This window comes from Ostrinia furnacalis, unplaced genomic scaffold, assembly GCF_004193835.3.
Source record: "Ostrinia furnacalis isolate ACB-3 unplaced genomic scaffold, ASM419383v2 OfSCF3526, whole genome shotgun sequence".
NCBI classification, from domain to species: domain Eukaryota; kingdom Metazoa; phylum Arthropoda; class Insecta; order Lepidoptera; family Crambidae; genus Ostrinia; species Ostrinia furnacalis.
The window spans coordinates 712,809-834,771 of NW_021133765.1; the positions used below are offsets into that span (position 1 = coordinate 712,809).

Genomic DNA, 121,963 nt, shown 5'->3' on the forward strand with positions numbered 1-121,963 from the left:
GATGGCCATTAATTGCTTCATCAGAAACATGGGAATGGCATAGTTGCATCCAAAATTCGATTATTTAATTTATCGACATACGACGTTCTTATTACGAAAAGAATGGATCATGCCTATCGTGTGCGAGACATGTCAAGTACCTCACCGTCGTAACACCATCATTTGAATTCGCCAGTCCATCCGGTTAGCGAATGATTAATGGTATCCTAAGGCAAGTTACGATATAGTCTGCAAAAATGTAATAGCTTCATTCATGTGCCATAGAGTGATTAAAACCTGACATGTTAAACAAACTACCTGGAGTAGGAGAGGGTTGGGAGTTACTTACTAGAAGTAACATAGATAGATTTGAAGAAAGTAGCCGAAATTTTTCGCAGTCCGCTTGCTCTGTTACTCATAAGTCAAGAAGGTGACATCCCTAGAGATGGTCTCGTTTCAAGCATTCATTCACAAACGTTTGCAAGCGTACGTATCAAGCTACTACGATTAACTGGCGTCTATCAATGAACCATTAGCCAAGAGCGGGTCAGTCGGAAGTTTGACCTGTGGCTATTGGCTATCAATTGACAGCTGAACGCAATCATCTGTGGCGCTTCACTCGACATGTGATGATAGCCTTTCACGTTTTTATGGCCAAGTATCCAAGCCAATATTTACAAACTAAAGTTGTTCTTGATACCGGATATAATGTTATCTGAACGATTTGCATCTCCCTTCAGTTTATTCAAGGCTACTTTCAAGCGGTATAAATTGTTATACATTTACCTCTGTTTAGTCATAAACCACAATTACTTATGTCCTTTAATTTCCTCCTAATAAAACAAAGCGGTATTTGTTTCCCTAGCTTTACTCAATGGAGTGTGACGTGTTTTACGGGCGCAGTCGTCGATACGGCTCTTCTGCCCACGCCCCATCATGCGGCCATTATACGCTCGATTACTTTCAAATTACCTCTTCACTTTGAGGTTCCATATAGCGATGTCAAATGAGCACTATTTAGCCAACCAAAAATCCATTCATTCGATGACAATCGGTTCCTTTTAAATTAAGCTGAAGTGCTTGCGGATTGTGAAAGCGGGAAACATAATTTTACCTTGTCCTGCGATAAGATATGACTGAACAGTTATGACATACAACTGAACGTGGCTCTATTATCCTTTGTTAAGGTAGGTGGGGCCTCACACGTTTACTAGGCCTAAGCGATTACACCAAAGGATCTCTGCGTACGGAATATAAATAGGCTTTCATACACCTTATGCCGTCAGACCACACAAGCAACAGGTATGTAAGAACAGGATAAGGAACACTTGTCTCGATTGTTGATTGTAAATGGTTCCGTGTTTTCCATAATACCGATCGGCAGTTTTGGATCTTAAATTGATATACGGAACAACTTTCGAACTTAACCGCAAGTGGAAGGCCCATAGTGATATTGAAATGAATCCACACGTAGCCAAGTTGGGTACATACAATACTTAATGGTTGACATGTTCGCATCAAAGTGCAGTGAATCGTATTACATTAGCATGGACACAATGGGACTCTCGACGTATTCTCGCCGCATTGAGGACCCCCTGAAATCAATGCACATGCATTAATGTGAAAACGAGCTTGCACAACTCGCGTTGGCGTTTTGAGACAAACGTAGCGCTTAACGGGTAATGACACTCGCGACTCGGCTGGAGTAAAATTAACTTCAGCGTAGGATTGCAACAAAAACGTTCTAAATGCTGCAAATTAAGAATAGTGAAAGGAATAATTCATTAGAAGGTCGGTACATCCAATTGTTTAAATTGATCGCTTGTATTGATTCGGAGTACAATAGACGATTGATCTATCTGTAACATGTATCGGTTTACGTGTAATTTGAAAGTGGGTGTCGTCTCCTACGCTAGGATCGGAGTGACGGACGGACGGAGGAAGTAGTGACTCAGATCAGGAGTAGTTCCCAGCAATAAATTCAATTTATGTGTTTAATATTCTGGATAGCACACGTCGCAAATCATTCGGCGGAAAGGTGTCTGTCGGTAAATTTTATACATTGACCAAATATCATTGCGAAGATATAAAATATAGACGGAGGTACTTCTTTGGTGGTATAATTTAGTATTTTGTTGGTGGAATTAATCTGAGAGTGAAATATTTTGCTAGGAGTAATGGAACACATTACGCAAGTCACACCTCAGCTAACGGGCTTATTATAAAATATCTGAGCTGAACCACGCTGGTAATAGACGTGTTACAAACCACTTACAAATTGCTTGAAAGCTGCTCTAGATTAAACGTTTTTCTGGCTCGCAGTTGCCAAGTATAATGATTACATATGTGTAACTATCTTGGAGGATTTTGTCAATCACCAGCTCATAATAGAAAATGAGTTGGTACGCCCACGATATCCGGATTTCTGTCTGCAAGGTATAGGTGTTAATGACGACTTCATAATTCCTGTAATTCAGTAGGTACGAGTAGCTGTTTTCTCTACTTATTTACTTTTATAGCAAGTTATTAAATACACATTAAATATGGGTAGTTTGTCTAAAATGATAAGATTTTGAAGTCTCAATTATTACCGAATAATTACCACGTTAACGTAATTAAAATCGATTTCACTTCGTGTTTTTATGTATTGACCTTTGACATGTTTTTTAAACTGTACCCTCTATCACACCCTTGTATTTGTTTGTATCTCAATCTGTGTACAGCCGAGATGGGCGCACGGCGATGAAACGCACTGTATGTATTCCCAGAACCATAACAGTGTTTCTTGTTTTAGTTTCAGTGACGTGAAGGAAACGGTGTTTTCTTACTGATTCCACGAACTTGACCTTCCCACCGATGTTAAATCGATAAGAGTAAGTGCTCGCTGTTGGAAAACTCAAATAAACCAAGATTTTTTAACCTAACTCTATCAGTGCTTTACTTTAAACATATCTTGTGGCTTTTGATGAATCTTTAATGGAATTTGAGTTAAAACAAATGTCCCTGCGATGTTATTCAACCATTAACATCTAGGCAAGCAAAGGCTGCACCATAGTCGTCTATCTATTATTAAAAATGATCCTTTGTTACCTTTACAATGGAAACCATCTTGAACAATGTAACAATTGCCCAGAGGGAGAAGTAAAGGCAATTGCTATCAAAACACAAGTAAAAATATAAATTGATGTAGCCGTTGATGTCGGCTCGATAAATTAAGAGTTATAGAGCTAGGAGTCTGGGTGTGACCATGATTTATAAAGAGACCATAAAATATTATTTTAACAGATCTTGAAAAAAAAATGCGTTTATTATTTTGGATTGAATACTATGCAATCTGAATGCTGCAACAGTCTAAATTTGTATAAACCTATCTGCACAGACATCATCAATGTGAATCAGTCTACCTATCTATTAGTGAAAACCGTAATATGATCCGTGTATGCAGGCGTTTCCGAGATAAGCTAATTTAGATAGATAGCGCAAACGTGATGAAGACGTAAATAATTGATAACTTGTAACATAAAACATGTTTTATTTTCCTATTAAATATAGAAGAAAATTAAACATTAATTTTCTTGCCTTTTGTAAATCAGCTAATAGAAGCGAAAGCGATCTTTTCCAATAACCAATTTATTCCGCTTTAACTTCAGTCAGGAGCTATTTCATCCTTTTACTCTCGAGTAATCGCGTTTCGGCCTGTTGATGACGGTGTCGATACCCTAAATATAGTCTGGTGACTGTTTGAAGTTTTGCTTTCCAGCACAAACATTGTGCTTTGCGCTGATAACGCAAACGCAGTGGTTTTGGGAAACATGCGTCCAAGACTACAGCGTGTTAGTGCGTGAGCTGCGTGCTTTCAGTATAAACATGGGAACTTTTAACGAAGTTCTAAACATCATTAGCTCGAGTACGATCTATGACGTGAACAGTTTTGAAATTACTCAGCAAAGCGGCGTGCTCGCGATGTATAGATATTTATTTTTACAAGGCGAAGGCTAATCTTAATCGTTAATTCGTTTTGTACACTTTGAAATAATACGGCCGTAGGTTGTGTTGCCCGAACGGCTGGTGCGTAGCTCTATAATAGTCGGGTAATCTTTATGTAGAGTGTCGATCGGTTAATATGTTGCCCGAGAAAATAAACAGATTTTGTTTTATAATTTAAACAAAACCAATACATATTTACTCGTACATGGTTTATAAGTTAAACAATATGAATATTACCATTACTACTCTAGATAGTTAAAGTACCTACACACCTACTTGAATATGAGAAGCAAGTCTGCATCAAACAAGTTCAGTCATGAGGAAAAGTTACGTGTTAGGTGTTGAAATTTCAGACATTTGAAGCTATTTTTGGCCAAATTTTGTGATCATCACTTCCAACAAGCGAGTGATCTAATATAAATTATCAGACATCCTACTCGGCTCTGATCACCATAAAATTGTTATTTAGTATTATTAACTACTGAATCATCGGTAATTACCAAGCTGCCAATCTCAATATAATATTTTTTTGTCTATCTATTTCTAGTATAAACTTGTACTTATTAGGCTGACACGAATCATCCTCATTCCTCAACCAGGGCGAGAGTTCATGTTAATTCCTAAATATTATTTCAGAACTACGTTTAGGTACTCAAAATCACACGGAAGTCCATATCAAAAACTTCACAAATAATGAAAGTATTAATAATACATTTACAGGTCGTAACAGGACAAAATTTCAAATATTTTATATAATGACGCATGCTTTTATTACTATCAGCAACTTGAAGTCAACCTAGGTCACATCGGTATGCATCATGTAGGTACTGTCATTAATCATATTTTACTAATTAAGTTAGTTTCCATGAAGGTGATAAGATTCAGCTCATTATTTTATTTTACCCTTTAACTGCACACTAATATTGTTAAAAAAATATCGTTCAATAACTATTTGTTGTGTATTTTATTGCATAAGGCTAATTAACCTGGTTCTGTAAATGTTCTTCTTTATATTTTCAATATTGGAAGTTGTGAAAAAAATTTTGCATTAGTGCAGCCAATTGAACTTTTTTAGGTTAACGTCGGTTATGAGCGTTTGGTAGGTAAATTTTAAAACAATTGAACGGTTTTATGAAGTGTGAAACCTCATGATATCACTACACCAAGTGCTAAATTCCATCAATTTGAAACATTAACATAATTAGCATGTTCCGATTGAATAAAACTGCCGATTTGAGAATCATTAAAAGAATGCACAGACTAGTAAAACATACGGAAGGAAAACTGGTCAGCTGGTATATTCTGTCTGGAACGATATGAGCAAAAAATATTGTACGAATTGTATTCATCAAGAGGTTTTCGAGTTGTTTGAATATCAATGTACTCAAAACACCTAGACTGCGAGGCGCTTCGGCTCAGCTAATGATATTTGGCAATATTTACCTTCTCATGTGTAGTCTGTATCTATGTTGAGTCAACGTCCAACCCAAACGTACTTAGATACTCCTACGCCTTAACCAATTTCAACAAATCTTTGACCTACAGCAACTACACTATTTTTAGAGAAAATTCTTCTACTGACAACGTGACAGTATGTAAACTTGCGATAGCCCGATACACGGAAAGATTTCAGACGCGAACGTTGCTCGTGTCGGACCTCATCAAAACTAGGGCGTCTAGTTTCGGCTGAGAAAGCGTCCCATAAACATAGTCAATTGCTCTAACGAGAGAACTTTTATTCTGGGACGATGAGATCATTAGGTGAATGGCCGAAATTGAGCAGATTTGGAGAAAATGGGTCGGTGGGACTCCACCGTGACATTGATGGGTTAGACGGAGGTTAAGAACCCAATCACCATCTTCTATTCTCAGAAATTCGTGTAGGTTTTTAAAGCATTGTAAACATTTGCGCTTCAGTCAGTATGATAATAGGAGCACCGACAGAAACTAAGAATAATGTTTCGTGTGATTAATGGTGTGTAACACAAAAAGAATTGGAAAACAATATAAAACAAGTCCGTTTAATGGAAATTCTTCGCCGACGGTATACAGTTAATTAAATCGATTAAGACAGGGTCAATCCACTGTCGAATTGCGATGAGATGATAAACATTAATGTTTTGACAAAACTCCACAGCTGATGGTAATTTATGTAGCTTTTCCTGGTTTAAGAACTATTTTAGACTATTTGTACAGCACACTGCGACGCGAACTCCGGAATATTAATGAGATTATAAAGTATCTCTATTAAGAGATCTGCCAGGAATCTAGATATTATAATCAATTTCTCTGAAGTTTCGTTGATATCTATCTACAACTGCTTAAATACTTTGTATCTGCAATCTGCATGTATATTAGGTTTCTTTAAAATAAAAGCTAAAGTTAAATAATCTATTCGCTTGTAAAAAAGAAACAAGTTTATAAAATGTTTTCTTTAAGAATTGTGAGGTCATTGCTCACCTCACAGCAGCGAACTAATAAAGTGAATTAGAGTTCACACTGCACTCATTAAAGCATGAATCGTTCTAGCTTTGAAGAAAAAATTAATTAAGCTACGAAGAAAAAGAAAATTCGCTAGTTCCATTTTGATTAGAATGAAATGATGCTCGATGTAGAGTTCGATTGAAATTAGATCGAATTTTGAATATCGTTTAACTTTGGTACATTAGCAATATAGAATTTGTATTTCTTGATAGAGCTTGCGATTGCGATTGCAATTAATGTCTGAAACCATAACTTTTTTTTAATTGGACCTTATTACCTACATGCGAGTTATTATATTCGTATAATTCGATTTCGTTGTTCATTTCAAAGTTACTAAAATAGTAACTTAATGGGTTTTCATGGATAGAACTATGCGTTCTTCAGAAGTTGCCTTGAAACTCAATTTTGATTGCAGCGTTTGTTAAGTGCTAATATTGTCTCTTACGTACCCTAGTTATTGTCCCTTTGGCCTCTATTTTTACTATAGCTTTAATAAAAGATTGTAATCTCGTTTATGTTGATTAGTGTCTCATTCTCAAACGTCGTTGACATAAATACGCGGAGTCTGATTCAGGTTGGATATTCTGAAACTACGAGAAAATTTTATCAAGATGTCAAATCATTATTCATTTAAACTTTTCCTTCATGAGCGACTTTGTTATCACCAAAAGATTCCCGCTAAATGTAAAAAAAAACCTATAGATTCTATTTACCTACAAATTACCTATACTACGATAGCTACGACGCTACGACGCATTTTCATAGAGCACGCATTTACATTAATGTGCAAAAAATAGGTTTTGTTTTACGTTACAAGTTTCTATTGTTTCCATGTCGTGTGCTTTGCGGGTAGGCCCCCGATAGATCGCTCGCAACAATCTGACTCATTGGTGAAATTGATAGGCGCCGTCTGCACAACTAATAACGCGTGCACTCCGACTCATCTACGGCTGACGTTTGACCGAAAGCTGCTGTCAATACATATCAATATGTCAATTTGAGAGCATGCCACTTGTCTTTTGTCTTTGTCGTGTGCACATTCCTTTTTTTACAATCTGACTTTTGTTGGGGGTATGTAGAGACATTTCTGCACAAATGAAACTTTCGCTACGCGCACAAATTTACAATAATAGGTATGTTAAGCTTTTCGTATGCATTTTTGATTATTATGGAGGTTTGTAGGTTTTCTCAAAAAGTATCTGAATCTCGGAATTAACAAAAAATATGGCGGAATAAAAAAATATTTCAGATCAATTAACGATTTAGTGAAGCCTTTGTTGATTAATGAGCTAGTTAACACTACTAAGATTAAACGATTGCGAAAACCTTGAGCTTTCATTTATTTTCATCAGCCATCACTGAACACCTCCCAGTCAGACCAGAAGTTTTACTCATCACATACATTTTCCAGTCAATACAACTTGTCTGTAGTGGAAGTTGTAGGCTCATTAACGCCTGCCGCCTCGTATGACACCAGATAGAAATGTCAAATGAAAATATTTGACACAATTTGAAAAAACTCCCGCCGGCATCCGTCTCATGAAGTGGCGCCTACCGCGCGAGTCCAATTCTGTAAATCATACAATTTGGCTGCATGCCGGCCAAAGATTAAGCAGCCATCTAAACAAACAGAAGATTCGTGAGCGTTTTAAGAGTAAATATAGTGGCTGTTATGTTATAAATAGATATAAAGTTTTGCTCTAATTATGAAATCGGTAAGCAAAAATGTGTAATTGTCCTATAATTTGTTGTTGATATCATGTAATATCGCGTAGTCGACTCTACACTTACTCTTGGTCGATTATGGCTACGGTTTCAGCTCAATATGGCATATTTTTCTCGTAGCATCCGCTTGGATGCTAGAATGGATACTTGTGGAAGCTTTTCTATAGGCGTAAAATATTTTATTTAAATATTAACCAATCTTTAGCATAGTCAGCTAAAGATGCAATAACTGATGAAGAGCTAGAAACCTGGAACTTAATGACTACACCAGCAGTCGGTGAACATCTTTAGGGTAGGTCATAAGGAATAACTTGTAGTTAGGTAGCAATTTTGAAATCTAGAGTTTACTAATCTTCACTCAACATGCATCGGTACGAACCACAATAATTTCGTTTGTATTCAAATATCAGAGGGAACACTATGATATCTTAGAAATATTACAACCGTATGTTATTACCGTAAATTAACACATCTAACAATCTCTATTTTGAAACGTGCAAGTGTTGTATATTCTGCTTTATTACGACCAGTAACCGCCCAGACGGCTTAGATACGAGGATGAAACGTTACAGCAAAATTAGCAGTGCAATAACCGACGGGCTCATTTCAGGCAGTTTACAACGGCACGCGACACCGCGCAGCCATCAGCCACCAACAAATACATTAAATAGATATATTTTTTAATACTATCGGTTATCTTACTGATTGGCTTTATTAGGTTCGAGACGCGGAAGTAATAAATATTATTTGCCTACTGAACTAGGTCGGGCAGCGTTGAGTCATTTCACTCTAGATTGTATTAGAAATTATGTCTAGCGACTAAGAAAATTGCTTTGAATAATCGAGATCATTTTTAATGAAAAATAGTGGTGGGATATTTTTGAGAACACTTTTCAGATGTTAAATTATTGTTACAAGTATTAAGGTTGACGATTGATTCACTATAAACAATCAATGTGCTAAATTGAGAAGCTAGGCAAGAGGCAACATCTATATGTATAATCGAAACGTGTTGGCTTTTCAATCATATACTGTAAATTAACAATAACCTCAATGATGTTTATAAGTAGAAAGCATATTTATTTACCGCGTTGAAGCACGTTACGTTATTTGCAATAGGTCCGTTTGAAAGGTTGTGAATAAATGAATTAGCGTTAGTACCATCGATGATGGCGGTGGTAGCTGCGAAGCGAAACTTTTACGATTTGTTTGAAGTGGTCCCTGAGGCGTCTGTTGCCCAGTAGGATGTTATGACAGACCATCATGTCCGCAAACTGGCAACCGGCTACTTTTAGATCCGACCGCGTCGCCGTGGCTTTGTTCAAATATTTTCTACTGTACGATACCTCTTTGTGGTACAGATTTATCTTGAAAACATTTTCGGATGTTTTGGTAGAGGTCATTTGTATTATAACAAGGCATACCAACAAATGAAAATTTTGATACACACGAAACTAAATTCTGCCACACAAAAACATATTAGCCGATCAATCATACAAGAGGATATTTATAAAAAAGTTAAGACGTTCTTATATTGTTGTAACCTTGTTATGGTTACTAAATTATTTATATGAGAGTATCAATCAAAGTAATAGAGTGGGCAGATAAATTGAGGGATTATGGAGTGTTTAGACGTGAGATACCGGGCGCACCCGTTGATAGGATCAACGACAGGAGGGTATATGGCTCGCACCGAGAACTGACATGATCCGATGACTAGTTGACGGATTTATAGGACCACACACGCACGACCACTCACGTGTAATAGCTAAACTAACTTTCTTAGAAAACCGTACGTCTCAATTTATTTCTGCAACTGCAACATTTTCATGAATAAAAACGAATGTCGCTTTTATTCGATCTTTTAAACTGTCAACTAAAGCTCTTTCAGAGATCAATGAGATAAAACAGATTAACTTTAAAAACAGATTTTCTATCGTGAACTTTTTTATTTGTCGTCTCCATTACGAATTGTGACGTCTCATTTGTAATTCCGGCAATCATTTTGTCAGTTTATTTTACATTAGATACGCAGTTTATAAGAGCTCAGAATATTGCGTGTTAACAAGGCTCCAAGGGCTAGCAGATTGACATGAGATACGAGTGCTGGGGCCCTAATCCCGACAAGTGGTGTCGATAAATCAGGCTGGTGCTGCTGACATCACCGTCTGCTGGCCTTCCAGCTAATAGCGTCATGTACCAAGTCTTCGACAATTGTAATTGCTTTATACGAATCATTTCAGTAATTGAATGAAAAGGGTATACGCAGTTTGTTTTTACACTCGAGTGGTCTAACGATATAAATAGCGCGTCTTGTCAGTATGAAGGTAAGGGTTTTAAGAGCTTTCCTGGCTATAACAATGTAAACATTCGTCTACTTCACAATATAAAATCAATTGTTTCCGGCTGGCGTCTACACCGTGATCGTTCAGCCGTTATCACATTGTCCGGTGTTTATTTTTGACACGATTAGGTATTTGTAACTAACGACAGTAAATAAAGTATTCTTTCATCACTCTTTTTAGATTTCAATTTTTCTTTTCATATTTTCATGGACCGGTCACATAATATTGTCTTAATACTGACGGCCCCGGTTCCCACGCCTTATGTCATTCTTTTATTTTATTGAATATGGAGATGAATTTGATTAAAATTTGTTGTGAAATCACACGCATCCGAACTTTAACCGGATCGGAAAAGTTTTCCGGGGGCTCTATGCCATTTAATAGGATTTTCTAATGTCTACACCAGTTGCTCATTGTGTTCTTAAATAGGTGCTGTAATTACAGTAGTTTGGCTACTGCTGACGTAGATCACTGTAACTAAGTATGGTGATAGATAGCCTTATCACCATTAGATGAAAAAACTTGAAGTGAAGTACCAAATGACTTATTTAAATTGATTTGAATTTATGGTGTTAAAAAATGTTGACTCTACTTTGTAAGTAATCTTTATGTAATGTAATAATTTATGTGGTTACTCTTACTTTGGAGTTTATTTTCAGAGTATATTTTCCTAAAGATAAATAAAAATTATCAAATTTATAACAATTTGTTTTATTTTAATATTACTAACTTAAAAGTACTAGGAAATTGAACATAGTTATAACCACCCCTTTAAAAATCAACCATATGCCCAGGCTGGGTCGATCTTGTGGGCCTGAAAAGCGTATAGTATAGACATTCTTAAATATTTAAAATTGGAAGAGTCTTGCGTTCTGTGCGCGGGCGCGCGCGCCGTCAGTGGCTAACAAGACGCCGCGTCGCGCGCTCCGCTCGGCCTGCCGCTCAGCCCTCGCATCTCCAATCGAAAATTACGAACGCTCGCAATCTTATAATCTAACCGCACAAATACGAACCGTCGCACATAAAAATTTAACTAAACAACCTCTTCTCCTGACACAAAAATACACTTCGTACTATATCTGAAATTATCAAACACGTGTTTATATATAGTTGGCGCGAACACGGTGTCGACTGATCCACGTTTTTCACTACGAGTGAATAAATAATTAGCGTCCGACGTCGTCGCGAGAAATTTCACTTTTTACCGGCGAAGATCTGTTGCTGTCTAACCTTCTGGACCTGTCTGCACTGGATGGACCACTGAGCCCAGTGAGTATGCAGCTTATTTTCTACCGATTTGCAGAATACCATTTCTCGCAAACATTTATTTTTAAGTCGATATAGGGTTTCACTTTTAGGTAAAGTTAAAACTGACAGCTGTCGCATAAATTCATTTTTTGTCATATGCACGATAATGTAATATTTTTGAAAGTTTGTTTCTGTGCGACGAAGGAATATTTACAGTTGGTAGACATCGAACGATTGGAAATATTTATTTGTTCAAGTTGCTCGATCGCACTTGCAATATTACGCGATCGGTTCCGAGTGTATCTAACCCGTTGACGACCATTAATTGTCAATTACTTTCTATTTGATTAGTTACTAAAATAGTGTGGTTCTATGTGATTTCACCTGAATAAACGTTCGTTACCTACATAACTGACGAGGATTAAAGTAAACGATAACTATAATAGAAACCACAGGAAAGTGGAAGTGGTTGCTAAGAAGAAAATTAACTAGATACCTAATAAACAGCATTTACATCACAGCCTTAACTGATAGATATGATAACTACAAACATTTTAAGACAAAAAAAAATTCGTACGCAATAGATACTTACTTATTCGGATGATTTTCAGTTTGTAATTTACTTAAGAATCCAAAATGTACGCGCGTCCTTGGACAAAGTAATAAATTACATAATGTAGAGTTTAATGGCCGGTTTTACATCATGATAAGAATTAAATTGATAAAAAATACAACTATTTTAGATCAAAATATAAGTACACGTGAATTTTATTTCACTTATATCGCAGGTGGCACCACATCACATTTGACCTTTGACATTTGATACCGCCGATCGATGACTCTGTTTTATTCAAATATGTAATTTATTAAATTTATATTAGTGTATAAGCTGAAGTTCATTATCGGTCAGATTAGTAGGTAGGTACGTGTGATGTTATTTTTTGCTAGTGAAGCATTCTATACAGTTTCTATATTTCTCATGTAATAAGGTGTGGGTGAATGACCGTGTTTCGTATGTGCTAATTTTCAGCATTGTCACTACTTAGCAGAAACCATTCTTTGCTATTAGCTACAACAAGGCCTTGAGAGTTCGACTTGAGAATTATTTTAGCCTTCCTAAATGTGCATTTCGTGAATCTTTTTCAATGATTATGAAATTTTGCGAATGTTTTTTTCTGAACTCTACATTTCATCACTGATGGGATTTTAAGAAATTTTGTGTTTACATGGTCTTAAAAAGTAATTGAAGGGACAGGTTTGGAGGTTTCAATGAATATTTAGTGCCCATTAGTGCCTAAAACGATGTCATTAGTCAGAATCAAACCCTGTTATTGTGCCTTGTTCGGTCCCACTTAATAGCGCCATTTGGCTGGCCTCACATCACCTACGACAGTTTGTATCAATTAAATTGTCATTGTTAATTTTCGCCATAGGCTCGTGAGAACGGCTGGCGGTCCTAGCCAGGGCAGGGGTCAATGGGAGCTGTCTTTGACTTCCTAGGGCTACTAATTGAATTACTCCATTAAAGGCTCTGCTCCAAACGCTATGCACAAACAATGGGTTTTCACAAAACGTCACAAAATAAGTCAGTAACATCTTATCCTTGGTGTATACTGATAATTTTGCTTTAAAAAAAATTTAAGATCTTTTCGTATGTTCCAAGACGGTAGGTAATAAAATGGGCAGAAGGCACTGATCCATTGACCTGATTTTATTAGCACTAATCTTTGCGTAGCAGCAAAAAACATTCACGAGGCACTTATCTCAGACCTATTTTGAGCCTGTATGCAAAATGTAGATATGTTTTATAAAGCGCATTATATTGATCGGCTTGCTTTTAAGCTCGCGCACAGACTACTCGGCGATAAAATTGGCAGGATTACGTCAATGAAATGGATGAACAGTGCCGCACACTAGACTACCCTAGCTACAATTAAGGTGGTATATGTCGCAGTTGGTCAGATGTGGCTTCCAGTGGAAACTACAAGAGAGTGTCAACTTCCAACTCACTGAGATTAAAACAAAATGGAAGATTTTTCAGGAGGATTTTTTTTATTTTGACCTACAGCAGTAGCAGCTTTTAGATGAATGTTACAAAATTTTGTCATGATGGCTATTATGGCTACCTGTAGTGGATGCCGAGTGTCCAAGTGTGCTTTAGTTATAGCAATAAAAGTGGCCCTCGCCGTGAACTCGGGTGCAGATTCGCGCCCGCACAGCGAAGGTCGCTGGTCATGTCGAGAGCAGCAAACATTTATCTTGTCACGTTTCACTTTCGTTTAGTCTATTCACGTACATGACCACTTTTGACCCGTATCACGAGCCTTAAGAATTCCACTTTTGTCGGTACCATTTTTAACCTCATTCGTTATAAAAGTTACCGTAGGTACTAGAGTTTGTTCTATTCTATCTCTTATTACTTTTGTAATGGATAATCTATTGAAGAAAAAGAATGGACAATTAAACCATGTTCCTCTCCATTTATTTCAGTCTATGAATAACAATATCAGATACATTTATATGCAGACTCGTTTGGATAGGTAGGTATTACATGTGCCAGACGAAGCGTGAATGCATTGCATTTTAATTTTCAAATTATATTATACATCCATAATATTACAATGACTTGAGACTTCGCTATAAATAGACTCTAGATAAAACGAGAATGGTACCTATACAAATCGAAACATAGTAAAAAGTAGCGGAAAGTTTGTCTGCAGTCTTTTGTTTCTCGTAGCATCTAAAAAAGGTAATTCATATGCCTGCTGGGCATTCTTCGGACAATTTCTGGAACCGCTTTGTACATTTCCATAGTAATGGTATAATGCGATAAAGCATAAGTTGATCGGTATTAGAATAGGGTCGGTAATGATCCAAGAGTCCGCATTGAATGGTAATGATAAGAGCGGTCGTTGAACGAAACTCGTGAACTTGCGCCGTGGCCTTCGGCTCACATCATCTCATTGTTAACGCGTTACTATTTCATACCCAATCTAGTAACTAATGACTAACGTTATGCAATAATAGTGGTTAATTGATAACTTATACGTTTGCCCTCTCGATAATGAATTGACACAGAAGTTTGACTGTATCCCGCATTCCTGCTCTATCGCAATACCTAATTGCAGAAAACGGAATTATTGCAGCACTTACAGAATATTGACTCTATAATAATCAATTGCTAGTGTAGAAATGGCAGTAAAATAAACAAGCATGGGCTTAATTTTACGATATTAGTTACCTGCAAACGTAGCATCATGTAATACCTTAATGGCCTATGTAAAATGTTTTATAAGATTTGAAATGAATTAATAAATAGGCAATAGCTTGTCTACCTATGCAACAAGCCCGTGAATCGCAGATAGTTTTGTATGCCAGTAAAGGTGAGCCCAATCATGTGACCTATGTAACTGGTCTCAATAGAAATGCTCTCTCGCAATTAAGGAAGTTGTATATTAGCCCGAACACGCCGGCAACTCGATTCGACTTGAGATAAGCCTCTTGAGCCTCAGCCCAACAGAAGACACTTAGTCGATAAGCATTAAAGGAGGAGGAAGCGGATAGTTTTGAAATACATTTGGAAGCTGCGATATTTTAATTCGTGACCACGTACAGATATGGCAGCACGTAATTTTAACGACTTAACCTCAGTAGTTTATACATACATTAGGTATTTTATTAGGGAAATGAGCTTGCCTAGCTTAAAATGAGAGGAGCGGTACCTAAGTATGGATCACACTGGTTGTAGGTAAGTGACTTAATTTAGATTGCGACATTTATCATTGTCTTCGAACCATGTCAGTGATTGTAAACTCTTGAAACACAGTCACCGCACCATATGTGATGGTGTAGCCCCGTGTAACTATGTTAGTGCACATTTAGGTCGTACGTGATTTCATCCGAATTTGCGAGTATCGAATGTAAATCTGCGGGGACTTGTGGAGTTGACCCGGTTTGTATGCGCAAAATTAAATCTATGTCTGTGACATTATATTATAAATACGCGGCCCAAATCTGTGTATGGCCGATGTCTGACTTGTTGGCCTAATTTCCACTAGTTCAATAAAACTCTTCCTCGTCTGGTTTCCCTGAACTTGCTCGCGTTCGATCCGGATGAGGTTTCCGCACGAAAATAGACCGCGGTACATCGAGCTACAAAATTTTATTTGTGCAGAATTCAAACACATGGACACGACATTGTGATTTTGATTCCCTTTGTGTGATGGATGAGATTAAAGCAATATAAATAAACTAGCACTTACTTTTATGTCAATCATAGTTATTAAAAAGGTGACAGGCATAAATTTATTTTAAAGGCCCTTTTTTAAATGCTTCAGTTTAATTTGTTCAATGTCAAAAGTGTAATTCTAGCGTAAGAGTAGTATTAATACTTATTAAATCACGACCGATCGTGATGGATGAGTGCATCTCGATGCCACATCCAATCAAGCTTGTTTTTCTTCGCGAGTGTAGAGTCGAGTTTTATTTTGGCCTGTAGTTGGGCGCAGCGCTGATCGTTAAAAATTTATTGTTGGGCCTCTAGTACGCTCGCTGATTTTCGCATGTACCTTTTATATTTCGTCATCAAATAATCTACCAACTCGATAAATAAGGGCTACGAATATAAACATGTATTATTTACGTATACATTTGACTGATATTATAAATATGGTCATATTGGTATGCCTAATATATTCATGAAACACTACGGAAGTTGCTTTTAGTGTAAGTAGTTAGCTGAACCAGAGGTTTTTACGTAATCACTTGTTTACGAGGAATGTGCATCAATAATCTTGTAGTTGTCATGAAATTAACATGCAAAGTACAATTTACTGATGTCTGTTGCTAAGATCGCATCCTGGTTTTTCAAGCGTCAATTTTTATCTACATAACTATTATACAAGATTTGCGATAGGTGCATAGTATAATCCCAAACCGATAAATTCGTCCGCAGTCCATCCGTTATTGTTTTATTGATTTTATATAAAATACTATCTTTGCGGATGTTATTATCGATTTCGATGTAAGATATTGCAGTTACTATGCTCTTTAAGGTACTCGAGGTCTATACCTACTACTGGATTCCGGCATTAAAAGAATATTATGTATATGTAATCTGACTGTTATCAACCAAGTAATGTCACAGAATACCTACATTGTTGTGCATGGACAGTTCTGGTAAAACCGGGTGGTATTTTTAAGCAAAATGTGATAAAATCGAGTAACTGTACGCTTAGCCAGTGTAATGATGATGTTCGTTATAATTTATTGTTATGACTACTAATTATACTCGTAGTGCGATAAAAGAACGAAGAAATGAATAGCATGTGATAGTATTGACCTGTGACATGTAACGTATGTTCTCGTGTAAAAATGCGAACATCAGTTAATTTCGGCGTCTTTGATTTCATTCTTAAATAAAATTCTTGCCTATACCTAAAGTAAATTAACACGGTTTTCTTTTATCTATTCTTTTACTCGCATTATCTTTTTGTTCTACTTTAAACACAATTGTAATAAAACGTGGTTGTGACAATTTATTCACTACTACTGTGAAATAAAAATATAATACTGAAACTTTATATAAAGATTAGGAAAATCAGTATACATTTTTAGCATTTTCCGATATGTTGTCCCTACCCTAAGTATATACTTTCAGTCTTAATGACAATTTTCAGTGAGTAACCCTCTAATTACTAGTTTTTCATTATTTTTCAAGTCTCTTCCTTTATTTTCTGTCTATTTGCACATTTATCGAAACTCGTTTCGTTTAATCGCACTGAATTTTAACATTCAGCTACGTTGTCAATTTGGTTGCTCACTGAAAAATGGGCGCCTAGTTTATTGGCGCCGTAAGGTGATCAATTTACAAAAAGGTTAAGGTTTAATTGTATATTTTAGTGTGGATCGCAACCGTCGCATTGCTCCGCACAACCTAACACTGAGGTATTCTGCGAATTTGAAGTTTATGGCCAAAGCACCAATACGGTCTCTGCAGCTCGTAAAGTTGATCATTTTTGCCAAGTTTATTGGGCAGTTCCAGCACGGAAGTCGTTTGCGAATGTGAGCAGTAAACAATGCGCGGCGTGATATCTTCTCGGATAATCGCTAACGATTGTTTGAATGTTAAGGGGCGCGTCCTCATACACTCATATTCTAGATATTAATCATTATATTATGCCTTTAACTATATGCCTTATAGTTGACATCAGAAAAAACACAGACCTATACCTGATGATGATGTACATGATATAATGAAATAATTTGGTATTCCAAGCATAACGCTCGTTTTTAACGCTACTAGTTTAATAATCATCAAAGTCCCTTATCCATATTCATATGATTTTGTTATTATAGTCAGGTTCACGTAGCTTGGATACATAGTGTGCATATTAAAGTTTTTGGAGTAATAATTCTTCGGGGTTTCTACGATTAAAAACAGAAAATTTATTTAAAACAAATGCATAGAAAAAAGTAGAAAAAAAGGTATAAAATAAGCACAAAAATAGTCCACCCACGATAATCTAAATCTATCTAGCGCGGGCGCATTATAGAACGGAGTCAGCGTGCATTTCGCGATTTTCTCCTGACAATCAGGGACAGATTTATAGGTTCTTTCGTCGGCCTACGTTCTACCTTACTCATTACAAAAAGAACTTCGCTAGATATTAGCTTTTTTATTTTTGTTGTACAAAGATAGTTTCAATGACTCCTTCGATCTAAAAATAAATATTTTATTAATACATACGGTAGTGGTAGTAGATTTTTAGTAGAGAAAATTATTCGAACAGTAGAGAAAGCGTTTGTAACACATTTTTCATTCTATTCCATTTTTTTTTTAAATTATCAGTCATGTCTTTCATGAGCATGAGTAAATTGGAAAACTTGAGTAACTTTGACACCTACAGTAGGTAAACACGTAACTGTAAGTTGTCTTTGGCATTACTAACGTGGATACAGTTATGTATTTACATGTTTCAAACAGTTAAAGTTAATATACCGAATGTAAAATACAACAATGGCAGATGAGCACTAAAACAAACCAAACAGCTGGAGATCGGAAATGTGGCCGGTTTAGCATTTATATTGGACGCCTAATGGAAAACTTAGCCATAAAGGACTTTTGTTTAAAATCACACCATAAAATTGATGGTATTTTCTTTTTAAAGGCGATTAAGTTAATTGCCATAGGTATGTTGTGTCTAATACCGGTTTCAATTAGTGTCAAGTAGGAAATAAGCAAATCCCAATGACTGAGCGTTTTGTATCAATGAATAAAGTACAGTTGGCCAAGCTTACAACCTTGTAATTACGTTATTGCATTCAATTTTACATAATTACTCTTACGCAACACAGCTAGAGAATGGGGATGTTGCCTGGGTCAAAAAGCAAGAGTTTTAATTAGTCCGTCAGTTAACTTATCAAAAAATACTTTACACGTATTTTTCACTTTTTCAAACTAATGAAAATTTAAAGAGATATAGCGCCCCAAAGTTCATAAGAAGAGGCCCGTGACGTCACCGCTTGCTTAAAAATGCCGCACGTTGTGACGTCGTGCGCAACTTCAACGCACCATAACTATGTAATTATTTGTTAGATTGACAAATAAAATTATATGTGTCCAATATTTTTTGATATTAAACATTACGGACTAAAAAAATTTTTTTAGGCAACTAGCCTATTGACTGCAAATGGATCCATGTTCAGAAGTTCGTATTTATCAATGCTTCACACTTAGTAATTTTCCATAAGTTGAATTATGGATGTTGATTAATGTGGGTTGATACAAGAATTAACGGAATGAATGAAAGCCTAGTGAGGTGATTATCGTTTGTCGAACAACAGAGCTTTCAATAAATGACTTATGTCTGTTGGGAGATAGCGTTAATTTATTAAATGAGAAATCCCAAAATTAATAACTTCGCTGTCTGCGCTTGATTACATTGTATTATAATGCTCACACGGTTATTTCTCGTGTTCAAACAAATACTTTACAACTCTTTTTAAACATTTTAATATCAGAGACTACCTGTCTCCGCGATTATCGTGAACAGATTAGCATCAGATCGCGGCCTTGTCAAGGCGATAAGGTTGCATTATCGATAACACCCGATAACTTATGCATATGACTGACCGCCATTTTGCCACTGTGCGTTACATCACGCCATATCATGCTCGGAGACAATTTGTCGCCTACTTTACCGCACTTTTCATTTTCGAAATAACCACTGTACATATTTGACACTGAATATGATGAAACGAACTGACAGGTTAAATAAACACATCACAGCTTCTTGATTATGTAACGTAAAAAAACCGTCTGGTCCTATCATAAATCGAAATCGTATACTAAATATTAATTTCGATTGAAGGCTCATGAGGCGAAAAACATTGTCACAACGATAACACGGTTTCGATCCAAACTGATTTGATTAGATAACCAATCTAGTAGTTAGAAGACTCCTGTTTTACATATCGAGGTACGAGAACTTACCAATTGTAAAATTTTAGTATCAAAAATGCATTGTAAAGATCAAACACCATTGTAAATTTATTTTGAACCGCAAACTTTTTCGCGTTTGAATATTAAAAGTACAAAACACTCGTATCATTTTCGATACAAAATGTGAGGTAGCGTCACTACTGGTAGACATTTCGAAGTGCTACGCGGCAGGACGTTTCGCCGCCGAGTGCACTCCGCATGCAAATCGTATGCAGCTGACAATGTAATTAGCACCTTTATCGGACGCCCGTCGGTGTACCGACAGAAAATAAAGGAATGGAATCGATAATTTGGACTTCCGACGCAAAAATACCAACATAATACTTCGTATCATTGTCGCGACAATCTAATTCTATAATTTTTACTGACTATTTGCCGTCAGTTTCTACATTGTCGATGTTTTGTGGCGTGACAGCACATTCGATATGGTTCGCAGTCCAATAAAAAGTATCAATCAATATTAGATGTCTGAAAATTCTACATTGTGCAAATAATTTCATTATTTGATTGCCAGTACGAGATAGTTTTTTATTGGCAGTACAATGACAAGCACTAAAATCACAAGAAAATAATAATCTTGGCCCCCGGCGGCGCCACCATGCGGTTCTCATTGACAAAATATTTCTTCAAATTATTTTTGGAATGTTTAAATTATTAATTTTTATTGCAATAATTTGCATGTTAATAGTTTTCAAGTTTTAAACGAAATCATTTAAGTCACACCCACTTAGATAAGGTTTACCTCAAGCTTCTTCAAAGTCAATTTTTTATTTTTTAAAATAAATATAATAATATTTGGCAATAAAGAATCTCTATCTATGTATTATAAAAAGCAAGTTCCCTTATGAAAAAACATCGATTCTTATTAGTTTTCCCATACGTAAACAGAAACTATAGGTGATTTTTAAAAATTTGCTTAATTAGGCTTAAATTATTTAGCTAAGATAATTACTACTTATATTTTTACTCATATTATAGCCACTGTCTTAAATATATCCTATCTTAGTACCATCGCTTTATAACGATTTGATGTGACACGTGACTGTTTGGCTGCAAAAACCACATGCTCTATTCGGATGTCGACCCATTAACATTAGTTTAATGAAACCGGCACCTTCTACGACAATATCGGCGAGATGGTATCGCTAGACCTTATTAAATTCAGAAGACAACACTCGAAATTGCTTCCTGTATGTATAGTATGCGTCCAATAAAATAATAATTTTATACGGGGCGCATGAAGGTCAAGCAGGTGTTAGTTACTTTATAGATTTTTAGCTTTTGCTATTTATTAAAACCCAAGGCCTTCGAGGTATGAGAGAATTGGTATGTTCTTGACAAGCAATTCGCTTTATTACATCACATTTACACTCTCGCCTTAGACTTAAATCTAACAAAATTATGAAATGTAGAGTTAAATTTTAAACGCGCATAAATGAACGCTAAAGCTTAAAATCAAAATTAAATGTAGAGTAAGCAATCTTAGATTTTAATTTTTATATTCAGCAATTTTAAGCAATGAGCATCAAATACAGAAATGCGTTTTAAGAAATCCAAACATCTGATTTTAAAGTTAAATATGGTCATAATAATTTTATCTACCGCTTTTGTAATCGTTCATGCCTTATTTTAGCTCTACTGCATATTTACTCGGATAATTAAGGAAATTGAAGATAAACACAAGAAATGACTACATGACCGTTAATTAAATAACCCATCATGAACATATCTAATGTGAGCTGTGTAGTATCAAGACAAATATGGCGCGCTCCATAACTCTATCTTCTCGGAAAATAATCTTATCCCATACGATTTGTAACACGAATAAGTAGATATCGATAAGCTGCCTACAATGGGACATTACAAGATACGTTTAAGTATTCCGATAAACCTCGGCCTACACATTCCATGCAATTTACAGACATAAAACACTATTTTTAACTGACCAGTAACAAAGTTTATACTTTTCCAAAGCGAGGTTATCGTTAATTTCAGATGTTTAAGTTAATTATTGACTTGAATAGTGGCAGTACATTTCTTGGTAGGGTAATAATAGTCATGTACAATTAACTTTAAAATGTGTATGCATACTAGACAACGACTTAAAGATAATTAAACTTGTGCATGTTGCAATGTATATGTGCGTCGAACCTTAATCAGAGTGAATCCATTGAATACTTGGAAGCGGCTAGAAGAAGGGTGCTGTCATCAAATCGATGGTACTCAGGTTTCATTCATCGCATCGTTGCTCGTTGTTTCGTAATAAACGATTGTCTGTAAACAAATGAGATTGTGAACCAAAGTCATTCACCTTTGATTAATGCTAGATCTTCAATAGTGAGCCGGGGAGAAGGAAAATTTTATATTGCTTATTATTTGAAGACACTTTACTCAAAATCATTAAGACTTAAGATATGTGCCACTATAGGCCAACGTACCGTAGTTATAAAAGCTTTAATTTTTATTGGGCTATTGTGCATGACTCGTATTTTCTTCTTACTCCAACTAACTCAGGCATTTGCATATTTTAGGATAATAAAAGTTCGAATTAGAATTCTTGAAACATATCAAACGTCAAACAGCGTGAGACACCGCACAAAATTAACCCAAATGTCAGAACCGCAGGTCAGACCAAAGTCACCTACTTAGTAAGCAGATTTCCGTCAGCAGATCCTTATTCCTATTTATGTTACACGGTATCATCTGACGTGCTGTCAGTTTTTACAAACAATGTGCGACATACATTATTCAAAGCAGTCGATACAATGAACGGATAGAGTGGCGAGAAACTCCCCTTTGCTTTATATTGACTGGTGGCCTAGTGAGGACAGCGCTTTAAACGAGTGGGTTTGCAAATAAAAGAAATCAAGCGTGTTCTTTGTGTAGCAGCCTGAATATATCATAGGCGGTCACCGACAAGTCTAGCAAATAATCTCACAGATTCACAATACATATATTCAGGGGCTAGTGTACAGTAAAGCTTACTCTGCCTTCATGCCTTAGTTGATGTTAAATTAATTAACAGCTGGGTGAAGAATTGTTGCCAACTTACCATCAGTCTAGTGAAAGAATGACTACCAAAATTTGTGTGTGAAGTAATAATGACTGACAAAATGTAAATGGGTTAGAATCAGCCGAGTTGGTACTTAGGTCGCTGACTAAATGCCGTTATTAATGTAAGTCAAAAACCCACAAGTAACCCACAGTTCAAGTCAAAGGTTTTGTGTTTTAACAAACAATGATTTTTAGCATGATATTAAATGGGTCATACTCGGTCACATAATGATAAAAATCGTTAGACACGGCGACTCTCTATCGATAAAAGTTTGTACTGCAAGGATGATAAAAATACAAGGTCATGACCATAAAAAGATTACTGTGACGTGTGCGATGCCCTTCAGAAGTGCACCGTAGTTTTTACGATAAAAGTAAGTAAGAACGTTGTTCAGTTGGTGATAAAGCAAATGTTATTTCATGTTTTTTTTTGTTTTATTTACTCGTTTTGAACACCAAGTTATCAAAAGTCAATAAATAATTAGACTTTATCATGACTATATCCTTTTTAATTTCACATTTAATCGGATTACATCATATTACGAGCATATCGCTTTAGTTATCGGACGTTGTAAACACCATGTGGGATTATGATTTAATTGAGATAAATTTTACACTTCGCAAATGAGCTACCTAGAGCCCTAGAGCCAAGTTCAACAACCGATCGTGACGTAGTCTTGACGTCACGTCATAGCTTGCTGATAAGTAGCCAATTTGCAGGGTTTTTTTTAAATAATTAAAAACCCAAATTTTAAAAAATTACACAATGATTATTACTACTAGCACACTACTACATAGTATAAGTAGAGAAGCTGGGTTAGGTATCAAGACAATAAATAAACTTGTTAGTATTTTATATCTGCAGCATTAATTATAATTATTACTTTCATTTTATAATATTACTTTGTAAATCACATAGTTATGTAATATCAACTGTCTATACCCACTGTATTAAACGAATAAAAGGCCATCTTATGCAAATGCGATTGTCTTATTAGTATCTTTATATCGTTTTATTGATAAAGACAACTCGCAACTTCAAAGACACCATTTTTATTTCTATAGAAGCAAAAAATGTATCTGTCATACTAATACGTAAAAGGGTATCTAACTTCTAGATGATCGAAAAGACATATCGCTCGTTCACTATTTCACTAATGGCACCTGTCAACTGTCATGGTGATACGTGAGGACCGATGCTGTCGTCAAGACAATGGCAGCCACAAAAAACAGTGGTCGACTTAAAACCGGTGGCATGCCTCCTAGGGATCTCACTTCCGGGTTCTTTTAGAGACTTCAATAAAGCCTAAGTAGACTTTAAATTTTATATAATTCATTAATGATTTCAAACTTTTATTATAAAATGTTAATGTTAACCACATTAACTTTATAAAACTTATTTGGTTCTGTCTTTTGTTCTTTAGATTCCTCTGATAGTATCTAAATCTTTAAAGGCTAGTACTCGTAATACGTATCTTACTTGCATTCAATCATAATTCCCGCACCTTTTATTATTTTAAAGAGGAATTACGTGCACTGCGTATGGAGTAGGAATAATGGGGTTTTATTAAATTGTATCATGAATCCAATTAACTTATGCAAATCACTAGTGGCTTTATGGATAGGAATATTGAAAGCATTCCACCTTGTTCAACGTTTTAGTTTTTGTTTTACGCATTGGGATCGGCATATTTTATTTATGGCAAGGAAGACAGAGATTAACTTCCGAGTGCAAGTTGAAAATAAATAAAATTGCTCTGACTTCACCTGCGTCGGAATGTACCGAGGACCTTTAAATGTTGAAGTATTCAACGAGATTAGAGACAAGATAGTAATTTATTCCCGTTCGTTTATTTTGCGTATTGGTAATGCAATAAAAAACAAATTGGACGCATTTCGGACCCTTGCATTTTGCATCCATATCTGTGCATCAATTTCGGAGAAACAGAATGTGTTCGGTACATGTACCAATAAATAGTATTCCAGAATATCTTACTGTACCTTAAACCTCACCGTGGTCATTTAATTTACAGACGAAAATTTGTGTAAAATTAACGAAAAAGTAGCTATAATTTTGAAGAGCAATATTTTCTCATTTCTTTCAAACTCTACAACGGTTACTTCCGTACGTAGCTTGAATATGTTATTATTTCTTTGTGTACTATTCTGTAAGACCAAATTTACGTATGAGTCTTTTATTTATTATTTTTACCTTTAACAACCTTCACGCCTTTTGAAAGCATTATCAGATAAACCCAATCATGATGTGTAAAATAATCTTACTCCTCATCCTATACAGGGTACCCGCTTCTCTTAAACTGTTATAGCTCATCGTACCCATTTAACCCTTAAACGCGTAAACGATTTCGAGCAATCCGAAGGCGCTGGGTTCACGTCGGGCAATAATTCGAGGCTGCGAACCGGCGCTACCGGTCGGGCACAATGCGCGCGGACAAAGGCGCGCGCGAGACGATGACGGATCGGCGCACGCGCCGCGTCTGCTGCACAGTTCTGTTGTTTCTTTTGATTCCGTGAGCTTTAACATTATTTTGTAATACTGGCATTATACGTTTCAACTTCATAACTACACTTGCGAGCAAAAGTATGGAATCACTTACATGAAGTTGTTTCCACGCGATCTTGTGTACTAACCAATTTGTTAATAACAAAAAAAGTAGCACCATTTTAAAGATTAAACTTTTAACTTTAAATTGATACCAAATTCATTTAAATCACACCAGTATTTAAAAAGATATCCCGGCTGATGTGAAGAAGTAAGGAAAAAGACATGAATCAACTGTTTGATACGTCGCGAGTTGCGGCCTATTTACCCCCCATAAAAGCAAGTGTTTTCGGATTTTTGCTTTCACACGTTGATCCATACACATCTCCGCTTCTTTTGACACTTTACCTGGGATTCTACACCTTCAGAAGCAGCACATATCGTTGCACTATTGCAAGAAGGGCTCAGCCAGCGGGCTGTCGCACGTCAGCTCCACATAAGCCAGTCCTGGGTTTCGAAAGTTTTAAGACGCTTTCGGGAGACTAGTGGCTTTATCCCGAGACCAAGTTCTGAACATTGCCGGTGCACATCGCAGAGGGAAAACCGTTTTTTCATGTCAACTTCTCTACGAAATCGTCATTTGACTGGTATCGACGTCCAGAAAGAGCTCAGAAATGTTCGTAGGATAGCTGTTAGCCAGTGGACAGTTCGTCTAAGATATGAGCAATAAAATTTGACTTCAAAAAGGCCTGCCACAGGCTGGAAACTGACGGCAGGTCACCCACAAGCACGCTTTCAATTAGCTCGCACTCGAAAGGCGAGTAATGGAGGCGAGTTTTGTTTTCCGATGAATGCAGACTGTTTTTGCAGTGCAGCAGTCGAAGAGGTCGGGTCTATAGACGGCCTGGGGAGCGATTTGTGCAGTGCTGGTTCGCTAAAACATTGGCTTATGGGGGTGGCTTGCTCGACTTCCCATCGAGATGTGTAGGAGTAAATTGAAAGCGTGCTTATCGGTGACCTGCCGTCAGTTTCAAGCCTGTGGCAGGCCTTTTTGGAGTCAAATTCTATTGTTTATATCTTAGACGAACTGTACACTTGCTAACAGCTATCCTACGAACATTTCTGAGCTCTTGCTGGACGTCGATACCAGTCAAATGACGATTTCGTAGAGAAGTTGACATGAAAAAACGGTTTTCCCTCTGCGATGTGCACCGGCAATGTTCAGAACTTGGTCTCAGGATAAAGCCACCAGTCTCCCGAAAGCGTCTTAAAACTTTCGAAACCCAGGACTGGCTTATGTGGAGCTGACGTGCGACAGCCCGCTGGCTGAGCCCTTCTTGCAATAGTGCAACGATATGTGCTGCTTCTGAAGGTGTAGAATCCCAGGTAAAGTGTCAAAAGAAGCGGAGATGTGTATGGATCAACGTGTGAAAGCAAAAATCCGAAAACACTTGCTTTTATGGGGGATAAATAGGCCGCAACTCGCGACGTATCAAACAGTTGATACATGTCTTTTTCCTTACTTCTTCCCATCAGCCGGGATATCTTTTTAAATACTGGTGTGATTTAAATGAATTTGGTATCAATTTAAAGTTAAAAGTTTAATCTTTAAAATGGTGCTACTTTTTTTGTTATTAACAAATTGGTTAGTGCACAAGATCGCGTGGAAACAACTTCATGTAAGTGATTCCATACTTTTGCTCGCAAGTGTATTATTATCACTCTTCTATTAGATGTTGGGATGATTAGAAACATGGTAATATTTTAGGTATTGTCTGTAAATCATTTGCAATAATGTAAGATATTTATGTCCCGTTATATCTTGATCAATACTCCATAACAAGTAGGTAGAAATCATAATGTAACAATGCAATTTTTAATGTAAAGTAAAGCAAATCCCGCTCTACATTGGTGAATTAATAGCACATTACATTGTATTTTATGCATTTAATTGGAAAATGGAAAATAAGTTCAATAATTCTATGAATGAGCAATTTTATTGTTCCATTGTCTAAAACCAAAAAAGTAATTTCATCCAATTAAGTAAAGCTCTCCAACTTTTATTTGGTTCGCTTCACACATAAAGGCTGACGAACATTAATTAGTCTATATCTGGAAACTAGGAGGGCAGCGTAAAAAGTGGATTAACGTTAGTGTGGGCTGAGGAGCACGTAGCATAACCGGCGACTGTATGCGCAGGAGTAATTTCCACGGCGCCAACGTCTGCGGAGTTTTTACACACATACCAATGCATTTACAGATAATGTTTTCGATTTTCATTCCATGATTTTATTGTTTTACTCATGAATACAAGATTAACCAATTATATTTTTTATTGCTCTCCTTTTTTGTAGAAATTGGAGGGAAATTAAATTCATGATATTCATGACACGATAGAGTTTATTGAAATAAACCATCTAAGTTATATGCTTATAAATAATGAAGTACGTGCTAAGCGCCACATTAAAATGAGTTTTCTTGTCTTCATTCGCATTTGCGATTATCAAATGACATTTTAAGTGTTCACATTAGTGTCAGCTGTTTTTTAGTTTGCTATTTAATGCATTTTAAAGTTCTTATTCAAAACTTGTTTAAGGCATCACCTGAGTTTATCTCCGTATGTCCTCAATCGTGGAGTACTCTAAATCTCTATTATCTGGTGTTGACGCAGAGGAGACTGAGTCTAGGTCATACGTCATTATAGCCACCACGATTCGGGTCAGCACTGAGATTAGACGATGTATACAGAGAGATCTTCGCTGATAACGCGATTATATCACGATAACGGAAAACTATCGCGCGATTTAGTCTTCTGTTATCTTCATTATTTTATCTACTTAGTTAATACGTAAAATTTTCTCGTAGCTTTCATACATGCGCATGGTTTTTCAAAATTAATATTAAACTTGGTCTTCAACGAACATTGTTAAGTATATGAAATAAAAATCTCAATTTATTATTTATACAGAAGTGTAATGTATATTTTACACAATTAATTCGTTGCCATGTGCTCGAAGTATATCTACCTAACTACTTGATAAACTTTTTTTAAGTTACGATAATGACGTTATAAATTGATTCAAGTGTTTGAAGCATGAAAGATCTAAAGTTGTATTTTATTGTAAGAAGATAAACTAACAGGTGTTCAAGGATAGCACGCGGTGTACATATTGGCGTCTCGCGCCCCTATTGTAATGAAAGTGATTTAATATGTATACTTATTCAATCGCACATTTAAATTACAAAGCAATAATAAAATCGAATAATTTTTATTTTACTCATAAAATGACTCCAAATTACAATGGCCATAAAATGCAATAGTTCATTACATTAATGACAAAAATAACAAGAAGTCTAACAAACCTTTGTTTCGAGTCATAAAGCAATGACTAGAAAGAAAGCAATAAACCGTCTGAGTAAACAGTAAAAACAATCTGTGATGGCGCCACTCGTCTCTTTCTTGCATTTGAGGTTCTATTCTGGAAAACGTTTCGTCTCTACTTATTGTAGGATTCATGGTGTGAGTGAATAAGACAGATAGCTGATGTATCGAGTCAGTTTCCGGAGTAGACCCCCTTGCTCTTGAGGAAGCAAACAAAAACAAAGCGGCATTGTGGGGCCATTGCCGGCGCCCGTCTTATCGCCCCATCGTATCCACGTGCCCGCACTACCTTCGCCCTCTCATCATTCTTCCTAGAACACATTCCGGTCCCACAGAAAAAGGGTGCGTTCCTTTTACTTTTTGAAAAAGAACGTCTGCTTGTTTTGAATTTTTTACGCCATTCTACGAAAATTGTTGTCGATTAAACATTCACTTTTATGTTTCATTGTTGATATCGAGGTAATGTATGCCGTATTTAATTAAAGTGCTTATCAAAACAGGCTAATGTTATGTCGTGAACTAAAAACTACACGCTTCATTCAATGTCGATAAGGTAGCGTGTTAATTTCCAAGGAAATTATACTTTTCAACCGTCTTGTGCTAGAAAACATGTCAAATCAACACCCTGTATACGAGCAAGTCAGCAACTGTCAATCATTCTTGTTAAAGCCTGTAGAAAACATCGCCATATAAAGAAGGAAAACCCGGCAGCACATTTCATATATATATATATACATATATACATATATACATACATATCATATATACACACAATATCCACCATGATTGTGACGTCACCGCATTCGGTATCACATCTGTTTTTAAGGTAAATACAGCCAATGTCAAAGTTATCACTATGTTAATTTGGTAAATTGAAATTATTATAATAAATTAGTGTATTAATTAAAATTTAATAAACGCGTGGGGATTTTGAAAAGCGTTAACTCATAATCTCCCTGGCCGTGGTGTCATGTCGTAAAGTTTTACGTAGCGCACGATTATTAAGGTACACTTTGGAGATAGTACATGAGATAAATTATGTAACCATAGCTCCTCATTCAGCTAACGCTGCCTGACTCAACGGTCGTTTCCTGAATAGTTTAAATTTCAATACCAAATTTGTCTCGTGGTTAGGTTTACCCTTTACGAGTATGTGGTGAAATTAGTAACTACAATTAATTTCCTATTGACGTTAGTTTATTCGTCATAAATAATTTAAAACCAAAATAACCATTAGAATAAATACAACTTCCTTTACGACCTATTATTACTTTTGTCGTGTCAGTCAACCGGACCACCAGAATAGTTCTTCAAACGTAAAACCTAGACTGATGATGGAGAAATAGAGGTATTGTACTAAAATATTAAACTTTTATTTATTTCTTTATTAATTAGGGAAAAAATCAATTTTGATCGTTATAATTATTCATATTTTTAAACATTATTGTATACCTCCGCGTTTACCAACTTCGCTTGTCGTTCTATCATTCTTAAAATACTGACTAAATGAGACAGGGTTATTCATTTGTATCAAAGTTGCGTGAACGCGACCTTGTCTTCGAAGCTTTTGATTGGAATCAGAATTTTTAATAAGCGCCCACCGTACTAATCATGTTGGTTTATTTACCAATCACAAAGTTATCGTTACTTGATGTGACAGTTGTCAGTTTTTCACACTTGTAGATCTAATTTGTGTTTCCTCGATGTTTTTGTAGTGTGTACTTGTCTAAAGTGAACTTTGTTTTTGTTTCAGATCCACTATAATGAAATTTTACCAGAGTGGAAGAAAAATTATATATTCATCGAACTACAAGCATAAAATATAAACAGAAGCAAATTATTTCCTCAATTTGATATCGAAGTGAAAGTGTTATGTTTAATTCATAGTGACTGTTAAAAGGGTATAAACGACCCTGTGAGGACAAAAATGGTTGTTAGTGACTGTTGGGTGCTCAGAAATATGGATGTCCGACATTCAATATTCAAACTTTTATTATTCCAAATTTTGGTGGCGTGGTGCAGCGCGAAGCATGTCACGATAGAAAATAACCTACCGAGAGTAGAGATTCTATCGAACGATGTAGAAAATGATGTCCAGGATAGTATAAGAAATTTATTACACAATGGTAAGTAACTTTTTGATTTAATTTAGCTAAGATTCGACATGCTTAATCCTGTCGTAATTTTTAGCAACGAAAAAAGTTGCATGATACTCGTACCTTGATGGTGTCAAAAGATCTTAACATTAAAATATCGTATTTAATCAAAGATGACAGATGAAAAGGGTACCATATCGTGAGTCCGAGATAAATAAAATGATTTTAGATATTGTAACTTTACCTAATCTGGTGTCGGTTATAGTAGATGTCACGGTTTGAAAAGTTGATAATTGGATTCGCATTTTGTGACAGGGTGGGATTGCCGGGAACGATAAGTCTCATCAACTTCTTAATTATACTTTATTTTATTACCGTTAGTGAAGCTTCAACCGTCGGCAAAGTTCTTAGGCAATGTGCAAGCTCGAACTTTCGGGTCGAGCCACCAATAATAATTTCGTAACTCATATAATTTACGTCCTGTCCTTTCACCCTTAATTTTTATTTTGCTGTCTTCAAACGTGTACCTACATTATAACTTAAATATTATGTAATGCTACTGAACACATAAACATGCAATTATGGTAATTATCATTCACTACCAACGAGTACTGACCACCCAAGGAAGCGATCTGTCGATTGAGATTTTTAAAATTATATTTTTATTTTGATTTACTGGCTGTTCTAAAGAGTTGAAATATAACACCCTGAACTATAAAATTACATGAACAGAGTTGGGTTACCGTTGCAAGTTTACGCACGTAGGTCTTGTAGTTCATGGTATTGTAATATTATTACATTTTATGATAATTTAAATAGTCAACAGATTGCATTATTTTATTTTAAAAAGCTTACAAATAAACATTGCGCAACATAGTATTGATTGTACAATTTTTGCTAGATGATTTTCTAAAATAAAACGCTTAAGTAAACTTATTCCAATTTTTGTCAAACCTTAGAAAGTTTAATTTCATTTCAATAAACTGTTTGTATTGTAAAGTATTAAAAAGAAAAATATTTAAATAGAAATTCGTGAGTGAAACGGCAGTCGGACTCTACTACATTCGTAAAAAGATTTAGTCTCGTAGTCGATAAAAAGTGAATTGAATTGAATTGTAAAATTGGTTACGCAGAACTGTGACGAGTTAAATAACCATGCTAACCAAACATTTTTTTGGGGTCACTAAAAGTAAGATCGGCTTTACAAGTAGCAGCACCAAAACACGTATCTGAATAAATCAATAAATAGGTAATAGTAGCAGTATTTCTACTACCTCTCAGTAGATCAAACTTTATCGGAGCTTTAGAAATGGCAACCCGTTTGGGGCCATCATAATAAGTCATTGGGTGCAATTGTCAACGAAACCGCTCACAAAATGGAGCAATGAAACCAATAACCGTAAAACGGCAATCGCTGGCAGGATTTACAAAACAAACCTATTATGCATTTGAGTCGACACGGTCGTCGAACTTTGCTTCTAAAATTGATCCAGGACTGCGGGGCTGAATTCATGGCATATTATTTCTGTGCGTTTATCTCATCACTCAAGTAGTCAATAGTCCCTGCTTGCTTTGATTAGATCTTTGTAGAGCATGCCAACTAATTTTGTATTTTAGTATCTTCAATTTCAGTCTTCATAATTCTGCAAATGATATTCTTTGAATTAATATTTTAAAACTTGACAAATGTTCAAAGACCTGTAATTTTACTCTAACCTAACCTCATCTCTCATTATTGAACTAGCCTATCTGGTGAATACATAATAACGCCAAAATTTATCTCAGTGTAAAGTGTAACGATTCTAATTCTCTTATCTAGTTTCAATATTTGTAAAGTGAATCTTATCTGTAGTGCGAAAAGGCGCGAAACTGTTGCCGCGGGTGACGTGTGTACGTGACGTAGCTGTCACCTGCCAGGTGATATTGCGGAGCGTCTAGCTTGCGTCGCGTGCGCATGTCGTATTTGCGTGTAGCCAGTTTTATGCAGTCTTTTTATTATCACTTAATTTTGTTGAAAAATAATACCTATTACAACTGCATAACGGCATCTGCTTCCACTGTTTAGTGATGCGCTGTCGTCTGTACTTTACTACAGCCACAACTTGCTGTAAATTAGTCTGAGATGTTTGCAAGGGTTTACGGTCAGGAAGTCCTTTAGTCACAAAGCAAACTTCACGCATCACTAACATGTAACACATCACGCATAATATCTCAGTTTACTCGCTGCGATGAAAACAAATAGGTAGAGTCACTTCGCTACTACTCCAAGATACGAGCAAATTAACTAAGTGATCTCAAGTGATTGTTTTCGAAACAATTATTAGGTATAGACTCTTAATCAAACTTATGTTAATGAACGTAAAAGATTGTCCATAAAACATTAAACGCTATTTATTACATTAAGTAATCGTCGTAAACTCTTCGCCATATAAAATTAATTGCATTTTATAAAAGACTACTCGTAAAAATTGCCTAAGGTAACATAACTTTGAATAACATGAATGAAAATGTAAGAGACTACCTAAAGTGTGGTTATTATGAGTCACCTTGACCAAAGACCCGAGCCATCGCAATAATGAAGATGATTATTGCAGACTGAATGTAGAAGCGTACCGTCTTGGCTTGAAGAATACCAGCAGACTGGTTCCTATCCGGCATTGGAACGTGATAAATAATTAATTCTATTAGATTAGTTATTATAGCCACAGGGGTTCTCCGATAAGGACGATCGAATACAATGAAAAACTATTCAAATGTTATTCTGGTCTAATTTTGACTCTAAACCTTTGTAGTGTTTAATAGGATTAAAATCGAACTAATCATTACAAATGCGGGTTTAACCAGCGCATCCTTCCTCATTATCGATAAATTATCTGGTAACAAGTGCGGACCATAAACCAGTTCGAAAAGGTTTCTTACTATGTACGGCAACGAAATCGCTATTCATACAGCTTAGATGGCTCTATGGCACGACAGCAATCATAGGTCGGGTCATCAGGCAGGCAGAAAAAATGCGGCCTAACCGCGTGCCGGAATGCCGGGGAAACATAAATATGTTAATAGACGAACAAATGAATAAAAGGACAAGGATGTGGCAGTGGAACTAATATGGGTGTGAAACTCTTAACCGATGGGCACGACATATCATTAGTACATAATCGTGAGATTGACGATTCTCGATTTGGTCTGAAGCTGTAGCGTCAGGAAAGAAAGCTAATGAGAATATACTGACTTCTATTACTTATACACTATTCATATCTCCCTTTCAGTAAATCGATAAACTTGGTTGCTTTTATGTGAATGACACGAGAATAAAGCCACCAGTGAGTGTCATAAGTATTAGTTATTATTATTTACCTTAGGTAATCTATTTACTATTTAGTACGGTAAATAAGTACGACTACTCATGTACTACACATTTAATGTCTTAAGGCCGTCAATGAGATTGTAAAGTAGTTGCAAAACAGAACTATAAAACTTGTCATACAAATATTAGAAACGTGCGAAGTGTTTTGACCCTCATTACTACCACTTGTCGGTCCGTGACATTCGTAGCGTAACAATCGTAACTAATGCTCGCACAAAAAACGCCTGTCAATCCGATATGAGAGTATGAATCCCAAAATAGACTGACTAAAAAACGTTCTCACTAGTTTAGAAATCCAATTGGCCAAGTCAAATAACTTTTGTCTTAGAATAAAACAGTTCACGTAAATGTTGTATAACTTCTGTTTCACAGACAATATCGCGTCTGAAATTTGAATAAGTGGCCTAAAGAAATATAGAGCCGGTATAACATTACGGACAGAAATGGAGTTTGTTTAATTATTCATTAGAAACGGATTGGGTTGCATGTACTGCGTTGATTAACATTTAATACGTTCAGTTGGATGTATGGTCCACCCACGCGGGGTTCAGTCGACTCTCGCGGCAGGGGGCGGGAGCCCTGGTAATCTCCGGTAATGGCTGCCATGCCTCTAGAAGCAACAGCCAGCATTCGTCTAGGCGGCCCACGCTGTGTCACAAAAACCTACACCGAGCTAGCTCCATAAATGTAAATGATTTTAATTGCTCATCGGAAGTACCAAACTCACTGCTCTTGTTTTCTGTCGTAATAAATGATCTTCTTACTCGTAACTTGTCATTTAAGGGATTTTGTTATCATTTCCGCTGTGCCTCCAAAGTAACTGTTAATCATTTCCGTTTATCCTGCTCATTTCATGTTAGCGTAATTTTCCCTAGTTATCTACGTGGTGCCACTTATGTTTACCTAACTATTATAACTGACGCAGACACGTAGATAAAGTGATATCGGCGGATATCGGACATAAAAACAGATTCTGGTTCATTTATCATGAGGCCAGCGTGAGCCAATAACTCCGGTGGAAAGATGATTTCGCCCTATAAGTAGCGATTCTAAGAACCGAACGGTTAATAAACGAGTTGTGGCTGGTTTATTGCAGTTTTTACTTTAATTAAATCGATTTATGTATGTGACAAATATGGTTGAAGAAAAACATAAGTAGCGAGTGGACCCTGTGTGGCCTTACTAGTCAGCGGTGTCGTGTGACTAGCGCCTGCTGACCGCGCTCACAGTTTCTTGTGAACCGTGTGTGATGATAACCTATGATTATCAATGAAAACAAAACTAATTACTAGGAAACCTCCGCGGCGCATGGTTACCGCGACGGCTCCATGGCGCCAGCGCTTTGTCAAACGTGTCGTAAGTTGATGCCCGTGTATCTGACTAGACTATAGCAATGTTCTGCTTTACATTTTATTTAGATTACTAGGAAACTACTCGATAATCTCATCTCAATATACTCGTACTTTAACTTTACGCTCTGAGGATTTCGTAGCAGTACTTATTTCTTCAACGTTCCTACTATGTATGAACTATGTCAAATTCAAAAGCAAACTTTACTGAAAGACAAGATACTCATAGATACTCGTTGATCTTATCGTAGATAGACATAGAAATGATTGTATAGATGAGGTACGGTAGAACCAAAGTTGTGACTCTACCAAAATCGGTGCTACGTGACGGTACCTTAATTTTATTTCCACGATCGCGTTGTAACCAACGCCTTATGGAAGATAGTACCCGAAAATAAATCTAATGTTTCATTACAAACAGTGATGTGTGCTGTGTAATCGCTGCTATCAGTACAATATATAATTAGAGCGATAATGACACGGCGGTGTGCGCCGGCGCCGCGTCTGGCGCCAACTGTAGGGCGCAGGGCGTGACATTGACCCTCAAAATTACAGCCACAATCGACGCATTGTTGCAGTAACATCATTGAATACAAAAAACGCTTTAAAATACATAACCTTTCTACCTCCCTGATAAAAAATCTGGATTGAGCGTTTGAGTTAAGATTTTGACGATGAGAGAATTGCAAAAAAACAATTGCAGAAGTTGTGTCATTACTTTTGAAAATATGATGACTACTATAAAAATAGTGAGCTACTTAAAGCTCCTAAAGAGATAAGACTTCATTGCATGAAAAATCCTTCTAAATAAATTATTTAGCTCTCGATAAGCAGTAATACAAGTAATACATTGAACTGGTTTCGATTTTATTTATCACTTTATATCCTGATTAAGATACAAACAACATTAGAAAATGTGTAAAGGCTTTAATGGAATATTCTATTAAAATGGTTGGAATTGCATCTAGTTCTAGAGCTCTACATTACTTTATAAACGAATTTTGCTGCAATTTTGTTTCACAAATTGCAAATGTTAAAACTAAATTACTACTGATTTCAAAACTCAGGTTACTGATTATTTTCGTACTGTGACAATTAAATGAGACTGACCAGGCCCCACAATCTCATTGTAATGCTTATTGCATTATGAATCGTCATTATTTTATTTTTGTTCGTGAACCTCTAATAAATACTCGTGACAGCCACAATATGAAATGATCGAGGTTCTTTTGTTAGGGCTTTAAATTGATATTGGCCCTTGTAAACATGTTATTAACAATACTGATTAAATGAAATACAAGTTCATAAAGATAAATCAAACGATATTTATCTTAGATACTATTGAAGATGTATTTCGAGGAAGTCGGTGTTATTCATACATAATAATTAATTGTTCCACTACACAATCTAATCTGGTTTACTTAAGGTTTTCCCGAGAGCAATTCGTAGTAAAGTTTATACTTTGTGTACGAAAAAGTGTCTCACTATGCTAAAAATATCTGAGTATTACGTAAAGGAATCATATTACAAAGATGGTGTGATGTTCTAAATTTTGTGACAAAGCAATTTTAAAGAACACGCGTATGGACCGACTTTATTGACTAGTTTCAGCATAATTTTGTTATTAACATGTCAATGCTGATCAGTCAGACACCAGACAGTTTCACTATTCGTAGAATGCATACTAATAAAAGCTGAATAGGCGGTGAGAAAAATGTATTAGCCACTTAAGTAATCAATAACTTAACTAAGCATATTTTCATTTCCGATCGATCTCAATCCAATTTGTGCGCAGTCATGACTGATAAAATATGTTGAAATTAAAATGGCAGTTGACTATCAAAATCAATTAATTAGACTGATAACAATCAAAGCTGGTTTGTATGCGTAAGTGCATTGAAACTTTTTCTCTATTGTCCCCAGGTTTATATTCTCATCAGCATTTGAACCCATCAAGTCTACAAGTGACGACGCCGGTGAAGGTGACGTATGAGGGCGAATTCGTGTCGCACTCCCTGGACCACGAGCATCCGCACGGGCACGCGCGCGCGCGCCGCGACACGCACGAGCGCGGCCTGCCTCATGACCTGCACTACAACCTCACGGTCGACGGCCGGGACCTCAGGCTCGACCTGCGGTGAGTTAAGCCTCCTCTTTATCGATTGGTGCAAGTACAATATGCGGAAAATTGAAGTACGAAGCGCGAGCCCGAATACCGAAGTATGGACGACACACGGCGAAACTAACCGAAGTGCATGCTTACACTAATGTCTCGATCAAATTCGCATAGTGTACTTGCGCCATATAACTAGGTGATGCATGAGGCCAGATTCGTACACTGGTAGCTTTAAAATCATCTGCTTGGACACACGGCGCTTGCTACGAGACGCATGAGCGCGGGTTACCTTATGACCTAACTCTCTCTCTCGATCAGCAGTGAGTGACGACTCCACTATATGCCTAAATGTTACACATGAGACCACATGAGCTGCGACTGCAAATTCGGGTATATTCTATGAATATTGTTTTTCCGAAATTGTCACCCAGTTATCTAGTCTTTTTGTACATAATTTTCATTAGTAAATTATGTAGATATGTAGTTCATTATTTAGAGAGAGTAGAGTAGAGTCCTAGAGTTCCAGGAAATCAAAAATAGCACCTTGTATAACTTTGCACTACATATGTCAGAAAATTTCTAGAGATTCCTACTCGGGTCGCGTATGCACAAGAATTGTAGAGCAGGCGGTCAGCAAAAGTAAAGACTTTTGCTGCATGTGCGAATGTAGAAATCACCAAGAACTGATCCAATACTATCACGATCAAGTATACAATATCAAAACCGAACATCATGAAATCATCATGACACTGATAATGACTGACTCTACATGTTACTGTGTTTGTCAAAGATTTAACATTAGAGTCTTGATACTGTTGCACTAGCACCTATCTCATGTAGCTTTATCAATGAAAGATAAAATCATTTAAATTATAATGAAACTAAAGCAATTCATTAATTGTTTGTAATACCTACTGTAAAACTGAAACACAAAGAGGAGAACAAAGTAATAGAGCCAAATTGTTATATTATTTTTGGCACAAACACAAGACAGTCACGTCATAATAGAACAGCAAAAACAATGTACTACCTACTCTAATAAATTAAGGACATTGACCTTTACCTAACAACTACTGTAATACGACAGGTAAATTATTTTTTCAATAATATAATCACAACCTGTTATAATAAGTGCTTAATCAGATGTACTACTATTTGTCGCTTATCGCTTACAAAATGTTTTTAGTGGCATTAAGGTTATCAAATACATCTCTATGTTTATAGACATCGTAAAAATCTTTGGAGCATTGATCTCGAAACTTGTAGTAATTACAACGTATTGTTACAATTACAATCGTTTCTTATCAAATGACCGTGTATCTTGCTGATAGCATCAACTATGTGAAATTTTGGCCTAAAAAAAGCGAGAGTACTGACAATACCTATAATATTTGATAGGAGAGAACAACAGACGTCTGTTCAGCGCTGCTCTCGGTAAACGACTGCCACAACTTTTTTTCGCTATCGCCTCTCGCAGATCGACCTTCTCAAATATTTGACTTGAGAGTGTGTCGTGAGCCACGTTTATCTGCGGTCTGCAGTCGAGCCGACTGTCGCTAATGTCCTGTTATCATTATCTCATGTGAACGCTTAACTTTAATACTCCTTATCCAGCGGGTGGAGTAATATAATGCACGTTTTTGTTACTATCATCAACTTGATTTTTTGCAGTTCGACACCCACGTCGAATGACGCTGCCGGACAAAAAGCTTAATTTGAAATAATCAATCATTGGTAATTATAGCTGTATACAATTACACCGTGGGCTCTATTGCGTGCATGAGAAATGCAGTAATTGATTAAGAAGTGCGCTCTGGCCTCTTGACAATTGACCGTGAGCAGCGACAACCATATAATGTGCTTACACATTAGATTTATTTATTCAGTTACGCTCATTACTTACCGCGGTTAGCGTGTATGTTAGAGCAATTAGATAAATTGCCTTCATTCACATTTGTCAGATTGTAACAAATCAACGTAATGATACGAAACGAATCGCTCCCAGGCATTTATTATTAGATTAAAAAAACTCGCTGGGAAATGATGACCTATTTTTTACTTAATTATCTAGACATGTTAATTTATTATATTGCTCTTCCGGCAGAATATCACAATTACAGTTTTTCTCAAAAGAAGCTAATTGTGAATTTATTCTACCGGATGAACGATATGTCTGAATCAAATTAAAATCTAATTAGTCCCAATACATTATAACTTTATAAGTCATCAAAAGCCTATCGAAACCTTGGCCTGAGTTTATTATTGATTTCGACACCTCCTTATGAGGTTGATTGGAGAGACTAAATGACTTATGATGATTGATGGCTTTATCGCGAAAGCTGTTATTAAGTTGCGGGGACATGATAAGCGCTGCAGCGGCCTTGAGCGCTGTCTGAGGACCGACTGTTTCGACGAATACGAACATAAATCTTCGTAAGTCCTGTCACTCCCTCTCGGACGCAGTCGCGAAGATTTAATCTCGTTTATGCCACTCTTTACGCCGATTCACGGAATTGATCAAACGTAGGTAAATTAATCTATACTAAACTCGTCTTAATAATCCAAATAGCCAGAAACGTAGCCACATTTGAATTCGTAATAGCCGCATGAATATTTATATTTGTCTCAATTTAATTTAACGATATTACACGACATATCTTCAGATTATGGACGACACGATTTTCCAAAACATTTCGGGTTTATGAACACGGAGCAACAACAGCCGGCAATGTTGACATCAAAGTTTCTAAATTGATAATAGCGTAACATAATTACGTCGTTCATTATTTGTGTTGGATACAAGACTGAGTTAGACACGCTGTTGGCGGGCGGCCGAACAAGCCGCCTGGAGTGGATATAATAAATATTCCTGTAGCTATTACTGAACTTTTTCAGAACAACTTATCACTCAGACTGACTAATGTTGATTTTTTCCAACATGAAAAGATATATTTTCCTTCGTGAATGCGAGTGAGGTTCGGCAAGGTTAACGACTAAATTCGCGAGCAGCCATTAATTTAGAGCTTTTTAAATTTGGACTACGGTGGAAAATTTACTCCTTCCTAACCAGACTACATACTTTTCAGTATTATTACTTGAAATATTGCACAAATGCAAACAATACTGAAAGTAAACCACCAAACTTTACAAGAGGCTATAAGCTCTTTCGTCAAAAGGAGCTTTTGCCACATTTTATCGTAGATACAAGTAAAATGAATTTCTAATCTACAGTCTTAACAACATTCTTGTCCCAAATAGTGCGTAGATTAATCACGTAAAGTAGGCACTCACGTGCAATAAGGACTTTTAAATAAACATTTAATTTTGTGCAATCGTAAAACCTACCAATTCATAAAACTATCATACTAATATCAATTTATGAAGACATCCAATTATAATTGCAAAATATATCATGATTATAAAGTGAAGTATTACCAAACTGGATATATTACCTACGCCTGGGTTTATTAGATTTTATGCATGTTAATGATATTGCGTTGCAAAATTGAAGTACCTAATGTGTGAATCTGAAACTTGCCTTACACTTGCTTAGACATCAGAATTTTTTTCACGCATCTGCTAATACAACTGTTTGTTACTTAATATTGATATTTTACTATTACTATTGTCACTTTAGAATTAATAGCGCCTGTGCGAAAACATATTTCAGCTAGTTTGTGTGCATGACTGTACTAGCCAGTGGCCAGCCCTGGTGAGTCAAGAAAATTGCACAGCGCAAAGGCTTTTAGGTACCAGATAAAATGTACTGATTAACTCCAATTAATTACGCCATAACTTATTACGTATCACATAATCACGACGGCAACAGCTTTGTGCATAATTCAAACACTAAATTCATTTAGCTGGTTCTGGTAATAAGACTAGGCATGTAACTCAACGTAAAATTTAAATTGCTAAACTTAACGATATTGAGGGAATTTACTCGGCTGTTTACGGCAATCGTAATGGTATGAACACAGCCTAACGATTTCGAGTATCCTAATGAGCTTTTTATTTCTTCATAACTTCGTACCGAAACGATAAAGTTAGCGCTTCCCGTATTTTTTAGTTAGTCTGCAAAAAGTTGTAAAATTTAATTTTAGTTGGCAGCAGAGTTCATTCATGGAATTGTAATTAAATATGTTTTACACCTCGCTCAAAATCAGAATTTTCCTTAGCCTAAGTTATCCTAATACGCAAGCTTATGCAAATTGAGAGTTCTCATGAAGATTTCCGTGTTTAGAATGAAAATCCATTCATCTACATTATGATGTTTTAATTATTGAGTTAGATGAATATTATAATTTATCTTAAACATTAGCCATAAATAAGTAGCTATCTCAGTTTCTATCTTATTTACGACATGCGTTTACCGACTAATTTGGGCAAAGGAGAGACTAATTCGTTTGTTTGTGTCTGGAGCGCATGCGCCGCCGAGGATCAAAGGTGCGCACGCAACGATGTTATACACCCTAGATGTAACACACTTAAAGCTCAAAACATGACCCGGAAAAAGAGTGCGTAAGTACCTACACTTTTACTCACAGTCGCGAGCGAACCAACGATGATTCAATACGCCGAAAAGCTCTGTGAAAATTTCAAACAAACATTTAACTGCTAGTTCTAAAAAGAATCGGGTGAAGTTTTTCCTGTAATTAATAAAAATTAGAGCCAATATTTCTCATTGTGCGAAAAGGCATAAATTATACTAGCTTTACAGAAAGCTAAAAAAAATTTTTAGGAAAAGTCACAACTACTTAATGATTATTTTAATATCGTACCTGTGTTCAAAGCTTATTTTAGGATACTGAACGATTATTTAATTTGGTAAATAAACAAATACCATTTTTCTCATGTACTTGTTCACTACTTTTGAGATACTTTTCAGTCGAAATTTTATGTGCTGGTGCATCTAGAGTATTCTGCATCTATGTGCGCACGCCACGGAAGTGCCGAGTTTCGCGTGCAATCGCTTCGCGGAAGCGATCCTATCTCGCGTGTGAAACACGCACTAGCTTACCGGGAACCTGCGCGTGCACTTCGAACGCATCTTATGACCTGACCCGTGCAGGTGATAAGAAAGATCATCGCGTTACTTTTCTTTTGATCTTTCTATGTCTGTAACCGTAATTAAACAAATGACCAGCTAATCTGAAGTTATTTTTAGATAAATGGTGTTGTTAATTTATTAAAATTTTGCCCTGTGTACTCGTTCACTCATGATTTATTAAGGAAAAAGGTCCACTACATAAACGAAAATTGAAAGATACATAAATAATAAGATGTTAATAAATAGTAATAACCATGATTAAATAAACCGAAGGTTCATTATTCTACTTCCTTATGTGGCTAACAAAAAAACATGGCCACCACAGAAATATGTCACCAAAGTTACACACGGCCTGACCTCATCGAATTTCACCGTAGCAGTAACGACGATTCTCATGCATTTTTAATGGAATGGGACAAAAAGCTGACAGTTTGAAAGTCGCTGCATGATTTTCGAGATTCATACATATTTATGCACCAATTACTGTAATACAATGAACGATGAATATTGCAAGGATTGCGCAACGTGACCCTCCCTGTGCCGCTACGCACCCATCTCGAATATGGAGTAGCCATAATAAATAAAAGGTATAAAGCTTACAATGTATTCTTGGTTTTACATACATAATGTTGAAAGTTTTGACCCAGCAACAGCAGCGTAAAGTAGCTGCCATGGATCGAAAATAAGTAACCAGGAAAATTCCTATGTGAAGGGTCTTTATCTAACAGGCGTTAGCGAAACTTTATTAATAAAACAAATATCAATATAGCTTCACAATTTCATTATGTTTGTGTTAATAACTTGGCTATCTTTCAGAACAACATATTGTTCTCGTTTATAATAAAAATACGCGACAGTCGAGTTGATAAATATAAACCAAAGTGTAAGGCCAAGGCTACAATTGTTTATGCAATCACCGATCAAAGGAATTTGAACAGTATTTTACATAATGTGTCAATGAAAGTTAAATTCTTTTGATCTTGCACGTAAAGATCCTACCAAAATCAAGTCGGAAACGTTGCCCTACTATCGCCCAAACTCTCAGTATACTTGATAACATCTCATTACTTTTATCTCGACAAATTACTCGACGTTTTATCGCACTTTATGTGGGTTTCCAACCGCGTAAACGTTATTTGGCTTCACAGCCTTAAACAATTTGGCAAGTGATATAGTAATCGTATTTTTAAGAAAAGGTAGAGTCATAAGACATTTGGGGAACAATCTAAAAATGAGACTTCTTTATGCTTGCAGCTTTTAGCATGTTAATGCAGTGTATCTGCCTAATTTTAAATTACATTTTTACACAAATTGCTTCAGCTTGAGCAGCAACTTTTTGAAAATAAATAAATTTTATTTTTAAAACTTTTACGAACTAATTTCAAATATGAAATACCTACTACCTTAAAGTTTCCAATTATTTTTAACCATTGAAAGCATTCAGTTTCAACACGAAGAATGAAATTAGGGTATGCTTGCCATTCAGATATTTAGGAAGGCATTTTACATTGCAAATACACAAGCCAAATGCTCGAGCGAACCGGCGATTGTGAACACGATTACCAAATGACAGTTACTCGATATTTCCAAATAATATTATTCCGATTAAAGGCAGTAAACTAATTGCACCGAAATGCAGTAATGGGCGCGAGGTGGCGCCGCTGACGATAAATTTTCGCATCGGCACGCGGCCGGATCAGACAGGCCGAGCGTGCCAAGTCGTTAGGTTCAAAATAATTTACATTACACACTAGTGATGTGCTATGGTAGTATGTTCTACGAAAAATAAAACTCATAAGGAGTTTTTTTGAGTGAAGTTTTACTGTCGTTCCTCTGACGTCAATACAGACAATAATCAGAAACTAGAGACTATCTTGTTAGCAATCAAGAATGTCTACCAGGTTTTCTTACTAGAAAAATGTAATAACACATGTTGTCTGCGTCGATAGAATTTGATAATCTTATAAGATATGATTAAAAATGTAGAGAAATTGAACTCTCAGACAGTTTAGGTATTTTACTTAAAATGAGATCACTACGAATACTAAATCATTCATGAAAGTAAAATGTGTTACTAACTCAGACTAAGAAAATAAATCGACTACTCGCAATATACTCGAGTCGCAAGCAACAGGCGCCACACTCTTTTACACAATCTCATACTCGTACCTGCATCGCGCTTTCGAAGGTAGGTAATTTTCGAATTTTTGTACGAAGAATTATGTTCGGCAATTGTTTCAGAAGCGTAAAATTGCAAATTTGCAACCACCGCGCCTTCCTGCGTACAATATTTTTCTTAAAATTTTCTCACGTTTCTTTTTTGTGCTCCCAGGCAATGTAGGCCAGTATGCCTGCTAGACAATACAATCAGCCTTTTAGACCTTATTATGTTGCGATAAGACTAATTTATCTATTCACATTTAAATAAACTAAAGCCTATTCTAAAAGTTTTGTCTTGAACAAGTTTTGCTAAGGGTGAGCGAGACCACGCCTTGGGTGCAATAACCTCGTAAAACGTCACAACGAAATAAAGGGCCCGCAAGACACTAACCGCACTACTTTCATGCATCAATGCATGAGGTACGCGTAACAGGTAGAGCGTGATCTATAACAACTAGCACGTGTGAAATTTCAGCGAAGTGTCTTTAAGTTATATCGAAATTTACATTTTTCTCATTGTAATGGTCTCGTCGACAATTCCTTTAAGATACGGTACAAGACTTGCCAAAGACAACGACCGTTCTTAAATCTCTACCCAACCCTTGCTGAACCCAACATTGAAGCAAAGTTCGAAAAAGGACCAAGATTTAGTTTCTTTATTTTGTGGTTTGCTTCAACATGTTACTGCGCGAGGTGTGCGATATCCTGTCTGCTCGAGTCAATAGCTTTTTGTGTAAGGCAATCCTTTAATTTTTTTGAGTTAGTCCTTTATTTTTTAATCAACAGGTAAAATATGCGTCTGAAATACCTTTTGGTTCTTAGAAAAGCTGTAAATAAGTTTAAAGGATGCTGGAACTGAATGTTACGATGTGGTCACACCGCAAATCATTAATATTTTTGTTCTTTCTTTGATCCTGACGTACCTTTTATATTAAAAACCATAAAATATAAATTTTTTATAGTTATTTTATTACTATAAGTATCTATCTACGTTTCCAACAAGAATTTTCATGTAAATTGTTCTCAAATCGTTCCACGTACGAAAAAGGTCAAGGTCAAATAATGACCACAATCTTAAACTACGGGGTTCTAAGGGTTAATTCGCTTATGGCTTTATCTTTATAGATATTAGCATGCTAATCGCGGCTGTTAGGTCGTAATTGTCCAGTTATCTTGTAGAGGTAGAGGTCTTGCAGCAGCGCCGGTGTCGCCTAGCCATACATATAAGGATATTACCAACTATAAAAGTTACACCCACCCTAATTGGTACTAACAGGTATAGGCTCTAAATCGTTACATTTAATGTCCGACCGCGCTTTTACATAAATTGTTACATAATCAGCTTTATACTCCGCCCATGATGAATGGTTATGATTTCTAACACGATACAGACGACCGTAAAATGGCAATGTAGTTCATTCGAATGATTGAACGGCTGAGATATCGTAACAAAAAGTTTTCTCAAAATAAACAACTTAATTGGGCCGGTCAGAAATTTGTAGCATCGTACGTGTAGACTGCAATTACGTGCCATTATCATCGGATTTGATATTATTCATGAACTGGAACTCGTCTCGTCGGGCTTCCTTTCAAAGGCAAGTTTACACAGCTAAGTGGGATCGATTCAATATTTGAACTGATTTATTGTACACGAAATCGATTTATTTATGTTATCTAATCATAATATTAGCGCAAGGCTTCTAATACCTTCACGGCTGAATTAAAATTTTATGAGAAATATCAACACTTTAGTAAAATCAGGACAGTGACCCTAATTATGTGTAGATGTTTATTAATTTATTTTACTGAATTTACTGATCCCATATATAGACCCTAAGAAAATTGATATTTTTACAAGTTGTAGTTAATAATTTATAGGTAGATAGGTGACAGTGATCCGTCCGCGCGTATCAACATTTGTGTCAACACGACCCAACTGGGGCGGCCATGTTTACCTCCGCTAATTGCCATAATGAGCCTTATCTGTGTGCTTAGCCGCCGTTGTGTTTGCCGCCGATCGACAGCCGATGTTCACCCCGCCCAAGGCTCATTGTCCAAACAGGCTTCTATGTCAAGTATTCATGCAGGTTACTCTGAAATCACAAACCCATCGCTAGCCGCGCTTTCTCTTGGCGGGAGTTGAATAAACTTGTAAAACTTTACAACTCTCAAAATATACACAATTCTATCTTCTAGCTCGTTTTACATAAATGCAACAAATGCTCCTAGATTGATTGAAACTACCCACACAGCCTACAGTTTAAATATTTAATGACTACGAGCGGATATAGCCAAATGTAAAATAAATATAAGCCCCTAGTTACATCGTAATTCATCGCTAAAAATCTAGATTGTTTATGTGTCTAGCTTCTAGTAGGAGAATGCAGTTTGAGTCTGCTTTATATTTTATTAACAAGTTTTCAGTGCTAGAGTCAAACACTGACCGGCTCGTCTGTCGGTAGCCAGTCTGGAGCTAGATTGCCGACGTAACGCCAATTAATTAGGTGCTAACTACGAAATTTTCTTTCTGCGTTAAAAAACCTAAGAAAAATTATTTCCCAGTTTAAGATTTTTTTAAGAAACCAATTTACTCAGGCACATAGGTAGGTATGTATTATTATTATGTAAAAAAATATACTAGTAATAAGTATCAACTTTAGTAAATATAATTAACTGTACGAATATGAATACAACAGCATACAAAAGGTCCTACAAATTCCTAATAAAGCATAATAAGGCTGCCTAGTGCCTGTCATTTTCCTTTTAGGATTCTACTTAATAAATTGTAGCATTCCACAATTTCTTGGTATCTAAGGCCGTCGGTGGTACTGCTCGATAAATCTTGACCGTGTGCCAGACTGCCTGCGCGAAATCTACTTTTTATGGTCGACGCTATGGACAGATGCCTTGGCCGATATGCGCTTAAACCGACTTGGATTTATTGCTATCCATACACATTTTTCAATGTTCAGCATTATGCATTGAAATGAGAAAATTGAGACTTATTGAAATCATATATCCTTTTTTATCTATACCTCAACGTTGAGGTAAGAAATAATTCAATAAATACATTTCAGTTCAAAATAAGACTTTTCATAACTTTCGTGTATTTTACGAAAACTTTGAAACTTTTAATATTTTAAGTAAATAATAAATCTTATTTTATTAAACAAGGGTTTCGTGCTTCTTACCGACACATCAAGTCGTAATTTACGGGGAAACCCGAGGATTAAAATTAATAAAATAACCCTAATAAAAAGTGTGTGCAATTAAACGTGAAATTAACGTATAAAAACCTAACTTACCTTCTAGATAACATTCATTTTGGTTGCCTGTAAAATAAAGTTATCCTGTGAATGGGGAATCTTGAACAACTTATATTAAAAATCATATCTTTGATAAGGAAAAGATTTGCTTACGCCATTATGTGTTGCATAACAACGTTTGGATTCTTGGTTGCTACAATTCCTATTAATCATTCATTATAATTATTATCAAGGAAATATTAAGTTCAGAAAAATGTAAAATCCATACTACATTATCAACCTTATAAATATTTACAAACGCAACTATAAAACTGTTCTTTCCTCGTAAAACGGCAGAAGGCTGAACGCTGACCCTTGACTCAGCCTAAGTGTTTGCAAAAATAGCCAATAGACTGTCTGTTCGAATGTATATTTTTATAGCTTTAGTTTCGTTGTATATCGTAAATTTTACTGTCCATAGATATAAATAAATGATATGTGTTTTCTTTTGTCTGTGCCCTCTTGTATTTTCAATTGATGCTGTGAAGGCGCTCCTTCAGTGGGAAAATTTACATAATGTTACATCCAAGAATGGATCTTATAGGAAACTAACATGTACTTAAATATAGAAGTAAAGCTATAAAAGATCTTAATAAGATAGGATTACAAGTTTTAAGGTGAAACTGTCCTCTGGCTGGCTAAAGAACATTTGCTTGTAATGTAAAAACAATCTAAGATCGGTCAGTTCTCCTCACTTACTGGTGTACTGCCCGAAACGGAACATCATAGCCGAACATACCCTGTAAGGAACAGCCTCAAAACTGTTTTGTCAACTTATTCATGAAATACTTTTTTTCACAGGCCGTCGGTGTCATTCGTTGGACCAGCGATGATCATAGAGCGGCACAGGATCAGCGGGCGCACGCGCGAGCGGCCGAAACCTAAGGCCACGGCCTGCCACTATACAGGTGCCATCCGGGGGCAGCCTTCCTCTAGCATCGCGCTCTCGGCGTGCGATGGACTTGTAAGTAACAAAAATATATTTTATAGAGACAACTAATGTAACTATTTACCAACTAATATGCTGTAAACGCGCGTATCGACATAGCGTGGCCGCTTGCGACGAGGCTGTATACTTGCGGTGCATTACGAGTATACACGCCTTATGACGACGACTTGCAAAGGTATAGGCTCTAACCAGGGAAAACCACCTTTGTGGTCGTACTAGCTCTGTGCGTTGTAATTTATTGGCCACTAGGTAGACCCTAAATTTCTTGGCTGTGAGGTTACTTTGCCTAGCTCCAGCGAAACCACCGCCTTGGCAATAGACTCATAAAGCGTAACGTAAAACAATCGCCCTTAACTTGTAAAACCAAAGGTCTGCGATTGAACGGGCTCCATCCGAAGAAAGTTTTTAGATATAATGAGTAATTAATACACTGCAATGGTTCGTATTTATTTACATAGCGTAGGTAATATTTTTCTAATTTGGGAAAAATAACCTCTATTTTACTAATTTTGGGTATTTCATCCACACATAAAAGGAATATGTTACTTTGTATGATTTTATTTGAGGAAAAAGAACATTCCGGAAATTCAAATCCTAACAATAAAACCGGCCAAGTGCGAGTCGGGCTCGCGCACAAAGGGTTCCGTAGCAGCAACAGTTAAATCAACCTATCTCAAAAACTATAAGAGATACTTTGATCAAACCAAAAATCGTTGAAAGAGTTAATTAGCATGCATCACCTCTATTTTTTTTAGAATTTTATACCCCGTAGTTATAAAAATAGAGGGGGGGGGACATACTTTTTACGACTTTGAGAGCTGATATCTAAAAAACCGTTCACTTTAAGAAAAATGTTTTTTAGAAAACTTTATATCATTTTAAAAGACCTTTCCATTGATACCCCACACGGGTATGTACATCGAAAAAAAATTTTCATCCCTCAGTTACATGTATGGGGGGCCCCACCCCCAATTCTTTTTTTTACTATTTAGTGTCATAATTTTGTAGCGGTTCATACAACACATATTCCCATCAAATTTCATCACTGTAGTACTTATAGTTTCCGAGTAAATCGGCTGTGACAGACGGACAGACGGACAGACGGACAGACGGACAGACGGACAGACGGACAGACGGACATGACGAAACTATAAGGGTTCCGTTTTTGCCATTTTGGCTACGGAACCCTAAAAAGTGCATAGACCACCCAGACTATGCATTTGTAGCCAGAAGACTAAACTTTTTGTGATCGCAAGAAGAACTCGTTAATTTTATTGTCAGTTATAAATAAACGGACTAAAAGATAAATCACAGCCAGAGATTATAAAGGAACAAGGTCAAACGTAATAGTACGCAGATGATACTAATGGGCAACCTGTAGGTTAAGCAAATTATAATTGCTCATATTGTAAAATAATAATGTAATAAAAACTTCCATTATACGGCCTTAACAAATGGAGGTTTGATAACATTTGAGCTTTAGACGCTGTGCATTAAGACAAGAATCATATCGATATTATCATTAAATCTCATCAATTTTAAATATATTACAATAAAAACGGCCAATTAAGAATTAACCCGCGTGCACAGGGTTCCGGTATTAAAATTTTCAATTTCATATGATCACTTTTCACGATACTTTAGTTAGAATGTGAAGAATGGCATCGAAGTAATGACAGTACCTACATTTTTCAAACTTGTTCAGTGCCCTTAAAAAGATACTTTAGGTACTAGGAACATTAACATATTTCGATACCACATCATTAATCACATAAAATTTATGAGTCGTGAACTCGTGATGGTAAAACACCGTAGCGTCTTCCGGTCGAAGAAAGTGAAACTTGCCGGTCATTCATAGATAGCATACTATTTTTCAATCATAAATCGATTGATCGATTTCCGTTGATTAGCCGTCAAACTTTATTTATAGCCTATAAAATATTATAACATATTCACGACTGCGATGGCAGAATTTGTAGAAAATTGACGATTTCACTTGCGAAAAAGTAGTGTCTAGAAATATTTATTGATCGCTATAATTTATATTTATAGTTTCGCCATTTTGATATGCTATAATCGACATCAATCAAAACCTACACCAAGTTTCGTATTTCCAGTTTACTGACAGGTGATATCGTGATAAAAATTAGCGCGCATGTTATACAATAGTCAAAATATATCTGCATAATATGCAAATAATTAGCAAAAAGTGGGCGTCACCTGCCGATTGACCGGAGCTAATAGTTTTTGTGTTATGACACAAAAGTATTAATTAACGGTGGCGCGTATTCGAAGATGTTGGTGATCGATCAATGTAACATTATCTAAAATATATTCGGCTTCACAAAAAAGAATTATGACCTAACTACGCCTGTGGGCGGTAGGAATGAAACAAATCTTTTTTTCTCCTTAAAATAAATCTCTTTTAATTATAAGCATTTAATCAAAAGCGACAAGAGTATAATGTTATAACAGTAAAGGATGATACCGCGCCATTTATTTATGGAAATGAAAGATGTTCATTCAATTTAATAAGAGTAACATTCTACTCGTAATGTGGTGCTCAAATCGAATATTGGTACTTATGAATATTATTATTCGCATGTTTATAAGTATAAAATAACCGACTGATTAATTAAGTGCGTGACCACAGTGTAAGCTCCGAGCCGAATATTAAATAAATTAACCGAAACACTCGATTAAAAGAACATAAGCCCGCGTCCAGCAATGATGGCATAAGGATAATTTATTTAAATCACACCCATTTGTAACTGATCATATTATGTCACGTGTACGTTAATTAATGTATGCAAAAAAACTGATATTATCTAACAATTATTTCGCTTAATTACAGTCTACAGCTATTATTATTGGCTATTATGGTGCCTGATAAACTAGGCGTTCGTCTTGTTTTACAGCTTAATTAAGTTAAAATGGGCATTCCTTTTTTATTCAAATGTTGCCTGCTTTTTTGCACAGATTAGGCGATACTTTTTGCACGTAATAAATACAACTCTGTCCTTCTCCGAAAGCTAAAAATAATATACTTAACGTTCGTTACATACATCGATGCACATCTGAAGACTTTGTATTCGCTGTGACGGACGCTCCAAAGATCACACATCTAACAGCAAACATCCCATGAATACCGCGTCAACTAACATGAATGGACTTGAGCAGCTGAATGACATGTCACAGGGTTGCTACTTACGAAATAAATATTTAAGTATATTCCCTGAAGAACTCCAAATAAACCATAAAATGATCTTACATTAATCCTTTTCCTCGTTTCAATAAAAAAATCGGTCAATAAGGAAATTAGAATATTACGTTCATAAACTGCATTTTTCATAGTGTATTTTCCAGTTTTATGGCCTGATGCAATCGTGATAAATAGGTATGTATTATTGATTAAATGGTGCATAAGACGCTGATAAAAATACTACAACTACATAATATTTTGATTTATGGGTCAATTAAAAGTCAGATGTGTCAATATTTATGTAGAGACGGCCACTGATCCCGTTGGTTCGCATACAACGTCACTGTCAGGCGTAGGTTTAAATCCCGCCGTTTGAAAATATGTACTTATTAGTACATAATATCAGTACGAGGGCTGCACTAAAAGTATCGGGAATGGAATATTTCCACTGTTCCAGTCATATTAAAATCTATTTAATTGCAAACTCCAGGGTTTTAAAAATCGTATACCATTTATTTATTTAAAAAAAAGATTCTCGGTCGTATCACAAGGTCTTGTCAAACTTGTTTAGTCGTTGAGAAAATGGAATTGACTCGAGAAAATTCAAGAGCGATGATTTATTATGACTTTTGAAGTGGTTTAACACAAAAACAGTGTGTTGACCGGATGATTTCTGCATTTGGTAATGAAGCCCCATCCAAAACCACAATTTATCGCTGGTTTCCTGAATTTCAACGTGGACGTGTCAAGCTCAGTGATGATCCCCGTCAAGGTCGTCCAAAAACTGCAGTCACCTAAGAAAACGTTGATGCTGTGCGTAAGCTGATTGAAGAAGATCGACATGTGATATACCGCGAAATTCAGGCAACTTTAGACATTGGCATGAGTCAAATACAAATAATCTTGCATGAACAATTAGGTGTAAAAAAGTTGTTTTCCCGATGGATACCGCATTCGCTCTGTGAAGAGCAAAAAGCGGCTCGCGTTACTTGGTGCGTCAGAACTCTCGGGAGATTACATGCAGGATCCTCAAATGCTGTATACAACATCGTATCAGGTGACGAATCATGGATATACGCGTACGAACCCGAAACAAAAAACCAGTCACGAGTTTGGGTGTTCGAAAATGAATTAAAGCCAACAAAAATTGTTCGTTCACGGAGTGTTGCAAAAAAAATGGTGGCCACGTTTGTCTCCAAAACCGGCCATGTTGCGACTATTCCTCTTGGGGGACAAAGAACGGTTAATGCAGATTAGTATGCTAGCATTTGTTTGCCACAGGTCGTTTCTGAACTCCGTAAAGAGAACTGCAACCGCCGCATCATCCTCCATCACGACAATGCGAGTTCTCACACCGCGCACTGAACAAAAGAGTTTTTAGAGCAAGAAAACATAGAATTATTAGTCCATCCGCCGTACAGCCCCGACCTAAGCCCCAATGATTTCTATACTTTCCCTTAAATAAAGAATAAATTGCGTGGTCCGAGATTTTCATCACCTGAAGAAGCTGTGGAAGCCTACAAAACGGCCATTTTGGAGACCCAAACTTCCGAATGCAATGGTTGCTTCAATGATTGGTTTCGTGTATGGAAAAATGTGTCAAATTTCGCGGAGAATACTTTAAAAAGCAATAAATACATTTTTAAATAGTAATGTTGTTTCACTTCCTTGATTCCCGAAATTTTCAGTGCCGCCCTCGTATGATGGATGAGCTATGAAAATATTCATGCTATGTTACATTGTTTTCCATGGAACAAGCTCTACCACTTTTTGGACTAACCAATTATTGATGTATAACTGAAAATATTAAGTGTTCCCATCATGAACATAAAAAAATATTTTCTGGTTTTGGACAACCCTTCCTCCCATGTGTGGGTACGTCAAGATCCATTAATCAAACACACTCTTCTATTTTGTTGCATATGCATTAATACCGCGGCATTCACCCTTTTTTGTTCAGTTATAGCTATAATTAAGATGCGAATCCGAAAAGGAATTAATTGAAAAAGGCGTTCGTTAAAAATACACATCGCCATTTTTGTTGATGGTCGTTTATCTTTTTTTTTTATTTATAAACACAGCTTTTGGCAAATTATTTTCGAATCAACTCAGGAGCAAGGGTCAATTTTAGATAATGATGGAATCAATGGCCTGCACATGCATGTAAAAATAAAAGACATCAAATATTAGTGAGGTTAGTCATTACTTTGCAATTTTGCTAAGAAGACATTTATGATGTAATGTTTTGCTTCTTAAGATTTATTGAATTGTGAAGCTAATTTAAACGCCTTACATTTATATTGATGGCCACATAAAACAATGAGTGTTAATTTCGCAATTTTCGCATAAAACAAGGTTTATAGAGGACTAGCTTTCCGCCCGCGGCTTCGCCCGCGTGGAATTTTGTCTGTCACAGAAAAACTTTATCGCGCGCGTCCCTGTTTCAAAAACCGGGATAAAAACTATCCTATGTTCTTTCCCGGGACTCAAACTATCTCTATGCCAAATTTCATCAAAATCGGTTGCGAGGTTTAAGCGGGAAAGCGTAACAGACAGACAGACAGACAGACAGACAGACAGACAGACAGACAGAGTTACTTTCGCATTTATAATATTAGTTGGGATGTTACGTTCGATGCAACCACTAAACTTATAGCAAAAAATTTGATTGTAATTGCCCTTGAGCATTCAAAAAACAAAGTGTGGGCAGAACGGGCCTGGTAAAACAATGCCAATAATATTAAGATCAAAAGATAAGCAAAGCCGGATTATAAGCATCGTATAATAAAAAATTAATCGATTTCATGAGCACCGCGAGAAGACACTACGTATTTGCATAATGGAATAATTTTAAATGAATTTTATTTAATTTCATTATTGCCATTGCCCATTCCTACGTTCTTATTATTTCGAGATCATACACAGAACAATAATTATTTTATTTTTTGTCTTCATGTCATTAAGGTTATGTTAACTGGTTGAATTTCATTAAGTAGGTCCTTTATAAAACAGTATAATTTGAATTACACAATATTACAAAAATTCCTTCTTACTTGTTTGTAATGTTTTCCTTGGCTTCTGTTACAGATAAATATTTCTTTTACGTTTTCCTTCATTGTATGCCTGCTATGGTAGGCGCTTCTATATGTATTAGTTTATGCTCTATGTTAGCTTTAAGATTCTATCGAAAGTTTTGTATAATTGGTCCTATGCGCCCACATTGGTGCCAATTATTATAATCGGTGACCTTGGTCGGGGTTATTAGTTTTTATCATTCCAAATTAATGAATTCTATTTTTAATATACGGTCGACTTATCAATCACTAGGTATGCGGGCGTGGAACTTCCGACGGTATTTTAATATCGTTAGGAACTGCGTTAATAGTAAACCAGCATTCTTTTTATCGATATCGACCATTATCGAATCATAGCGTATCCAATTGCATACATCGTCATCATCGTCATGCTGGTTAAGAATTCGATTCGATTCAAAAATAAGTATTGGGTAATAGAAAGTCGTCTGCTAAAATATTCTCACACTCTCGCGGGCCTTCCACTCTGCAAGGTCGGCGGCATCGGCAGACTGGCTGGCCACACGCCTTCATTGTAACGATATGACTTGCGACTACACGCATATTGGTATTACTAATATTTATGTGATTGACCCAAAACACAATTCCTGTTCAGTTTCTTAGATTTAAGATTGATTTTACTCCCACAAAAAGATCGCCACCACGACCAAGAAAAGATATATGACTCTAGAGATAAGCTCACCTTAGCCATTGTATCTGGGTGCCATTAATTCCTTATAACATAAAACTACTGCTATTGTTGATGAAACCAATAATATTAGCTAATATTGGCCCAGACAAACAAATTGCAAACGTTATAGCCGCTAACAACATTAGCACCATTAGTTATGGCTTGACTTCTTTGAATATTTAGGGGAGACTGGGTACGGTTGAAACAATTTTGCTTTTATTGTCTATAATTTTGTTGTTTAATAACCAAGTGACGATTACGATACGTGAAATTGAAATTTGAAGTTTTAGCTATGATATGGCTGTATCATTATAGTTCCCGGGTTACTATTTATAGAAATATACGCAATTTAAAAAAAAAGAAATTTTGTTTCAACCGTCCCCATGCCAGGGGCGGTTGAAACAGCGATTGGGATCTGTTGAAATACATACAAATAATACAATAAGTACTAATAAAACGTGTTTTATTTATCATTAATAATACGAATATTAAAATTATAGTACTGCATGACGACATTAATCAGTCTAAGTATTAAATTTCTAAATCATTAATTAGCCTTTGATTAGTAGTAAACATTTAAAAAAATAACAGAAATATGATTAACTAAATGATATTTCCAAACCTAATAAACATTGATGATAAAATAATATTAAAATTCTGAATAAAATAAACGAAAATCTTTTTTTTTTTCAAACCATACTTTTCCGCCGCTTTCCGCAGTGAATCTCTAGCTTTTACCACCTCTAATGCTTTACTAAGTCAATTTCCTCTCTGGAAATCTTCCTTACCCAAACTCTCGGTATCTACAAAAAATAAACATTAATAAATTTCCTGTTTCAACCGTACCCACAAAAAATGTTTCAACCGTCCCCAACCCCACTTTTGGTAAAATATACTTTATAGTTTCGACACTAATGATAACACATTAAAAATAGTTACTGGCCCTTATTCTACAAGCTTCATTATAATCGCAAACGCACACTCGATACATTTACATAAAAAGAACAGGTAGTAGGTATAAGCGTTAATGTCTGAAGAAAAATACTTACTTTTGGGCAGTAAAAAACAATATGGCGTTTTGCACACAACGTCAACGCCTTAGGAAGTTTTAGGCACTAAATTCGTGTTCGGACCTGTTGTCCGCTTCTTTTTCCCCTAGGACCCCTAACTCCCCGTGGAACCGTTTACGAGATATTTGCTCTGTTTCAACCGTCCTTTGTTTCAACCGTACCCAGTCTCCCCTACTTTGACTGCGTGCCATAAAGCAACAAATACTTGTACAATAAAACCTTCAAGTTAACAATTAAGCGGATGTGAACTAAATTCGCAAGAGCTATCTCAAAAGTGAAATCGATTTTATAATCGGGAAATGCAGTTTAATATCGTACATAAATCATGCTTGTGTACAATCAGGCGCGCGGTAAGCTTATCAAGATATCTGCCCAGATGGAATAGTTTCCATTAGATTTCGCGCAAAGCCGCCTCAGGTTCGTTATCAATCAATTTATCTAGTTACCAGCAAACAGACGGCAGATTTGTTGACCCACAACTGCCCAGACCGGTTTGCCACTCAATGGACGTTTTGCCATTCAATGTTACTTTGAAAACAATTTTTGCAAACCTTTTCATACCTCGAGGTTATACTTTTACAGTAGAATGAATTTTGCATAGAGAAAATGTTCAAATGCATGTAAGAAGTAAGAAGCAATCAATTTAAACTTTCAAAATTTATCGACTCTAAATTAACACATAAATTGATTCAATTCAGTAAATAGAATATCAATCTAAGCTTCATAAGATCAGATAAAATGTAACAGCATTTTATGTTAACTCATTTCCGTTGGAAAACATAGATGACAATGCGTCAATTAAGTTTATCAAAATGGCGGGAAATTCGCGTCTTGGAAATGTAGCGCTAACGAGACAAACGGCCCTTTGCTGACAGGTACACGCTATAAATTACACGTAATACGAACAAACCCGACAACAAATGTAACTGCAAGCTAAGTATGAAATATTGTGCGTTTTGTCAGAGAAGGGCTTAAGTAACCACAACAAACTCGATAAAACAATCCAGATGTTTCTCCGATAAATCACGCAATGTATCTTTGTTCACAGGCAGGCCTCCTACGAACAGAACACGGGGAGTATTGGATTGAACCGTCCAATCAAATATCTTCTGATAGTTCGCAAGGACGGCCTCATGTCATTTATAAAAGATCTGCTCTGATGCAACAAGGCACTCATAGAGGCAAAAGAGAAGTAGATACGAGAACACATTCCGATAGACCTACTCAAAGATTTAGCAGTAATAAATACACACAAAATCAGCCAAACAAGTATTATGACACGGCAAGAAGGGATAGACTAGCGATGGATCGTCGTCGGCGAGAGTATTTGGAGGAAAGGCGAAGACGCTTAGAAGCGATGAGAAGAAATCCTACCGAGTACAGAAGTCATCAAGCCAAGCTACGAATGGAACAACGACGATTGCAAGCAATGTCTAAAAGTATTTCAGTAGAGAGCAAGTCAGTGGAACAGAACTCAGCATTAAAGAACGGGAACCGAAAAAAAATCAACAATGATATGAGATTGCGACGAGTAAAAAATAGACGAAACAGACGTAGGCGATCAAAGAATTGCGCCACGAAGCAGCCGCCTTACCAGTGGAAGACCAAAGACATGGATCATCATGAGCTTGAGCAACATAAAAATAAAGGACAAAATAGGGTAAGTTTTCATGTCATCATCACCACACAAGGTTCTAATTGCTGGCAGTTGACGATTTTAACACATGTCTTTGTTGTTCTAGAACAATCATTACAACAGCAACTATCGTCGCGGCAACCCCAGAAGGCAGAGACGGCCAACACGGTCAGTGAGCAAGCCTCGCCATGTAGAAGTGTTGCTGGTAGCAGATAAGTCCATGACTGACTTTCACGACGAAGACAACATAGAGACTTATCTCCTTACCATTATGAACATGGTACGTACTCGTAAATTACCTTCTAACCAGTATCTATTCTGATATTCTCTAAGTAAAACTATAGGTTTCTATACATCTGTTTTTAAACCAGGTGTCATCGCTCTACATGGATCCATCAATAGGAAACTACATCAAAGTGGTGGTTGTAAAGATCATCTTCGTGGAAGACCTAGGAGCAGCTCCTGACTTGGAAGTGACGAGTGACGCCGACACCACGCTGACGTCATTCTGCCGGTGGCAGCAGCAACTGAACCCGGATGATGACGCCAACCCTCATCACCACGACGTAGCCATTCTCATCACCAGGCAGGACATTTGCAGTCAGCACGGCAACCCTTGTAGGTATGGATGATTTGCTTACTGTGTCCCAAGAAAAGTATCTTGTAGTACCCCAGAGTAAATAGAGCATTAGTGCCTGGCAAAAATAAAGCTCTTATCATAGTTTACATAATAACATCTTGGTCTTTGTTTCTCTGGATTACCACTTCACACTGTTTTTGAGGCATTTTCTTATTTGTAATCTAGAATCTCGATAATATTCTTTAAAACTAGAGTCTATTTACTACAGTCAGGTTACTACTTTTTATTGACGTTCAAAGCAAACCTAATAAATCATTGATATTGTGTTCCGTCATAGCAAAAATCCCATGTAATTTATTACTTTCATTATATAATACAGACTCAAGATCGTTCAATTTTGAAGTGCTGGTGTCTGCTCTTGATCCATAAATATATTAAAATATTGTATTTTAAGCGTATTTTATCATCGAACTTGTCATTTGCACGACTTGAATTATTCGCTCAATCACAAGTAGTGAATTGATTGACACGGTTTTCAGCCTTATCAACGTAATACCAGTAGAGTGCGTGAAGAGTTTTCCCATGGTTATCGTGTCTGAAGTGAATGAGTGCCATGAATGAATCAAGTCGGTGCGTGACGGTCGCGCTGCAAAGGCGCGATATTATTTACAGTCGTACTCCGTGCTGACTCCAGACTGCTTCAAACGTATTAGCATTTATATATTTTTTCTAAACAAACTTACGTTGAGACAAGGTCAATGGCAGGAGCAGGCGTCTGTTCGCAAGTAAACAGTTTTGCGATGAGTAACCGGCTTCAAAATAGAACACTTTCGCATCCTCTCGCCGCCACCTGGGAACAGGTGCGTCCATAATCAGTTGAAGTCTAATATTTTTGCATTTACGTCATTTTATAGGTGGATGTATAAATTCTTTCCATAGCAGTAAAATGTTTAAGATGTAATGGTCAAAATAAACTGTAAAAGACTTTTAAAGAGTTCACCAGTAACCAGAGAACTGATAATTAAATTAAATACGTTAGATAGAGCATGCTAAATGCTAACCTATGCTAACTGCCATATCTCAAGAATTTGCATCTCGTAAAAATCGTATTCTATGACTGAGAGCTACTCGTATCAATATACCTACCTATGATTTTTGTTTCTTAAAAGATTTGGTTAACCAAAACCGTTCTACTTGTAATAAAAGTAATAAAATGATCTAGTAAAAGGAGCGTAATCAAAATGAGAACACTCGGAGATAAACGGAGACAAACTGTCCTGTGGCGCTCTGGGCTAAGTAAATAGGCTAGTAAAACTAAGTGGAGATTAAATACAATATTTGGAGTGCGTTAAAATAACAGTGTAATCAGTTGTAATCGGACATGGCTCAGGCCATCCATACAATGTTGCACAATCGGTGGTATTTAGACTGTAGGCTGTCGGAGCGTTCGTAGTAGAGCATGTCAAGCTTTAACTTACTAAATAAATACTATGACACCTTCGATACTCGTAATAGGTTCTATATTTCAACAACAATGTATAGTCTAATGGGCTGTCGACTGTACTCAGAAATTCAATTTAAACATTCGACGGCACCGAGGTGTCTGACCACGCAAACGCTCGCCACACACGAGCGACTGGCCAGCATTGAGATCATTGACGTAGATATTGATAAATGCAAATTGTACGATGCACTTTTCTTTCGATATTATGTTATCTGTGACTATATGTAGATAATTTTATCAGACGTTCCGCGTACGCGGTGTACTGCAAATAAATCAATTTAAAAGTATACTTACGTAGATAAGAGGTCAACAGGAAATAACAGTTAATTATTCTAGTTGACTTACGATGCATAAGCAAAAAATTAAAATAAATACTCGTGCATTTTACACTTTTACAATCTCATTCTGCATTTAATGTTAAAACACACCAGCCAAACCTCTCGCATATCTGCCGTAGTGCATCAGTCTGCTGCAGTATTAAATGCCTAAGTAACATCAACGTAGTTTTTTTGTCCTGTGTAGAAATAAAATTTGAAATCTTGCATTTCATGGACATTTAACATACAATTTTTTTTCAACTGAAAATAATTTCTTTTTATCTTACAAAAATAGTCTAACGTGCGCAGTTGCTCTAAATTTTATCAGCCTACATTCGTAAGTGTTCTCGCTGGCCGCCGATCTTTGAATTATCATTAATTACGGTGCTTTGCAAATTATCCAAGGTGCTTAAATGATTGCGTAAACTTTAAACAAGCTTGAAGGCAACACGTCGGGTTGTATCATTTTAGAAATAAAAAACGAGTAGCGACATTCCTTAAAAGCAATCAGAATATATTTATTTTATTTTATTTGTATTTCAATGATCGGCTCATGCAAAAACGCGTGTATTTAACCTGAAAATCAGTTGCAAAGGAATGTTTATTATCCTGCTTTCGCCTCCGAGATTTATTTTACCATGTAGTACCCCTGTACGACAACCCAATCCGCACACAATATTCAGCGTAGTAGTATTAAAAAACAAAAGAGCGGGCAACCCCACCCCTACCACGCTGTGGGCTCGGTGTCCGAGCGGTCTCATTCCTTTGTGCGCACGCGCAACGACCGCACGCAGTATAAGAAAAATGCTTAAGTGACGTCACCAGGACGTTTTTACCGACAAAAAACGTAATTATTTTAAGTTGTGCAGTGTAGTGACGAGAATTAGACCCAACAAAAGGTTGGTTGTAACAACTATTTTGTGCAAGTGCTCGTACATTTTTATTATAAGCGTTGTGACACGACGCGTAACTTTGACCCATTTTTAGCTCCAAGTTAACGCGCGATGTTAACCAGTAGCCATTTTTTTGCTCCGAGGTAATGCGAGATGTTACCCAGTAGCCATTCTTTTGCTCCGAGGTAATGCGAGATGTTACCCAGTAGCCATTTTGAACAGAGAGCAGAAATAACAGGAGTGGAACTGACAGGCAATCCCCTCTAGCAATGTAAGTAGACCAGTGGTTCACTCAGTTTATAAAAACTAGTTGCAGCGCCACCAATGACATATTCCAAATGTCACTATTGAAGAGTAACGTGCTGCGATAAAAATGGTGAATTGCAGTGTTTTTAATTGTAAGAAGGGATCTGAAACATCAAATCTTGAAAAGGACAACATTACATTCCATCGGTAAATATTATTTTATTTATTTCACATTAATTAATACACTAAATTTGCAAAAAACTAAATTTCTAGAAGTGTTGCCACTGGAATGACTGGAAAGCAAAAATTCCTAATTGTGTAATATTTTAAGGATAGTGTACTTGTTACGGTTAATGTGATAAATTGAAATATTAATAATAACCGGTTATTATGAATAATTACCGACAGTCGCGGTAAAAGTGATAAATTAGTCACATTTAACAGTGATTATTTAATAATTCAACCTTAGTACTAACAAATTTCATAAAAGAGAACAACATCTTGTGTACATGCTCCTGTACAGCCAAACTTTTGAACGTTTTGATATCATATATTAATATAATTTGGCATAATAAGCCACCCCTATGCCGCCTATTTAGTTTTATACACACATAAATGACCTCATATTAATCACATTTACCAAATCATGCGGTAATTATTCATAATAACCGGCGATTATTCATAATTTTCACATTTATCACTTTGACCGTAAATAAAAATTGAAATTAAGTTTTTCAGTTTTTCTCACTTTCCTTTTTTGCCAGTCTGGAAAATTTATTTATTTAAAAAAACAAAAATTGTCGACAATTACAGCAAAAATTTACCAAGTGTTATACCATTTTGGAATCCTTACTAAATACGCCAAATTATGACGTCACTTGCCACACTCGCGTAGTACATTTTTTTTTCAGTACAGTCAGTTTAAACTAGGCAAAATTTTTATTTTGAAATTTTTTTTGGGAATAATGTATTTTTTTCATCCAAGTTGGAGCAGCTGGTTTTGTAATTTTGATAACAATTTAGAGAAGCATTATTCAGGGTTACATACCAAAAAAAAAATTTGGAAAAAGTGAAGATTTGTGGCAACACGAGTAAAAAGACCGTCACCGGGAGTAGAATTTTTTTATTTTTTGTAAATGCCTATTATTTTGAAAATATGCCACATAGATTTTTTTTTATATTTTTCTGATAACCAGCATAACTTGCCTCAACACCCAGTTCCGGCTTGACGTTACATTACGGGACACCCTGTATAAATGTGAAAGAAGTGACAATCTGCAGGGCACATAGTATGCAGAACAGACGGGCGATGGAGCAGCAAGGTTCTGGAGTGGTGGCCACACATTGGAAAGCGCAGCGAGGGACGTCCATCCACAAGGTGGACCGATGACCTTATAAAGGTAGCAGGTAGGCTGGATGCAGGCCAACCGGTCAGTATGGAAATTATTGGAGGAGACCTGTTTTATTAGTGGACGTCCTATGGCTGAAATTATGATGATTCTGATGTAGCAGCCTCTGGGCCAGGGATGAGGGGAGGGGTTAAGATTTAGGCAGGATCTTCGCGCTTAGACCCTGATGGACAAAACATAAGATATATTGTAGTTTTATCTTTCTAGGGGGAGGGGCTTCTCTTTCCACCTCCCCTGGGTACATCCATGATTATGGCGATACTTCGTTTTGTGTATTCTCAGTGCTTCACGCGCGAGAAAGTGCACNTCCCTGGAGGTAAACGTCAATGTCATCTCTTCTCTAAATATAATGAGACCGCTCGGACACCGAGCCCACAGCGTGGTAGGGGTGGGGTTGCCCGCTCTTTTGTTTTTTAATACTACTACGCTGAATATTGTGTGCGGATTGGGTTGTCGTACAGGGGTACTACATGGTAAAATAAATCTCTTCGGCGAAAACAGGATAATTTAGATCGAACTTCACTTGGTAAGTTCGTTTGATCATTCAAGTAAGGAGTTTAGTATGGGTAATACACCGCCGCGCTCGCGCCTGGCCTCTGGACAAATTGCCGTTTACATTATCGCTTTTTTACGAATGTTTGCGAATCGCTAACGGCGATGCGGTCACATCAAACACGCCGACATTAAGGCCAAGGATACTGAGGTGTATATAAATTGGACACTCATTATTTTAACAAAAGCCTACAACCATATAGCGATACGTAAGTAATTACGGACGCAAGTTTTTTGGCCAGGCTTACTTTTGTACCTTGCACAACACTTGTATGTGCGATGAGTATGGCGTATTCCTAGCAATTTGAATGATTAAAGTCAATATACTCCGACACCTCTACCACATAATTTTCATTTTAATTTTAATTCATTTTTTGTCAGCAAGCTCTCGCGCACAGCGTGAGATGCGACATACTATACAACAATGGTACCCATTGTAAGAACTTATTTGCAAAATAATGCATGAGATTTTCTAGTTTTATTATATAAAGTAGTAGAAAAATAATGTGCTAATTGTAATTACCAATAATATGAGATTTTATGCGAAAAACACGACTTTCCAAACTTTCAACGTTGAGTAACGCTTCATTTAAATAAAATTCTCACACGAGTACATAGTAGTTAGTCATAGTCTACGAGCATTTTCTAAGAAAAAGTTTTTCAAGTGGCTTTTTCCAGTGCGATTTATTTAAATCTTTCATTAAATAGGTGGGCGTGTGTTATTTTTACACGAGCATTAGGTGAGTCGTAGGATAGCCCGCAAACCTGGATACTGAACTGAGATGAAGCAGACACAGGTCTTACATAACGCGATCATCGTGTTGAGTATTTGTTTAGAATCAAATATTTTTCAGCGGTGCCGACAGCACTCCAGTCTACTCATCAACACTGCACGTGTTTTCTTGCTCGAATTCAGATTTGCATATATTGTATAAATTAGTAACAAGCGTTCATGTTTTATGCATTGTTTAAATAATGTCACTAGGTACACCTACTTTGGTCTGCGAACTGGCAAACATTGTTTTAACTGTGTAAAGAGTGTTACGTGATAATTATTTATTCATTTACGAGCCTGTGCCCTGACCTTTCCTATATCGACCAACGTAGATACTCTACGTTGTTTCTAGAGTAAAATCAGTTTTAAACTTCATGTAGAATTTATTAACATGCAAAAGCAAATTGGATCCAGATTGGCCTGGTCGGAATTATAAATCGGCATAGGCCGGGTGCCTTCGGATATTGACCCACCGGCTAGCCTTCGACTGTCAGCTCGCTAACCGGCCGTGCCTAATTTATGTTGATGCAATTTACTCTTACACTCTTGTTAATGTTTTTTCTCAGCTTTAATACTCGTTCAACATTAATAATGACGCGCTTTGTTATGCGAGTAGGAGTATTTACAACGCATACTGTACTTTGGATGCATATTTTGTTTCAAAAAATCACAATTGAATGTCTGTAGACCTTTTTTCGTTTAGAAAATGCACTTTGTATGTGAATATAAATAAGACATAGGTAACTGAAATACTCGTAGCATATAGGCAACATTACTGATTTTCTAGGTAAGTAGTAAGTAGGTATCTATTGTCGTAGGTCATTATTCAAATTTCGTTTTAAATACCCTATTGCGGACGCGGGTCGGCACTCTCTAGCCACAGAATGCAAGTTATTCAGCAAATCGATTCCAATACGGAGCACGTATGACCAAAAACCTGTGCGTAATGAATGCAACGAGGAAGCACGGTTCGGTAAACGGTACAAACGAGTAGTCGAATGTTCTCAGAAGGCGGCAATCAAAGACAATGTGCGGTAACGGTGTCGCCGCGGGCTTGCACATGCATTATGCATCGGCACTCGTAAAAAATTGCAATCATCAATATGTAAACACGGCGCATTTGCAGTTGCGACACTGACGCGAATAGCGAAGCCAGAATTTAATAAAACATGCTCTAGAGATTTTGCAATAGCAGTAATAAATTGTTGACCACAACAGATAAATGTTTAATGGTTTTTACCTTCATACTAAACAATAGGTTAATTAAAATTGAACTTATCAGTGTAGAGTGCAAAAATATTGAATATCATCTGTCGTGCACTTAGGTAATTGCATTCAATTTAAGATTTATTTAAAGCTTTGGCATAAACACCAAGCTGATGCAATAAAAAAGATTACTCCAAACGATAACCAAACACTTCTTGCCAATATTACAATATGAAACATGGCCGATAGCAGTCGTAAGATCATCATAACCGCTAATTAAAAAATTAAAAAGGGTCCAGACATCCGAAGAAAGTCCGACAGATGGTGTCCTCATTTCATAAAGAGGGCAGATCAGTGATAAGCTATCACCTAATCTCGCTTGATTAATCGCCGCGCAATCTAAAGACTGCTTTGACTGCTTCTCGGTAGCGGTCTTTGGACAAAGGGCGCTCGTTAAAAATAATGAAGACAGTTAAGGCGCGGTCATGCACTGAAAATTTAATTACAATATCGTCTGTCATATGAATGGGAGCGATGAAAAGAAACGTTGAGAGAAATTCATACATCCGATCCTGAAGATTGTTATACTCGTACATATTTAGTGCAACTAAATGCCTGACAACCATATTAAATTGCGAGTGTCACCTCCAAAATATTATGTAAAATATAAGTAAATAGGTTACCGAAGCAGTCGCCAGGCTGTCTCGAGTAACCTGCATGTTTGCACAAATGCACCGCTTTGTCGAAAATACGATATGCGATACGTTGGGGTTAAGCGAATGACAATAAATTTTATACGCACGATCGGCTCATCTCTGAAGTATCCAACAGTTTTTCATTCAATACGGTATTATCCTGCTTTCGCCTCCGAGATTTATTTTACCATGTAGTACCCCTGTACGACAACCCAATCCGCACACAATATTCAGCGTAGTAGTAGTAAAAAACAAAAGAGCGGGCAACCCCACCCCTACCACGCTGTGGGCTCGGTGTCCGAGCGGTCCCATTCCTTTGTGCGCACGCGCAACGACCGCACGCAGTATAAGAAAAATGCTTAAGTGACGTCACCAGGACGTTTTTACCGACAAAAAACGTAATTATTTTAAGTTGTGCAGTGTAGTGACGAGAATTAGACCCAACACAGGATAATTTAGATCGAACTTCACTTGGTAAGTTCGTTTGATCATTCAAAAATGAAACTTAATCTGTACATAAATTCCATTACCAAAGCAATTTTATTGATTTTTTACGTTAAAATGATCGCTGTTCGAATCGAGTCGGGAGAAAATCATAATTCGGCCGATATTGAGGTTACTTTTACTCGAAATGATTCATTTCCATTCATCCGGCGTTCGTAAGTCTACCACTTAACACGGTCTCTGCGGTCAGCCGCCACGCCGTCTCGCTGCGTACCTCCGCCTCTTCCGCTGCAGTCCCAGCTAATAATAACCCAGTTATTAGCACAGACGAATTGCTCAGGAAGCTGCTATTTGCTGTCATTACGGACAGGTGGTGTGGAGCGGCAGCAAAATGGTTAAAGGATACTCAAGTTCGTTGACACTTCAAACTGGCAATGTTTAAATATACGATAACATTTTTTCTGTAGCTTATTAGAAGGCGTGTTTCCTGATATTATGCAAATGCAAAATAATGTAGGTATTCAGTATAATTAAAATATCCATCACATCACACGTTTATAACCGTATGGCTTAAGACGGTATCATAGACGTAAAAACATGAATGTTAGTCGCAGTAGACATCCAACTGGATATTTTTAAACTTGAATGACCATTTTGTATTGCTTTATAAAAGTCTTTACAAATAACACAATAAAACAACGAGATTCCCTTCTGAATATATGAATGTCAGCGAAATAAAAAAGACTGCAAATATTTATTTAGCAAGACATAATTGCTCAATAAAATTGCCATTGCGCCTTCGCGCTATTTTTTGCTGCAAAGGCTCGGCGCTCCAGGCACTCGGTGCATCTTACAAAATTAAGCACAAGTACGGATAACTTGAAACTCGTTAAAGCGAGTGTTCCGTACAATTTAATAGAATTACTAAATTACGCATACAATTTATGCTATAGTTGAAATAGTTATTGCAACTGAGTAATTGCATTTGAGCACTACACAATACGTTTACGGGTACCGCCTTGCAACTCGAGACATTTGATTTACTATTTCCACTTAATAAACAATTTTCGAAACATTAATAATCGCACTTTGAAACTTTATGCATAGCTATTCAATTTCAAAGGTAAAATAAATTAAAAATGAACTTACCAAAAACTTCGTTATGTAATTATGACCTAATTTTACAATCATTATACGAGAAAATATTTGATTCATGTAATTTTTCAATGGTGTATATAACCGTTTTAAAATTATTTCCCATAACCCTGAAGCGCTGCGCATGTGGTTGACCCCATTACCGACAATTATTTCCCATAAACGGTCCGTAAACTGTTTAATATGTTGACGTTTATTCACACGCATACTTTCTCCGTTTTCAACGCGAGAAATCACTGGTTTTGATTCGAAATCTTTATGCACAGGATGAATTTATGTGTCAGGCGGTAAATCAAACATGTAGAATCAAATTTTGCAACTCTCTGGAACTAACACCCGTGTCGGGCCGCGGTGGTCGGCCCTTTGCCGCCGTGATTTACTCGCCCCGTAAAAAGAAAATGTCAATCGAGTAATGTCATTAAAACACAATCACACGGCGATTGAGCGTTACAAATTAAAACCTTATTATGTGCTGACTATATCTGGAAAATGACCTCTAAATATATGCGGGTTTGGGCATTGACCAAGCCCGTCCAATACCTACACACGTCAATAATATTAATTGCCTAGTTTGACGCTTCGCAACATATTTTTTGTACATACAAGGTGTGTCTTTTATATCTTTATAAATACAACAAACATGCCGTATAATCATGATTAATATGGTGTTGCTGTATTTATTTCTTCGAGCTTTATTTGGTATTGTCTGTTATTTACGATTACAAATACAGTCATATTTAACTGTTATAGCTACTGTAGACCTTTTGCATAAAAAGTTTACATATAAAGTAAATATATAAACCTATATTTTACTATAAAAATATGTTTATCTAAATATTTAGTACAAAAGACATCAACGCGTTGGTAACTTTATTTTTATTTATTTTGCATTCGTAGTGAAAAACTTGATATTTAATTTAAAATACTTTAAATTACTAACAGACATATAAATTAATCTGAACCAAAAATATACGCAATCACCGATGCAATCATATGATACCTATGGAAGTACATATTGAATCTTCAAAACCGTTTTACAGCAGCTGCATTTACGAGTATAAACGGGTAGACCTCATTTTTACTGTGCCACTTCTTACGGTCTTGTGCCCTTTAGCCCAGTACAGTCTGAACAATGAAAAACACCAACACAATATTTAGACGTGTCGTAAAGTACGCCGTATGTAGGTTCGTACTGCAACCGGGAGCCCTTTTCACTGGTCCATAAATAAAAAGCTTAAACGCTCTGCTGTTTTGTGTATGAGTAGAGTATATTGAATTTATTGCACGCAGTGCTTTTCATCGGCTTCCGCGTGGCTCTGAGTCAGCGGCGGCGGTATTATTAGCCGCCTATTCCCGTACGCGCCGGCACAGACTAGCCGACAGATATTTCACAGAAGTGAATTGCTTTCATTCAAATTATGGAATCGGGGATTGTCTACATTGATTTAGTTTAGATTTGGTCTGTCCCTTAAACTGTGACTCTGCTTTTAGCTACTCGTATAAATGTCAGCATCCTTGTGGTTTTACTAATTTGAAATCTTAACTAACTTACCCATTCTCCAAGTAATGATTTGCTTGCAAAAACGACTTATATACTCCTCACTTGAGTCCCCAGCTCCTCACTATGAAAATTCCTGTATTTTTTGCAAAATTATATGTTTTATTACGATCCTATTTTAATTTATTCTTTGAGTATGTTCAGTTATTCGTCGCAACGCTACCGCTGCGTAATCACGACGCGCTATGCGTGGCCTGCAATTAGTGCATTGCTGATATTTGCGACACGAACCGCGATTATCTGATATTACGCGCCATTCATGACATACCTTCAGCGTACACCAACAGAATTGTAGCCGTTTTCCTTATCATAATGAATGAACACAATGTCTTGCACTTTTTCCTTAACACTAGCAACATTCGCACTTATCAATAGATATGTATGTACTATCCATCTATGTAGTTTTCCATTCAATTAAGTAATGAAAATGACATATTTTTCCCCGAAAGTGTGTTGAAAAACATTGCTACGCGCGTGAGCTTTACTAAAGCTTTTAGTAGCGGCTGCAATTCCGCCTCGACGATGTTAATCAACTACGCATACTTATGTGATTCATTAGGATCCAGAGCTAATTAGCATAAACTCAAAGTTTTTTTATCTGGGACTTTAGATACCTATTGATAACCACTTGAATAGAAACTGTTTGTGAGATTATCCGACAAAGCAGTAACAAATTTTTTGTAGACATGACATGCTGTAACTTATCCGATTGTTAACAAAAAAGAATGTTTTTGCAAATCTCAATTTGTCCTATGACCTGCTCTTTAGCTAGGTTTAATTATTTGGTAATTCTGCGTACGCGCACGCGCGGGCAAATTACTGCAGCTACGATTTGCGACATACTCACGCTAATAAGCGGCTAAACATCACACGTCTCACTAAACATAACCACTAATTAATTTAATAAACGTTTAACTTGAAATTACAGTTTGGTTAGAACCGATTATAGAATTAATTTGTTTGTTTTTAGTTTAATACGCGTAATTTCGACTTGATTTTCGGTAGTTTGTAAATATAATTTTGAGTACTACTGATCTTTCTTTAGCTTTGAAATCGATAACCTGAAAATACTTATGTGCTCTCTTTCTGCATTATTGTTTTCATTTAACATTTAAATACGAGTATGTGGAGTTAACTTATTGTAATATGTTATTGATAGGAGAACATAAATAAGAAACATATTTACATTGACTACCTATTATTCTTACATTTTACAAACTACGTCATAATCTCTATACTTATAGTTAAGTACACAGCTCCGTCTTCTTTTCTATTTAGACCTAATTTCCTTCCATTTTCTGCTCAAGCTTATCATCTACTAAAGTCTTAAGCATATTTTCCCCCATTTACTCAATACTCTATCGGTTATTATCAGCACACTAAGTTGTTTGTTTGTAAACAGTACGTTGGGCGTGGCGCACGTGGCGGGCATGTGCAAGCCGGACCGCAGCTGCTCCGTCAACGAGGACAACGGCATCATGCTGGCGCACACCATCACGCACGAGCTGGGACACAAGTGAGTACCATGGCTTCTTCTTTGCGGTTTTTCACGGGACTATTACCATTTCTCGGTCCCACCACTGCAACTCCTGTGTAGTTAGGATCTACAGCTTCTCTTAAAAGTTACCTACCTACTTAAGGGTCATTCCATAAAAATCTGTATATTTTCGACGTCATTTTGTCCGTAACTTTTTTAAGATGCTTTTGAATACTTTATTAGTGTAAATTATTGTTTATTAATTAATTATGTTATGTCTAAAAGGGCCAGTCACTTTATGCTTTATTTTAGGAGAAATTACAATTTTCAATTTTTTCATACTACATTACTCCTATATGACTTCTAATCTATATATGTATATAAAAATGAAACCCGTTTCGCGTTGTCACGGCATCACGTGTGAACGGCTAAACCGATTTCGATAATTCTTTTTTTTTAATGTTTGTGGAAGTCCAAGGATGGTTCTTACGGAAAAAAATATTAAGAAAATCTCTACGCTAAGGCGGTACGAAGTTCGCCGGGTCAGCTAGTAAAGTATAAAACTTATAACCTTAACATTTATAGATAAGTTAATACACATAATGTAGTTGTTTTGTTATTATCACTATATAAAAAACATCATTCCCTAACTAGTAATTTAGTCCCAAGTGCCGTTTAAAGCTAGGGCCTGACGCTCTAGGGACTGACGATTTGGAGTAAAACTTAACACAAATGCAGATTAACTTTATATTATAAGATGCTTAATACGATGTGCCGAAAATAGCCAAAAAACCACACGTAAATACTATTAAATTATATACAATTTCCTATTATAATCAATAAAGCTACTCAACTAGGGACTGACGAAGTGACTGGATTAACACATGTTTCCGCAACAACTGGCACGTTTGCACTAATTCAAAAAACGGCTACCGCAAAGCCAGTATGGTCTGAGGATAACTTCGTATCGTACTTTAAACTCAACTAAATGTCATTCACTCTAAATACATATTAAAGCGCAAAATTATAAAATCGGTTCGTGGCGAGGGAATGACGCTAAAAACTGTAGACTCTTTTTCAACTAAAGAAAATCAAATTATTGTTTATTGAAACCGCAAAATATTAATAGAATTTGGTGTAATATACATTTAAGTAGATTATTCGTTAATTAAAACAAAAGATAAAGTTGATGTTTTTATAAATGTGGGTCCCAAAACACAAACTTTTGGAGTACGGACATGCCTAGGGAATGACGTTTTGGGTCATTCAAAAGGAATTTAAGATGTTTTAAAAATAGTTTCAAAAAATATAAATGGGTGATGAATAAAGCACATTGCGAGCTGTTATTTAACAATTTTGGAATTAAATATTAACAAATATTTCATGTGAAATGTGGCGCGGACTAAGAGTTGACATATTTTTGTGGAATGACCCTTAAATGTAACCTTCCTCTTAAAGACAATTTCCTCTTAAACGGTGCTTCCCAGATCGCCGGAAATTAGAAATCCAAATAAATAAATAAAATTGTATAAACTTTATCATGATATATCCCATTGCATGACATCATTTTCTTTTAAAAATTAGGTAGATACTTTCAAGATTAGCAATGTGTACCTCTCAAAGTGGTTCTCTGTTCTGAGCAAAATCACAACTATTAATAATATCAAATTCAAAGAGTTTAGAGTTGCTGAAACAATGTGTCATTTTTAATGACTTCGGTATTATTTATGACGAGTTCTCAAATTGCCCACAATCGTTTCACGTGCACAGAATGAAAATAAAACAGTCAAATTATATTGATATACTTTTCTTTCTATCGTCTGTAGGTTTTTATAATACATGCCATGCATATTTATCTTTGATATCTATTTTTCTGTTAAAAAAATAACCAGTTACTATTATTGTTAACAGAAATGCATCAGTTTGTTATGACTTGAGCGAAGAAATGTTTAGATAAACTTTTATATGTAAATTGTTATTTTAAGAAGATTGCACCATTTTTCTCTTGATATGTAATCACAAATCTGTGCGTAGATACTAAACCGAAATAGAGACGGTTTTCATAAATCCGCAATAGATAATATCTACTGAATGTTTTACTATGCTATAAATAATTTATTGTTCGATTAGATAAGAGAAAATTATTTAGACCATAAGCAAGATTTATGGCGGAGGAGCGATCGAGCGATGCATTATCGGCCGGCGCGGCATCGATGCCCAGTATTCTGAAACTATAAAATACTAATAGGCATTGATAAATTCAGATAGATTTCATGCTTTACATCGGACTGTAAATTTTATGTGATTTATTAACACTACAATATAAATTACAACAGTCAATCAAATAGGAACTTTACGGTTTGTGTCGTAAGAGCTGTAAAAGCTAAACGCGAAGTAGGTGAACTTTATAAAGGTTTGTTGTTAGTTCAAAATTATAATTGGGTTTGTTTATCATTGCAAATACCGCGCTGTAATTTAAGCTCTCATAAATTAGGTTGACTAGATAATAATATTTCGCTTGTTTGACCTTCCTGAAAGTATGATTACATGCAATTGATATTGTTAAACTAATTACAATTTGCATACACTGTATCACGAGTCCACGATCAGCAACATGCTTCGTTGAAATTCAGTGTAAATATGAATATCAAGTGAACCAGAGTTCCCATTTCACTGCGTGTTCGATATCCATCGTCTCACAACAGCAAATTATTCCTAGCCGTATTTACGTTGATAGTTTTACGCAACGTAACGTTTATAGTACGCAGTAGCTAAGGGCCACATCCCACGACGGTTCTATGGCGACGTAGGCATAATAAAGCTTCAAAACACAAACTTCAGCTTATCATATTTTTTGATATTAGGTAGAATTGGTTATTTGTAGTTCTAGCTTTCATACCATCTTCCAGATTCAAACAATTTGCTTCAATCTTGTCACTATAGAACTGCTGCTGGCTTCCCATAGCTTCATACTGAGCTGTGCGCCTAAGTTCGACTGGCTTCGCAAATAGGTTATTGTAACATTGCAACAGCATCATTAGTCTGTCGTCCACTTCGCTCCAGGCGCCTACTGTATGGGCTTCACGATATTCACTTCGATCGTCTATCGAAATGATAAATTACAGTTGAATGGCTCCATCCAAATTATATTGTATTACCAATACATTTCATAATAGCTGTATTGTGTGATAAAAGCACACTTCATTATGCGTAAGTTGTAAAGATTTCAGCATTAGCTGATTGTAAGATTATGAAAATAAAATACGTTTATCGTAAGTTTTATCACTTGCACAACACTCGACAGTGTTCAAAAAATGTTTACAACGACAACAATGTCTTACGGTTTCACCAGACGGATAAATCATTTCCCCACAAAATGCGAAGATATTTTAAGCCCCACGAGTGCCGTTACATTGTTATGCTATATTATTTTGAAAATAAGTGCTAATTTTATTTGGCAACTGTTGCCTAGCGCTTCGCTATCGACTGACTCATGTTACTAACTCGGGATTGCCGCAAGGACGTTGCGTTATGATAGAAAAATTCAAATGATTCTTCCATTCCACTTCTAATTTTAGTAATCATTATTAGAGGTGCGAAATTGATGATGATAAGATACAATTTGCGAGAAAATCTTGCGCAATATTTTATTAAAGATTTCACGCAAGTGTTTGTTGAATTCTATCCACTATAGCGTATGCAGCTGAATTTACATAATAATAACACCTATGGGTCTTGCATTTCAGTTATCTTAAGTCTGAGCTTTTCTTTAGAAGTCGCAGAGGCTTTCAAACTGCCATCAATACTGCAAGACAACGCTAAAGAGCTTTAAATAAAGTACGATAGTTGGGTGTAAATCCGTGTAATTTAAGGCCAGGGATTGTGTGAACACAAACGACGGCTTATTATGAGCCAACAATGTAGCAAGAGCACATCAGGTTTCACATATTTGTCGCAAAATCACCCTTAGCACTACTACATAAGATACTATAGTGCATGAAGCTTGATGTGCCATCATGGATACGAGAAAAGACTCCGTGAAATGTAGCTGAGGCATTGAACGGTTTGAATACGTATCGTGCAATTGTGTATTTACAGTTTACAAGCCGTAAATAGCCATAGAAGGATTCGTGGGCGTGGGCTTTTAGTAGGTACATGATTGTGCAAAAATATTGCTTGGTATCAAGAATAATATTCGAATAAATAGTGCGATGAGCGTATATCTACGAGTATACGCGGAATCATAGAAGTTTTGAGTACAAAAAAACGTATAAAGTGTTAAGTACCAAATCATCGATCGACTTCAACAATAAAATTGACGATCAATCATAGGTAGGTGTGGCAGCTTTGACCGGTTTAGACAAAACGTAAGCTATTAAGTAATGGCCATAAATTCGATCGCGATCCAAAATACCTACAAAAACATAATAACACAGATATCGTATCAGATCAGGCAACAGCAGGTGTATTTATGTCAATTTGAACTTCCGCTCTATCAGTAAGTAAATAAAGGACGTAATTGCAGTTGCGTGCTAGACAACACCTACAACCATAACGCACACAAAGGTTACATAACTGGCGCACAACGACCTTCCGACGAGAATGCATCATTCGCGCAGAACGATGCCCCCGCGCGTATCTCCAAACAACATCGTTATTTTTTAACTTATCTCGAACAAAGAATAATGGAAATGATAACCGGCGCCAAACTACGCCTGTTTATGCAATTAAAGATTTTATTACCAATAAATGTATCATCTTTCCGTATTTCAGCAATCAATCAATGTTGACATTAATTAGATAATTTATGAAAGACGGTCTTATAAAAATAACCGCGTTTGCTATTCTTGTAGTACAGTCATCAACAGATAAGCAGTGTCATGTATTGGGCCGATACGGAAATAATACACTAATATTAAATATTGACCACAAATAGGTAATTTTCCTAATTTATTTAACTCCGAATGAATGGGCTGTTGTAATCGATTTAAAAACTTAACGAAATAAGCCATAAAATCGTTATCTATAGGTACTTATAATAAATCTGTAGAGAGGTCAATTCTGTACATGAAATGTATTTTCAAAATAACTATCAGGGGGTGATTAGTGATCGATACTGATGCCAAAAATGCAATCAGTAAAAATTTTGTCTGTCTGTCTGTCTGTCTGTCTGTCTGTCTGTATGTTCCTTATAGAAACAAAAACTACTCGACGGATTTTAACGAAACTTGGTACAATTATTCTTCATACTCCTGGGCAGGTTATAGGATACTTAGGAATTCCCACGGGAACGGACATTAGCGGGAAAATCCTTTTGTATGAAAAATCTAAACCGCTTAAGTTAGACGCTTGAAATTTGGCGAATCACCCTAAGCGCGTCCAGAGTGACGCCAGCATCTTCAGGAGCGATCTGCTTGAGCAGGTACGAGTAGATCTCGGAGTCAACCACGTCCTAAAGATAGGCCGAGGAGGTCTACTCCAGCAGGATCGCCTCGGAAGCTAGAGCGAGGTCTACTCCAGGAGTCCAAGTGTACTCACTCTGAGCGCGTCCAGAGTGACACCAGCATCTTCAGGAGCGATTTGCTTGAGCAGGTGCGAGTAGATCTCGGAGTCGGCTACGTCCTAAAGAAGAGTGAGGAGGTCTACTCCAGCAGGATCGTCTCGGGAGCTTGAGCAAGGAGGTCTACTCCAGAAGTCCAAGACTCACCCTGAGCGCGTCCAGAGTGACACCAGAATCTTCAGGAGCGATCTGCTTGAGCAGGTAAGAATAGATCTCGGAGTCAGCGACGTCCTGCTGGAAGTTGGTGCAGCGACGCGTGACGCCCGCGCTCTGCAGCTGGTGGTTGACCCAGCGGAGCAGGATCGCTTCGGGAGATAGGGCGAGGAGGTCTACTCCAGCAGGATCACCTTGGGAAACATGGCGAGGAGGTCTACTCCAGCAGGATCATATCGGGAGACAGCAGAATCGCCTCGGGAGAGAGAATCAACAGGTCTACTCTAGAAGTCCAAGTTAGACTCACCCTGAGCGCGTCCAGAGTGACGCCCGCATCTTCAGGAGCTATCTGCTTGAGCAGGTATGAGTAGATCTCGGAGTCGGCGACATCCTGCTGGAAGTTGGTGCAGCGACGCGTGACGCCCGCGCTCTGCAGCTGGTGGTTGATCTACTGTAGCAGGATCGGTTGATCCAGTGTAGCAGGATCGCTTCTGGAGATAAAGCGAGGAGGTCTACTCTAGCAGGATAGCTTCAGGAAAGAGTGCAAGGAAGTCTACTCCAGCAGGATCGCCTCGGGAAAGAGAGTCAACAAGTCTACTCCAGAAGTCCAAGTTAGACTCACCCTGAGCGCGTCCAGAGTGACGCCCGCATCTTCAGGAGCGATCTGCTTGAGCAGGTACGAATAGATCTCGGAGTCAGCCACGTTCTAGAGATAGGGGGAGGTCTACTCCAGAAGTCCAAGACTCACCCTGAGCGCGTCCAGAGTGACGCCGGCGTCTTCAGGAGCGATCTGCTTGAGCAGGTGCGAGTAGATCTCGGAGTCAACCACGTACTAGAGATAGGGCGAGGTCTACTCCAGCAGGATCGCCTCGGAAGAGAGAGCCAGCAGGTCTACTCCAGAAGTCCAAGACTCACCCTGAGCGCGTCCAGAGTGACGCCGGCATCTTCAGGAGCGATCTGCTTGAGCAGGTGCGAGTAGATCTCAGAGTCAGCCACATCCTGCTGGAAGTTGGTGCAGCGACGCGTGACGCCCGCGCTCTGCAGCTGGTGGTTGACCCAGCGGAGCAGAATCGCTTTTGGAGATAGGTCGAGGAGGTCTTCTCCAGCAAGATCACCTTGGGAAATATGGCGAGGAGGTCTACTCCAGCAGGATCATATCGGGAGACAGCGGGAGACAGCAGAATCGCCTCGGAAGAGAGAGTCAACAGTAGGGTGGAGCGTCATTGTATGGTAAAAAAAAAATGTTACGTAAACGAACTTGAATACCTGCTAAAAGTTGCATGAGAGCAAGACAATAACAAGGATATTTTTATTTTATTTTTAAAATGTATTTTTTAGCCCTCTACCGTCGTTTTAATTTAATTATTTTTTATTGTATGGCAATTTTCTAAAATCTGCCTATTATTAAACAGAACAATGAAAATAGAATTAATTTAAATGTGTTTTTTAAATAAAAAATAAATTTTATGAATTAAAAAGTTTTATTCGAAAAAACACTATTAGAAATAATTAAAAAATATATGGAAAAATCACAAAATTTAGATTTTTTTAAAATTTTTATTTAGAACATTGCAATTCTATTGGTATTGAAAGATGCCATTATATTGCTCGTTCAATTGTTTCCAAATCCATCTTTTGCTTTAGAAACATTGACTATTTTAAAATTAATTTATATCAATGAAAGGTTAACTTCCGATTTTTGAAAGCTCTAATATTCCAGGTACTTTGTTGTCTTTTCTTGCTGCCATTATTTGTCTCAAGCTCTCTGATATACATAATTGTTTTTCATAGTACATCAAAGCTTACAAAAGATGCTTAGGGTATGCAAAAAACGTGACTCTTGGAATAACTCGTTTAATAATTTTCTTAACATTAGATTCCAAAGACTAATAATGTAATCAATTTCGGTCTTGCTTTGCTTGATCTGATCTAAACTTCCTGTTGCTATTTTTCTGATCTAGTGAAAATGCTCTTTCTAATAATGTTACTTCTCATCTTTTGGACAATTACAAGTGCTCAAATTACTAGATTTATAAGAAAACTATCTAATAGTTCTTGTATGTATTTTTTTCATTGCTGTAGTTTAGCGTTGAAGTTATCTGATTGTTTTGGTTTTGGAAAGCGAATAAAATGTGAATACTTATTAGAACAACACTTTAACAATTGTTTTATTCGTTGTATCGTAACAACAGGCTAGGAAGTTTTCCTTTTTAGTTTCGACTTTTGATAAATACAACGGGCTGTTTACCTTTTCTTATTTTATTTCTGATTAGCGACCCACCCCTGCTTCGCATAGGTAGGTACAACGTAATGTAATAGTATAATAATACTTAAATATCTTCCTCTTGAATCACTCTATCTTATTTAAAAAAACAGGTGTCAGTGGTAACACTGATTAAGGTACAAAACAAATAAGGAGATCCTAAAATAGGTCACTACGAGTGCTTAATTTCGATTTTATTTTGACTTTGGAACAATAAAATTAGACTACGCAATTACGAACTATCTACTTGATTCATATCAGTCAACTAAAGATAAAGACATAAGACAAAGATAGAAAGAAGAAAATAGGTAACTGGACTAATTCTGATGTCAACAGTTCAAGTTGCAAAGTTACGCGCTGACTGTGAGTTTTGCTTATAATCGGCGCTTTTAATAATGTATTGTTTTAAGTTTATGACAAGCTTATAATGATATAAAATTATTTTTTACGATGTATATTATATTTAAAGTTACAAAAATATATTATTTATCAAATAAGACCAATTCTAAGGTAATTTATGATTTTTGCAATAAAGTCCTATTTTTTCATTTTTATGAAATATTCAAAAGCCAGTAGAGGGCTAAAAAATAGTCGCAATATTTTTTTATTTATTTTTCTCGTTACCGTTGCAACAAGATGCAACTTTTAAGAGGTATTCACAAACGCAAATGTAAAAAAAAATTTTTCGCTCCACCCTAGTCAACAGGTCTACTCCAGAAGTCCAAGACTCACCCTGAGCGCGTCCAGAGTGACACCAGCATCTTCAGGAGCGATCTGCTTGAGCAGGTGCGAGTAGATCTCAGAGTCAGCCACGTTCTAGAGATAGGGAGAGGAGGTCTACTCCAGCAGGATCGCCTCGGAAGAGAGAGTCAACAGGTCTACTCCAGAAGTCCAAGACTCACCCTGAGCGCGTCCAGAGTGACGCCGGCATCTTCAGGAGCGATCTGCTTGAGCAGGTATGAGTAGATCTCGGAGTCGGCCATGTTCTAGAGATAGGGGGAGGAGGTCTACTCCAGAAGTCCAAGTTAGACTCACCCTGAGCGCGTCCAGAGTGACGCCTGCATCTTCAGGGGCGATCTGCTTGAGCAGGTGCGAGTAGATCTCAGAGTCAGCTACGTCCTAGAGATAAGGCGAGTAGGTCTACTCCAGAAGTCCAAGTGTACTCACCCTGAGCGCGTCCAGAGTGACGCCAGGGACGTAGCTTAGGTACCGTAGAGGTGCACTAAGAAAGGAATTCCCGAAATTCCCACAGGAACAGGAATTACCGGGAAAATCCTTTTGTATGAAAAATCTAAACCGCTTAAGTTAGACGCTTGAAATTTGGCGTGCAGGTCCCTTAGTAAACTTAAAGCTTAGTTACAACAGGATATTGCGAAATTCCAACGGGAACGGGAGTTAGCGGGAAAAAACATTTGTATGAAAAAATCTAAACCGCGTAAGATAGATGAAGGGGGTAAAACGGGATCCACGCGTACGAAGTCGCGGGCGGCCGCTAGTAAGGCAATAAAATTAAACATAAAGTACCAACATTCATTGACTAAGGACCATTTAAAAAATAAAATTGGTAATTATAACGATAAATAGAGGTAATAAAACGACTTTCAGAAGACTTATAAAATCATATCAGTGTCTTTTTATTTTGAAGTAGGTATTTATGCCTGTTTATGGGAATATTTGTCTTTTATAAATAAAAAAATAATAATTCGTTTTATGATTCTTATTAAATATTGTAGGCCTTGATCATACTTGGACATTTGCCACTATAAATAAAGGTCGTTTAGCATACATATTCTTATAGGTACTTAAGTAGTTAACTGAGTGAACTGTGCGATAAAATCCGCAATTTATCACTGCTATGATCTGATGAATGACACTGACATGTGTAGGCTAGCGGCTATCGTCCTAATCGTTTTTCAACACCCACGCTCATGCGTTGCAAATCGACCATTTACATCGCTTTTAAAACTTTATTTTGGTAATAAATTTGGAAAAGATTTACAACTTCAACACCAATTAACCGTGTACCTTGTAAATCAAACATCAATATCATATTACGCCCCAAAATTAATATCTGAAAATGGAAACCATTCTTCAATCTGCCCACGCTGCTAGCAATATATTTCAGCAAACGTTGACAAGAAAATTTAATCTGTTTTCGTAAATTGTTCGGGACCATAGCCGCAGCACTAAGTCATATTTTCATTGATGTGATTACAGCCCGCGCCCGGTAACAGCGATTACGCTCGATTCTAATAGAGCCATTAAAATAGCCAATACCTAAGCTTGTTGCCTCATACATGCGCCGACCGAATGGCTCTGATATACATACAGTTTCTTGGTGGGTTAATCTTTATAAAGGCTATATTCGACTTTTTGCTACATAGGTACATGGATCAATTTTCACCTCAGAAAGCGAGGCGCTTTTCCGTAGCAGGTACTTAATGAGGGCTATCGTTTTAGCGCTCACCAGTTTGCTCCACTGTAGAGTAAGGTCCTGTCACTTGCTAGTAGCAAAGACAGTGGCACCAACTGGTGAGTGCTAAAGTGGTAGGAGGACTATCGCATTTGCACTCATCAAGATGGCGCCACTGTAGAGTAAGGTCCTGTCAATCGCCAGGGGTGCCAACTGTTAAGTATAAAAACGATAGCCCTCATTCGTTGGCAACCAGACGCAAATGTTTATAGCGCCCTGCTGGATATTTTCATATTCAAGTCGCGAAAAAAATATGATTAAGAATCATAGAAAAAGCTAAGCATCCATCAGCCATCAATACTTATCCATAGACTTATGTTTGAAACTGATACATGCAACAATCATACAATACAATATTCAGGCATAAAATAAATAGTAATATATTATTTATATAATATAAATACAGTCACGGAATGAAAAGGTTCGTCAGTTTTCAAATTGATTCCTTCAACGAATCGCGAGCACATATTACCTTTTGAAACTATGTTACAGAATAATCTCGAGTTAGAGAAAGTAATCTTTAACTGTTCATCAGTAAAGTTCAAAATTATTCAGATCAGAGTTGTTTGACGATTTATCTTGTCAAGAAGATTAGATTTATAAACTAAAACCTTCTTGTTGGTTCAACCTGCCATTATTATTTCTATTAAATAAAAAAAACTATTGTCAATTGGTCAATGTCATCATTGCATTGCACTGATGGGATAGAAAAATAAACAATCAAAACCTTATTCATTAGCAAACGTCATATTTATTTAAATGTTAGCAGCACTGTTTCTTGCACTGTTATGTTGGCAGGTTTGACTCTTAAGTACCTAGTGCAAGCGAAAACCGACACTAAGGTGACGAACCTTTTCATTCCGCGACTGTACATTTCAATTCAACTATACCATAGACTATACGTACCTTTTTTTTTTTTTTTTTTTTTTTTTTTGTGAGTTTGACACTGGCACAGAGTTTTTAGCAGTAGTATCATTGAATTTGTTTGGTTGTTGTTTTGACTGAATTATTACTTCGGAATGAGATTCCGAGTGACATTCACATGAGTCAAGTGAAGGAACTGTAGAGCTTTTATGATGACGTCTCCTCTTTTTATTACAGTGTTTACAATACTTAGGTACAGAGGCCCGTTTTAAACGTTTTGATTTATTTTGAGAATGTTCGGAGCCATCCGTGCATGAACTTTCAGTATCTAATGCTGAATAATTATTAGCTATAGTGACATTGTACGAAACCTGGGGGACGGAGCCCCCAGGTTCGTCTGGGTCGTTCATGTAACCAGAGAAAGAGGTAAAAACTTACCAGAGCACTGCCAAAATCACTAACTAATAAATAAATAGAAAGATAAACATAAATATACTACACTCCACTACTTAACTGATCTCTATTTACTAGATAATTTATAAAAATCGCAAAAGCAAAAATTGAGACAACCGCCTAGCTTGACGTTTCCCGCGCTTCCCGACTATACGTACCTGGGTTTTCTTTTATTTTTCTTAAACTTAACTTCATTCGAATTTTAAATCCACGCCTTTGTTCCAGTTTCGGCCTGTACCATGACACGGAGAAGATCGGTTGCCATCGGCGCGAGGGATCTACCCTGCACATCATGACCCCCATTTTCGAGGCTGATACCGTACAAGTGGCTTGGTCGCGATGCAGCAAGCGGGACGTCACCAACTTCTTGGAGTTAGTGAGCTCTACCTACGTTTATTATATGTAGAGGATGTTTTCAATAGCACAGCAGATGTAAAATTACAATGTTACCATTCTTATTTAATAAAACTTGCTATTATAGAGTGCTAAGCTTACGTGCCTGAAAGTACAATTTGTTAAAAGCAATAATAAAAAAATTTTTAGATATTGAAAATCGGTAATGTTCTGCAAAAAGCGGGTATTTCATTTACGAAATGTTTGTGTTACTACTCCAAACCGCATCTGGCTTAGTAGCTTTACAAAAAACCTGTGTAGTAAAATCTCAACAATGCCTTTAAAAATCATGAAAAAAGTTACTTCACTTACATTGTTGCAAGGAAAATTATCAGTTACATTATCAAATAAGACGAAAAACAACAAGTAGGTAATGTACGAATCAGTATTAATTAAAACTTGAAATAAAGATCCAATCAAAATAAATACGTGCAATTAACGCAAAATCCTTTTCATTATCATCGGCGTGTATCTTTGATATCCGGCAGATATTATAAAGTTAAATAGTTACGCTTTAAAATAAAAGACCTACGCGAGTAAATTGCGTAAAGCTTTTAACGCTTCCTACTCACAGCGAGAATTAAATATCAAAGCTATTATTGATTCGCGTTATCGCGCGATCGCAGATGCCCCGCAGCGGATCTATTGAAGTGCCACTATATAACTTTCCTTATTACAGCCACTTAGTTCCAAACTAGTGTCGTTTAGCATAGAAAGTTATTTGATTGTACTAGTTATCTGTCATCTTATTACACGCTAATAATACGAATGTTTTACGACCATAATAAAACTGAAAGTTGAAGTAGAAATCCTACGCGTATGAGCCGCCTCACAAGGCCAGAATGATGTCGTGAAGGCTTCAAAAATTTTATATTTATGCCGTGATTCAATTCGTCAATATTTATTATGTTCGACCCAAAACTGCGTGTCTGAGGTATTTGTCATCGAACACACTAATCACCATAAACCATCGCGTTATGGCGCATCACCCGATATTTTATAGCGGTCTTTACTTAATTTAGATACGAATGTGAATGTAATTATTACATATTTATGCTAATACAATATAATTAGCTGTTCTATGAATAAAAGCTAATGGTTTATGTTTTAAAATTATCTATTTTATCTAAACCAGGTTGTATGTTTGATATCTTTATTGTAAAAGTAATTTGATGTAAATTAAATTAGCCTTAGGTTCGCTCGTTTGTAGTATTGACACGATATATAATAGTATGTTGACAGGAGAAATAAAATAACACGAATTTGTATTCCCACAGTGCTGGCATGGGCGAGTGTCTGAGCGACCGGCCGTCCCAAGACGAATACATCTATCCCGAAGTCCCAGCTGGTAAGCATTACATCGATAAATTAAAATTAAATTAAATTAATTATTAGATCATTATGAATTTGGTACCGAACGTGTCTCTCTTACGACATAGTAAAATCTTTATCCGCTACATTATTAATATTCTGCTGTTCATGTAACCAAAATGTCCTATGGGTATTTATGATTTCTCACGATCTGATTTGAAGTTTATCTAATTGCCCATTGCCTTGACTCTTGCGTCGTTGTTTCAATCCAATCGCCGTTTGCACCTTAACAATTAAAAGTGAAGATACTGTTTTTAGATAAGTAGTTCTTTTTCTCAAAACCATGAACTTTGTTATCCAGGGGTGATGTTTGACGCGGCTACACAGTGTCACCTGCAATTTGGCGCGGAGGCAGTAGTATGTGCGAAGCCATCGGAGCTGTGCGAACACCTGTGGTGCCTCGTCAACAACACCTGCAAGACCATGCTGCGGCCTGCCGCGCCCGGGACCACTTGTGGACCTGATATGGTAAATGTTACATCCGTAACCTACGTTAACAACTCAAAGACTAGTAATATCACTATCATCATCAGCCTATAGCTTTTGCTCAACATAGTTCCAATACGAGCCACTGTACCTTGTCTTGCTTCTATCACTTTTCACAAGTAGTCTCTCCACCTAGCATAATACCTACACTGCATTTTTCTCATCTTGATTTTTGCTGAAGAACTCATTCACTCCAGTAGATCTCCGGCAGGTATAACCAGTCCACTGCCACTTTTGCTTGCTAATTCGATTACCTATCTGATCTGCCGTAGACAAGCACCAGATTGACGATTCAAATCTATTTTAGTCCCCATTACTGGAGCCTCATCCATCGCTATTTGTATCAGACTCAGACTCCAAAGAACACTAAGCTCCGACCACTAATGGCCAAGCGACGTTAAATGTATTCTAATAAGGTCTATTCTTTCTAGTGGTGCCAAAACCAGACGTGTGTAGCACGAACTCCATCACCCGCGCCGCGCCACGGCGGCTGGGGCCCGTGGAGCGAGTGGAGCGAATGTTCGCGCACGTGCGGCGCGGGCGTCTCGACGCAGTCGCGCAAGTGCAACAACCCGGAGCCCTCCAACAAGGGCAACTACTGCATCGGGGACAGGAGCCGGTGAGTGTCTTCCCTAAGCTCTGCACCAGACGTGTGTAGCCCGAACCCCATCACCAGCGCCGCGTCACGGCGGCTGGGGCCCGTGGAGCGAGTGGAGCGAATGTTCGCGCACGTGCGGCGCGGGCGTCTCGACGCAGTCGCGCAAGTGCAACAACCCGGAGCCCTCCAACAAGGGCAACTACTGCATCGGGGACAGGAGCCGGTGAGTGTCTGCCCTAAGCTCTGCACCAGGCGTGTGTAGCCACAGCGGCTATTCATACAGCATAACAAACTAAGGATACGTACGCGAGTGTCTGCTACTGACTGCACTAGACGTGGGTATAAAAACTATGTACCTGCCTGCGCTACTAAAAGATTTGCTATGGATAATATGCTTTTCTTCTTTTTTATGCGAAACCAATTGCTCCAAACGTTTCGCACAATTCAAGTTCGTGACGCAGTGAGATCAACGAGATCTTCATTTCTAATCACACTTCACGAGTGACCGGGGCGATGTCTATTTAAGTAGGTAGGTACTTAGACTGAAATGTCTAGGCTACTAGGCAAGTCCTAAAAGCGTGAGAACTATGATTCATGTCAGTCTAGCAAACGTGAGACGAATGGACACGACTGCTTCGCTCCGGACATCAGAAATGTCCCACTACCCTACCGATACGCAGTCTGCGAATACAAACTAGTTTATTACCGATTGGAGACGCAACGAATATTAAAACGGTAAATGACATAGATCTCCGTTTATAGCAACACTAGATAACTGCATAGTACTTATGCATGCTCGTAAACCTTCATCGTAGCTAGTAACTGGTTGCAAAAAGACCACCGAAGCCCTTAAAATTGCAAATTAATACTTTCTGTGAATCATCGACCACTCGAACTAATGTATAAAACGGCGAATTAAATCTAAGCTCAGCTTTTTGCCTGAAGTTACGTCACGGTTAATTTGACAAAAACCCTAGGAGGTCCGAAGGACGAAACGGATTTGATGAAAACCGAGACCGCAACGCTTCAGTTGAGCTTAAACAAAACGATTCCATTAAAAAAGCGCAAAGATTAAAGGATGTCTACAATAGCCGACGACTAAAGGTTATCAAACTGTATTCTATAGACGCACAATATTTTTGTTTTCGAACTCAATCATAAGATTGTTTATAAATATTTTAATGTATTTTTCTAGATACAAGATATGCAATACGGATCCATGTCCAATCAACGAGCCGACGTTCAGAGAAGTGCAATGCGCCAAATACAACAACAGAACGTACAAGAACGTCACAGTGGCCGAGTGGATACCCTACTTCGACCAAGGTAGCTAACAGTCTTTATTCTCCTTTGTTTCTTAACTTTGTAATAATATTATGCTTTTGTATTGCCTGGATTTCTACGTCACTAGTGTTGCAAGCCCCTAACTTGAAGTATGTGCCCACAGACAGGCCGTGCGAGCTGAAGTGTGTGCCTCGCGATGACAGCGACCTCCAACTGATGTCGCCAGCCTTCGTGGCCGACGGAACACCCTGCAGGCAGAGCATCGGCTCTAGGGACATGTGCATTGCTGGTGAGTTATATTTTCCATAACCTGCAGCAGTCTACAGCTGTGCGTGCCGTATTTAATCCGCATAAAGGGGGTAGAAAAACACTAACCAAATCCAAATCGTAACGAGAAAACAGAAGAGTCTTCATAAAGTAGATCTTTCCCACTCTCATTATCACATGAACTTTTCCTCTCCATTTAATTATACAGGTGAATCTTTTTTTTATTTTCGAGTAAGTATTCCCAGTAATCACCTCTAAGACTGGGAATTGTCTTGACATATTTTCCCAGCTGTTCCACTTTTGATTCATTCCAAAGAAGTCAACTGGTAACTTTTTTCTTAATTTTCTCTCTTGACACCTTCCCATTTGTCCACTCCTAGTGTATTTTCTCTTCTTTTCCCTTTCTACTAACATAAAACTTCAAGATGAAGAAGATGCTAGTCTTTAGCTTGATGGGCAGTCGTCTGTAGTCTATGAAGCATAGACGTAAAATTACAGCTTTTAATTTGTTTCCAAGCTTTTAATTTGGGCAGCAAGGTTCTGGAATGGAGGCCACGTACCGGAAAACGCAGCGTGGGACGTCCACCCACAAGGTGGACCGACGACCTGATAAAGGTAGCGGGAAGGCGCTGGATGCAGGCCGCTACCAACCGTGCGATGTGGAAGTCATTGGGGGAGGCCTATGTTCAGCAGTGGACGTCCTGTGGCTGAAATGATGATGATGATGATGATGATGAATTTGTTTCCAGGCGTATGCTACAAAGTGGGCTGCGACTGGGAGGTGAATTCCGACGCAGAGGAGGACGCTTGCGGCGTATGTGGCGGCAACGGCTCCGCCTGCAAGACCGTCAAGGGCATCTACAGCAAGGGCACCACTAAGCAGTCCGGCTTTAGCGAAGTAAGACCCCCTCGATCAACCCCCCCCCCCCTTCATAAGTCCTAGGGCACCCCCTGGAACCCCCCTAGGATTTTGGGGGGTTACCTACCGATTCGAAGATTGAAAGATGAGATTATTGAATCTGCGCGACTGTTGTCACCCCCTGATGCTTGGCACCCGGGGCGGACCGCCCCCACCGCCCCCCCCCTTAATACTTCAAGACCATTAATACTTCAAAGACAAATTGCTTTTACCATTGCTTGCCTGGAATCCATTCGAGTATCACTCGTACGTAGAACTTTTGAAACTGATAAGACTACCACTTGGTGGATCGACACGTTATTTATAAATAGTTGCGGGAAGCAACTGAATGCGGGCAACACAGGTCCGTTCGTTGTGGAAATCTTTGAGGGAAACGGCCTCTCTGGCCTGAACTTTATCCAGCAGTGGACCTCCTTTAGCTGAAATGATGACAGTCTATCGTATGTACTTGTACGTGTAGGCTCGTAGTTAGCTAGTTAGGACATTACGTGAGAGGTCTTCTTGGTTGGTTATAAAAAAACCGAGGAATTATTTCTCAGGTGGCGGTCATACCAGCCGGCTCAAGAAATGTGAAGATTCAAGAGAAAGTCAGTCCTGGAAACTACATCTCCATTGGAAGCGCGAAGTCGAGGAAGATTTATTTGAGTGGAGCAAGGTTGGTATCATCTGTTTCATTTTCATTCCATTTTCTCATTTATACAAAATAATCTAAAATATTTTATAACTTTTGATTGCTTCTATTATAGAAATACCACTTTGACTGAGTACTTCGTGGCTGGAGCGCAAGCAATCTATGAACGAGATCGCGATTGGGAGAAAGTGAGAATCTCAGGACCAATCGAGGAAGACATCAAAGTTTATGTAAGTACTAATTACTAAAATTGCGACAATTCAAGGGGCGGGGAGATGCTGATGCTGAATGAAGGAGTTAGCATAATGGCGGCAGACGAATGCTTTAAACTTTTATCAAGAGTGCCATCAACCAATAAGTTCCAAGACATTAAGAAAATCAACTAAGGAGAGCCATAAAGAAAGTATCTAACCTGTTATTGGCATTCCAGCAACGAATATACCGCGGCCGCCACCGCAACCCGGGCGTGACGTACCAGTACACGGTGGACCGGCAGCGGCAGCGGCGCTTCGGGTACCGCCTGTCCGACTGGTCGCCCTGCTCCGTGACGTGCGGCGTGGGCTACATGCGTCGTCATTACGAGTGCGTCGACGAACACAACCGTACGTAAACACTGTTTCGATTCTTTTTTGTTTTTTCTGTACAGACTGAAACAACCGTGTATCAGGCCCGGTTTCCACCAAAGCGGAGAGAAATAACCAATTAGATTTCATTATTTCCACTTCTTGGAGTCCTTCCACTCCACTAGTTGGAACCAAATAAATGTTTTTCTTTCTTTCTTATCTCCGCCCCGCACAGGAAAAATTTTACGGCCCGTCACTTCTCCGCTCTGCTACACTTTGGTGGAAACCGGGCTTTACACTGTCGAATCACTTGACTCTTCAACTTTTACCCAAACGATTAAGTCTATAGTGATGATGATGAATAATTTTCTGCTGAGCCTGAAACTCAATCAATTCTTTCACTCCTACACTGCTTTTCCTATACCTTGCGTAGACAAAAATCATAACTCCTCACTGAAAGAACAAAAAATATTCCCAATGCTGAAAAAAATCTTTGTCAACAGACCTGGTAGAGCAGTCGCAGTGCTACCACATCGAGCCGCCACGGCACGAGGCGCTGATGCAGCAGTGCCGGCCCGCCGCCTGCCCGCACTGGTGGGTCGGCGCCTGGAACCACTGCTCCAAGCCCTGCCATATGCCGGTAAAGACATAGTTTTGACTAGACGAGACTTTAAGGAATTATGCCTAAAACTCAATACATAATCAGTCATAGATTTTGTACTATCTGTCAGCCGTCAGACTCTTGACAGAATGGTAGTGGCGTCATGAGTGTGATTTGTTGTGGGTGGATATTACTCGCCTTAATATCACCATCTTTCTTAATGGCGGTCAACTTGGCGCACTCATACAGCTTTGAGTCTACTCTTAAGAATCCTGTGATTGATCCAAAAATATTGACATCACACCACGGAATCACACGCTTGAATTGAGTTTACGGGCCGAAGTCAGAGATGATGTATACAGGGTGTTAGGTACTAGGGCACTATTTAAGTTGTGAGCCTCTACAACATAACGTGTTGTTAGACGACATCTGATACTTTTAATGAAAAGTTTGACATTTTTGACTACAATCTTGTTCAAAACTTTTTATCATTTGAGCACGTTTTGTATTATTAACATTGAATTGAAAATTATCTTGACTACAAAAACATGGAATTGACTTGCGGAAATTTTCGCGCGAAGATTTATTATGACTTTCGACGTGGTTAATCAATACAAAAGTGAAGCGGTCAGCTAAATTTCAGTTTTAGTGATAAAGATCTGTCCTTTACCATTGTAAAACGCTAGTTTAACAAGTATAATATTGTATGTCATTGGCTCACCAGTGAACTTTGCGAAAGTCGTCCAAAATGACTAATAGTGGCGGAAAACATTGATGTTGTCAGAAAAATGGAAGAGAAACCTCGTCATGTGATATATCGTAGGATTGAGATAATCCTAGGCATTAATTTCACTAGCAGTAATAAAATATTGTATGACCATATTATGGTTAATACGTTTTTTTCTTGCTGGATGTCACAAAATTTTTCAAACGCTCAATAGGACGCTTGTGTCGTTTAATCCTTGGAAATCTTTGATAAATACGTTTAAAAAGGTTTAAAAGCCGTTTTTAAAATTGTGACAGTTGACGAATTAAGGATCTATGCATAATGATCCTGAAAATAAACAGCTATCGACTATGGAGGTGGTTTAAGATGAACCAATTACAACAAAAGTCCCATGCGCTCGGAACACTTTGAAACTTACGGTCGCCTATTTTTCCGAAATATCCGATTATATGACAGAAACGTCACTAAAGAAATTTAGAATGGTTAATTCGTAACAGTAAACAGCCACTTTTTTTCCAAAAGTCTTCAGTTTAAAAAGGGAAACTGACCAGCATAGTCGAATCGCCATTCGTAACGAAAATGTGAGCTTTTACACGTCTCGTCAAACAACTGACTATTTGAACACTCAAAATATGAAATAAACAGGTCCAACGCTACAAAATTCTTACTTGGAATCTAAACACTTCTTTTGGTACCCATATATTAAAATTAAATGCATGAACAGCGATTTATGTAGCCAGAAGCAACTGTCGGTGCGGTCAAAAACCATGTTTTGGAGGTGCCTCAAGCTGAGTGGAAAAAATGCTATGAAAAGTGTTTCGGACACATTAAAAAGTACATAAATCATGAAAGACAATACCAATAAACGCAATCAATACCATTTTAATAATTAACTACTTTGTTTTCATAGTTAGGCTCACAACTTAAATAGTGTCCCACGTAAATGGGTATATGAGCCGACACTATTATTTAAATTTTCAGACAAATCGGATATTATAAAATTTATTTTGTATGAAAATTAAAAAAAATAAAATGATGATATCAAATTTCTGACTTCACCATACCATTTATATGACCATGTTAACATGGGCTAGTGTCGGCTCACATAGCCATTTACCTAACACCCTGTATAATTCAATCACACTTCATAATCATGATGTTTTGTAGGGCGAGGAGGCAACGAAACAGCGCAGCGTATACTGCGTGGACAAAGTATCAAACGGGGTCGTGGAAGACTCCAAGTGCGACGCGGCGACCAAACCGATCAGCATCATCAAGTGCGCAGACGTCCCCGCGTGCTAGCGGGGCCACTACGCCTACTAAATGGATCACGTTACCTTGGATCAAACCAGAACAGAAACCTAATACACGAGTTACAAACAAAATATGAGAGTCAAATGACTGAAGACAATAAGAGATAAGTAGCAGATTACAAATTAATATCACTAAACAAATGGTGGCTACAAAATTAGTGACGTAACAAAATAATATAATGAAACGGTGAAAGTTAATGTGAAGTGTTTTGTCTTGAGTGAATCTAAAATTCTGACAAGAAAACTTTATTGAAACGACGATTGTGAGAGAGCCGGGAATATGTGTTACGTTTTACTTACAATGAATAAGTAACCCATCGAATAGACTTAAAATTACGCGTAAGAACTCGAATAGTATCACTTTGTGGTGACGTGCGAATCTCGCGAGACACGAAACAGTTTTCTGCAATTACCACTTACTGCCATATTACATAAGTAATTTCTAGTTTTAACATAGTCTCCGCTTAGTTTTTAACGACTAATAATATTTTTCAGTATTAAAGTGGTGTATGTATTTCTGGAAATATGCAGATTAAATGTGAAAGTGTTTTTGTAGGTACTATAAAAATTGGACCAAAAATATTTTAGAATTCAAATTCACGTTGCCATAATCACGGTTACTGCCAATATGACACTGTATTATAATAAAGTTAATGCATTAGGTCTTATTTAAGATTATCTTATTAGTACTAATAAAATTGATATTTTTATACAAATAAATTAGAAGTAGGTACACAAAACGTAGTGGGTAAAACATTGCTTACCTTTAGAGTATAGTAATACGTATACAGCTAGTCAACAATTTATGCAATGTTTAGCAATAATGATAAAGAACTTACTATCATTTCATGTCATCTTATAAGAAGTCGTAGTTTTTACGTACACATAAACTAAACTATATTATAATGTAGTTCATCAAAGTTTTGTACCTACTTCTCTTGATTATGTAACTATCGTAACAAATGCATTTGAATATGACTTAGTAGTTTTATCTATCGATTTGTATGTATAAAAATATTGAAATCATCTTTAGCTGGAACAAATATGCCGATATTTACAAACTAATTTATATTATGTTTTGTGCCTTCCCTTCTACATGTGACTATGCATAATTTTATATAAATTAGTAATATGTTATTTATATACGTACCTATAGGTATAACCCTTGTAAAAATAAGTTCATTGATGTTTCGGTTCTAAGATTCATCAAGGAACATTGTCGATCAATTGATACACAATTTTAATTGATCAAATGAAATGTATAGAACTAACTCGCTTAATATAGGTAATAAATATACTGGACATTTTGTTTTTGCGTTTTAAAAATTTCACATCGATGTAGTAGGTAATTATAATTGTGTATTTAATTAGACAAGACAATAAATCTTGCAATGTTATAAAACATCTTTTATTTTGTACCCTTCAATAGTCAAACTTTACTCTTCGTTTTTCGAATGAAAAAAAAACAACAAATTCAACAGTGAAAAAAATGCGTTCGCGCAAGTTATTCGATATTTCTGAGACACAGAACGACATACGAGGGGCGGCTGAAAAGTTTTGAGCCTAAGTATCTTCAAGTGTTATTATTGACTCGCGCTAAATTTAATTAATTTGCCAATAACCTCCTTAGTATATGTACAAAGTTTCATTTCATTAGCGTCATCACGCTTTTAGTAATTAATTCGTAAACATCATCATGTCTCAGTCATCCGCACAATGTACGAAATTGAAGTACACAGTTGTCACAAAATTCCTCAAAAAAAGGAACAAAACGCTGACGGTAACATTTGATGAGATGTTTACAGTTCATGGGGAGTCTGGGCCTTCATTTGCCATCATGAAATATTGGATCCGATAGTTCAAGCATGGCAGAGAGTCGCTAAAAGATGACCGCAAGTCAGGGCGGCCAGATTTCGCCATTAACGAATAAAATAAAGAAAATTTAATTAATCTTGCTTTAGAGATCAGCGAATTAAGCTGTGACAGATAGCTGAAGCCATAGGCATTAGCAAGGAACGTATTGGCGATATTTTTCATACTGATTTGCACATGAAATAGGGGTGCGCGCGATGGGTGCCAAAAATGCTCACGCCGCTCGACAACCAGCGTCGAGTCACAACTTCGCAGGAGTTTTAGGACATCTTTGGCCATAATCCTAACAATTATTTTTCTCACATTATCACTATTGATAAGTAATAGATCCGGCAGTACGATGTAGAGTCAAAATAAGAGTCAATGCAATGGATTTAAAAGAGAAAACGTCACCGCGGAAATTCAAAGTGGAGCGATCGACACCCAAGCTCATAGCCACTATTTTTGGGATGGTGGAGGAATTTTATTCATTGACTACCTAATTAAAAAAAACTACAATAAACGGAGATTATTATACTGTACTGTTGATAAGAGTGCGTCAAGTGGTTGTTGAAATATTGAGAGGCAAACTGGCGAATGGAAATCTGTTATTGCAAGACAATTCGCCCGCGCACATGGCGCATGTTGCATGGCTTGCCTCGGGTAAAATTGGATTTCAAGAAATTAATCACCCACCACACAGTTTAGTCCGAATCCTTAGCTATTTTGTCTAATTCTCAAATTGGAAAAAAGACCTTCAGGAACGAAGATTTTTGAGTGACAAAGAAATGAAGGCGGCGTTAAAGGCTCATTTCGAAGGCAAAGATTGCGAATTTTTTTTCAGTGGGTTAAAAGCTCTTTTACACAAATGTAAGAAGTCCGTTGTAGTAGAGGGAGATTAAATAGGAAAATATATTTTTTATACTTTTCTATCGGCATTTTTAATACCCTAGGCTCAAAACTTTTCAGCCGCCCCTCGTAATACTCTACGCTATAATACTTTTGATCCGATAATAGTCCCAACTGTAATCTGTAAATTAAAGTGGAAAAGATAATTGGGTAATTACTAAAAAACGTTGTTTAAAGTCGAATTTTGTTTAATTCTAAAGATGGAGTAATCGGAAAAAGTCACAGTATTTCAAAAATTAAAATTTTCACAGGCAAGTAAATCAGTAATTTTGTAACTAAATAGGTCAGTCTAAAATTTATCATTATTTTCTATCTTTTTAGGCAGTGATTAGCATTGAATTCCATTCATTCTGTATTATCTAAAAGAAAATATATGTGAAAAAAAAAGACAAAGGAAGTCAATATGTTACTTCCCATAATAGGAAATTGAACGTACGAGTATGCTGTCATTTTAATAACCTTTGAACCACAATAAAAGCAACTATGAAATGGGCATCTTTAGTACAAATCTCCGCATATAAAGACGTAGGCAATACCCGTGTTAACATCAATTGTTATTTTGTTTAACATTTCTTAGCGTTGTCTTTGAAGACCTACCAAGTAGGCACACTGGCTTTCAAGATAGATTTAATGTGATATAGAGGAGGAATAAAATATTATATGATTCACGTGTTTTTTCTTTATATCAAGCAATTAAATGATATAAAAGAATGCATTTAATTGTTAGAGTGAACATTGGTGGAAAAAATAGAAGTCCAAAATAGACACGAGTTATTATAGCGGGCTCAAAACGTGGGCCTATTTGACGGGTCGCCAAAGACAGACATTTTCAACTTTATTTCTATACAAATTAAAGACATTTGCGTCCCGATTGCGCTAAATATTTTCAACTGCAACGCAACTGGACGACGAACAAAAATCAGCTGTTTGCACAAATCCGTATCGCAGTGTCGCTTTGACAGCTAGTTCAAACGAAGTTGTAACGTAAACGAAACGCTACTGCGTCTTTATGTAAAAGCTGATAGAAAGCTACCTTTTTTTCAAACGCAAGTCAAACGCTTCAGGAACATTTGATGTGTTTTAGTGAAAAAATAAGGTGTTCGGACTTTTAATGGAAAGTGATAAAATCCGTTGTTTCGTCTTTGTTTGCGCGTGAACTTTACCGCGATACCGAATTGCACATCAGCTGGAATAAAAATGGAGAGTGACTGGAGTGTGGACTAGAGATGAAATGCGAATGTATTGGAGACATTACAAATTAGAGCAATCGGGGCATTGGAACTGTAGTTCAGATGAGTCATTAAAGACGAGGCAGATTTCTTTTCACTGTTTATCATTTTTATAGCATGAATGTTAAGATTTTTTAAACATAAATTCGATAGGAATAATAAAACTAAACTACAAATATATCTAGGTTTAAAACTAAGAGATCTTATAAAAGAAGAGTATTTTACCAAAATATTGTTTTCTAAGTTTATATGAGTAATAAAATAGGTGGACTTAATAAACGCTCTTTATGATACCTACCACATATAACTAATTGCATTAAATCATCGTGATGTCGCGCTACCTATGTAGAATGCTGTCATTTATCATAACTCACAACTTTTCTTTATCATTGCCTCCTTTTTTCTTCTGAAAATAAAGTGAAGATCTGCCTTGAGCGACAAAATATATTAACATTCAAGCATATTAAAAATGAAATAATAAATTAGTAACTTAATCTTCAAAGTTCTTTATTTCAAGAAAGAATGTAGCTACTAACAAAATTGTTTGATATTTCACAGTCATAAATTAAGCAGTTCCTGTACTTGATTCTTTTGATATTATTGCTTCGGAAGAAACATCAAATCGAATATTTTTCTTTTTAGCAGAGTATTTCTGAAAAATATGGCTTGATATCAAAGAACTGGTTGAAAATTTTAGGTAAAAGCACAGAATAATAATAAGTAGGTACTACGAATAGAAAGTTTTCTTGGTGAAGGTATTTAAAAAAATGTATGCTCAATGCCGTCAACAATATGGTGTAATTTAGCTTGTCTCAAGAGTCAAGCACCGTTTCGTTGACATATGTCAGTGATCGGTACTGTGACGGCGCCATAGGGCTGACTTCGGTAAATTAATGTGTGACGGAAAATGGCAGAGGAAATACAAGATTAATTATTTTATTATTCAGGCAGTTAAAATACTGCACAGTATTTAATACACCACCACTTTTTTCTACTTTCCATCATACATAGTTTATGTCTTTACTCTTTACAACGCAAATGGGTGAAGAATACGCGTGCGTGCGTCAATGCTCGCTTGTGAATGTCCTATCGATTATATATCCCAGGAGGGGTCGTCGATCGTATTTTGTTTTCCATGCAAACTCGCGGAGATGAACAGGCCTGGTAAAAATTTAAAGATATACTTAAGTATGTCATTACCTTATCTTTAGTTCGAGGGTCCTGAGCATTCTTTGAACGTTCTTTCTCGAGTTCGGTGTGCAAAGCTGCCAATTCGGCATTTAGCTCCGACTGCATGGTTCGCAAGTTTTCAACTTCCATTAATACTTCGGCTTTGTCTTTCACTGCGATTAAAAAAAAATGGTAAGTCTTAACTCAAAATATATCTTAACTGCAGAAAAATACATATATGACACATCCTTAAGATAGAAATTTATGATAGATAAATTATTATTCAATTTAAGTCCTTGGCGGCGTGGGGCGTAGCAGGCGTGGGATTGTTTGAGATATATTCAGCACTCATAATAATTTACACAAAAGGACATTTGAGTGAATGGAGGCGTTAAATAAATTAAAAAGTTTTCCACACGCCCGTCGACGTTGGTCCTTGTCGCGCGTAGCACCCGAAAGACTATGTCTGTCTACTATGGTAAATCAATACAATGTTACACTTAAAAAAACACTTACTTTCGCCCTGGCCAAGTATATTACACAATTTTTTATTCCTTGATTTTACTGTCAAAAGCTCCTTTTTAATAGAACTTACTTCTTCTCGTAAAGCTAATATCTCTTTATCTTTCCGCTCAAGGGCATCAATAAACTGAACTCTAGTTATGACCTCATCTGAGACTGCCAAACGGTGTCGGACTTTGTCAATGATTTTGTCTTTGAGAAGCTCTTGTTTTGTGTCATCTTTGATTCTTTCAAAAAACTCGGTATCCTTTTCAGCAGCTTTTTCAACTTCAAAAGTGTCAATTGCATCTTCAAAGTTGACTAAAAATAATTTATTATAGTGATTAACATAGCTTTAGCTTGGAAAGTTATACACTATTTATAAAAAAATATTGTGCAAGTTTAAAAAATCAACTAATAACTCATTTACCTTTTTCTTCACCAGAATTCACCATATCATTAAACTGATCAAGGCTCATCACATTTTTCTTCTTTTGTTTCTTTGTTGTGGTGCGCGAATTCTGTTCACTCAATTTCTTCTCATTTTCAGCTTCTTTCTTTGTCTGTTTGTAAACATCTTTTTTCTCTTCGTAATCTAGTTTTGATAAAAGTATAGCCTGAAATGAGATATTTAAAAATAATTAAGTAATGGAAAAAATAACAATTAAAATTAATTTTAGAAAAATATTTTTTATTACCTGTTGTAGTTCACTCTCAAAGTTGCCGTCCACAAGTTCCTCATCCTTCTGCTTCCAAGTTTCCCATTGTTCAGAAGTAGCAGCATTTTGCTTGGGCTTCTTCTTTTTTGGAGCAGCCTGAAAATTTTTAAAAAGACTAATTTTAATATCTACCCTCTAACCATCTAAGACAATATTATCATACATCAGTACTAAAAGTCTATTATTTAGTTTTTTATATTTAGGTTTAGTTAGTTATGTAGTTATTATATTATTCATGTAATATTTTAATAAACTACTCAACACCAAATATAAATATTTGTAAATTTAGAAATTTTGATGACCTATAATCAGTTTGGATTCAAGTTTGAATTTAAATTATTTAAAGCAACTACCTATATTTATATGCTTTCACATTAAGAAGAATATTTTTAGCTAATTTGCACATCATTAAAACTACAGACATCTCTTGGGTGAGCATAATAACAAAACAAAGGTTCATCAAGTACCTGAGTCTTAGTAGCACTTTTATTTTTTTTAGGAGGTTCAGCAGGCTTCTTCGCAGCACTTGGAGCTTTCACTTTCTTAGATTTCTGAACATCCCCGGTAGGAGGGTAGTCGTCGTCCTCAATTTTAAGTCCGGCAAACCGAGATTGTACAACAAGTGCAGCCATGTTTCTTAATTCAATCCTACATCAAAATAATCGCTTATTAATTAAAGAATTGCAGTTTCGTTCCTCAATCTGATAAATTGTTATTTATTGAATTTTAATACAAAACAAAATGTTTACGTTAACAGGGAGACAATTGTTTGTGCATGTATCTGGCACGATTGAAATTTGTCCTGCATTACGTATTTAAATTGTGAATAAGAAATTAATTGTGATAAATGAAAAATACTTACTGGATTAGAGTTGAAATTTTTAATTTGAAAACAATTTCGTCGTGTAAAACAGGGTATGGAAACTTCCATACAACGGTCATCGAAGTGAAACTTGCTTCCAAACAGCGACATCGGTGAATAAATTCAAATACTTTTTAACTACCCTAAAACGCTCTAGATGTCGCTGCTCCTGTTTCCTTCATATTTTCATTTTTTTCTTAATTAAAATATATTTGAGAATATTGTTAATTACAATGTGAAAACTTTTTTTAAATGAAATTAATTTGTTTTAATTTAAAACTGAACATTGACATTTTTGTTATAATTTACATAATAGAGTAGTAGAAATTACTATTTAACATATGGCAACTTTGTTTTTCCTCCAAAATGGCCGGTGTTGTTTTTGATATGTTAAATGCATTCTTGTTTTCTTATCCATCATTTAAGTTTTCTGTGGCCCTATTAAAGTATTGAAGAGTCGTCGAGTCAAATTCAAGTTCATTCCTTCGTACCTGCTGCTGTTCTGGTTCATCGGAGTTTTGTTCGTTCCTTCGTGAATCGCTAAGAAAGAAACTTTCTGTTATATTCACAAGTGATCTGAGTTTTCTCAATGTGCAAATGCTTTTTTAGTGTTGTTGAAAACTTTGCGAAAAGACGCTTTTGGTGTATAATATTATGTGTGTTCATAAATAAAGTAAAATTATTAAATTCAAAAGTTTTTGTTTACTTATTTGCATTTCCATGTGCAATGTAGAATTTTTCCAAATCCATTGTTTTGAAAATAATACAATACGTACACCATAAAGATAAATATTTTCAAAATAATGGATTTGAAAAAATTCTACATTGTACATCATAAAAACAATAATTCTTTGAAGGTTATGAGGGCCTATGTGTGCGTGAACTGTGTGTATGTGTGCGTGGACTTTATGTATGTATGTGTGCGTGTACTATGTGTGTATGTGAGCGTTACGTACGTAGGTTAAGTACAGGGAATTTAACACCAGGCTGTCAATTAGTAGGCTCAAAAATTTGACAGAGAGGGTTCTCTATTTCCTATGTATTACTTTTCTCTATGGTTGTTACAAGTTTCAGTGCTGCCAGTAAACATAAATAAATTGTAAGTACACTATTTAAATAGTGATGTCACACATAACTTGTTTCACCCCCAATTTAATGCTATGCTTAAATATCAGACTATTGACTGTAATACCTATTAGCCAATGCCATTAAAGAAATTAAATTTAAAAAAAAATATAGTGACAGTTGTCACTTTGGTTGTCACTTTTGACAGTTGTTTGTTTCGCAGATTCGCGGTTGTGTGGTTTGGTTGGTTTCTGTTTGTTTACTAAAATTTAAAATTAAAATACAATGAAACTTCAATGCCAGGTAGAAGTGGTAAATAGATTGTTAAACAACCTCAATATTAAATCTGGTGGAAGATACTTAAAGTCTACGTTAGCTCTTGCTAGGGAGCCAAAAAGTAAAGGCGACAAACCAGAGTATGTTATACTGCTTTTCTCTTCTATTAATAAAACGGGCACTAAATACAGGGTTAAATGTATGAAACAAGTATTCTGCAAATGTATTAACAAAGGCCTAAGTACATTGAGGTTTGAAGATCCACCTGTTGATTTGTGTATAAAAAGTGAAGTCACACAGTTGAAGTGTTTCTTGAAACTGCTGAAGTCATGTATAACAGGAGATGTGAAGGATTTGAAATTGAGTGACATATCCAATATATCAGTAACAGCCACCGATAATATTCCCACCAAATTATGCATCCGAGATAGAAGTCAATTTCCAGACAAAGGTTTGCCAAGGACTCTGGAATCACTTCAAATTATTGGGCTCAAATTGCATAATTTCCGTAGAGATATCTTATTACTGCGAAATCTCCTTGTATTGGATCTAAGTGATAATGAAATTGAAAAAATTCCTGCAGAATTTGGTAAGTAGGATTAACAGTTTTGAAATAAAAACTTTGGAATATTTTAACTTTTTAACCTTCTAATATCTTACAGGTAGAATGCCCAATCTTGCTGAACTAATTCTGGCCAATAATCAACTTGGTAATAAACCTGACATAGATTGGCGCTGGCTTTTTGGACCCCAAGTAAGTTCCATTATTAAATTGCTAAAATAATACAAATAAAATACTGCTGCTGTATCATTAAAACACAAAATCTTTCCTTTCAGATCACAAATAAACTAAAACTATTAGATTTGAGAGGCAACAAACTGAAAGAACTACCTAAAAGTATTTGGAAGTTACAAAAGCTTGTAACACTCAATGTGGATAACAACATGTTGTCTAAATTGCCTTCAACACTCGGCCGCATCAGCACACTAAGGTAAAAACTAGTATAATCTTTATCAGTTATAAATGCCACCAAATGTTCCCATAATAATAATATTAATTTGTATTATTTTTTTCAGATACCTCACTTTATCTCAAAATGAATTAGAGTCCCTGCCTTGTAGCCTGATGCATTGTCGATTGGAACACATAGACATCTGCAATAACAAGTTTCAACTTAAGAAAGGCAAAACAGAATGCCAAATGAACAGTCCCTGGGACATGTATGTGGGAAGTTTAGTACACTTGGCATCCAAGGTTGTTTTAAAACACAAATTATTCTATGCTCCAAATATAATACCAAGAACATTAGTGGAATTCTTAGACAATGCAAACATGTGTGTCTGTGGAAACCCAGTTGTGAATCATATATTTTGTCTGATGGAATTTGACTTAAAAACCTATTTTAATGTTGTTGTGTTTGATAACTATAGAAACAGCTCTGTTGAATTTGAGTGTTATTTTTGTTCACCAGTGTGTCTTTCAATTTGATTTAAGTTGTTATTCTTTTATTTATTTTCATTATTTATTAAGCTTTGTAAGGTCTGTGCTGTGACTGCTATGAATAAAATCAAAATAAATCTTTCCATAATTGTTATTTTATTTCAGTAAATATACATGTATTTATATTATAATAGTTTATTTTGGCTAGACTGTAATAAATGCTTGTAATATTTGCCACCATCAATAAAAACTTTAAGGTAATAAAATTTTGAATTACATTTTATCCAAACATCTACTATAAAATTGCTTTGAAATATGAATAATTAACCCTGCTGGTGCAGTCGGGTAAAGATCAGTATCTACACAGATAATATAATACTAGTGTATCTATCATAATGTACAGGCGACATCACGTCAACGTAACCACTATGGGTTCTTGTGCAGTTGTAATAGGGGCGAGTTTGCAACAAAAATAGCTAGCCTGATGTGCTGTCGTGTGTACATAAATGTGCCAACAACGATTTTGGGCGACTTGAAAGGCTAATAAGTTAGTTTCTGCTCTGGCGAGTTTAAATTCACGCTTCGCGAGTACATACAGCACCATCGTATTAACGAAGTCTCGGAGTTCACGAATATATTTGTGGTTCCGGTTGATATCAAGTTGAGGGTGTAACAGTGCTATACAAAATTTTTGATTGCTGAATTGATTCATGTTTTTCATGGAAAGTTGAATATCCAACTGGTCTGGTTCAGGGAGGCACCATCACTAGTTTAAGCCTTCCAGTTTCCATTTTACATCTTGGATTACTGGTGCAATTCTTATGTGCGGTTCTGAAAGAAATTATAATGGTTAAGAATAAGAATGTTAAGGTTGTAGACTGTTTTGAAATTTGTAAAGTAGGTACATAATTGTGTGATTACCTAAAGTAGCTATGCCCTCAAGTTTACTCCCAGTTTCTGGACCAGTCTGTGCTGCTATTGTAGCCTTTGTTGCTTCCATTACTAGATCATTAGTCCAAATATCTCTGAAACTATCTTTCATCTCTTTCAAACACTTTTCCAGTGTCATCTGAAATAAATTACACATTTTATTAATGCTTTAAATATAATAAACACTGAATTTTGTTGGTAATAATTACATAAATAATTACTTGTAAGATTAATGCTTCCTTGTCTTTATCCAGGCAGCTTAAAGCTACATTGAGTTGCTTCACTTGTAGCCGTAATTCGAATGTTGATGTGACGACAGTGTGAAGGGCCATTATAAGTGCTACATCTTCGTACTGTGAGCCTTCTTTTAGAGATGCTAATTTTCGCTCATGTTTTCTCCTATTTTTGCTTGACCGGAAGCTTCGACTGAAACAATTATTATAAAAACACATATTATAACTTAGCAGTTTCAATAATTTGTTATTTTTAAAACTACATCAGTTATTAGGCACAACTATTAGTCTAGTATAAATGGCAGAAGGCCGCCTTTTTGCCCCGTTCTATGTGCATGCATAGGTGAATATCACTTGCTCTCACCTTGAACCCCTAGATGAAGATGCTAAAGTACTACCAGCGTCAGAATACAAGTCGCAGTCTCTGATGGCGTAAGAAGGATCATATATTTCACTGGGTCCCTTATTTTTATTTTCTCTAACTACTTGCAGACGGTCTCTATGCTTTGTGAAATTGCTCCAATTTGCATCTATTAATTCTTTCAAGTTTGTATAATCTTCAAGAACAGCTGGCACTAATGTTGTTTCTGTAAATAAGATATTATAATAGGTTAAAAAATGTATTGAATAAAATAAAATTATTACTAATCATGCTAATAACAGAGACATACCCCTCAAGTCAGATTTGCTGTGTTGTGAACATAGTCTCAATGCAGTTTTGTAATGTCCACTTTCAATTGCATAGGATATAGTTTTTTCACAATCGTCATAATATTTCTCTAAAATATTTAGTGCTTCATTATGACGTTTTTCTTCCTTTAAGGCATTCACAAGATCCCTAAAACAACAAGAATGAAATAAATTTATACTTAGACATTGTATACACTTCATGAACTATTTTCTAAGATATAACAGAACACTTACCAGCACAATTCCTTAAAATGATCTGATGTCCACCTGTTGTATGCTACTTCTATAGCTAATTCCCACTCTAATGCATCTTTATAACATTCAACAGCCTTTTCATAGTTTCCAGCTCTTTCAAAAACAATCCCTGCTTCAACATGTTGTTTTTTTAGTTGTAAGTGATGTCCAAAATCATTTGATATTTCCTTGTAGATGTCACTTCCCACAGGAAATTGATCCAACGCCTCCCTGTATAGGCTGTGGTACTTCACAAGTGTTTTCAGCTCCTCATACTTTTCAGGACCACACATCACCAGGCACTTGACAGCCTTACTGAATCTCTTCAAATATTTATTAATTGAGAACTGTTTATAGTTTTCGTCCATTTCATTCAATTCATTTAACATAGGGATGTACTCCTTTGGGTCCTTTTGAGACTTGTCAGCGATAAGCAGAACTAAACCAAAGTCGTACATACCTAGAGCTATATTAAACAGCTCATTAACATCTACCATATAAAGCAAATATTTAATAGCATCATCTGATCCAATGGCTAGTTTCGATCCACTGTTTTCTCTTGTTTTCAGTTTTTTGATGATGGAAAGTGCACTTTCCAGATCTTCCACAGTATTTTTCTTCACATACGTAGTCAGCAAAGGCACTATTTTATGGTCAATATCAGCCCTTTGCTTTAAATGTGAACGAACCATGTCACAAATAGTGTGTACCTTTATGTGGCTCACTGTGCTTCTTGGTTTATTTGGGTAACTACTTGCGTACATTGTTTTGGTCACATCCACATTTTCTAAATCTGACAGGAAAAGTGTTAGCCAGGAAACATTTTGTATAGATCCCAGGAATATATCAATGGATTCAACAAACTTTATTGGATCATGATCATAAATTAAGTTCAAATTGATCCTCTGCTTCCTCATCAAATCAAATGCTTCATGATATTGCTTTGCATCAAGGTATTCACCAATTACTTTCAATGACAGTGGCCTTGGTTGAATAGCTTCCAAGTTTCCTCTTGGCATTTGAAAGACTGTTCTGGTATCATTTGCAACTGCAACTACTAATTTTGTTCCCCTTTCTATTTTCCTTTTGTAGATCTTTTCTGATGATTCATTGGTTTGATACTGAATTATTGCATCAAGTCCTAACTTTGTCAATTCAGTGCATAACAGTAAATGTTGTAATGTAGTTATAAGTAAAAAGTGAGTGTGAACAAAATAAGAGCTTACTCCATTCATGATAACATTCCCATTAATGTTCAAGGTATTTTTGTGGGACAAGCCCAAGTAATACAATGTTTCGTCTATGAAAAGCAGACTGAATTTTGGACAAGCTACTGAAAAAGACATGCCTTGAGACTCTATAGAACCTCCCTTGTCATACCTTACAATTTCTCCATTTCTTAGCTGTATAAATACCACTGTATTCTTAGCAGGATGTGGTTGTATTCTTAAGCCCCCACCAGGTAGCAATGTCCTACTGTCTTGGACAAACTTCCCAGGTTCAAATCTGTATTCTAGTACATAACAGCTTCCATATTCTGCTTTTGTGCATAAAATAGTGTCATGGTTCATCCAAAACCAGTTATAATATTGGTATGGGAAATCACTGACTTCTATATTTAAAACTTGTGATTGGTTATACTCCAAAGGGAACTTTTGTTTCTGTTCATAAAAAATAAGCTTATTATTAGTAGTGATAACAAAAAAGTTGTTACTACAAACACCCTGTTCTGAGGGAGCAAATTGTACACAGTTAATGGGGGAGTCTAACTCAATTTCTGCAGCAGACATTGGTGGAGGCACCACTGTTTGTCTGAAACCAGTAACCAAAAGTTTTTTTCCATCTATCACAGCCACCACAGCATCATCATCAGAACTCTGGCCTCTGCTGTGGTCTACATTCCAAATCCATTTATACACCAAGTGTTGACCATTTTGTAAAAATATATGCAGGGTTTTATGACTTGAAACATCAAAATCATTATCCCAGATGATTTTGTTTATTCTCTGCTCACTTTTGAACTGTAGAGTCTGTTTGTGAAACCAGTGGTAATTACTTGATGTGAATAAGAGTAGCTCTTGTGTGTTTGTTTCAATGCTTCCACACAGCAATGTAAGTATTTCAGAATCTGAACTCCAAGTAATATGTTCAACGTAAGCTGTAGGCTTTACTGGTATGGAGAAACTGCCATGTTTTAGACCATTTTTCTCAAAAAATGATACAATATACTGATCAGAAAGTCTTTGTGTTGTAGTAATGACATTTCCACTGGGTCTCCATGATAGATTGGCTTCCAAACCTGGTTGCTTTTCACTTGTGTACAGAAGATGACCTTCTCTGTCAAAGACTTTAAATCTTCTTAAACCGTCCATATTAAAACCAATGGCATACATGTTTCCATCGCCTCTCCATGTTATTTTGATTGAATCATCTACTCCTGATTCTGTAAGAAGTAAAAGAGGAGTAAGACTCAACAATTTCTAGCTATGTGTATTATCAATTTCTAAGAAAGAAAGAAAGAAAGAAAGAAAAAGTACATTTTAAACTATGAAACCTTACCTGGTGTAATTTCTGTTTTCACTTTTGCTGCCTGTTTGCCTTCAGACCCATGGAATTGCGTTTCTTTTTTGCCCCAGCCAACAGTCATAAATTTTCGCTGACCAAATTCCTCATCCAAGAGGTTTACTTCCTGTATAGTGTCATATGTGCATGACATCAATATAGTATCGTAACTTTTTGTAGCTAATACCAGTAACTCTTGGTCTGGGCTCCACTCCATAGCCTAAAAAGGTGCATTTGTTATTTTTGTTTACAAGCAATAATGGAAGGAAACTCAAAATTATTTGGTTACCAAATGTTTTTTAAATGCAATTTTTTAAATGTTATGGATGATGGTCAGCTTACCAAAATGCCACTTTCACACACTCCAGCCAGCTCACATATGCTACCAGACTCGGCAATTGTAACAAGCTCTCCATCTTCTAATCCCACACACAATGTATCCAGTAACGAAAGATAAGTCACGTTAACTGGTTTGCTTTTATTTAATATGACGTCGGAAAGGTCTTTCTGCCATTTAACTTTACCATCATCAGCAATGTTGGTGACTTGGAGGTTAAGTGAACATGTATACAGCTCAGCACAACTACGTTCATTATGGCTGTAACTTAGGGTTAAAACATCTTCCGCATTTATCTTGTGATTCTTTTTAGACACATCCCATAAGATTAAATTCTTCATTGTTAAAACTAAACCTAAGAAATTATAAAAACACGATCTCCGAACCAAAATTTTCGTCTTTTACAGGTGACACTAATGACATTTTTACTTTTTTTTATCTTTTTAATATTTTTGAATCACGGCTGTAGACCTAGCAACTAGTTTGAGCTCAGAAACACTGAGCTCATTTAGAAATAGTGACGTTCTTCTAAATTATTTATGTAGGGTGAAAGCACAATCTGGGGTATACAGCAGGGTGTTAGGTAAATGGGTATATGAGCCGACACCAGTGTCTCCATATACACGATAATTACCGTAGATGCACCGTAATCAGGTCATTTTCTACCGTCAAGGTAATAATGTATTACCGTGTCATAAATCACCGTATTAGAATTATGAATTACTTTGCTGTATTATATTCATGGTATAGATATATAATACATACAAACAACAGGCAACACTGCCGAGAGACCGAGGGGAATCCCAGAATATTCTAAAAGTCGATCTCTACCAACAAACATCGGCAATCTAGTCTCAACCTTATTTAAGCCAACTAACGACATGTTGTTAAAAATGAATAAATCAATTTACGAAAAAGATACTGTGATGCTAGGAGAGTCTGATTCAGAATAATATTAATGTTACATTTTATATTTCACGTGTTATTGCTTTTTTTATTAAAAATTAAAAAAAAAATATTGTGTTTTGTTTCATTTCATAATAATATTGTATTTTTTCCTTTGATAAATTACACGGTACATTTTTAGTAGTTTCACCGTAATTTGGTATAAAACACCGTATTTTTACGCTAGCAACACGGTAACTCACGATTTACATATGGAGACACTGGCCGACACTAGCCCATGTAAACATGGGCTTATAAATGGTATGGTGAAGTAAAAATTTGATATCATTATTTTTTTAAAATTTTCATACAAAATAAATTTTATAAAATCCGATTGTATGATAAATAAAATGAAGATACCAATTTTCTGACTTCACCATACCATTTATATGCCATGTTAACCAAACATCTTGTATAAATTCATATTTAGATAATAGATAATTAAAAAAATATTTTTCTTCTTACACTACATTTTTATTGAAATAACAATTAAAATGAAAACTACAAAAGTAATAATTAATTTTACACATCAGGGTAGTAAGTGGTTTCGAACTTCTTCTTGCTTCTTGGATATGGTCGGAGAACTTTAGGAATATAAGGTGGCAAATGTTCGTCCAAACGTCTCTTGTAAGGGTTTATGTCAAGTTCAAATGGCCTTCGTTTTTTCTCATGGTATCGTGTATCAAATTTTATTTTATAAATCTTTTCCCACAGATATACTTCTGGTTCCAAAAAGTGTTTGGGCCTATTTGATACTAAATGCTTATATCTGCTTTCTAGCCAACACCGCTTTTTATCATCTTCTATATCTGCAACAATCTGCTCTTCTTTTCCTAAGAATGGCTTCAAATCATGTTCACGTTCCTCTGGAGAGTTCAGGTAGAACTGTACTAACATTTTTAAGACTTCTTCATTTAAACCATTAACTTTTCCATTTTCTATGTTATCATACAGTTTCATTGGCTTTGTACCAAAGCAAACATTATGTTTAGGGTTTTCATCCATTTGCTCATTATGCATCACTATTGTGTTCAGTTGGTAAGCATAAAAAGACCAAAGTTGGCCATTTGTGATTACTGTTTGTGTTACCAAGGGATATGTTATGTCATTGTATGTAGTAAATCCTTGGAAATTTGCTTGTGCAAGTAGCCATCCAAAACTAGCCTTCATAGCTTGACAATGTAGTGCTTCCAAGTTATCTTCAGGTCCAAAAGTATCTTTTCTATCAAGAATGTGTCCCCTGCCATGATATGACAGCACACCAAACTCATCATAATCACCAGGCCAATATCCTGAAACAGTAGAATAATTTTATTCGTTTAAATTATTCAAATCAAGAGTATAATTATAAGTAGTGGTATAAACCAAATTAATTAATCAAACACATTAATTACCTGGTATATTAGTCCCATGTCTGAATTCCTGAAAGTACCCAATATTGTTAGGGGCATAGGTAAATTTTGGTACTTTGAAATCAGGATTTTTTGCTTCACTATAAGGTATAATGGGTTTCAAAGGCAGCTTGTTTCTCAATGTCAAGAGAGGAGTACCTGTAAATCAATATAAGACATTGATTACTAAAACAATTGCAAGTTATGAAAACAGCTGGAACATTTTATCAGATTTTTATGAGACATCTTAGCTGAAGATGTCTTAATTTTTCAGTTCTATTTGTGCATTGAAATTAATATTATTATTTACCTTTGTATTGTACAGGCCTGTCAACATTCTCGTCCATTCTTTCTTCATAACACTTGTACTTTTGGCGCCAAAGGCGTACTGAAGTGGGGATATCTACCCCTCCAACAAACCAGAATGCTTCATGACGTGGTTCAAAGTCTACCTAAAAACCAAAATAACCTTATTAATAATTACCAAATGTTTGTGTGAAATATAGTTATTTTAGTAAAAACTAGCATACCTGTGAGGACAATATATGAGGAACTTTGTCTGTCAGATTATTACAAATTATTCTATTGATCTGCTTTACGATGCACTTTGCAACTGCATTTTCTTTTTGGCTGAGTTCTGATTTGTCTGTAGACAGCAATACCTCACGACTGAAATATAAAATGTTATAGAGTTCTTTTTTTATCATCTAATAAATTATGAGGTTTAAAATATCTACTTACTCCACTCCCTCTGACTCAATACATATAGCATCTTCAATAAATGATTTTACTTCTTTTGTGATTTCCTCTGCTGTAGAAGTATTATCTGCATAAGAATCGGGAAGTTTTTCTGAAGGTATGAAATGAGTTCTAGTGTAACATTGAACTAAAGGCATGGCATTATACGGTACTTTATCTTCATGAAGCATAACACACGGCCACCCATAATATCGTGGCATATTCAGAGCCATTTGTTTCTCTTCAACAGTATTCAGTTTTTTTATTTTCTCATGAATAATTTGCCTTTCTCGTAATTTTCTTCCTGGAATGGACATATCCAATATTGGCGGATACTCCGGTGTTTCAGTGTATTCATTCTGATCAACTAAAGCAGCTTGCGAATAGTGTCTTGATAAAATAGTTTTAAGTTTAGAAAATGTTCTGTGCGTTCGAATTAAATACATTTTTAATATTTTTGTACAATAAAAAATAGGTTAGGTTTTTACAGAAATGACTTTTTACTTTTTTTGGGATCACCACCTCACGAGGGATGTGACACAAAAATTAAAATTAGATTTTTTTCGGTTTTACATCACTAAACCTCGTTTCTAGCCAAAGTACTCTTGTCCAATGCCGGTACAAATGAATCAACGAAAAAGTTAGCAAATCTGATGCAACAATTTTGACGTTTTCTTTCATTTCTCAACTCAAAGGGTCAGTACATTTTGGTACATTTTCTAACCAAAAAGACATCGAGTGTGTTGTGTTATTTTAAATTGTGCAATCATGGAAGAAGAAATGATATTTGATCCTTCTCTCAAGAAGAAAAAGAAGAAGAAGATTGGATTCGACGTAGATGCAGCGCTAGCTGAGCAAGAAAACACGAGCGTGGAAGCACCCGCTGAGACAGGTGACGTCGACGTGCCCGACGACGATAACCTTGATTTAGATACTTTTGGGAAAAAGAAGAAGAAGAAAAAGAAGTTCTTCAATCTGGATGAAATAGAGAACGCCCTGCCAGAGACTCCTCCGGCAGAGGAGCCAGACCCGCAGGAAGAGGAGGTCGTAGACGATTTAGTGCTAGAGATAGATTTTTCGAAGAGTAAAAAGAAGAAGAAGAAGAAAAACGTAGATGATCTGCCTACAGAAGATGATGTCAAAGGTGAAGATCAAGAAAATGTTGAAGATGTACATGGTGACTGGATTGGCAGCGATCGCGATTACACTTATGACGAACTTCTCGAAAGGGTCTTTGACATCATGCGCGAGAAGAACCCTAGCATGGTCTCAGGAAAGAAACAAAAGTTTATAATGAGGCCGCCCCAGGTTGTTCGAATTGGTACAAAGAAGACATCTTTTGCCAACTTTACAGAAATCTGCAAAACCCTTCACAGGCAACCAAAACATTTGCTAGATTTCTTACTTGCTGAGTTAGGTACTAGTGGGTCAGTGGATGGTAACAGTCAACTTATTATTAAGGGCCGTTTCCAGCAAAAACAGATAGAGAATGTCCTTCGTAGATACATCAAAGAATATGTTACATGCCACACATGCCGCTCTCCTGATACCATTCTCCAAAAAGATACTCGATTGTTCTTCCTTCAGTGTGAAACATGTGGATCACGCTGCTCCGTTGCTAGTATCAAGTCTGGTTTCCAGGCAGTCACTGGCAAACGTGCAGCCATTCGTGCAAAGACTGCATAAAGTATTAGTGCATAGTGATAAACTAATTTTACTGTTAAGGGTCTGGGGTACATACAATAATAATTCTTGTCTGTGTATTTTTTGAGTCATACCTATCTGTTCAAATCTGGTGCTGACATTTGTAATTGTGTTCAACAATTGTGCAATCGAATATTATAATTATTAGACTTGGTTAGGTAAAGGTATGTATGTACCTTGGGCTCTAATCAAAAATATGTTTGTATTTAAAAAAAAAGCTGTTTTGCTCTTGTTTAGATTAACTTTCACAATTTAATACCATGCCATGTTATTATGTGCAGTGTACAAGATTATGCTTTGCAATAGCTGGTCTAATATTTGCAAAGCTGTATAGTTAGCTAAAGTTTTTTTTGTATGAAATTGTGTTGTATAAATACATATTATGTGCTCAAATAGTAACTCTTGGAACCATTAATGAACAAAAGGTTTATATGGATGTACCCCATCATCCTGTAATCCCAATATTTATGTATAGCTCACTTCTGTATTATTCTCATCATTGATACACAATGTTTTATACATAGTTGTTTTATTTCATAATTTTCCTTCTGTCCCCTTAATAAACGAAAAATCAGCATCCGCTGCAATGTGATAAAAGGGTCCATGATAAAAGGTGCTTCAGCAAAAAGCAAGGCAACCCAGCTTGTATGTTGGTATTGAGCAAAAATATTTCACTTTGGCTCTCTGTGGCTTAAGTTTCTAACCTTCCAGGAGATAAATGTTATTATTATTTTTTTCTAGTCTTTTTTTTTTCTCCATTCTTTCATAAATAAAAAGTCTGGGTAGTTATGTAGTTAACCTGTCATTTATTATGTATTATTATTCTGTTTAATGGCTTCAATATGCGTATTTGAAGCACACGTATAATGTTATTTACAAACTTTCAAGGATACAGAAAAACATCAAGAACTTCAGAGAACAAATTTAATAAAAGTAGTTTATAAAAATATTATTTAATTTTAACAAAACAAAAACAACTACTTAGATCTTAAAACTAAAATTGGAAATTATAAAAATAATAAATAAAAAGATTATTTTAAAATTAAGATTATAGAATTTCTTTGAATCTTCCGTTGCTTCCTCGGCTCTTGTATCTACCCTATCATAATGGTAAAGTAAATACTAATAGCATGATTGTTTTTATTGGATATTTTATATAAACTATATTATTAATTTTATTTTATTATGACGTAGATGGGTAAGTACATGCATAAGTGTGTAGCATACTACATTTTATTATAGTTGCCAAAAATTAGCATCCGTTAAATTTTTTCAAGTTGTCACATCATTGTTTAACCATTTGATTTATTTATTTTACACAGTTTCATAAAGATTGTGCATTATGAAAAAACTGAAATGGATAGCTGGAACTGTGGCACTGTATTTGGTTGGATTATTATTGGGTAGGTACATTGGCCCTTGGACTTCCGGGACTCCCGGACCGGGAGTGAATGAGAGTGGTGAAGCCACCACAACACAATGTCCAAAATGTAAAGTCTAGTCCACATTGACTGCATTTACGATCGTTCTTTTTCAAACGAAACGGAACCGGAAGTTTAAATTCTAGACTATAAAAAGTAGTCAAAACAATCTCTATATATTGGGCAAAAGTAAACGTAACTGATAAAAATAATAATTTTCCGAAAATAAGTAATATTAAAATTTAATTAATAAACAACATTTCGTAAATATCTCTTGTTATAAATAACAACATTATAAAAAGTTTAACCTACATTAAGTAGATAACCCTTAAACACCTGTAAGCGTTAGTCACCAACTAAAAAACATTTTCTATGAAAATAAGATTTAAATGAAATTCATCGATCTACACCCTTAGGTGGCAAAACGATAGCTGTAATTTCTAAATCCCTTTACGGAGTCAAATAAACTACATACAAAAAATACCGGAGAGATTGGATTTAGAAATTACAACTGATACGTTTTGCCATTTGTCCAGGGGGCTGTACAATTTATGTTTATTTTTCTTTGTTTCTGATTACTTGAGGTTCATAATCATGTTTTATAGCTTTATTAAGGCTATCCGCATACATGTCTAATCTTTGAGTCATAGTAAATGCCCATTTATCTTTGATTTGACGGCAAAGGTTCAAATCAATTCGTGCAATGAGTAAGCCATCTTTGATTCTCGAAAGTCAAGTGGGTCTAGACAAAGTGCCATTATAATCGCAAACCAGTCGAAAAGTGGTCGAAAAGCCCCTTTTTTGTATGGAATTTGACGGATTCGATTTTCGATTCGATCAAAAAGTGCGTTTTGTCTAGGGGGGCAGGTGTCCTCGTTCCATCAGGAGCAGTGATATAACTCGATCCATAAAAGTGGCCAAAATCTTTATGAGCTGGTTTCCCATCCCCTGAAGTAAATTCATTCGGGAATGACTCAGTTCCCACTCTATTTATAGCACAAGTAAAATAACTATTAGCTATAGCAGCGTTGCGGGCTTCAACCGCCCAAAGATGTTCACTTAAACCATGAACAGTTGCTGAAGGATTAAAAACTATCTCAGCTCCGTTAATGCCAAACATCAACCAGTTCAATGGGTGATGACGACCATAGCAAATATTAACAGCTATTTTACCAAACTTTGTTTCAAAGACTGGATGACCAGTGTTTCCTTCAAAATAATAAGTTGACTCATTGAAATCGCCTACACGAGGTATGTGATTCTTTCTATGCTTTCCTACAACTTTTCCCAACTCATTTATAATCACAGCAGTGTTCCAAATAGTATCACCATGTATATCATCTCTTTCTAAAATGGGAGATATAATTACCATGCCATATTTTAGAGCCAAGTCTTTCAGAAAGTTACTACTAGGACCATCCAAGGCAGATTCCGCGAATTCACACCATGGTTGCTTTTCTCGAGTGCAAAAGGCAAATGGCATACTCCAAGCTTCTTGTAAGCATATTACGTTCACACCTTCATTGGCTGCAGACTCAATAATATTCCGTATTTTATCAAAAATGGCTTGCCTTTGTTCTGCAACAGGTTTATTGGTGGCAATAGCGATAGAGTGCTGGATAACGCCAATTTTTACAATACGAGGTGACCGAATTTCTTCCTTCTTTGTAGGAAAATCATATGCTGCAACTTCAAACCCATTTTTGGCTGCAAGTTCAGCAGAACTCCTACATAATTCAATTACATTATGGTCAATTCGCCCATAGTGAATCCTATTATATTCTTGCAATTCTTTTTCCGAAAGAGAACTCATAATCAGTTTATCTAAACTTGGGAGTTGGGATGTCGATGCCATTTCTGTAAATAGAAACTAGATGACACTTAAACAATTTTTTATGGGCGCGTGACACACTTTTGTACTGCACAGAAACAAGTGAACTAGCAGATCATGTATTCAATTCAACTATTTCAATCCTGAAGGCCACTTTAATCACTACTATAGGTCAACAGTCGACTGTTTGTAGATAGGAAAAAGCGATTTGAATCTTATGAGTTTTAATAAATGCGATCGGAACTAATCCCGGTTTTAAACTGCCACTATTGTGTTGTTGTGATAAAGTTTTATAGTGCGCTGTGAATATTTTCTTATCCTTATCTAATTGCGTTCTCTTTACATAAATTATTATTGTTACACATTATCATAATGTTATGTAATGTTAAACAAACAGCGTATTACAGTAGAAAACTTTAAACATGTCTAATGTTTCATGGCCCGCTGGTTTTAGGGGAATTACACTTAACGGCCACTCTATGACTCTATCATTAAATATTCTACCAGTAAACGCTATGATGAAACCTTTTTATTTACATGGTTAAAATGTTGTAGTTTTATCACCTCTTTTTATCCAACATACGAGGGGCACCGCCCTTGATCTACGACGGCACATCACTATTGTCGTGTTCGTTTTCATTCGTCTTTTTGCTATCGTTCTGTCAATTCTGTCAAAAATCTCGACCAAGCAGCAGCCCATGAAGCTAAAGATAAAAATGGAGGCCAGACTTGGAACAAAAACTTGAGTCAAATACCTACTTATCTCTATCTCGCTCTCTGTGGGCCGACCTCTCTTTTTAGCGTGGACTGTAGCATTGCTATCTCCTGACTTAAATCTTCTAGTAAATTCTTCGAAATAGCCAAATCACTAACCAAATCAAGGTTAAACAAATAAATAATTAAATATTTGAACTACGATTACCTAGTTGAATTAAAAATCACAAAATTGTCCACCGTTTACGTTTAATGTGTTGGCGAATCAGGGAATTACAATCCCAATTCCTGGGGAATCGGTACCATGTGGCAACATCGGCCCAATACGGCCCATCATGGCGGTTGTTTACTATTTTGTTTATTATGCAGTTAATTTCGTTCGAGATTGTTTACAGGAAATAATCATTGTTTTATCACAAGAAATGGTGCAAAATTTTGTAGTGCGTGGTTGCGGTAGTACGTGGTGTCCTGGAAGTGAAATAAGATTCCACGCGTAGGTGTTTATTTCGTGATTTCCGACATTGGATCATTGTAAACATTTTTCACATTTTTTACAATAATTTCTTCCTATTAAGTTTTACCAGTATTTACACTTATCATTTATTAATGATACCTATGTCAAGAAATAAAGATTTTACATTGAGTTTCATTGAATTTGAGAAAATTTATATTTTTTGTTTATTTAGAAAGAGAGAGTTTGCCCACAGAGAGCGAGATAGTGATACATAGTTTATGCTTCAAGTAGGTATTCAGAGTGTGGCCTCCATTTTCATCTATAGCTTCATGCAGCAGCCCACAGATTGGAGAGTATGTCAGCCCACACAAGTGTCAAAATTGTCTGTTGTCTGTCAAGTCAATCAAATGTGTTCGTTCGTCGTTTCGTTTTGTGTTGCATGGTGCGTTGTTGTTACAAAAAACAATAAACGAATTAATTTTTGTGATCGTTGTTAAGTGTAATACAAATTAATATTGATTGCTGGTGTCAAGGATAGTAACCTCCAATAAAGCTTTTTTATCTTACCGAGCAAAGGTTTTGTGGGAGCAATAATGTCGAACATAAATGTTTTGCCTGCTCAACCCATGGGCATCCAGAGTACAGCGGGAGCTGTACCTGTTCGAAATGAAAAAGGTAATTAAACTAGTGCTTAATTAATTTATGTTTTATACCTACTTAAATTTTAAATGAAGAAATCTGTACCTAAAGTTAATAATCCAACCATTGGTCATAATCCAGTTTTCTCATTGTGGAGAAAGAAAACGCCAAAAAAATCACTCATCGGTATGTAATTTATATTTTTGCAGGTGAAATATCTATGAAAAAAGTCAAGGTTCAGAGATACATCTCTGGAAAGAAGCCCGACTACGCACAAGGAGTTTCCTCATCAGAGGAATCTGACAGTGAGGACTTTATAGAGCAACAACGCCCTGAGCGGAGACAGCAAATCCTGCCTCAGATTATCACTCAAAAAGAAGACTTCAGTGACACTGAGAAGGAGGTAGGTATTCTGTACAAACAAGAGCACATCAAGCGCGACATGATTAGGTGTGATTTCACAATAAAAATTTTCTTCTGACCAAAACTGTAGTCAAAATATGTATTGTCAACAGCATGGACCTATCAACAGTATACAATTTTTTTTCCAACCTTATTAATTTATTGGACTTGTTAAAGTTATTGGACACTCAAACCTCATATACTCATAGAAGCCATATATCAAATATTTCAGATTGATGATCCACGTCTAAGACGATTGAAAAATGCAGCCCGCTCACCAAATCGTCGTGCGGAACACAAACCAGAGATCATTGATGCTGAGCCAGAACAAGAGTCTGAGGACAGTGCCAACGAGGCTAAGGACAGTTCGGAAAGTGAAGATGAACTTGATGAGGAAGAGATTGAAAGACGTCGGCAAGCCCTCAAAGCAAAACTTGCAGCAAGGTTACTTTTTTATTTAAACTTTTCATGATTTCTTGGCAAAGGCTTTCTTGGCTTCTCCCAGGCTCCTCAAAGAATGCTGATTCTGAGGCCAGTTTGACACACTTTCTTATGACACTGCCTTTCTTGAGAGTTGCTTCTGATGAGAATCTGATTCTGAGGGCTTCACCCACGTGAAGTTTACTTTGTCACAGATCGTCATAAAGTATGTATAGCCTATTATGTTATTCTGGACTATAAACTATAATACTGCGAAGTTTCATTAAAATCCGATCAGTAATTTTTGCGTGAAAGAGTAACAAACATGTTGACATCCAGACATCCAAACAAACTTTCGCATTTATAATAGTAGTAGGAAGTAGGATTAGAAAAATGAAGTACAATTTTTTATGTATATTTATTATATTACAGAGAAGCAGAAAAAGAAGTCCTAGGCAGGGATGAGGATGAAGATATGCTAGAAGGAGATAAAGAAGAAAGTGGCTCTTCAGACACTGAATATACAGACAGTGAAGAAGATACAGGTTTGTAAAATATTACTAGCAGGGCAGGACAAAACCCTGTTTACATAGTTTCGGGTCTATCTGTCACCGTCGCTCATACTGGCATCTCGCTTTGCATGAGAGGGATGGCAATATTCGAAACTTCGGGTAGCGTTTTTCGGAGTAACCCCGTAGATTTCGACTGCTGAGGTTTTTGTTTATTTTTAATCTAATAAGTATTTATTGTATTAATATATTTATGGACTACATAGACTAAATATTTTTGGTTTTGAACATCCTTGCAGAATAATTTTCTTGTTACAGGACCAAGAGTAAAACCAGTATTTGTCAGGGCATCTGAACGAATGACTGTAGCAGAAAGGGAGCGTAAAATGAAACAACAGAAGAAAGAAGAAGTTGAAGCAAGAAAAGAAAAAGAGGAGAGGCGCAGAGAGGCTTTGAAATTAGTTGAGGAGACTATCAGATCAGAACAAAGACATACTCAGGTATTTTTTTTCTATAAATAAAATAAATAAATAAAAATCATTTATTTTCAGACAAAAGCAGTCCATAGTTTGGTCAGTAACAATTTGAACTTAGAGACTATATTAGTAGAGTTAGTAACAATGTTCTTAGAAATATGTTGGTCGTACATCATGGGTTCTGTATATTGACTCTTTATCTATGGACGCTGTATAGCTTCACATGCCTAATGTGTAAGTCAACAAAGCGACCATAGACGGCTGAGTCCAGCCTCTCAGCAATCATTTTCAGGATTCCATTCCCACTTGTCCTCAGTCTTTGTAACACAGACGCAGTTGTTTTGCGCATAATTGAGTGAAAATCGTCAATGTGAGCATCCGCGAAAATGCCCGAGGCACTACAGTACCGAGGTAGTCGAAATAGAGCCCTGAAAATGTTATTATATTGGACTCGTAGGGCACCAAGGGACCGCTGCGTAAAACTCTATATTTTGCTTAGTTTCAGTGTCACTTATCAAAAAGGAAAAAGTTAGTGTCAAATCAATGTCTTCACTTGGTAGCTTACTGGATTGGATAGGTTTATAGGTCATCCAGCAAGCAACAAGGGGTACTTGCTCGTTCGTTCGTTCGTTCGTTTCAGCCAAATGACGTCCACTGCTGGACAAAGGCCTCCTCCAAGGTTTTCCACAATGCACGGTCCTGCGCTGCCCGCATCCAGGCTCTTCCCGCGACCTTTACCAGATCGACTTGCTCAATGCAGTGTATTTTTTACGTTGATCATGTTTGTTGTAGTAACAAATTATTTTTAACAGGGCGAACAAAAAGAAGGCAACATTGATGACGTATGCACAGATGATGAGAACGACGAATTGGAATATGAGGCGTGGAAGTTACGTGAGATGAAGAGGATAAAGCGAGACAAGGAGGAGAGAGAAGCGTAAGTCATTTGTAAACTGCAAGTATTCGATGTTTACCTCATGTTCTAAAAGCCAACAAAAATGTTATAAATTGTGCGCATTTTACAATGATTTCAAGTCATATCATCCACTTTTTTAAGTAACCCATCACAAAGTACCTATAGTTAATTAAAAGCACAGTTATACATCTACATCGCGTGGTACCTATTTATCAGTTTCCTACAAATCGCATGATAACGACTCAAAATACATTTATTTCAGAGCGGAGAAGGAATTGTTGGCGATCGAACGGATGAGAAATATGACGGAAGAGGAGCGCCGCGTCGAGCAACGAATCAACCCGAAGCAGGTCACCAACAAGGCTGTCAAGGGCAAATACAAGTTCTTGCAGAAATACTACCACAGGTATGGCAAACCTTTGTTTTTCTTATTAAAATTTCTTAGCGATTAGTCGCTTCTCAGACTAAATTATAAATAACTTGAAAAAATCGAACTGCCTAAGGTGGGAATCGAACCCGCGTGGAACCCACCGTGGCCATGATGTCTAACTAGCTTAGATGGAATAGCAGTCGCCCGGCAAGCGAAAGGTCTTGGGTTCGATTCCCGCCTTAGGCAGTTCGATTTTTTCAAGTTATTTATAATTTGCTTTTGTTGCTACTAAATCATTGAAATTTCGATTGTAATGTCGTAAAATTAAGTCATTATGTATGTATAAAATCCTTGTGCTAGCAACTGTTTCTCTAAAATGTAAAATGTTCTTTGTTTCAGAGGTGCTTTCTACTTGGATAAGGAGGAAGAGGTGTTCAAACAAGACTTCTCTGGCCCCACCCTGGATGATCACTTTGATAAGACTGTTTTGCCAAAGGTGAGAATTGTTCTCTTTTGCTTTTTGTTTGTTTTTTATATCAATAAACTTAATTCAATAGATTTTCCATTACCGCGTAATTTAACTAGGCTCAATAGTGTAAAAACTTGTTTTATGTATGCTGCATTCGTGTTGTTGTATTTCATAAGTTTAAAAAAAGTGCCAGTTTCCGGCAGTATACCAAGCTATACATTTTTATTGTTAAATAGCACTTACAACTACACAAGATGACACACACACTGTATTGCTTGATATGACGGCTGTACATTTCACGCGTATAGTGGCGTCATTATACCTGTCAGTACATTGCTTAAGAGCGTTGTAGCAAAAAGTTGGCGTTCGAATTTTAGGTTTTTATTGCTTGACGTCGCGTAGTGAGTGCGCAAACTGCATTTATCTGTACAATTTCAACGCTGCGTCGACTAAACGATCTTAATCCGTAGTTGTATCGTACCTAAGACAGTACATCATACATAATAATAAAGAAATAATGTATAATTTACCTATTTGATTTGTTCTCAGATCA

The 121,963-nt window shown here is 36.5% G+C and overlaps 8 protein-coding genes across 10 annotated transcripts; 4 read left to right on the forward strand and 4 right to left on the reverse strand.

The window, feature by feature from the left end:
- Positions 1 to 11,403: 11,403 nt before the first annotated feature.
- AdamTS-B (ADAM metallopeptidase with thrombospondin type 1 motif B) lies at positions 11,404 to 93,707 on the forward strand. Its single transcript, XM_028311643.1, has 20 exons — positions 11,404 to 11,789; positions 30,964 to 31,336; positions 37,946 to 38,159; positions 49,455 to 49,617; positions 58,685 to 59,296; positions 59,379 to 59,552; positions 59,644 to 59,894; positions 72,009 to 72,122; positions 84,075 to 84,221; positions 85,520 to 85,590; positions 85,915 to 86,081; positions 86,531 to 86,718; positions 87,893 to 88,023; positions 88,145 to 88,270; positions 88,998 to 89,146; positions 89,707 to 89,822; positions 89,914 to 90,028; positions 90,229 to 90,400; positions 90,865 to 91,001; positions 92,857 to 93,707. Exons 2-20 carry the CDS (start codon positions 31,138 to 31,140, stop codon positions 92,989 to 92,991), a joined length of 3,381 nt encoding a protein of 1,126 aa, XP_028167444.1. The 5' UTR covers positions 11,404 to 11,789; positions 30,964 to 31,137; the 3' UTR covers positions 92,992 to 93,707.
- Positions 93,708 to 96,346: 2,639 nt separating this feature from the next.
- Positions 96,347 to 100,304, reverse strand: LOC114357869 (G kinase-anchoring protein 1). Of its 3 annotated transcripts, none has more exons than XM_028311664.1 (7): positions 100,131 to 100,204; positions 99,849 to 100,029; positions 99,361 to 99,477; positions 99,093 to 99,279; positions 98,678 to 98,983; positions 98,192 to 98,334; positions 96,347 to 97,397 (listed from the first exon to the last, which is right to left on the reverse strand). In XM_028311664.1, the coding sequence occupies exons 1-7, from the start codon at positions 100,187 to 100,189 to the stop codon at positions 97,362 to 97,364; spliced, it is 1,029 nt and encodes a 342-aa protein (XP_028167465.1). In that variant the 5' UTR covers positions 100,190 to 100,204; the 3' UTR covers positions 96,347 to 97,361. The 3 variants fall into 3 exon arrangements, with proteins under 3 accessions (XP_028167465.1, XP_028167466.1, XP_028167463.1); XM_028311665.1 differs by lacking the exons at positions 96,347 to 97,397; positions 100,131 to 100,204 and adding exons at positions 97,528 to 97,643; positions 100,244 to 100,304; XM_028311662.1 differs by lacking the exon at positions 96,347 to 97,397 and adding an exon at positions 97,528 to 97,643.
- A 1,217-nt stretch (positions 100,305 to 101,521) lies between these two features.
- Positions 101,522 to 103,330, forward strand: LOC114357857 (Leucine-rich repeat 47). Its single transcript, XM_028311642.1, has 4 exons — positions 101,522 to 102,173; positions 102,247 to 102,338; positions 102,422 to 102,576; positions 102,662 to 103,330. Exons 1-4 carry the CDS (start codon positions 101,594 to 101,596, stop codon positions 103,071 to 103,073), a joined length of 1,239 nt encoding a protein of 412 aa, XP_028167443.1. The 5' UTR covers positions 101,522 to 101,593; the 3' UTR covers positions 103,074 to 103,330.
- A 343-nt stretch (positions 103,331 to 103,673) lies between these two features.
- On the reverse strand, positions 103,674 to 108,424 carry Elp1 (elongator complex protein 1). Its single transcript, XM_028311641.1, has 8 exons — positions 108,017 to 108,424; positions 107,672 to 107,894; positions 105,113 to 107,555; positions 104,860 to 105,026; positions 104,553 to 104,775; positions 104,177 to 104,381; positions 103,947 to 104,094; positions 103,674 to 103,856 (listed from the first exon to the last, which is right to left on the reverse strand). The coding sequence occupies exons 1-8, from the start codon at positions 108,350 to 108,352 to the stop codon at positions 103,792 to 103,794; spliced, it is 3,810 nt and encodes a 1,269-aa protein (XP_028167442.1). The 5' UTR covers positions 108,353 to 108,424; the 3' UTR covers positions 103,674 to 103,791.
- Positions 108,425 to 109,408: 984 nt separating this feature from the next.
- On the reverse strand, positions 109,409 to 111,531 carry mRpS30 (mitochondrial ribosomal protein S30). Its single transcript, XM_028311633.1, has 5 exons — positions 111,089 to 111,531; positions 110,878 to 111,016; positions 110,658 to 110,799; positions 110,351 to 110,506; positions 109,409 to 110,248 (listed from the first exon to the last, which is right to left on the reverse strand). The coding sequence occupies exons 1-5, from the start codon at positions 111,529 to 111,531 to the stop codon at positions 109,479 to 109,481; spliced, it is 1,650 nt and encodes a 549-aa protein (XP_028167434.1). The 3' UTR covers positions 109,409 to 109,478.
- Positions 111,532 to 111,754: 223 nt separating this feature from the next.
- eIF2beta (eukaryotic translation initiation factor 2 subunit beta) lies at positions 111,755 to 113,308 on the forward strand. Its single transcript, XM_028311635.1, has one exon. The coding sequence runs from the start codon at positions 111,854 to 111,856 to the stop codon at positions 112,769 to 112,771; it is 918 nt and encodes a 305-aa protein (XP_028167436.1). The 5' UTR covers positions 111,755 to 111,853; the 3' UTR covers positions 112,772 to 113,308.
- A 477-nt stretch (positions 113,309 to 113,785) lies between these two features.
- LOC114357848 (beta-ureidopropionase) lies at positions 113,786 to 116,587 on the reverse strand. The gene is made up of 2 exons (XM_028311634.1): positions 115,075 to 116,587; positions 113,786 to 114,944 (listed from the first exon to the last, which is right to left on the reverse strand). The coding sequence occupies exons 1-2, from the start codon at positions 116,063 to 116,065 to the stop codon at positions 114,766 to 114,768; spliced, it is 1,170 nt and encodes a 389-aa protein (XP_028167435.1). The 5' UTR covers positions 116,066 to 116,587; the 3' UTR covers positions 113,786 to 114,765.
- Positions 116,588 to 117,588: 1,001 nt separating this feature from the next.
- Positions 117,589 to 121,437, forward strand: Mfap1 (Microfibril-associated protein 1; the record flags this gene model as incomplete). Its single annotated transcript, XM_028311671.1, has 8 exons — positions 117,589 to 117,884; positions 118,058 to 118,251; positions 118,483 to 118,694; positions 119,103 to 119,215; positions 119,498 to 119,679; positions 120,468 to 120,592; positions 120,834 to 120,977; positions 121,341 to 121,437. Coding segments are annotated over exons 1-8 (1,149 nt in total), but the record flags the coding sequence as incomplete, so codon positions are not given.
- Positions 121,438 to 121,963: the final 526 nt, after the last annotated feature.

Bases quoted from the DNA above. Each gene is read 5' to 3' on its own strand.
- LOC114357857 (XM_028311642.1), top strand. From the start codon at position 101,594: ATGAAACTTCAATGCCAGGTAGAAGTGGTAAATAGATTGTTAAACAAC. The intron at 102,339-102,421 runs GTAAGTTCCATT...CTTTCCTTTCAG, and splicing joins GCTGGCTTTTTGGACCCCAA to ATCACAAATAAACTAAAACT. The intron at 102,577-102,661 runs GTAAAAACTAGT...TATTTTTTTCAG, and splicing joins GGCCGCATCAGCACACTAAG to ATACCTCACTTTATCTCAAA.
- LOC114357869 (XM_028311662.1), bottom strand. From the start codon at position 100,189: ATGCAGGACAAATTTCAATCGTGCCAGATACATGCACAAACAATTGTC. The intron at 100,030-100,130 runs GTAAACATTTTG...ATTTTGATGTAG, and splicing joins ACAATTGTCTCCCTGTTAAC to GATTGAATTAAGAAACATGG. The intron at 98,984-99,092 runs GTAAATGAGTTA...AATTATTTTTAG, and splicing joins GAATTCTGGTGAAGAAAAAG to TCAACTTTGAAGATGCAATT.
- mRpS30 (XM_028311633.1), bottom strand. From the start codon at position 111,531: ATGTATTTAATTCGAACGCACAGAACATTTTCTAAACTTAAAACTATT. The intron at 111,017-111,088 runs GTAAGTAGATAT...TTTATATTTCAG, and splicing joins ATTGAGTCAGAGGGAGTGGA to TCGTGAGGTATTGCTGTCTA. The intron at 110,249-110,350 runs GTAATTAATGTG...CTACTGTTTCAG, and splicing joins ACATGGGACTAATATACCAG to GATATTGGCCTGGTGATTAT.
- LOC114357848 (XM_028311634.1), bottom strand. From the start codon at position 116,065: ATGGCATCGACATCCCAACTCCCAAGTTTAGATAAACTGATTATGAGT. The intron at 114,945-115,074 runs CCCCCCTAGACA...CTAGACCCACTT, and splicing joins TGATGGAACGAGGACACCTG to GACTTTCGAGAATCAAAGAT.
- Elp1 (XM_028311641.1), bottom strand. From the start codon at position 108,352: ATGAAGAATTTAATCTTATGGGATGTGTCTAAAAAGAATCACAAGATA. The intron at 107,556-107,671 runs GTAAGGTTTCAT...TACTTCTTACAG, and splicing joins GAAAACAGAAATTACACCAG to AATCAGGAGTAGATGATTCA. The intron at 104,095-104,176 runs GTAATTATTTAT...AATTTATTTCAG, and splicing joins AGGAAGCATTAATCTTACAA to ATGACACTGGAAAAGTGTTT.
- AdamTS-B (XM_028311643.1), top strand. From the start codon at position 31,138: ATGGTTGTTAGTGACTGTTGGGTGCTCAGAAATATGGATGTCCGACAT. The intron at 72,123-84,074 runs GTGAGTACCATG...CCTTTGTTCCAG, and splicing joins ACGCACGAGCTGGGACACAA to TTTCGGCCTGTACCATGACA. The intron at 89,823-89,913 runs GTTGGTATCATC...CTTCTATTATAG, and splicing joins ATTTATTTGAGTGGAGCAAG to AAATACCACTTTGACTGAGT.
- eIF2beta (XM_028311635.1), top strand. From the start codon at position 111,854: ATGGAAGAAGAAATGATATTTGATCCTTCTCTCAAGAAGAAAAAGAAG.